The sequence below is a fragment of the Arvicola amphibius genome, chromosome 10 (genome assembly GCF_903992535.2).
Source record: "Arvicola amphibius chromosome 10, mArvAmp1.2, whole genome shotgun sequence".
Classification (NCBI taxonomy): Eukaryota; Metazoa; Chordata; class Mammalia; order Rodentia; family Cricetidae; genus Arvicola; species Arvicola amphibius.
The window spans coordinates 60899612-61005158 of NC_052056.1; the positions used below are offsets into that span (position 1 = coordinate 60899612).

The window sequence follows — 105547 nt, forward strand, 5'->3', positions numbered from 1 at the left end:
GTTTCTTTAAGTGTTTTTTTTTTTTTTTTTTTTTTTTTTTTTTAAATAGTGTAGGGGTTGGAGAGACGGCTCAGAGGTTAAGAGCACTGACTGCTCTTCCGGAGGTCCTGAGTTCAATTCCCAGCAACCACATGATGGTTCACAACTATAATAGGATCTGGTGATCTCTTCTGGCATGAAGGCATACACGCAAGCAGAACACTATACTTAATAAAATCTTAAAAAAAATAGTGTGTGCATGCATGTGCATGCCATAACTCATGTGTGGGGTTTAGAGGAGGATAGCTTTCAAGAACTGTCTCCTTTTCTTTCTCTTTTGGGTCCTGGAGATTAAACTCAAGTCACTGGGCTTGGCAGCAAGCCCCTTTACCTGTTGAGCCATTTCATTGGCCCCTAACTGGTTATTTCTTAGAGGAAAGTTATCTTACGCTTTTCACAAATTAAAGCCTTTTTAACTTTTGGAAACTTCATGTAGCCCAAGTTGGTTTCAAACTCACTACATTACAGGAGTGAGTGAACATACCTGCTTTATGCAGTGGGAATGGAACCCAGGACGTGATGCATGCTAGTAGGCACAGTACTAACTGCACCATAGCTCCAGCCTGAATTGAGCCATCTAATCCTGCTGCCATTGCAGGCCACCTCACTACCTGTGCCTCTTTGAGAAGTGAGTGTTAACCTCAGAGGCTGGTTTAACAAGATTTGTCCCTTTGTGAGCCAGATTTGTCTTTGCTAAGGAAGCCAAGTTTTAGGCTTGAACATTAGCAAGTGTTTAATACATGCTATGGCAGTATTGGCTTTTATTTTAATGTCCACATATAAGATGGCATACAGGCAACTTAAAATAACATACACAGTATCAACATATTTATACTTAGAACTTACACAATATATTTACAGACATACAAATATAGGACAATGTTTACAAAACCTTTTACTAATTACATGTGTGTAACATTTCAGAAGTCAAATCTGCTGTAACCGCCTCGCTGCACCGTGTATATACAAGGCTTCTAAAGGAGCAGGTTTTCCTTCATTTCACAACCATCTGAGTCCTCAGTCCTTCACACTCATCAGCACAGCGCACCATTGGCTGCTGCTGACTCGAGGGAGGCAGATTACAGGCTCCTTGATAGCTGCAAGGTGTACTTACAGAGCAGTTGGGGAACCACCCACCGCTCTGCCCTTTCTAGTCTCTTCATCCCTCTAGCGAGTCCCTCAGACCTGCTCATTACAGGAGGAGCCTGGTCCGAGTGCTAGGCAGAGATGCCTCTGCAAGTCTGGAGACCGCTGACATGACATCTCTATAGGTGGCGGGGCAGGGCCAGGCAGGCACTTGGTTTATCCACCATCAGCACTGGTAGGACAGCCATTTCCGGTCAGGGGACTATGATAAGACTAACTTTATCTTACACTGGGGTCTCTAGCAAGATTAAATATAAAAGTGTATTGTTCTCTCCAATTTAGAAACATATATGAAGCCACAAAAGACCAACAGAAAACCTGGTTTGTTATATGCTGACTCAGAACTTTATAACAACCACAGCTAAAACTGTGCAAATGTTTCCTAATGATTAAATCTGAATTAACTTGGTAAGTACAGTAAGGCCTCACATGAAAAACTGAAATATTAAAATGTCCTCTTTCTTTTGAGGTAGGGTCTCACTGGGTAGAGGAGCTCTGCCTCCCGCCCCTCAAAGGCTGGGTAAAGGCATGAGCCTCCCCGCTCTGCAATGCCAGCCTACTCTCCGGAACTCTCAGCTGCTTCAAGTGTTGTGTTATGTAATGTCTTCTGGACTCATTTCTACACAACATTAGAAGCTACAAGTTAGAAATTATGCTGAGGTTTCATGCCGACTAGAAGGAAGCACAGCTGGTGGTGGACAGGCCTTGCTGCTTGCTCCTGTGAGGACCCTGAAGGGCTGGGCAGGAGCCCAGGTGCTCTGTTATACTTACTGTCTCTTGCAGCGTAGCCCAGGCTGGCCCTAAATTCACGAGGCTCCTGCCCTAGCCTCCTGAGTTGCAGGAATGTGCCGCCATACCCGGCTGCTTGGGTAACGTGGCAATGTTCTAATAAACACTTCTCTGCATGAACAAGGGGAAATCATTTTGATTACTCAAAATGATTTTGTTCAAAGTCACTTTTAGAGGAAGGATTTTTTTTTTTTAGGGAAAGGATATCTTTAAAAAATATTTTTACATGTATGAATATTTTACCTTCATGTATGTGTACTGCGTACATGCCTGGTACCTGAGGAAGTCATCAAAGAGTGCTGGGAATTGAACCCTGACTCTCTGCAAGAGGAGCAAGTGCTCTCAGCTGCTTAGGCAGCTCTTCAGCCAGTCTAAGGTAGCCCAGGTGGTGCTGGGGATGGAACATGGTCCAGTTTCGAAGTTATTACTTTTGGATGCTGCACAGGGTAAATACTGTTCTCAAATGCAAGTCTTGGGAAGAAAAACTCTAAGAGTTACTGACTGCAGGGCATACCCTGTGAAACAGCTTTTATGTAATTACCCTACTGGCCACATCAAAGACACAACAACTAACAAGTGTGCAAAACCTAGGGGAAGAAACACACGTGTACTTAAGTTTAACTGAAGACACCTACGTTGTGCTGGAGCCTAGGTCCTTCTGTTGTCTACTCAGAGGAGTAAGGCACAGGCGGTGGATGGGGGAGGGGCTAGACGAGAGACAGGAAGCTGCTCTGAGTGCTTTCTTAAAGCTAAGGAAACTGGCTGTCACCTGCAAGGACTGTAGGAAGTGTGGTTTTCCTTCAGCTCTTTTGGTGTTGTGTTCGGTGTCCCATGAGTCAGGGAGCTGTTACTGCATCTGCCACGCCTGGTTCAGGTGCCCTGGGATCAGCATGCAGGGTTCACTGAAGCAAATGCAAATACTGTTGAGTAGTGCACATTACACTGTACAGCTTAGGACTGTGTGTAGAGTGTCTGTGTTTAGGAAATGGCAGGGTGATGTACAGAACCACCCTCCAAGAAAAGATGGGGTGGGAGCGGGCAGGGCTGTGGAGAGGCCTGGACACTGGTTTTAAATAACCGTTGTACTGTGCAAAATCGAGGGCTTCTCTATTATTTCTGTTCTCTTTGACAGAACTGTCCAAGTCATCATAACATAGCCTTTGATTTGAATGCAGTTGAAAAGTGCAGTAGGGTGGTACCCAAACCACATAACTATGTGTCTTGGCAGAGTCTACTGCCTGAGAGCAACTGCAACGTCTGCTGAAAATGCAGGTTCCCAGGCCACAGCCAAAACCTCTGATGTAAATCTGGATTTCACAAATGCTCCAGGAGAATGAAGCCCAACTGTGGAAACCAGCGAGCTGTAGAACCCGGGGAACTGGAAAGACAGCAGCACACCTGTCTTCCGAGAGACAGAGAGATGCGGTTTCCAAGATCCTGTCTCCGGATGAAAAATGAGCCTGCTCCCCACGAAGAAAGCAGAGCCAGCTTAGGCTTCCATGTTGAGTCCTCAGTAATGAAAGTTCCACTTAAGAAAACCGTGTCTTCATTAAAAACAAAAAATAGCGGAAATAATTTCCCCTAAAATGGAGAGATGAAGCAAACATTCCTGGCAGGAATCATGAAGACAGCGCTTCTAGGAACACACAGGGCTGTCTGAGCAGGCGGTGCCGCAATCGCATCCTCCGGCTCCTTGTTTTGGCTGTGTCAACACCCAGGGCCCTGGGAGTCCTCAGACAGCAGAGAGCTGGGGTGGCTGCTGCTGCTGCTGCTGCTGCTGCTTGGGCGGGGCAAGTTCCAGGAGGGCCTGGACAGTCACGGCAACCTGGCTCAACCCCTTCTCTTCTAAAATGTGCAGAGGCAAACATAATTGCTCCTAAAAGAGGACAACGTAACAAAAAACAAACAGAAAACAGGATGAACATCACAGAACTGAAAGAAACTTCTACCCCGCCCCATAATAATCAAGCGAGATGCGGAAAGTTTTTGGTAAACCCACCCTGCTAAAGGAGGCAGACGCAGATGGTGTCTCACACTCAGGGTCACTTTATTAACACAGTTAAAGGTCTATACAGAACGTTTGGAAAAGTGGAAGACTGACAGGTGACACACATTTACATGGCAGGAGGAAGCCACGCTATCTGACGAAAGATCAGGGCCAACTTACAGAGCACATCAAAGTAGAAAACAGGCCGAGTCACAGCACGGCCCACGAGGAACACAGCGCTACAGAGGACACTCTGGGGAGGAAATCACAGACAGAGGGACGCTTCATGATTTTGTCATGACTCTACCTGCAGGAAGGGAGGGCCCAGGACCGTACCATAGCTCCATTCTGAAAGCCACAACCCTCAGAGTCAAATGGAAGTAAGAAACATTGCTCTACCTTGGGTAATTCATGGTAGGGTAAACCTAAATTAGTTAAAAAAAAAAAATCAGATTTTAAAAAATTGTGTTTTAGCTGGGTGTGCTTGTTCCTAGGACTTAGGAGGCAGAGCTAGACAGGTCTCTGTGAGTTCAAAGTCAGTCAAGGCTACACCGTCAGATCTTGTCTTAAAAATTGGATTTGAAAACAGGGCAGTGGTGCACACATTTAATCCCAGCACTTGGGAAGCAGAAGCAGGTGGATCTTTATGAGTTCGAGGCCAGTCTGGTCTACAGAGCAAATTTTAGGCCTGCCAAGAGTACACAGAGAAACCTTGTCTTGAAAACCAAAACAAAACAGCCAAAAAAATTGTATTTGAAAAAGCAAAGTATTTCATATTGTAAAATTCAGCAGATTAAACAAAGCCAAGGAACTATTATGTAAGCTTACTCACATCTTAATAACTGATCCATAAAAAGACTGTTCTTTTGGGTAAGAAGCTGGATACATCTACTTTGATACTCTTGTAAGAAAAAGGCAAATCTTAGCATAACACTTACTGGCTTTTCTTTTTCTCATCAAAATTATTATTTTTTAATTTTTTTTGAGACAGGATTTCTCTATGTAGTTCTGGCTGTCTTGGAGCATGCTATGTTGATCAGGCCAGCCTAGAACTCAGAGATCCCTTTCGTCTCTGCCTCCCAAATGCTGGGATTAAACATGTGTACCACCATGCCTGGGTAAAAATTACTTTTTTGCTAATAGTTGAGAGAAGGTCTTGCTGTGTATAGCTCAGGGTGGCCTCAAACTCAAGTTCGAGGGCAATAGGTGTGCTCCCTTATACTCTGTATCACTCGGAATGTTACAAAATGGATTGCAATAAAAATACAGCGAGAGCTGGTCAGTGGTGACACACACCTTTTAAGGGTAGGTAGATCTCTGAGTTTGAGGCCAGCCTGGTCTACAAATCAAGTTCACAGAACAGCCAGGGCTACACAGAGAAACCCTGTCTTAAAAAACTAAAATCAAACCATAACAAGCCAAAACAAACAAACAAACAAAAAACAACCAAACAATAACAACAAAAAAGAGGAAGTCTGTGTGCTGTGGGTGGGGTGTCCCTGCCATCTGCTCAGAGGTGCACAGGCCGAGCACAGCGGTCTCTCACCACTCAGAGGCGGAGCTCACAGACATCAACTTGGCGGATGTTTCCTAGGAACTCACCACTGCTGGTCTAGACCACTCAGCAGCCTCTGCGGTGCTTTTGTCTGTTTTTATTTTAAAGACAAGATCTTGTTATGTGGCCAGCCAAGGCTCCTAATGCTGGGACTGCAGGTGTGTATCAGCACACCTGGCTTTAGGCCTGACCCCGTGTATGTGCGTGTAAAAGGACAAAACTCTACAGAATTCAGACAATAATCGTGAATTCTAGGTGTCTTAAGAAGAAGACAAGTTCGCGACACACCCTGGGAGGCAGGCACTGCTGTAGGGCACCGGGTCTGTCACTGCATTGTTAGTGAGGACAGTTAGGAACGACCCTGCAGACAGAAGTACACGAGGGGAGCGGCAGCCCAGGCTGTTCCTGGCAGTCTCCCTTGAGCTGCCGGTCAGTTTTGTTAATGGAGACACCACTGGTGAGAACTGCAATCGGAATGCAGCAATGCCGTTCTGGGCCCCAGGTCCAGAGACAGATCTACTAAGCATTCCGAGACGGACTGCAGCTTCACTGGATCTGCGGTTCTGATACAATCTCCCCAACAGCCTACAAGTTCACCTACAAAAATGACTCAGTCATTGCTAGCAGTGACATGAACTGCAAACGTCACAGTCTAACAGGATTCCTGCAGTAAATCTGTTATAGGCAGCACATGTGGGAGGCATGGCCGGGTCTCAGATGCAGGCTCTGCTCAGTGTCCACTGTCTTAAATGGATACAATGGTTCAGACAGCAATCTGGAGGACCTCTAGTATCTTTAAACTAAAAATTCAGGCCAAACTAAAATCATAAAGTTTAAGTGCCCCATGCCTTCTAAATGTCCAAATACTGATTAAAAAAAAAAAAAGGGCAAGTTGGGCCTTCTGGGCAGAGAACTAAGTGACAGGGTACTCCAGAGTAGAAAGGACACCAGTAGCGTCATGGTGAGCAGCTGGTGAAAGGGCTCAGACATCTGTCACTTCAAAACTGAAGTGTAGCACAGTATAAAAAGAACGGCAGAGTTCTGCGGCTCAGGACTGCATCAATAAAAACGCCTCAACCCCACCCCCCAATATGAGAAACAAGGCCACAGGGCAGAGGGAAGCAAGTGATGATCTTTCTGTTAGCCATCGTTAGTGCCTACTGTGCAATGCACTGCCCCTCTGGACGTGAAAGAAATGATGTATCTACTCAGGTTAGCACTCTGGAAAAAACATGTTTTTTTCATGTGTCAGTAATTCTGTATGAGAAACAAACCTGCACCAAGCACAGGAAGGAGGTGGAAGGCACGGGCTGCACTGTCAGCTAGAGGGGAAGACCCGGTAATACAGCACACAGAGAGTTAACATCAAAGCACAGTAAAATGCCACAAAACCCAGAAGCTGGACAGACAGAGAGACAATGCTGGAGTCTTCTGCATGTGCCCCGAGAGAAAGCAGGGTTTCGACAGTTCTTTTAACGCTGAGGTTTAGCTGAAGGATGTCGGAAGGGGAACAGAGATTGTCCTGTCCGAATGTGAGCAGGAAAGGAAAACAGAAAAACACAGTCAGTGGGGCAGAATGCAGACAAGTACAGAACTCAGTATTCATGTCAGGCATGATCAGACACACACCCTGCGGCATCTTAGTGTAGGGAAGGAAATGCTGAGGGACAAATCTGTGGGCTCATCTATGCACACAGACTTTTCTACTGAGCAGCAAAATAGAGTGTGCTTGTTGGTGGCTAGCCATGAGCAGTAAGGGACCAATGGACAGAGCGGGCTTGTGGTTCAGGGTGGCGTGAAGCTTGAGAGCAGGAGGGCCTCCTCTCCATTCCCAGCCGTCCTTACTGAGGGATGCTGACTAGAGCAGGGCGGTCACCGAACAGGCAACTGCTGACTCCAAGCCTGAGGCCAGCCTTGTAATGAGGAGGTTCACTAGGGAAGTCCTGTGTACTGACTTACTCCATCAGATGAAGCCCACCATCCCTACATGGCTCACTGCTACACACAACAGAAATGCAGAGAGCTTCTAAAGTCACCATTGGTAAAGTATTAGTGGATTCAAACTGAAAATAGTCTTTAACATGCACAATAATTCTAGAATATAAGATAGTAGATTCAAACACAAGTTTTTAAAAAATAAAACATTTAATAAAAGCACAAGAGTAAAAGTGACTATTCAGACACTTCCCTTCTTGAGGCTTCTTTCATATTCTGAGCGTGAGCTGGGGATGGACCCCAGGTAAGGACTCTACCATTGCTATCTTCCCAGGCAATTCTCCGTCATAATTTGACTATCCCTTGTCTCTGACTTTCTTTTGTCTGAAACAGGGTCTCACGCTGCCCAGCCTTGTCTCTGACACTACATAGCTGAGGGTGACTCCCTACCCTACTCCACCATTTTCCAAGTGAAGGGGAACGGGGGTACTGTCCCACGGTGTCCTCACAGCTCATCCTGAGAAGGGACAACAGTGACACGTATTTTACACCTGGGCACTGAGGCGGACACCCTTAACTACTAAGTTCCCTGTTTTCCAGTCTAGCAAGGGCCAGAAGGAGGCGAGAACAAAGCGAGGCGAGAACAAAGCAAGACTGAGAATCCTTCATTCTGTCCAGAAAAATGACTAATTTTCAAGAGAAATAGCAGCAAAACTAGAACTCATCTAAAACTGGTAGGGAAGTGGGTGGAAGGCAGAAGGGGACGGAAGAAGTGGTTTGTGTGGATGTCCACTTCCTCCTTCTGGGAAGGAGCTGCAGGTGTGTTGTGGACTCCAGGCTAACCACCTTGGGAAAAGGTCAGTTTTAAAGTGTACTTTTTCTGTCTTTCTAACTGCCTTCAAATAGCTCAGCTCAGGTAGAAGGGGCAGCTGAGCTGTAATGAACACTTGTAAGCCCTGCTTGGAAAATGCTGACTTAAATGCATGCTGTAAAGCACATAGTTTTTCTATTTTGCTGACCAAGGGCAGTAGCATTCTGAAAAAGTTCCAGGTTCCAATATTTACACCCAAGACAAGATGGCTCTGTAGGGCCTGGCAGGCAGCTCTGATATCCAGAAATGGTGCCGAGGAGGATCTTGGCAAGCACGGGCATGGGCAGTCAGCACGCTCCTGCTTTCTGAGCTTCCCATTTTCTGTACCAATGCATGAAACACTCCAGTGCAGTGCACAGGGTGTGGACTCGAGCAGGCAGCAGGGATGCTGACGTCAGACAAGAAACCTGAGTGTTAATGTGCGCATATGGGCATCAGGACTCTCACTGTGGAGAAAATACATGCCAGTCCCCTAGAATAGGTGGTAAATGGTAAAATGGTTTCATAAGCTTTTATAAGATGATATAAAAATAAAAAATTCTAGTTGAATTTGTCCATAAGAATAAAATATGTCTTACTTGATTTTAGAAAAGGAAAAAAAAAAAACCCGAACCCATAACAGCAGAAAATAACAGAATGATCTTTCCAGTAATGCTGAAGAACAGGTGTGGAATCCATGCTGGCTAATGAAGATGCAGGTGGGAACTGGCTTTTTTTTCTACTCTGGAATATGTGAAGCTGGAGTGAAGGATGCTCACTGCATACATGATGCTGTGACCTCTTGGCTCTTGATCAGCTAGCGCAGGACAGTGAACTGGGTGAAAAACATCACTGGGATAAATGGGGCTTAACTTAGAGTAAAGCTGGCGTTTCTGATGAGCCAATCCTGAGTTTCCAACAGTTAATTAAGCAGCTGACAGAAAGGCTGGTGTTTTCTCTCTGCTGACTAGACAAAACTAAGGCTTAGAGACAGGAGGTGTGGCTCAGTGGAAGAGCGCAGGAGGCACAGCTTCCATCTCGAGCAAGAAAGAAAAGAAAAACTGCCAACCACGCCACACCAAGCTGCTAATTTCTTTACACTGTTGCTAAGCACAGTGAATACCACAATTCCAGCCCTGGAGGCTGAGGTAGGAGGCAGGTCTGAGCCCCAGGGCTCTAAGACCATCCTGAGAGTGAAGTGGTAAAAAGCCTACTTCCACATCATCCAACTCCATGCAGCCCTCAGGAGTAAAGCAGGCTTTAACTACTCTTCAAAAGGGGCACCAGCTGGGCGGTGGCGGCACACGCCTTGAATCCCAGCACTTGGGAGGCAGAGGCAGGCAGATCTCTGCGAGTCTGAGGCCAGCCTGGTCTACAGAATGAGTTCCAGGACTGCTAGGACAGTTATACAGAGAAAACCAAAAAAAAAAAAAAAAAAAAAAAAAAAAAAACCAAAACGAAAGGGGGGGTGTCACTGAACACAGTAAACATTTCTTATTAGATCTATCAAGTTTATCAAGTTTAACTATAGTACTATCAATGGCAAGAAATATAATAGACCAGTGTTTTCTAGCGCTGTGATCATTTAATAGTTTCTCATGTTATTGTGATCCCAACCATAAAATTATTTTCATTGCTACTTCATGACTGTAATATGCTAGTGTTATGGATCATAATGTAATATCTGTGTTTTCAATGGTCGTAGGTGGCCCCTGTGAAAGGGTTGTTCAACCCCCAAAGTAGTCTCCACCCGCAGGTTGAGAACCATTGCCATAGAGGCGCGAGCTCACAGGTGGTCGTCACTGTGCTAACGGCCAAAGGATTGCAGCCTAGTGGAAGAATCTTTACTTAGCTAACAGGACTATTGTTTGGCTCACTCGGTTTGTACAGCTGTACTATTTGCATATTTGATGCTAGCATCTAAGAAATTTGGGTGAGGACTACGTAAGAACTCTGTTATTGTTGTAACATTTTGTGAAGTCTTAAAATTATTTAATGAATACATATATTTAAGATGTATTAAAATCAAGTATTAAAAAACTGAAGCCAACAAAAGAATTCCCAATCTGAATGATACTTGTGTGAAAATATTCTGTTATGTGTAGCTGTACAAAGGTCAGACAGCTAGTGGGGATGTTTAAGAAAATAAAACAAATGTTTTCAATTTATTAGTTATAATACAATTACTTAAATCAATATTTAACAGTCTCTTTAAATATCCTTGGAAATGAGGAAACATGAAAGAATATTGCTGGAGAGAACACTGACAGAGCTCTGTAATAACACATTATGTTAGCAGTGATCAGCTTAGTTCACCGCTAGTCCTGGTAAGAACAATCACACACACACACACACACACACACACACACACACACACACACACACGCTCGCGCAAACACACGTTACCTGGGGTACACCGATTTTTCTGCAAGCTTCCAGGAAGTTCTCCACATTTCGCCTGCATTTTGCCATTGTTAATTTAGGCTGCAGTGAGACAACAAAGGGGGGAAACAGTGTTATCAACAAAGGTCAAAGGGCACACAGCTTTAAAACTACTCTTGCTGGTTGTCATAAACTTACTGCTGCACACGCTGGGGCTCAGCAAACTTCCCCCTAAAAGCTCAGATACTGATGCTAATCTCAGGAGCCACAGAGCCGCCATCACTGCTCAGCTCTGCCAGCATGGAAGCAGCCACAGGAGACGGAGAGTGTGGCTGCAGCCAATAAAAGGCTGCGTACAGGAACCGGTGCTGGCCTCTGAGAGGAGTCTGCCACCGTCCAACACCTGTTCTTTGCTTTGGTTTAGCAAGGTGAGTGCTAAGAAGATATTTTTTCATATTCAAACAAATACACAAAAGAACATTAGAGAGAGCATCAAGCATGGCCATAATGAGCAGTTCGTTTCTTTTGGGTTATTACTTTTTGAGGCAGTGTCTCACCACACAGCTCCGGCTGGCTTAGAACTTACTGTGTAGATTAATCAGGCTGGCCTCAAACTTACTGATATCCACCTGTCTCAGCCTTCCAAGCGCTGGGACTAAATAAATGCATGTGCTACCATGCCCGGTTCTATTTTAAAATATTATTTTAATTATATAAGTACGAGTGTCTGTCTGCATGTATATCTGTATATTATGTGCATGCAATGACTGCAGAATCCAAAAGAAGGTGTTGAATCTTTGGGAATGGAGTTATGGACAGGTATAAGCTGCCGTGTGGGCATTGGGAATTGAACTTGGTCCTCTGCAAGAACAGCCAGTGCTATTTATTTATTTATTTATTTATTTATTTATTTATTTATTTATTTATTTTTTTGAGACAGGGTTTCTGAGTAGCTTTGGAGCCTGTCCTGGAACTCACTCTATAGATCAGGCTGACCTCAAACTCACAGAGATCCGCCTGCCTCTGCCTCCCAAGTGCTGGGATTAAAGGTATGCACCGCCATCACCACCCAGCTTCAGCCAGTACTCTTAATCCCAGTCCTATCTTTTACGTTTAACAGATTAGACACTTGGGAAATTAAAGAAGTATTAATGAGGGCTACAAAGCTATATTAAAAAGGTAAATGGTTAATGCTGGAAATTTCATTAATTACTAATAAGTGAGCTTAATTTTCTGTAAAGATCTCTAAAGTCTGAAAATAAAGCGGCATTCCATATCCTCTCAAGGTTTTGTTTTTAACCTAGTTATTATGGAACACAATGTAAGAAAAATAGGATTTCATATTCTAAAGTAAGTATTACATATGGAAGCCAGATGCTTGCAGGGACCTACAGATTTTTAAATTAGTAAATTCATGAACACCTGTACCATCTCTAGAAAACAAAAGACTTCACTTGTAAAACCCGAGGTTTTTCAAACATGAAACACAATTCCTTGGCATAAGAAGAAACAAAATAAAAGCAGCGAAAGTATTTTAATTTAGATCAGACAAAGATATTCAGGGCTAGGATTAACTTTGTCATGAAAGATGATAAGAAGACAACCAGTGGATGCACAGAAAGAAACAAATCTCCCAGTTCGGATGGAATGACAGGACTCCAGGGTACGAGAAGGGACCTGGCCTGGTTGGCTTTCTACGGCTGCAGACACACCATAACCACAAGTATCTTGGGGAGGAAGGGGTCTGCTTATTTTACAATTTACAGCCCATCATCAGGGGAAACCAAACAGGAACTCGAGGAGGATGGGAACCTGGAATCGGGGCAGAAACAGAGACCATGAAAGAATTATGTTTACACTGGCTTGCTCTCTGTCTCACACAGCCCACAACCACCTGCCCAGGAACAGCACTGTCTCCAGCAGGCGGGGCCCTAACATCAATCATTAATCAAGAAAACGGAGCACAGACTTGCCTACAGGCCAACGTGGTAGAGGTATTTTCTCAATTGAGGTTCCTCTTCCCAGACGACACTGAGTTGTGTCAGTACACAGAAAGACAAACCAGTGAAGTGCCCTTTCTTGCCAATGCCAAATTCTTAAATGAAGCAAAAAGGTTGGTAGAAGGGGAGGGGGGAGATGGAACATAAACTGTGGAGTCATGATCTCCTGACAGATGGGAGCACAACAAAGGCCTGGGCTTCATCTGCTACTTCACACTGGCACTGGGCTCCGCTGCTGCTGCTTATGCCAGGAAAATAAAGGAGGTGTGCACAGCACAGTGCTGGGGCCGCCTCAGCTCCAGAGAAAGGTAAGCTGGACTGAGGCCAGGGAGAGTTGCTAGGAGGAGGAGCTCCTTGGTAAAGACCCAATTTTCACAGCAACTCTGCAAATAAAGAACACGCATGGTACAGGCAGGGAGTTCAAAGCCAGCCTTGGCTAACTGAGACAAAAACTAGCTGGGTATGGTGGCACATTTTTATCTCAGCACTCAAGAGGGGGAGGCAGTAGATTTCTGTGAGTTTGCAGCCAGATTGGTCTACATAACTACACAGTGAGACCCTGTCTCAAAAAACCAAACTCCCAAATCCAACAGGACAAACTGCTTCCCTTTGGCATATCCGTCTAGGCTAGAAATTCTCTCCACATGCCAGCGGCTCTTTGCCTCAGTGCTGGAAGCAAAGGCAAGGACCATTAGCATTTTTTCTTGTGAAGTGATCGGAACTGGTCAGGACCCGGGTTTGAGTTCAGGAGAGAAGGCTAATAATCAGGAGAAGTAGCCATGAGCACTGTTTTACAAAAGAGGGAAATTTATATTTCTGAAATGTTGTTTACAGAAGGACAGACTGACATAACCTTGCCATAGGAAAAAAAAATCGTGTTTCTGTGCAAAAGCAAGAATTAAAAGTTAATGCTGCTAATTAAAAACTGGTTCAAACACAATTTCCTATAGCTCATATGAAAATGAAGGACTGAGGGAAGGAGACATATGGGAGGACGGGAGAGGAGGGAGGGAGGGAGGGAGAGAAGGAGGGAGAGGGAAAGAGAGAGAGAGAGAGAGAGAGAGAGAGAGAGAGAGAGGGAGGGAGGGAGGGAGGGACGGAGGGAGGGAGGGGGAGAGGAAGAGGGAGAGGGAGAGGGAGAGGGAGAGGGAGAGAGACAGCACGCATGAGCAAGCACTCAGTACATATCCCTCCTCTGGAAAGGCTCATCCGTGAGTGGGATGCAGGCTGCAGCCTCTCCATCCTCACTCCAGACTGCAGGACTCACAGTCTTCTTTTTTTTTTTTTTTTTTTTTTTTTTTTTTGGTTTTTCGAGACAGGGATTCTCTGTAGCTTTGGAGCCTGTCCTGGAACTAGCTCTTGTAGACCAGACTGGCCTCGAACTCACAGAGATCCATCTGCCTCTGCCTCCCGAGTGCTGGGATTAAAGGCGTGCGCCACCGCCGCCCGGCCTCACAGTCTACTCTTAAGAAGCAAATCTTACAGGAACCCGCTACCTTCAAAAGTTTTCCCAAAACTTCAAATGGCACGACATATGATTTTTGGCAGCAGTCTAGCCTCTTTTATTTCTGTAATGCAGTCTACACTGAATAAGAGATCTGAACTGAAAAGAACACGAGATAAATACTTAGTTCTGAATGTTTAAAATGATTCAAACACTTTTCAGGCACTGAAAACTTTATTTTTAAGGCAGGGTCTGATGTAGCATAGGCTGACTTCAAATTTGCTGTGTAGACCAGGATGGCTGTGAGCGCTGATCTTCCTGCCTCTAACTCCTAAATGCTTGGATTACAGGCACGACTCACCAGGCCCAGCTTAAAACTTTTACTGTAACGTTTATTATTGTTGTGTGTACAATCACGCGGTGTATGGGGCATGTGTGCTGCAGCCCTCAAGGAGGTCAGAGGACAACTCTTTAGAGATGGTTCATTCCTTCCCCTTTAATGTCTAGTAGCCAGGCTCGTGTGGCAAGCTCATGTCACCAGCCCAAAACTTGATATTTGTTTTTGCTTTTTAGACAGGGTCTCACTATGCAGCTCTGGCTGGCCTGACTGACTAAGCTGGCCTTGAATACACAAAGATTTACCTGCCTCTGCCTCCCAAGTGCTAGGATTAAAGGTGTACACTACCAGACTTGGCTTAAAATTTTTATTTTTAAAGTTTGTTTTTATTAAACATTTCATTTAAAGTATGGGACCAGAATGATAGGTTTGGTTTACAGTACTCATATGATAGCTCATAGGCACCAGGTGATCTGACACCTCCTTCTAGACTCTGCCGGAAGAGCAGTCATATGTACAGACCCATATTCAGAGAAATAAATATACATGATTTAAAAAATAGAATAAATCCTAGAAAAAGGAAGATGATTAAAAATGTAAAAGGTTAATGTCCAAATTTTAAGGGTTAGCATATTCCCAAGTTAGAAAGGCTGAGTAACTGTCTGAGCATACAGTTTAATTCTTCCACTTAAAACCAAAGAAGAAAAATTAGGCGGTTCAAAAGAGGATAATCCTGGCCAGACCCCCTGATTTTCCACTTTACACAATGGCAGACTTCTTTCCTATGGCCTTGTGCCAGTTTTTGTTTTTAAATGTTTTTTAGATTTATTTTATGTGTTTGAGTGTTTTGCTTATATGTTTACTACTTGTGTGCTTGGTGCCTACAGAAGTCAGAAGAAGACATCAGGTCCCCTAGAACTGGAGTTATGGCTGGTTGTGAAGCACCATGTGGGTGCTGGGAATCCAGCCTCTTGAACCATTCTCCAGGCCCTATACCACTGCTTTCTAAAGGTGACTCTAAATGGTCTTCAAACAGCATGATACTGGGATAAAGTTGATATTTAAAATGTCTGATCAAGTTCATAAGGGATTGGGCTTTCAAGGAGAATGCTTCTTAGTGATGCATTTCCTGATTCCACAAGAGGTAAGGCAGTAAATGAACTCAAAGAAGTCTGGCAGTATTCTGCCAAGAGAGCAGCCAGTCAGTAGACACCAATGGTAAGACTGGCTGTAGCCTGGAGCCAGGGGTAAGGTAAACAAACTTTACCATAAATGAACGGGAAAGGATAAAGGGCTCTTTCTGCATGATTCATCTCCACTACTGCAAACCAGGCTGTAAGCCTCGGTGGCAAGAACCTTTACTTGCTGAGCCATCTTGCTAACATTCCCTAATAAAGTTCTAACAGTGTGCTTCATACTGCGATGCCTGTTGAACAAAAAACAAGCATTTTTAACTTTTCTCCACTATTGACACTAATATAAACCTCTAGCTCCTTGACATATTTTAAAGCCTCTAAAACACAGCCTAGGCTTAACTCTCAGCTCCATCTACTGTCATTTGTACCCACACACTACCCTGTGTGTGATCTTTCTCAACAACTTTACAATTTCTTTATTTAAGTTGCTAGCCGGCCAATCCTTACATATATTTCATAACTGGATTAGTTCAACTTCTCTAGAAGGCTTCTAATTCTCTAGGCAGAGTTAACCAGTCCCCTTTTGGTATCTCAATAGCATACTTCTTAAACACCTCTTACAATACTCAATACATGCTGTAAATGATTGTTTATGTATCTGCTTTTACTGTAGGTTCAAGGTGAGACTGAGAAAGTGGAGGCGGAGCCCTTGGTATCCGCATTGCTAGCTTCCAGCGTGATGACTCCACTGAACTGAAAAGCATCCTATGAATAGCCAGGGCTGCCTGGCACTACAACTTACCACGGCTGGAGATGGGACATGAATGCTTGGGACAGATCGAGGCCGAACATGATTGGCCAAGTGGCAAAGTACAACACCATCAGTTAGAGCTGCTCCAAGATCACAGGGCAGAGATACTTTTAACCGGTACTCAATATGCTGCAAGGACAGGAAATGTCATGTATTAATTGGAGATTGATTACCATATAGGGTATAAAAGCAAGACAATAAAATGTATCAGGTTAGAAATTCAGAAAAAAAAAAAAATTGGACACCATGACATATGCCCGTAATCCCAGCACTTAGGATGTCAGGGGAGCAGAAGAACTATATGAGGTGGGGCGGGGGGGGGGGGGGGGAGGAGGGGGTGGTGGTGGAGAAAAGACAGTGAGTTCCAGGCTGGTCAGGGTCATAACGTAACATCTTATCTCAAAACAAAAACAAAAATAACAACAAAATCAGAATAAAACAAAACGGAATCCAGAAAACACAGAAATAACTTAAGATTCTCTAGTTCCCGTTTTCCTTCTAACTCAGGTCAACAACTTACAGAGACAGAGAGGAGTGTATGCATCGCAGCCAGGTCACAGTGGTACAAAGCATGAAAGTTATGACTTAGGAAACCGCTAAGTCCTGGCATGGTGGTGTGCCTGTGATTCCAGATTATAGAGGCACAGGCAAGAGGACTAAGAGATCAAGGCCAGCCTGAGTGATACAGAGACAACTTGTCTCAACAAACAAAAACATGAAAGCAAACTGGATCCTTGTTCAATTCCAATCCGTCAGCATGTACACAGGATTTGAGAATGTGCACATGCACACGAATTCTCTCTCTTTTAAGAAAGGGTCTCGCTGCGTAGCACAGTCTGGATCTCTAGCTGGTGATCCTGGTACCTCAGATTACTGATGGCTACATGTGTGGACCACCATGCTATACCATGGCTCTTATGCATTATAATTCTTCCTTTGAGACTGCCTTTTAACATGATGAAAAACAGAAATGGGGGGAAAAATGAAAATGAACATGGCTATAAAGTTAGCTTTTAAAATTAAAATTATTCGTCTAATTTTCTCAATAAAAAGTTTAAAGGAATTTTCCTCAATAATAAAATTCTTTCACATTCATCACAAAACACAGCATACAAGGGACACGACTGACTTTATGGTAATGCACAGAAGTGAGCATGTGAACAAAAGGATATGGACTATCGACATGCCACTGCCAAAGGGCAATTCAGAGGTAATGCACACACCTTGCGCAGCTGGTCTATTAACTTCAGCTCCTCTTCTCTCTGTCTCGTCACAGGATCCGCAGGGTCAGGTGCAGAGGACAGAAGGGGTGAGGCCCGCCCTGGAGAACAAGTCAGGTGGAGAGGTCAGCTGCCAGTGCTACATTTGTCTGGCAAGTTTCTTTGCCAATACAGTGTTTACTACTTTCTGGTTGACATTTTTTTTTTTTTTTTTTTTGGTTTTTCGAGACAGGGTTTCTCTTCAGCTTTATAGCCTGTCCTGGAGCTAGCTCTTGTAGACCAGGCTGGTCTCGAACTCACAGAGATCCGCCTGCCTCTGCTTCCTGAGTGCTGGGATTAAAGGCGTGCGCCACCACCGCCCGGCTTCTGGTTGACATTTTAAAAGTATTATCATCTGGGGCTGGGAGAGATGGCTCAGAGGTTAAGAGACTTGCTGATCTTGTAGAGAGGACCCAGTTTCACTCCCAGCACCCATGCTGTGGCTCACAAGCACTTGTAACTCCAGTTCCAGGAGATTCAGTGTCTAATTCTGACCTCCTTGAACATGTGGTGGGCATACACACATGCACATAAAACACCCATACACATAAAGTAAAATAATACATTTTTAAAAGAGAATTGTTATAAGAAAGAAAACAATTACTGAGTAAATCAAAAGGGGTAGTGGGCAGGCTAGTAGCTGTGGTGGTTTGAAAGAAAATGACGCCCTTAGGGAGTGGCACTTTGCGAGGTGTGGCCTTGTTGGAGTCGCTATGGAGTGGGCTCTGAGGTCCCCTATGCTCAAGCTACTCCCAGTGTCACAGTCTACTTCCTATCACCTGCATATCAAATATAGCAGCTCCTTCTTCAGCACCATGTGGACTAAACCTCTACAACTGTAAGCCAGCCCTCAGTAAAATGTTTTCTTTTATAAGAGTTGCTGTGGTCATGGTATCTTTTGACAGCAATAGAAACCCTAACTAATAGTTAAAGTATCACTGTGGTTAGAAATTTCAAATATATAAATATAATGGCATTTTGTCTGAATTACAACCACTTACAAATGTTTTCACTGAAAAAATACAATATATATATTTGTAAAATTACAGGGTTCTAAATAGAGGCCAATAAATGATCTTCACAAAACAAAATGACTAGGTGCAGTGAGTGAGATTTGCCCATCCTTCAAAGCCTCTTGCATGTTTTCTGCCCATCAGAGCCCAAAAGGTACCAGTAGCCTCACCTTAAGGATCACAAATTTACTTTGTCCATTTTTAAGAACTTTCTATAAATTAAACCACGTTGCATGTATTTTTTGCATATGGCTTCTTTTGATCAACACTAAAGATATCTATCAGTACCATACATTTCAGATATATCAGTATTGTTGTATATATCATTTTCATTACTTGCATGACATTTTATCATACAGATGCACCAATGTTCATCACCATTCTCCTTGTGAACATTCAATGTGGCACCATTATAAATAATGTTGCTATGAATGTTTTTATATCTATCTTTTGTTTTACACAAAAGATATTTATCTCTCAAAGTAAAATTGCTGGTAATAGGTATACAATTATTCAATAGTTTGTCAATATGGAAAGACCTGAAAGTTCATAATAAGGGAAGAATGTTCTTTAACAGAAAGAGCATTTTATTTGTTCAATCTGTTTTTTGTTTTGGCTTTTGAGATAGGACTTTGAAATGTAGTCTGGGCTAGCCTTAAAATCAATTCTGCCTCAGCCTCCTAAATGCAGGATTATAGGTATGTACCACCATGCATAGTTGAAACACTATATTTTAAATGGTACTAAGGAAATTTCTAATCCAAACAAAAACCCAATATGCTCCTGACTTAATGTTAGTGAGTTATAGACACCTGCTGAGCTAACTTTTGCCAAGATGATAGCTAGGTGTGCCGTTGAAAGCATGTAAGAGTTCACGTCATTGTGTACAGCCACTCCCCACTCTGCCATGCACTTAAAGTTGCTACCACTCACCTTTATTGGTTTCTGCCCTAACGGCAGCTCGGAAAAGGAAGCTTTCAGGGCGCTGGGGCTGATTTCTCTGGGTAGCAGCAGGAAAAGAATATGCAGGGGAATGATGGACTATATCAGCATGGAAAAGCAAGATGATGTTAAAGGAGATGGGGAGCAACTCAAAGATGATATAAACAAATGTCAAAAATCCGATAAATAGCACAAAAGGAAAATCAAATCAAACATGGCAGTGATATAAAATGATGATTCTATTCATTAGTGAAAAACTCATGTATAAAGTAAAGCTGCTTATTTATTTTAAAAGTTCTGTAATTTTTAGTATATCAACAAATGGAGGCTAAAAGTTAATACACCGAACTTAGTCTCTTGCAAACGTATAGCCCTGCTAATTCCTATTCATTTTCCTTATCAAATGGCCAACTAGTAAAAACAGAAATCCTGGTAAAGAGGGGCTAGGCCTGTGACTTAGTTGGTAGAGTGCTTGCTGCACATTCATAAAGCCCTGGGTTTGATCACTCTGCTCCCCAACACTATGGAAACCAGACAAGGTGGCACAGCCAATGCTCTGGGGATGGAGGTAGAAGCACGAGAATCAGATGGCTCCTCTCTCTCTCTCTCTCTCTCTCTCTCTCTCTCTCTCTCTCTCATACACACACACACGCACACGCACACGCACACGCACACACACACACACAACAATCCTGGTAAAGAATAACTGATAACAGGTACCTTTGTAATCCCAGTATTTGGGGGATGAGGCAGAAGAACCATTAGTTCTTGCTAGCCTGACAAGACTCTGTTCCCATCCCCCCCCCCCCCCCCCCCCCAATTAGCCACAGCACTTTTGTGTCTATTACCTGTCTCTGTCGTGGGAAAGCTTGAGGTGACACTGACTCTGTCGTCACTCTATGGAGAAACAGACCATATCAACAGTTACCATCCAAGCAAGGGCAGTTTCCACATTCTAGTAACTTAGGGAATATAGAAGAGTCATGCAACTTCCCTTCAAAACTAAGCCTAGAAATGAAAGTTTGGTAAAACTGATTGATTTTCTACTTTTTCCTAAAAAGACAAATTGTTTGCTTAGTTGTATTTATGTAATGCATCCTCTAAAGATATAACTGACCTCTCCAAAAACTGTGGGAAAGGATCAACCTAAGGCATAAACAGTTATTAAGAAATATAAAAAGAGAGACCTTACTTTTTAGATTATTTTACATCCCAACTGCAGTTTTTCCTTCCTCCTCTCCTCCCATCCCCTCCTCTCCCACCCCTCCCCCATCCACCAATCCTTGGTTTCCATTCAGAAAGTGATAGGCCGCCCCCCTCAAAGCATGGCACATCAAGATGAGGCAGGACCAAGTTTCCCCGCTTGCATCAAGGCTGGGTAAGGCAACCCAAGATGAGGAATGGGTTCCCAAAAGCTAGTTCAAGCACCAGAGACAGTTCCTGATTCCACTGCTAGGAGGCCCCACAAACAGACCAAGTGATATAACTGTCACACACATACAGAGGTCTAGGTCTGTTCTATGCATCAGTCCTTGGTCCAGTCTCTGTGAGGTCCCATGAGCTCAGTTCAGCTGTCTCTGTGGGTTTCCTTATCATGACCTTGACACCCCCCCAACCCCAGCACACACAATCCTTCCTCTCATACAAGGTTTTACAGCATCATGACTTTGGCCCCCCTGGCTCAAACAATCCTTCCAGGAGTCTTCAACAGGACTCCCGGAGCTTGGCCCAGTGTTTGGCTGTGAAACTTTGAATCTTCTTCCTTCAGCTACTGGATGAAGACTCTCTGATGACCATTAGGATAGTCACCAATCTGATTACAGGAGAAGGCCAGTTCAGGCACCCTCTCAACTATAATTAGGAGTCCTTGTGGAAACCTTTCCTTTTAATATAGTTTCTTTTTTCTTTTTTAATGATTTATTTACTTTATGTGCATTGTTGTTTTGCCTATATGTATGTCTGTGTGAGGGTATTTGATGCCTGGAGTTACAACGGTTGTTTACTGCCATGTGGGTGCTGGGAATTGAACCGAGGTCCTCTGGAAAAGCAGCCAGTACTCTTAATCGCTGAATCATCCTTCCAGACTCTTTAATATAGTTTCTTAAGCACTAGTTTTTCTTTGGAGAGTAAACTGCAATCTTCAAAGAAAGTGCAATGACCATTTCTTAATTTCTATTAAAATATATTTAAAACATGATAATTGCTGGGGTATGGCTTAGTGGTAGATGACTTAAATAACATGTTCTAGGTTCAATCAACAACACTATACATGCATGCAGACATACATGCATGCATGCACACATACATGCATGCATGCACACATACATGCATGCATGCACACACATACGTATGCATACACAGAAAATGACATATATTTTCTAGAATATTTGAGTACTAACATTTTCCTTAGGGTTTTATGTGACAAGATCTCTCTATGTAATCCAGACTTTCTTGGAACTCTACATAGACCAGGCTGCCCTCAAACTTAAAGAGAATTGCCTACCTCTGCCTCTGGAGTGCTAGGATTAAAGGCGTTGTGTACCTGGTCAAATCCTAACATTTTCAATTCATTGACAAAAGTGAAAAATGGAGCAATAACTTACTAAATGGATATAAAGTTTATCTGTAAGAAGGAAACAGAGTTCAGCTAATTAAAAAAGAAATGTCCACTTCCTTAACCTCTCCTTAGCACCTCTTATGTTCACATACCCTTTTGTATCCAAGTACAATGCCTGCCTGCTGTCAACTATGACTCTGTAGTTGGTCATTACTGTTTAGTTAGGGGGCTTCCCCCCAGTTCCTGGCATAAGCTCCCTCCCCTGGGAGTTGCCTTAGTCTAAACTCCACCTCTGAGAAAGCCCACCAAAGGGTGACCCCTCCCTAGGGAGGGTCAAGAAAGCCTCCCCAAAAGGTAACCCTTCCCCAAGGAAGGTCAAGACCACTCCCACAGGCTATTTAAACTGCCCCCCAGAGAATGAACATGTGGTCTCCCCTTTTCCATCTTCCCCTCTCCATGTTTTCCCAGGGCCACCTGGGAGTGCTGGCACCCATTAAACCTGAGTATCTTTCAATTTAGTCTGATTTGGTCTGATTGGGATTATTTGCGTTGGCGGAGAGGTTTGTCGTTTAAGAAAAGTACTTAACAATTACCTACTTGGTAACCAGAGCATTCAACATCAACTCAAAGGAGACATTTAGTGGGAGCTGCATGTCAGTGTGGTGACCCTGAAAGTGTGGAAGGAAAAGGATATCCTGCCCCTGCACACACCCGTTCCCCTCCTGGAATTTCCTGGTGCATTAGAGCAACAAGAGATACCTTCAGAGGTGTGAAGGCAGAAGAGTGAGGCAGGGTGGCCACGCAGCTTCCTCGGTCCATGCCTGACAGCGACTGCATTTCAAACAAAGAGAAGAAACAGAAGGCAGCATCTGAGTTAGCAAATGCCAGGCAGGCAAAGCTAAGCAGTAAAATTAGCAGAGGAAAGGTCATCAACAAACTTTTAAATTGTTTACTAAGATACTATTAGGGTATTAGGGCTGACAAGAGTTGGGAAAAACTGCATCATGTAACATTTACATAGCAGAATGTTTCTATGTATATAATTCAGAATACTCTCATGACCTCAGACCACAGTAATCTAGAATTAAGAAGCATTCTAGTTTTATAGCTGCTAATAATCACAGAAAAGAAAAAGACAAGCAAATGTTTCAGAACTCATGTTTCCTATACATACATACATACATACATTCATCTTGTAATAAAAAAAGAGGTATTTCTTAATAAAATTTCATGCTGGGCAGTGGTGGTGCACACCTTTAATCCAGTTCTCAAGAGGCAGAGACAAGCAGATTTCTGTGAGTTCAAGGCCAGCCTGATCTACAGAGCAAGTTCCAGGACAGGCACCAAAGTAACATTGTTTCGAAAAAAGAAAACAAAAAAGAAAAATTATTTTGCATGGAAATAAAACTTAAGACACCTATGATTTTAGCAAAATCACTTTGAAACTAAATATGTGTCTTCTATTGTTCTGTGAAAAGGAAATAATACAGCCACAGAATTCATTTTTAATGAAGCATTTTTGATCTATTTTTAATAAATCAAAGTATTTTCAATATTAACCCAAGTTATACTGGGGAAGAGCCAGGACATGAGGCTCTGCTTCATGCTGTGCAGATGACCCCACATTTCATCTTCACATCTGCGAAGCTCCATATGGCCAGCACCAAGGACAGCGGAGTGCAGTCTTTCATTTGGCTCTACCTTTTAAAGTCTTCGTGTGCACCAAGTGTAAGCCTATAAATGTGTGTGGGGTATGGGTGCACCAGTACCATGGTGCACGTGTGGAGTCAGAGGACAACCGAGGTTTTGGTCCTCTTTTTCGAGACAGGGTCTCTCTGTCACAGCTGCTGCGTAATGAGCGGGGCGAGGGTGTCTGTGTGCACTCACTGTCACGGCAGGAGCACAGGGTACAGGTGCACTACTGAATCCCGCCTTGCGTGGGATCCAGGGCCTCAAACTCAGGTCCTCACACTTGCATAGCAAGTGCTTTAGTCATGAATGTCACGCAGGCTAGGCTAGCTGGTCAGCAGACCCCAGGGACACTGGACATGGCCCCAGTACCAGTATTACAAGTGTGCACCACCATACCTGGCTTTTAAAGTGGGTGCTGAATAAAACATAGGTCTTTATGCATGCAAGGCAAGTATTTTACCCACTGAGAAATCTTTTCATGATCACAGTGCCTCCCCAACTCTCTATATGATTTATGGGTGTTCTGCCTTAAAGTATGTATTCCACCATATGCACCGTGTATATCTGATGACTGCTGGAGGTCAGAGGAGGCACTGTACCCCTTGCAGAGGAGTCACACCAGTTGTGAACCACCATGTAGGTGCCGGGAACTGGAACTGAGTTATCTGTAAGAGCAACAAGTGCTCTTAACTGCTGAACCATCTCTCTGGCCCCAGAAAGGAAGCCATTTCAAAGATGGGAAGCTTAAGCAGATCTCTGATGAATGAGTACAAATCAATCAAGGAGTATAGGTAGAGAGAAAAGCAGCACATGCAGAGAGAGAGAGAGAGAGAGAGAGAGAGAGAGAGAGAGAGAGAGAGAGAGAGAGAGAGAGAGAGAGAGAGAGAGAGAGAGAGAGAGAATAGCATTACAAAGATCTGAGGACAAGGCTTTTTCACATTTGACAAACAAAAAAAGAGGAGGAGGAGGAGACTGACACAAAGAACTTGAAATAAAACCTTCATGTTACACCTACTTTAGGGGATGAAGCAACAGGCAATGAAGTACAACAGTATCAAAACCGTCAATAGACAGTACTCCAGTTAATGTTTTCCTGAGTTACAAATGAGCATGGAAGAACAATCTTCACATAAGCATTTAGACCTCAGGCTTGTAAATAAAACTTTGTCCCCACTTCTGCAACCAGTGGGGTATTCCAGCGTGCATGTGGAACATGGCTTGGATTTGCAAGGCGGGGAGGACGTTTTGTAAAAATGAAAACAACAAAAACAAATCCACGATAAAATAGGTTGTCATATATAATTATTGTCATGGAGGGCGGGACTCCATTTAACACATGGGGTGACTCACGAAATAAATCAATGATTAACAAGATGCCCTCACAATCAGAAAAGGCATTTACGAAACTAACTCTGACATTATGTCTCATCACATAGAAAGCCAGCAGGGTTCTCAGTGTAAATGCTCTCCTAGCCTGGCTAGATCACAGAGTTAACGGAAAGAGGTAGTTCTGGTTGTTTATAAGGCATTTAGTGACAGCGCCCATCATGTTTTATGGCATTGACATCAATTCTAAGTGAAAGCACAACAGCTGGAAATAACACCAACTCCACTTGCACGTTCTCTTACCACTAACAAGGCACTATCATCTGTGTGCTGAGACCTTCGGGATGGGAGGGGACACTGGGAAGGGGAAGAAAATGAAGCAATGTCAAAAACAAATATGTACACAAGTGACACATTTCACATATACATACATAGGAAAGCAACATATGAAGACACGTTTCCAAGGATGCTGACACACAGGACCACATGCATCGCCTGTAGTTCATGCACCATCAGTCAGTAGGTTGATTCTGAGTACTGACTTCATCCTAGAGACCTCACACAACCTCAAATGAGACCTGACTGTCTACACAACTTTTAAAGTTCAGGCAGGCGGTAACTCTGCTCACAGAAGCGAACAATAAGGTACTCATGCAGCTACAGCATAAAGACTCTGTGGTCATTTTGAAAACCAATGACAAATCAGAAATAAACCTAAGAGTCATGAGTTCTGCTCTAGTCAACTTTTCACTGCCTTTCTCAGACAAGTAAGGAAATGTCAGCTGGTGTCCTGGCACAAAACACTTGGGAAATGGGGACAGAAGGAGCAGGAACTCAAGGGTCATCACCTTACATAATGAGTATGAGTACCTGGCTAGGCTACAGGGGACATCATCTCAAACAAGAAAAAGAAAAAGAAAAAAAGACAACTGGAAATACACGGGTAACCCCTTAACGTCTCAACGCCACATTCAAAATGCTCAGGCAGGAGCAAATCCAAACAATATTAAGGACTGCGCTTTAAAACCATGTGCTCTAAAAAGCTCCACATTAGGTTTTATATGTATTTATTTAGGAGTGTGTTTGTGTCCCATGTGCATATGCCACAGCACACGCGTGGAGGTCAGAGGACAATCTGTGGGAGTCAGTTGTCATCTTCTGTCCTGTGGGTTCTGGGAATTAAATTCAGATTGGTCATCAGGTTTGGTAGAAAGAGTCCAACTTGCTGAGCCATCCTGCCCAACTTACTTTAAGTTTTCAAATACTGTACTTTACAAAGTCAAATAGAGCAATAATCACAGACTGAAAATATAGGAGGTAAAAATAAGGGAAACTGGGCCAATACAAAAGTCAACTATACTAAAACAGCATTCATTTAGTAATCTTCACTTTAGCAGACAAAAATCGGCACAAAAATTTAACCAGTGAAGCAACTAATTGTAAGTATTTATTTGCAATAAAACTGTATAGGCTTATCTGGAACTAACACATATGAGTTATAACAAGGAAATAAGCACTGAACCAAAATGCTATGGTCTCTCTGGTTGAGCACCAAAACCATTCGCCTGCAAAGAGGGAGGGAGGGATGGACTCTCTAGATTGTTTTATATGCAGCCCTAATCTATATATTCTCATAGCCTTCTTCTTTATCCTGTACCTTATTTTCCTTCATATGTAAAATTTTGCAGTGGAGGAAAAAGACAATTTTGGGAAGAAGGCTGGTTTGAGATGAGGGTTTCTCTATATAGCTCAGGCTAGCCTGGAATTCACTATGTTGCCTAGGGTAGGCTTGAACTCTTTAGCCTCTGCCTCCCAGATGATGGAATTATGGGCATGTGTCACTACATCAGCCAAACAAGCATTTTTTTTGATCATTTAAATATTTTGATCACTGAAAACATGGTAACTTTCCATTGCAAAAATAATAAATTCCAAGAAAAATAATTATATGGACTTACCTCACCATCTCCAGGAGGTTGCTGTTTCTGTGGACTTTGTGATGCTTTCTGCTGTATGCCCAGAAAGTGGAAGCTAGTTAGAATCTCAATATTGGAACTTATACATTCCATTTAATTAAATGAATCACATCAATTTTGTAAGTGGAGGCTGCTTGTTTGCTTCCCGGCTGCCCAGACCAGAAATAATCACACAGAAACTATATTAATTAAAACACTGCTAGGCCTAGTGCTTATGCATATTTTTAGCTAGTGCTTACATCTTAAATTAACCCATTTCTATTATTTTATATTTTACCATGAGGTTGTGGTTTACCAGTACTGGCACACAGACATCTTTCTCCTCTGCTGGCTCCATGGCATCTCCCTAACTGCCTTCTTTCCTCCTCTATCTGCTTAAAATTCCCTCCTTACTCTATTCTGGTAAGCCACTAGCCGAAACAGCTTTATTCATTAACCAATAAAAGCAACACATATACCTCCCATACTACAATTTATTCCTTGTATTTACTAGTTAAGGAGATTATGCTCCTTTCTTAAAACATTTTAAATAAAAAACAGCAATAAACTACATTATCATGTTTTTGTAAGTATAAATAAGAAAAAAATTAAAAACCTACACATACATATTCAGAGTATCACATGAATACTCTCTCATGAGCTCATTCACCCAAATGGCTTTACATATTTCTTCCTAAATATATCTTCAATGATTTAGTCATTGTTCGGTACCCATTGATTTAGAAATTTCTCATATGTGTAGCACAAATTCTAATTGGTCTTAATAATGAAATCTCAGAGTCAGATTAGGTGTTAATGCTGAAGATCAGAGCAGCAGAGCAGCCAGCCACTAGAGTTCTTACCTCTCCAATGCTCAGACTGAAAGGGTGATCCTGTCTCTACGCATCGTCAGACTGACTGCCTCTGAGCTCCTTTCTCCACCCAGCCATCACTCCTGTCTCCACATCCCTAGTGCTGGGATTAAAGGCATGTGATCCCAAGTGCTGGGATCACCTTTGTGTGAGTTCTGCTTTTCTTTTAGACAGATTCAATCTTGTGTAGCCCCAGGTAGCTTTGAACTCACAGATATCCGTCTGCCTCTGTCTCCTGAGTGCTGGGATTAAAGATGTGTGCCACCACTGCTTGGCCTCTATGGCTAACTAGTGGCTTAGCCATGCACTCTGATCTTCAAGCAAAATTTATTTGTTAGATTACGAACAAAATATCACTAACACATATGTTAGTTTACAGAGTACACAATGCCTGCCATGATAATATTAAAATAGTAACAGACTTATAAGTTTAATATCATACACCTGGGGGGCAAAGAATAGCTCAGAAAAGAACACAGTGACACATGCAGGCACAAACTCAATTTCTTCCAATTCTTCTTGTAAACACCGCCAACCAAGCTTAGAGATTACATCTTCATTTTGTTCAGTCTAATTACTACAATTACTTTCTATTCCATTTTCTCCTTTTGATTCTTCCCAGACTATTCTAACACGAGAAGATGGATTTTTCAAAGGGATCTTTCTTCTCATGTTTACTCCTGCCTAAGTCCTTATAGTTTCTTTCTTCTGTTTAACAGATCAAACTTGTGGGAAATTTGTTTGATCAGTTCAACAGTATGACTATTTACTTCCTACTAGCTGTTAGGCTTCTATAGAAGACAAGCCAAATGAGTTAACAATATCACCTAAGGTATATGAGTCATTATGGATTACCAAGAGACAACATAGCATTCTGGTAAGAGTAGGGTCTTGAGAGCTGCCTGGCTTTATTAGAATCTCCTACTCTAAGCCAGGCAGTGGTGGTGTATGCCTTTAATCCCAGTACTCGGGAGGCAGTGCAGGCAGATCTCTGTGAGTTCAAGGCAATTACTAGCTAAGCATGTCAGGCAAACTATTTTCTTTCATGCACCTCAATTTTCTGATCTATAAAAAGAGGACAATGATACTTCTTTATTATAAGATTAAACAGAGAGAGAGAAAGAGAGAGACAGAGGCTAGGTATGGTGGTACACACCTTTAATCCCAGCACTTTGGAGGCAGAGGCAGGTGGATCTCTGAGTTCAAGGCCAGTCTGGTCTACAGAGCAAGTTCCAGGACAGCCAGGTCTACCCAGAGAAACTCTGTCTCAAAAAATAAAAACAAAATAGAAATGAGGAGAGGAGGGTGAGGGGGACAGAGACACAGACTTTTAAAAGAAACTGCTCAAAACAATGCTTAGTATGCAAAAACCATTCAATAAATTTTCTAAGTATTGTTCCCATTGTCATCTTCACCATCTCATCAACTTACTAGCTTTTGCTGTCTTCAATCCAAATTCTAAACTAGCTGCTATTTTCCTCAAGTGCCATTAAGTCAAGTGCGTAAGTTATGGAAGCGCACTCCTAGCTCCTAAACCACTCCCATTCTCTCAAGCTGTCATGCCATAGAGTGTTCCTAGGATAACACATCATGTCCTTCCGAGGTCAGTGCAGCTGATGTGCTCTATAGCTTCTTTGATGTAAAACCAGTGCTTTCACCCCGAGCCTTTTCTTCCCCTTCTGTCCTCACTGTTCCACGACAAGACTAGACACAATGGAGCCTTGTGCTCTATTTACCTTTACAGGCTCATCACAGCGCTCCCTCAAGGCCTATCCAGTCAGTAAACGACCAAGGAGTCAAGTAAGGCTTTAGGAAACCTAGGTTTGTTTTCTGACCACAATTAGCCTACGATGTGGGACAAGTACTTCATTTCTGTAGAGTTGCAGCTTCATCTGTGAAACAAACTCTCAGCTTCCCCGTTATAAATATAAAATAAACAGAGAGTCTTGACTTGACTTGACTTTAAGTCTTTACTTGGTAATAAGTCAAGTAAAGACTTATGAAAGAGGGCGATGCTTGACAAATCAGAAGAAACAGTGTGTAGTAATAGATGATTTAAGCAAAAGAATGACAGGAGGTAAAGAGTGTGATAAAACAGACATTTTAGCTACCTACATTCTCAGAGATAAGAGGGCACAAAAGGAGGAGAAAGACATCTCGGGCAGAGAGAAGAGAGGGGCTGGGAGGTGACAGGTTGGGTTGAGACCACTTTTCAGACCTCTATAAACTTGTTTCTAGGAATACTGATGTTAGATTTGTCAATGGACAAATGGTTTTCCTAAATTTTGACAGAGCAATAGGCTCTGACTGAAGGACTCCAAGGAGAAGGAGGACCACCACTCTCAGAGCACTGACACAGCGGGGGGGGGGGGGAGCAGAAGAGCACACGTGTGTGTGGTTCCCAGCAACCACATGGTTTCACGGGGTCTGAAACCTTCTTACATCCAAGAGCCCCAGGCATACATGCAGTACACACATATATACATGCAGGCAAAACACACATAAAGATAAATATAAAGGAATTCATCATGTAAAACAATAAAACAAAAATGCTTAGAGTACTTTCAAAAAATAATCTTGGTCTAAAATTCTGTAACATAGGAAACTTTTCTAGGCAAGAGTGACCCATTCAACAAAAATCTCCAGAACACTACAGACTCAAACCTGCTAAGTTCTGGCAAATAAAACAGACAGTTCCTATCTTGAAGTTTGCAAATGAATGGGAGAGACATATTAAGCGAATAAAATTATAAATACTTAATATTTATTGCTTAATAATTTCAAGGGTGATTTTACATGAAAAAAAAAACAAGCCATAAAATCAAAATTTGTTTCCCATAGTCCTCAGACTGCACAAGAGATGCTATAAAATATCCACAGGAGAAACGGTAACAGGGTTGTCCTTACTGAGCAGGTATGGAAACAGGAAGGAAAGAAACAATCAGAGATCATGAAAGAACGAAGCCTGGTAGTCTCCCAACAAACAGCATTTGCTACAGGAAAAATCTGGAGACAACACTGCGACATTCACACAGCACTGCCACTTTCATAATCTTTTTGTTTTGTTTTCTGAGACAAGTTTTCTCTATGTAACAGTCCTGGTTGTCCTAGAACTCACTCTGTAGACCAGGCTGGCCTTGAACTCACAGAGATCCGCCTGCCTCTGCCTGCTGAGTGCTGGGATTAAAGGCATGTGCCACCACCGCCTGGCCATTTTCATGATCTTTATACTATACGTGAGATGGGAGAGTCAGCAGCCCCATAGTAAGGTGGTCAGGATAATGGTTTCTACTGGCCTATAACCAGTCATTACTATGGCTATGGAGATAGTCACTCTATCTTTAGTTGAGATTCCTTATGAGAGAAACAACCGGCCCTTTAATTAAGGAAACAATAACTGACAGTCCTGGCAAAATGAATAAATATTTACCTCTCTTAACTTCAAGGGTATATTATCTGTCAATGATGGTAAAGGTCTTACTTTGACAAAGTCCAGGACAGCATCTCTCTGAATCTGCTTAGTCCTTATTTTCTCCTCCTCATACTGCAGGGCTGCGAGCTGTGCCTCTCTCCGAGTGCACTCGACTGACTGTTCTCTCCTCTGATGAAGCTCCAAGTCTGAATGTGAAAGCTGCAAGAGGTTTCATGTTGGACATGAAAGTGGGGATAAGAGTCAACATGTCAATAACTTGTATCATTATAAAGAATGCTGCTACCTCAAGTTTTACTTTGCAGTATTAACATTTTTAAAAATTCACTGTTCTTATATGTATGAAAGCAGGAACTACCATGGACACATGCTATATGAACTAACTGAGAAGACAAATAGTAAGATTTATAGATATTTGGCAATTAATGGCAGTTTAAGTATTTAAAAGAAAACTGGGCTGGCAAGAAAGCTCAGCTAGTAAAGGTGCTGCCATCAAAACCTAATGACCTGAGCTGAATCCCAGGAACCCACCTGGTAAAAGAAACAACTCCCCAAAGCTGTCCTCTTCACTCTACATGCATGCTGTGTGATGTGCACGCATAGGCACACACATGTGCACAAGGACATGGACACACACACATATATAAACATACAGAACACATATGTACATAAACACATTAAATAAATATTAAAAATTAAAAGAATGTTATCTTAGTTTAGCAAAATCAAAACAGAAATAACAAAGATAAATCTAGTAACTAGGCTGGGTAGTGGTGGCACATACCTTTAATTCCAGCACTCATGAGGCAGAGAAGCAGGTGGGTCTCTGTGAGTTTGAGGCCAGCCTGGTCTACAGAGTGAGTTCCAGTACAACCTGGACTACATAGAGAAACCCTGTCTCAAACAAACAAACAAACAACAGCAACAAATCTAATAGCTAAAACACCTACCCGACTGTGGTTTGGTGGCAGTGATAACACGGATGATGGCTCAGCTGGAACCCTGGCTCCCAAAAAGAAAAATAAGAACTCATTGACAACAAGATAAGGAGAAATTTTCATTATTAACAAGTTTCTGTCGATCAGCAGGCAACCTGCTGAGTTAGAACTAAAAGAGTAAACGTAAGCCCAAGAAATAACATTAAACCACAGCTTACCTGACGCCCCCAACTTGCATACCATGTGACGGCATCACTGATGGCTGGCCACCCACTGTCTATCCAGCCAACAGGATGATAGTTGGCTGAGAGCACTTTTCAAACAGCACCATTTTTTTTTTTTTGTGACACGTAGAGCCATTACCCACTTTATTACCATCACTGAAACAAGAGCTGTGTGAACTGAGATCTGAGGACACAGCCATCTCATCAACAGAAACCTGGACGGAGACAGAGCCTATACCGGGACTATATTTACGATACAGCCTCTTAAGGAACGAAGTGACGACTCCTGACTTTCATTCTGAAGGAAAAGGTGGCCCTATGTGCTGCCTACCAAACACAAAGACAGCACCACCCTCCTCGATTTTACATTTGGTAGTTATTTTCTTCCTCAAGCAGGGTAACATTTTTCAAGGCTCTGTAAATCATGTGTGTTTCACTGACATCAGTAGGCTAGTAGGCAAACAAGAAATTTTTCTAAGCTCTTGTAATCACAACACCTAAAAAACAAAATTGTTTTTTCTTGCTAGTGCTAGAGGTCAAACTCAGGGCTCAAATTCTTTAACCTGGCACTTAGGACTACCACCTACCTCACCTAATGTGCCTAACTTTTCTCCGGTAGGATCCTTGCTGCTTCTCTACCACAAAAAGGCAGCCACCCTCCCTCCTGTGTCTTTCCCAATAAATCTCTGTGTGAAGTTTATTGTGTGGTGTGATTTTGTAGTATTTCTTGGCTCTCAGCTGCCAGGATACCTTTCCCTCAGAGCTGTTACATTGATACAGTTCAATGGATCTTTATCCTTCATACTAAGCCTGACAACCTGAGCTTAACCCTGAGAATCCACGTGGTGGAAGGAGAGAAGTGACTCCCTACAAATTGTTCTATGGTGTCTGAACACAGACACAGTACATGCACACGCATGCGCGCGCGCGCGCGCACACGCGCGCACACACACACACACACACACACACACAGACAGAGAAAACAAACTAAAAACAGGATTCAATTTAAAATAAAGAAGCAGGCAAAATTTAATTGTTGCTCACTGTCTCAGCACCTCTGTCACTTGTAAACGCCTACTTTCTAGACAACTTCAACCGGTCTTTGTTAACTACACAAACATCTGAGACACCCATCTTGAAAAACAGAAACAGGCAACAGGGAATATCCTTAGTGTATGAGCACTGCCTAATATTTGCTTTGGAAATAATCGAATCATTATTAGTCACAGCTATAATTATACATAATATATATAATAATTATATCCATGTAATTATTAGAATACCCTTAGTATATGAGCACTGCCTAATATTTGCTTTGGGAACAATCTGATAATTAATAATTCCTATATATTGTTATAAATCCAATGAATTAGGAAATTTGCAAAGTCTGCTGGGCTTCAACATCTTCATATATATATATATATATATATATATATACACATACATACACACACACACATACACACACACATGTACATAAACACACATTTTTTTTTGTTTTTGTTTTTGTTTTTGAGACAGGGTTTCTCTGTAGCTTTGGAGCCTGTCCTGGAACTAGCTCTTGTAGACGAGGCTGGCCTCGAACTCACAGAGATCCGCCTGCCTCTATCTCCCAAGTGTGCCACCACTGCCTGGCTCAACATCTTCATTTATAAAGTTAGGATAAATATGTTTACCCCTAGGATATGTTATTCAACTAAATAAGATACTGCAGGGCTGGGGAGATGGCTGGGTTGGTAAATTATTTGCAAAGCAAGCACTGGAAAAACTGAGTTCAGCCCCCAGAATGCACATAAACAGTTGGTGAGCACTTATAATCCTGGTGCTGGAGAGGTGGACATAGGATCTCTGGGGCTTGTAGCTAGCCAGCTTGCCTAATCAGCAAATGGAGACTCCCAGGACAGTCAGGGACCCTGTCTCAAAAAAGGTGGATGTGTTCCTGGGGAACAACAACTGAGGCTGCCTGGCCTCTACATGCATGCATACATACATGCAAGTACACCTGCATACACATCATCCCCTCAAACAGACATGTTCATTCACACACAAACAGTATTATTACGTCCTCAGAGACCACAAAAACATGCTGGAATGACTACCTGTTTAGGATTAATTACATCTTTGTCCCAGCTCTACTACTCTTGATTGCTGAAGCTTCCTACAGCTTTTATTAGACATCTGTGAATGATCTGAACCCAAACAAAGAAGGGATCAACTAAATCCATCCCCAGCAGGCTATCTGTTCTCACCTGAACACTGTTTTTGAATCATTTAATATATACCTCTTCCTACCATGTTTCTCTAATTTTTAAAACAGAAGATAATGAAGGACCCCAACACTGCACGACATTTCTAAGCCCTGCCTTCTTTTACACAATTGGAGACAGGGTCTCACTAAGTTGTCTCAGTTAGAACTGAATTTTCAATCCTTCTACCACAGGCCTCTGAGTGCCTGGGATCCCAGGCCTATGCTTAGCTCCTATTATATTTCTTTACCTTCTCTTTATACTTAATTTTCTTTTAAGAAGCCAGCCAAACCCAGTCTCCATTTTTAAGTCTAGAGCAGCAAAGCTCCGCCCACAGTGAACACTACTAAGGCAGCAGGCCCAGAGGATCAGCAATATGGGGCACTTCATCCTTCCCTCTCTATTTCCTGTGCAGTTTTTGTGGTTTTATGTATCTACTCATGTTCACTGCTGTGCAGCCTAGCGTTGGGACTGATGACTCTGATGTGGTTCTTGGAGGGAGCATTGTGAGTGATCTCAGCACAGTCAGTTTTGATGCACATCAGCAGCACTTCCAGCCCCTAGCCATTGTGGACCAGGTACTTCCAGAATCCCATAACTGATGCTGGACACCAGAGTTTGGCTCTAGATCTTCTCTGCACCCTAATGTCAATCAATGCATCTAGCTTTCTGTCAGTTTTGCTTAATTTTGACACAACAGTCTGACTGGTGCCAAGTGAACTTGTTGGTCCTCTTTTCTTTTGAGACAAGGTTTCTCTGTAGCTTTGGTGGCTGTCCTGAACTAGCTCTTGTAGACCAGGCTGGCCTTGAACTCACAGAGCTCTGCCGGCCTCTGTCTCCCAAGTGCTGGGATTAAAGGCGTGCGCCGCCACCGCTCGGCTTGTTTTTTTGGAATTCCTCAGATGCTGGAGGGGTAGGAGCTACGATGCTGCCAAAGAGATGGCAGCGACCTCGAAGGCAGCAGAGAGGAAGAATGAACCCTGCTCTTTTCATCTTAGCCTTTCAGACACTATCCTTTGTCTTCCATCCCTATCAGTGCTCCTGCTCAGGCCCTTTTGCCAGTTGTTTAGGCTCTAAGTTCTCCGTATATCTTGTGTCTAACAGCTTACTCAAGTCTTAAGGGTGTACCTAATGGGCATTCAAAAGAAAATGACCATATCCATTCTAAGATAAAGACAAAGTATATAAAATTTAACTAAACCTCTAAGGAATAATTTATGAGTATAAAAGGTCAAGTTACAAAATTTTCATATGTGGGCCTGGAGAGATGACTCAGTGGAATATAGCACTGACCGCTCTTCCAGAGGACCTGAGTTCTAGTCCCAGCACTCACATGGCAGCTCACAACTGTCTCTGCCTTCTTCAGTTTCAGGGGACCCGACAGCATGACAAAACACCAAGGCAAATAAAGTAAAATTAAAATAAATATTTTTTCTTATTGACTACTCTTCCTACATTTTCTTCAGTCCATCAACATCATAGTTCCTGAGACATTCAGCATGCCATTTGTGTAAAGACCTAGGATGGATGACAGATGACAACACATTTACTGTCAGCTGGGTGTGGTGGCGCACGCTTTTGAGTGCACCAGGCAGAGGCAGGTGGATCTCTTAGTTAACGGACAGCCTGGTCCACGGACTGACTTCTAAGACAGCCAAGGGCTACATAGAGGGACACTGACTTGGGAAAACAAAACAAACAAGAACAGATCTATCAAGCCTACTCTTTTTAAGATTTCATACACAAAGACCAAAGACTAAAAAAAACCCTAACTACAGTTTATAGCCAAAAATATTTTAGAATTCTAGACTGAAAAACAATATTGAGCTAATTTTAGAAATAGGGAGACTCAGTGCAGTGGAGAGACTGTATATATTGAAGAAAGAAAAGAAAAATACACATAATCTGCTCTGTTCCCCCACCAAAAACTTAAGTTACAGAGTAGGGGCTTCTGAAAACCTTTAAATTTTCTAGAATAAATACACACCCCTCACCACAAATTTCATTACTACTAAGTACTTTCAAATCATCTGATTCTAAGGTCCTGGTTTAGGTTCCATGCTTACAATGGCGTGAGCGCAAATGCAGACAGATCTAGCTTAAATACACGGCATGGAAAGCACACCTAAGTCAGATTGCTTCATTATATCTGGATTTATACAAAAGCAAAATCGATTCACAGTCTTAATACTGAGTTTCAAGACAGAAAAGTGACGTAGAGCTGCCTTTTCACACCTGCTTTGATGTGAGTGTCTTTTCATGTCTTCTGGTTTCTGAAACTCTCTAACAGCTGCTGGCTTTACTGCTGAACCCTAGACCAAAAGGAAAAAAAGAAAATAACTTTAACATACATTATATATATATAATTCTGTCATTATATTCTTTTTTTTTTTTTTTTTTGGTTTTTCAAGACAGGGTTTCTCTGCAGCTTTTTTAGAGCCTGTCCTGGACCTAGCCCTTGTAGACCAGGCTGGCCTCGGACTCACAGAGATCTGCCTGCCTCTGCCTCCCGAGTGCTGGGATTAAAGGCGTGCGCCACCACCGCCCGGCTGTCATTATATTCTTAATTACTTTTACTTTTAGAAAATTAGACACTAAAATTTTATTTTGACAGGATATTCCTTTGTGAGTGCTGTGTTTAAAAGCATACAGGCTAGCAGGTTGTGATGGTGCATACCTATAATCCTAGAACTCAAGAAGCTGAGGCAAAAAAAAAAAAATTGAGTTTGAGGACAGCCTGGGTGACAGGAAGACTCCAATCTCAAAAACCTAATAGCAAGGGCTGCTGAGATGGGTCACTGTGGAAAGGCACTTGCTGTGCAGACCAAGCCACCTGAGTTTGCCCTCCAGAACCTCCAGAAAGCTGGACAGTGAGAACCAACTCCAAAGTTGTCCTCTGGCCTTTATGGATGCACTGTAGTATGTGTGCTGACAAACTCACCAACACATACATATTAACAAATGAACAAAAGCAGAACCAAACTGAAACAGACACACATATTACATGGGCTTTGATAAATAAAAATATGCAAACTCTATGAATATTTATTTTATTTAAATGGTTATCTTTTTATTTTTTATATTAATTAGTGATTACAAAAAGTAATATTGTTAGAATAAAAAGGGCCTTAGCAGCGGGCGTAGTGGCATACATCTTTAATCTCATTACTCGGGAGGCAGAGGCAGGTGGATCTCTGTGAGTTCGAGGCCAGCCTGGTCTATACAGTGAGTTCCAGGGCAGCCAGGACTCTGTAGAGACCCTGTTTCAAGAAACAAACAAAACAAAACAAAACAAAACAAAACAAAACAAAGAGCTCAGAACTCCCTCCTGGCAAGCTGAGCTGCATCTGCTGAGCTAGCGCGTGACTCCCTGCCACTGCTGCAGAAGTTACGCACTGCCCAATTGTAGAAAGCTACATGACAAAGAAATACCAAGAGCACTATGCCAAGAATTACAGCTACCGCACAAAAGTAGTTAGAACTTAAAACACTTAGTGTGGTAGGGACACTGCTCAGTAGGCTTGTGAGCAGTTTCTGTTCCATGTTGTAGAGACACTCCACTCAGACAACCTATCATAAAGTGATTAAAAGAAGACAGAAAAAAAAGGATTTCTCTAAATAGTATTATGTAGCATTATTAATTTAAATTTTATTAGAAAGTAAGTCTTGACTCCAGCTGAGAAACTAACAGCTTCTAACAGCTTGAACCATAGGTCAGTTTTATCAATCTCTGGTCTATCATTATTTTTTGGCTATAGGATTTGATTTATGTGATTTTATCTGATTTAGAAACAAGTGTCCTCTGAACTGCAACAAAAACGACTGTGTTCAAAGCCTTCAAACAGGAGGAGAGGAATCTCTGGAGGAATGCTACTGCTCCGCAGTCACTCCGCTTGAAGCAGTTGATCCTTGATTGCTAAGTTAAAGACATCACTCTTCAAAAAGGCCCCAGTGTTCCTCAAACAACTGCCTGCTCAGAGCCTGGGACAAACTCCAGACATGAACGCAGCACACACAAGAATGAAGTCATTTTACTCTGCTGACTAGATAGATTGAAGAATGCTGTTCTACTTGAGACCCTTGAGGAATTGGCAGAGATTCCACAGTGGTCTGAATGCCTACTTGTTTTTTAGGCAATTCAATGCTTCATTATACGAGACACCCAAGAATTTTAATAGCAAACAATTTATATTCTGTTAACATAGGATAAAAGCATCAGTATAATTAAACTTATTATTATTCTATGGGTAACTTGAATATTTCCTCAAAAGTCAACATTGGCTTAATTAATTACCTAACAAATTATGATTTATAGTTAGCAATAATATAAAAACAAACCAATCAGGAAAAGAAAAGAAAAGGAAAGAAAAAAAAGTATCCTGTCCCATGCACTCTCCACAAAGGCCTGAGGTCATGCTCAGGTGTCACGCTTGGGTCTCCTTTTACTGCATCTTCAAATGAATGAAACCTGCCTTCTTATCTGAAGGATAAAATTTGAACCATTTTTTAGACTACTTCCTGATTTTTCCAAATTAAGTTTGAAAAATCCAGAACTAAAACTGGAAAGGGAATCAAAACAAATAGGCCTAAACCAATAAATAACTGCCATGACTGAAATCTACGTCATCCCGAATTGTTTTCAGTAGGAATACCAACTTTCTTAGGCTAGAATGGGACTCTACCTCATGGGAGATCCGCCGTTGTTCAATGTATGCCATGAACTGTGAGCTGAGACTGTTGGCATCCAAGCCTTTGTGCTGTTTGACATCGCTCTCTTCTTCTTCTGTAGTGCAGCTGTCAATGTAGTCAATCTGATCCAGATCATGCTCCACTGTACACCCCAGAGAAAGAGAGACAGAGAGATTCAAAGTTAAACAGACAGTAAAGACATCTGCTTAAACAACACTCTCCCTTTTCCCTTTGTCTGTTCTGTGACACATGCCTTTAGGAGTTAGTCTATTGACCCTTGCAAAAGTAGTCTTTTGAAAACCTTAGTCCAAATACATTAAAGAATGCAAATACTGAGGGTGAACCATTGAAGTGTAGACCCTGCCATCTATTTACTTCCTCTGGATGGCTCCACAGTGTCTTAAACAGGCAGCCTGAGTCTGTGGGACAGAAGACGGCTGCTGCTTAGAGACAGAAGGCCGTCTGTATCTTTTCATAGTTTAGATCCAGAAAATGTAACAGTTAACTCAAAAGAGAACAGAAGACAACAGAAGATATGGGATAAGAAACTTATTGACTGTTTCCCTTCCTGCAGCTCAAACTTAAAAAAAGAGAGCACAAAGATTTCCCTATGAGAAGATCACTTGCTAGAGGGCAATGCTTCAGAGAATTCTGCAGTAGTCTGGGAGTGAAAGGGAATCATCTGAAAAATTTTCTCTTCTCAAAGACACTGACTGAAAAGTGTATCTTATAACTTTTTAACACACTGGAAGAGAGGAGGCAGCTGAAGACACACAGAATGCTTTCATCTACAGCTTCCGGATGTCCGCAATCACCAAGTTAAAGTTAACTACTTTTAACAGGTAGTTAAAATGGCTCACTAGGAAAGAGCTCATTGTGAAGATGTTTCTCAAGCAGTACATTAAACCCCAACTGTAGTTTTATGTTGTCTTACTGTGCCAGAACACTGAATTTAAATGAACTACAGCTTATATTAAATTGAATTTTGTGTTATATGTTTATTAGGATTTAAAAGAATTAAAAGGTTATAAGGTGATATTACATTAGAAATCTGATGTAAATATATATATTCACTTATTTTATTTGCTGTAATTTGTCCAATTAAATAGTTTATATATTAAGACCATTTCTCAAGAAAGCAACATCAGGTTTTCATACTATCCAGATTAGCACAGTCAACATTTGATGAAGATTTTGTAGTTATATCTCAGTTCAGTAAAGCCACATTTCAGCTCTTTAGAGGTGTATGTTGGGTATATTTGTGGTGTATGCATTTGTACAAGTGTGCATGTGGGTATACGTGCACATGTGTGTACATGTGGAGGCGAGAGGTTGATGGCAGATGTCTTTATTGTTGACCACCTTATTTTTTATAAGCTAGTAACTATTTTTTACATTTATTATTTAAGGGGGCACATATGGCATGGCACACATGTGGAGGTCACATTTATTACTTACTAGGGGTACATATGCCATGTGGAAGTCACATTTATTATTTGCAAAGGACACATAAGCCATGGCACCTGTGTGGATGTCAGAGGGAAACCTGCACAAACTGGATCTTTCCTTCCAGCATGTGAGTTCCAGGGATCAAATGCAAATCATAAAAACTTTACCGGGTGAGCCACCTAGTTGGGTTCCGCTGTATTTTTTAAAACAGAGTTTCCCATGGAACCTGGAGATCACCAGTGACCTTGAGGGATCTACCTGTCTTGGTGCTGCCATGGCTGACTTTCAGGTGGGTGCCTGGGCTAGAACTCACCTCCCTGTATTTTCACAGTAAGTACTTTATCCACTGAGGCCACCTCCTCAGTCCCCAAATGCCACACCTGTGTTGATAAAAAGCTAGTGGCTACCACACTGAAGGCACAGTTGGAAAATATGTTGTCTTAAATATGATGACAGCACAGATAACTAATATGAGAGCAAAATTTAAAATAAAATTACTAAGATATGAATGGGATGGTAAGTTACAGAAATAAAGAAGAATGTAAGCCAGAGAAGACAAAACAATTAGAAATGAAACTGCTTCTCAAAAACATAAGCATTTCTAGAAAATCTATGTACTTTCTCCCTTAGCACTGGCCCTCAAGATGTGAACATTAGACTTTAAAATTCAAATTGGAAGAATACAGAATGGAATCCTAAAACTTGCTTCAGAAGTACCTGGAAGCAGAGAGGATGCTCTATTTTATAAAAATGACTACTAAATTCAAAATGTCAGAATAAGAAAAGCTAGTCTTCAGAAGCTCCAAAGAACATACTCCAGATGGGAAACAGAGTCTACACTACGTGCCTGGGAGGACCTTAGTCCCAGCTCTTTGGGCGGTTGGTGTAAGGTTACTTGAACCCAGGAGCTAGAGGGCAGCCTGGACAATGGAGTGAAAACTCATTTTGAACAGTGTAGGCTAAATAATTCAGTAGGGAAAAGCATTTCTTGCTAAGCCTGACGACCTGAATTTGATCTATGGGATCCACAGGGTGGAAGGAGAGAAAAGTTGTCCTCTAACTTCATCGTGCCTGTGGTAGGACACTCCTTCCCAATAAACAAGTGACTCTATTTTTAAAAGTTAAAAACAAATGCAAGCAGATAAACACAATTGATGAAGAGCTCAAGAAGTTTCATTAAAATAGAGAATCCTAAAAATAGACAATATTACTTCAGAAGAATATTGTAGTAAGACCAAGATAAACAAATATCTACTCCAGATGAACTATACTTTCTAAGGTTTCCTCTGAAATAAGTATTTGTGGGAAATAATTTTAATTACAAACTGAAAATGAGAAATTCGGTTTTCAATCCAAACTTTTTTTTGTCATATATAAACAGAAGTCTTTAGAAGAGTGAAGGAGCTACAGACACCAGCAAAGAGCGGGTGTGACTAAGATTACATCACAACGGGGACCACTAACTGCCTAAGCCCCCACCGTGCCTTCCCTGCATGCTGCCATGCCGTCTTCACCACGGGGGGGGGGGGACTGCATTCCTCTGGAACCCTAAGCCAAAACAAACTGTTTCTTTCTTAAACAAAAACAACGTTACTGTGGGAGCTGGCAAAGGCCCTGGGTTCAATCCTCAGCACTACGAATCCAGGAGTGGTGGGACACGCCTGTACTCCCAGCAGGAGGGGGGACGATCAGGTGGACAAGGAGGCGGAGGTCTGAGGCTAACCTAGGCTACTCAACGGGTTAGAGGCCAGTCTGGGTCATAGGAGAGCCTGCTATAAAACAAAACGAGCTCACGATAAAGGTTTTAGACATCATCACACTCATGCTTACCTCCACCATTTGAGACTACCACACTGCTGCGATTTTCCTGGTACTGGCTCTCTCTCCGAAGTCTCTGCTCTTTAGTAATCTCGGCCACTCGAAGCGGCAAATCTGAAAATTCATCTGTAGGCTTAAAAAGCAGAAACATTAAAAACCATAATCTCCATCAGGCAGTGGTGGCACACGCCTTTAATCCCAGCATTTGGGAAGCAGAGGCAGGGGGATCTCTGTGAGTTCGAGGCCAGCCTGGTCTACAGAGCAAGTTCAGGACAACCAGGCCTACACAGAGAAACCTTGTCTTGGGAGTGAAGGGGAAGATATAAAAACAAACAAATCATCATTTCCAATTTTAGATAATACAAAGAATAGGGATAGAAACTAAAATTTACATAGAAAAGATAAAGCAAAAAAGTCTGAGGAATTGACAGTGAATATTGTATAATTATATGAATATATTTAATGCAACTGAAATATGTACTTTAAAATGATAAACTTTACCACAATTATCAAAAATAGAAGAATATTCAGAACTGTAAGTATATACATGGGTTTAAATTATCTATATATGCATTGAAATATTCATGAACATAGTTACCAAGACATATATACATACATACATAACTACAAATTATAAGTTGTGATGTAATATTAATTTGGTTTGACTTACTTATTATTTGATTTATTAACTTTTTTTAGGTTTGACAGGGTCTCACTGTACAGGCCTGGCTGGCCTGGAACTCACTATGTAGTCCTGGCTGCTTTTGAACTCAGAGATCCACCTGTCATTTCCTCCTGAAGTATGTCTAATAATATAATTATATTATACTATAGACTATATATACTATTAATATATACATATAATATATAATATTATTAATTAATCAAAACAGACAAACAAACAGGCCCATGTATTTCGTGGCATGTGAATGAACACCTTCTGTGGGACTGAAGCCAGCCCTTGCCAGCAGCCAGGGAGGAGCTCTACCACTGAACTACAATTGGAAGCTTGGTTTCCAGTCCTACTTACTCTCCCGGCTTCCAGCGCCCCTGCTACCACTGCTCCGCTCCATCATCAGCCCGTCAAGCTCTAACGTCAGGGTTTTTATTTGAGACAGAGATTTGCTATGCAGTGTAAGCTGCTGGAACTTACTATCCAGGTCAAGCTGTCTTCAATTTGTGGTCCTCCTGCCTTAGCCTCCTAAGAGCCAGCTAGGCTTCAGTTTTAACCATCTCAGCTCCTATTCAGCTTTCCAGAAAATCCATACATGGGATGAAACAGTGGAGAATTCTCCAATGGCAGGACTATGTAAGTTTTTTGCCCTTTCTTTGATGTTTCTATTTTATGTAATTTTTCTAAGTCAGGAGTTCCTGTATATGAAGAGAACACTTACCTCATTTCCTGACCACCTCTTGTCCCCACTGTCCACACTATTGAAGCCTGAATCGAGGGCTCCATAAGGACGTGAGTACAGTTCTTCATGGCTGTCCAAAGGAAGTGTTACTTGTTACTATGAGGCTGAAGATTTTTTAAATTAACATCTCAAATTAACCAGTCACAACTTTATTAACAAATATCCTATGATTAGAGCTAAGTGAACACATTCTCTGAGCTTTTTAACAGGAAAATTCCAAATAGGAACAAAGTAAACAGAATAGGATGAGCCTCCACGCTCAGAATCCACTTTCAAAAGTACCACTGCTCAATTCTGTTTCCACTGTGCGCACGTGTAATGTTAGCTCACAATGGATTTCATCCCATAGCCTCTCCAGACTTGCGTCAACACAGTCTTCATCTGTCTCACCCCTCCTGCCTTTCCGGCCAGCACACGTTTCCTCCTGCCAACCCCCTTCTGCTTTATCATCACAACTGTCCCACCATCCTGTTTTCATGTCCCTGAAGACTGTGCACCATTCCCATGATCCTCTTGCTAGCTTTCACACAAGCAAACATGCATACTCGCACATGCATGCACACAAATGCAGGTCCTAAACAAATGAAGAATTCTCCTTATCTGGTTTTGGTACCAGTGTAACCTGGCTTCACGGGCAGGTTTGGCAGTTTACCTCCCAATACAGTGGGACAGCAGAAGGGGCACTAGCGCTAGCTCTTCTGCAAAGGTTTGGTAAAATTCAGCAGTGAATCCATCTGGTCCTAGACCTTCCTGTGTTGGAGACTTGACTACAGCTTAATCTTCATTGATTGATACTGTCCTAAGTTGTTTATACCATCTTAATTTAATTTTGGTAGGTCATACAAGTCTAGGAATTTACCCACTTCTTAGGAGATTTTCCATTTTTTTTTTTCTTTTTGGAATGTAAGTTTTCAAGTATATACCAAGGATTCTGGACTCTGGTAGCCTCCCCTTCTTCATCTCTAATTTCTATGTCCTCTCTCTCTTTTTCTTGGTTAATCTGGCCAGTGGTTTGTCAACCAACCGTCTTATCAAGTCTACATGTTATTCTTTCAATATGCAACTAATTAACTTCTGCCTTGATCTTTAACTATGTCTTTCTGTCTTGGCTTTGGGGCTTGGATTGTTACCATTTTTCTAGGACTCTGGAGTGCATCATTAGGTGATCTTGATATAAATTTTTAAATGTGAGCACTCCTAACTATAAACTTTCCTTTTACAATTGCCTTAGCCATATCCAAAGGGCTCTGGTAAACTGTGCTTCATTTAATTTGATTCTATGATTTTTAAAAACTTCCTGTTTTCTTCAATAAGTATACTGTCCTGTCTCCTTGCATTTATATGACTTCTGCAATTTTTCAGGACTGTTTTTTCTTTTTTTTTGCTACTGATTTCTAATTTCATTGCACTATAATTTGATAAGATAGATTACTTAGGCCCTTCGTATTTGGTAAGGCTCCACTGCACAAAGAGCAGACTCCTGTCTCTGCTAGAATGTCTTCTATATTTTGGTTACGGACATTTCATGTGTGATGTAGCTCAAGTTGAAGTTTCTTTGTTGATTTGTGTAGAGTGACGAGAAGACAACCCATGGGAGTTAGTTCTCTCTACCATGGGTCCCCGATTGAACTCAGGTATTCGCGCTTGACGACAAGCACTGTTCCTCGCTGTGCCTTCTGCTGGACATCTTTGTTGACCTAACTGGATGACCTATGTGAAGTTGGGAGGGCAACCACGACTGCCCACTGTTACTGCACCAAGACCTACATAACTGTTTACATCTATTTGTCTGCTTTTCCTTTTTGGTTTGGTTTTGCTCCCAATTCTGGTACATACGTTTAACAGTTATGTTTTATTGGTGAATTGTTCCCTTAATATGTTGTAGGCACATCTACGCCACCGTGTGTTTGTGAAGGTGAGAGGACAACACGCAGAACCAGACGGTTCTCTCCATCATGTGGTTCCCAGGGACTAAACATGGCAGCAAGTGTCTTTATGTGCTGAGCCGGACAGCTTATTCTTAAAACAATCTCCAGAACATTTTCTGAATCCTCTCTCTACCTCTACTGCTCTCGGCATGGCGCACCCCACTGCACCACCCCTGAACTGCTCTCCACAGGGCTCCACTGGGTTTTCACTTCTGCTGTGGATTTCAAAAGCTCTTTCTCTACTCTCCTTTTTACCAGTCACACAGAAACAGCCACTAGTCCATTATTCTGCAATTCGCGTTTCTCTTGTACATACAGCCATTCTCTACACACACACTTTGTTTTTATAGTTTAAAATTTACTTATTTTACGCTTATTGAGACAGGGTCTCATTATGTAGCCCTGGCTATCCTGGAACTCGTTCTATAGACCAGGCTGACCTAGAACTCAGAGCTCCACCTGCTGCTGCCTCCCAAGTGCTGGAATTAAAGGCGAGTGCCACAACACCTGGCTTGTTTTTTACCTTTCATCATATTTTTTCAAATAAAATATTAGCAGTATAATGTTGACAAAATGCTGTATCTCTGTAACTCTATCAGTACACAGGACGGATTCTTGTCCACTGCTCTGAGGTTTTTACTTTGTTAAGCCTTACATGAGTGTGGAAATTGAGTAACAGATCCTAAGGATACATGCAAACATCAAAGACTATCAGGGAGTTTGCTACAAAATGCCACACACTGACTCCACTCACATGAACTCCAGGAATGGGCAGGACACTGGCAGGGCAGATCAGCTGTCTGCTGGGTCTTGGGTTAGAAAAAGAACTAACTCTGAGGGATAGGAGAGGAATGGAAATGCTGTGCATGCTGGCTGTGCTGGTCTCCCACACTCAGGACACACTGCCCTGGCAGTCACTGTCTGTAAGTCATGTCTCAGCAGAACCCCTGGAGCACTGGAAGCACTAGTCCTGCACTTCTGTAAACAATTCCAAGCACCCTGCTTGCTCCACACCCTCACCAGCACTTGGTATGGTCACCTTCCTTGAACTTAAGTCATTCCCGCAACTCTTTATGAATACAGTGACTTAGTTTGCACTCCTGTGATTAATAATGATGCGGAGTACTTTGTTGTGTGTGTGCTGACCATATAAATCTCTCCGTGAGGAATCTCTTCAAGTCATTTCTCACTGGGTTGCTGATCACTAAGCTGCAGGTCCTCGTCATGCATCTGGATAAAGGTTGCCTTTCATTCATATGCTTTACCAATAGTGTCCCCAGGCTACGGCCATCATTTCTTTGTATAGAGAGCTGTAATTTTGATGAAGTCTAAACTATTTTTCCTTTTATAGCTACCACTGTCTGTGGTCAGCAGGACGTGCTTCCGAGTATGTGATGGGGTGCAAGTGCATGTGGAGGCTAGAGACTCCCCACTTTATTTTTTGAGCACTGTCCTTCATTGGCCCTGGAGCTCACTGAGTTGGCTAGGATGGCTGGCCAGTCAGCTCCAGGAATGCACCTGTCCCTGTCTCTCATGCTGGAGACATATGTGCTGCTATGCCCAGGCTTTTATATGGGTGCTGGGGATCTAAATTCTCCTAGCCCCAGAGGTATTTTTTTTCAGGAGTTTTATAGATTTATTTCTTGCTTCTTTTTAAATGTACTTTAAAATATATAACTTAATTGGAAATCTAAAAAAGTAACAAATTCTATTTTACAAAATTAGCCTACCAGTATTTTATTTAATAAATCTTCTTAAGTGGAAAAGCAACTTTAAATTGTATAAATGATGATTTTTTTCCTTGTTTTTGAAATAGGGTTTCATTCAGCCCAAGGTCATTAATTCCTGACTCTTCTGTCTCCATTTCTCAAGGGCTGGGATTCCAGGCAGGAACTAGAATGCATGGCTAAAATAAAGTGTTCTTCTGAAATCTACCTGGCCTCCAGGCTGTATCTCTGTCATATTCTATCTTTACCCATAAAGTTCAGTCTCTTTAACAAACTAGCCCCAAGTAGCTTCAAATGCACTGGTAACTGGTAGCAAGAAGATGAAGTGGTATAGCAAAATGGGGTTTACACTGTAGCTTCTTAGTCTAAGAAAATAGAACCCAAGGATGGTATAGTCTTGAACAAACCATCAAATAAGTTATCACTTCAGTGAGAATGTGCTCTTAAATGAGGGCACGTCTTGTTAAAAGTCACTCCATCTATTTCAAGTGAATTTGTGCATCGAACATTGACTGAATGTCACACAATGTTCTAGGTGCTAAGAATGTTAATATGTGCTGGACGGTGATGGAGCACACCTTTAATCCCAGAGGTATTGGGAGGCAGAGGCAGGTGGATCTCTGTAAATTCTAGGCCAGTTTGGTCTACAGAGCTAGTTCCAGGACAGAGAAACCCTGTCTTGAAAAACCAAAGGAAAAAAACAGAATATTAATTATGAATAAAGAATGGTCACTGGCTTTTAAAAGATCAGGCTTATTCAACAAAATAAATTCAGTGGGTGGGGTTACAGAGGCAGGTCTTTTTTATTTCAGTGGCTCACTCTGTAGTCTAGAGCGGATTCTGAACCTGACCCTGACCCTCCTGTCGTAGTCTCCTGGGTTCTATTTTATGTGCACTGTTGTTTGCCTGAATGCAAGTCTGTGTGAGGAGGGTGTTAAATCCCCTGGAACTGGAGTCACAGACAGGTGTGAGCCTCCATGTGGTTGCTAGGAACTGAACCCAGCTTCTCTGGAAGAGCAGTCAGTGCTCGCAATCTCTGAGCCCTATCTTCAGTTTCTCGGCAGGATTTTTCTTATTAGTCAGTGGTTCGGTATTTCCTTAGTTTGGGTTTGTTCTCACATCAACAAAAACAAACATGTTTAGTCAATAACATAAAGATGCCTAAAATTATCTTATCAAAAAGTAGGTCTCAGCCCAGATTGGGGATGAAAGTCTTTAATACTAGTACTCCAGCACTTGGGAGGCAGAGAGAGGCAAGGGGACCTCTGAGTTCGAGATCAGTCTGGTCTACAGAGTGAATCCCAGGCCAGCCAAGGTTACATACTATCTCAAAATAAACAAACAAAACAAAAATTTAACACCAAAAGATGGTTAAATCTAAGAACTGAAAGTATTAGCTTGTCTAGTTTGTACTGAATATTCAAAGAGTTAAGGGATTCTTTGGAGGTCTGGACTCTATCGGAATGAATCCTTGCCTAATAACACAGGTTTTAGGGTCACGTAAAGAACTTTCAGATTCAGAATATATCTGTTAATTTAGAATTATTGCTAGAGTATACCCAGTGCAAATATTATATTGAAAATGGAAGTTCGGAGAGGATAACAAACAGCGTAGTACCCCAAGGAGACAGGAACTCAGAACCAAGAGCATCTAACTCCAAGCCTATGCTTTGAACAAATAAACCACTATTCTATTCATCTTCTGTACCTCTGAAAGAAAAAAAGAAGAACACCATTTCATCCCCTGGTACTAGAGGACTAAATGAAACATTACATATAAAGCTTCCCTTCAGTAGTCATGGGGAGCTAGTTCCAGGATTCTTCACAGATACCCAAATCTAGGGAGACTGAAATGATGACGTGTAAAATGTCGAAGCATTTCCATAAATTCTACGTATACCCTTTGTATTTTTGTTGTGGTTGCTAAGAAAGGGTCTTTAATTCCCTATGTAGCTGAGGATGATCTTCCCAAGTGGAAGGATTGCAGGAATGTATCACCATACCCAGCAGGGTTTTGTGCTGTTATTATTGTTGTTTGTTTGTTTGCTTTTTGAGAAACTATTGTCTAAAGTGAGCCCAAACTCCTGAGTTCAAGTCATCCTCATGCTTAAGCCTTCTGAGGGGTGGAACTACAGACACACGTCACCATACCTGGTGATCCCCTGCCCGTGTATTTAAACCATCTTCAGGGTATTCATGTCTAATGTAATACACAGGCCATGTAAACAGCTGCTATGCTGCACTGGTGCTGAAGGAATAATGACAAGAACAAAGTGTAAAAATTAAATCCCCAAATACTTTTAATCTGCACTTGGTTGAATTCATGAAAACAGAGGGCCAGCTATATCTACATATATGTGTCAAATTCACATTTCAGGAATGTTCTGAAACAGTTTGTCTCAGAAAAAATGGAAAATATAGGAAATAGCCTAATGAGTGACTACAACTAGAGATTATGACAGAAACTGTAATGCATTGCTTCTAAAATTTCTGATTCTTTGGAGAATCTTTACACTGTTTAGGTTTCCCATTTACTTAGAAACCTGAAAGAACTTTGCTGCATAAATTCAAACCTTCTATCTGTTAGCAAGCATGCACTCAAGTCCTTTGCCAGGTAATATAGTATTTTATATATTTCACTATGTATTTAAAATAACATAAGTACTATAATATTTACAAACATAAATTAGGCCAGTCTCAGAACTAAATTAGGTCCCGGGGAAACAGGTTCTGCAAATAGTGCCTCAGCCCTCAATCAAAGCGCACCACTCATTCCCGATGTCTCCTCAGGTGGATCTTCAAACACACACTGCATTCCCCATAATTAGCCAGCTGCCACTCAAGGCTCAACAGCAGCAGTAGCAATTGCATGCTCCTACTCTGCTATTCCAGAAGAAGGAAGTTTTCCTTCCAAGAATCACCAGCTCCACCAGGGAAAGTCAATTGTGTGTACTCAAGAGAAAAGCCAACTTTGGTTTATTGTACATCTTGTAAGAGTATTGTATAAAACACTTTAATGAAAACAAAATAGGAAAATCAAGGTTTCTGTCCACACCTAACAAGTGTTTCCATATGATAAGCAATGAACTCAGCTAGGAAAAAAGGCAAGGAGGAAGAGAATATAGATGGTAAAATGAAAACTCTTGGCAATAAGGATCTGAGTCATTTCATATTCTTCACTGCCGAAATCCTCCTCCTGCAAGAGGCTTACACTCTACACAGTCTCTTCCAACTGCCCAAAGCTCACCTGTCATGTCCCTGACATCCTTTACTGCTTCAGTCCTCTGAGCGGGAACACTGAGCCAAGAGGGTGGTCTTGGTAGGCGTGGTTACAGTATGACTTTCATTTTCTTTGCCGTATTAGTTTATGCTTAAGCAACTAGGTTAGCGTTGCTGTTCAAATATCCTTCACAGTGTCTAAGCCTTCAATCTAACAGCCAGACTAAGCACCCTAGAATGTCACTGCAAAGATCTTGCCGATGACTTTATGTGGAGGGAAGCAGTATTTGTCTGATTAAATCAGTGTTTCTTTTATTCAATAACTATTTCCCGAGTAATTACTGTGTCTACCAAATGCTCAGCTGAGTGAGGAATCCCGTATGGTTGGCAGAATCTTCAGTGAACAGTAAGTGAGATCCCTGTGGAGTGAGTAGCACGCTATTTCCCTGAGAAATCCTGTTACATGTAAGTGAGATTTTCAGACAGCTTTGTAAAACACTTAATGTTTCATTTCAGTAATTTCTAATAAAGACTATAATAAGCTGCCTTTTCTGAACATGATACATATTTAATACACCACAGAAATGTCTGGCTACATCTGTTTTTAGAAACTACATGGACATTTGTTCCTCTATTCTAGGCTAGAAAATTACAAAGCAAGCTCATCTGGACTGTGGTTTTAGCAAAACTGACAGGTCCTAAACAAAGGCCTGGGAGGTTCTCTGTTGAGTAAAGTCCATGAGCATTGCAACTTCTTTACTGGGATATCTACTGCATCTTTTTGAAAGCTTTTTAATTTAATTCCTACACTTAAGATTGTTCCACATCTTAAATGGCATGTGGTATATAGCTAAGGAATTCACAGACTAAAAAGATCTCAAAGTGATATCAACATTCAACAACTTCTTAACACATAAAGGAAAATGAAGCAAAAACGTTCAAATGACTTGCAATAAATCAGAAATCTTGTCAGTGGCAGAGCTAAGGTTAGTATTTAAGTCACTCAATCCAGTGAATTTCAACTGGGGGAACTGCCAGGGATACTGGCAATATTTAGCTATCTGAAAACCTTTCGATGTATTATTGGTATCTAGGGGGCCAGGGTGATGCTAACCACCCACCCAATAGAGAAGAGTCTCTTCTAACAAAGAACTACGAAGTCAATAGTGACCAAGTTGTAAGAGACTGACAAGCACTCAGAAAATAAGAGTGTTACTTTCCTTCAGGCAATTTAAGAATAGAGTTTATTTGATTTCCCTTGTCATGTACTATAACAAAAGAATAAGACATACTTACCATGAGCCAAATCCCAATGGTCTCCTTTCATAATCTGGCAAATCTGGAGCAATCTTACAAGCTTGTATGTTCAGGTATTTAAATATGTGGATTTTGCCTTTTATACATATCTAAATAAAATAACAAATTCAGTCAAATTACCATTCATCTAAAATATAGATTTTTTTAAAAAAATTAGTATTATTTTGTGTGTGTGCATCTCTTTGTACCATGTGTATGCTTGGTGCACACAGAGGCCAGAAGAGGATATTAGATCCCCTTGAATTAGAGTTACAAACAGTTTTAAGCAGCCATGTGGATACTGGGTAGTGGTCCTAGATTGCTGGAAAAATAGTCAGTGTTATTAACTACTGAGCCACTTCTCCAGACCCATGGAGTTTTTTTTTTTTAAATCTGTGTAACATAAATTGGATTTTAAGGCATCTCTATTAAATATATAGTGTATTAATTAAGAAAACTATCATTGGCCCAATGTTTATTTAAGGGTTTTGTTTTTTAGCTACTGGAAAATTTCAGCAACAGAAGTAATACAGAAGTAATTTATGATTATAAACACTGTTAATACCAAGTAAATTTAACAATACTGACTTGCTATATACATTCAGGACTTTATAGACTTCTCTCTATGCATTAATTAATCACATACAATTACATTTTTTAATGCTCATCTCTATAGGTGAGAACTAGAAATGATAAAATGGAGAAATTTATATGTTCCTGTTTCCTGGCTACCGTGAGGTAAGTGGTTTGCTCTATCTACCACGTGCTCCCGTTGCCATGACAATGTCTCACCATGGGCATTAGCCGGCTGACCACAGGCTAAACCTCTGAACCCAGGAGCCTTCCTTTTTTCCTCTTACTTACTTTCTCCCAAGTACTTTTTCACAGATTAAAAACCGACTAACAACCCTTTTTATAGTTATAAAGTTCACATATGACGCTTACAGATCCTATAATGACTGCCATAAGCTTATACAAAAGTTATTTCTAAAAAGACTGCAAAGTGAGGGCTGGAGAGACGGCTTGCAGGTAGAGGCACCTACTGCCCATGCTGGGGACAGGAGGTTGACCCCTGTAGCCCACCCACATAAAGAGAGATAACAACTCCACGAAACTGTCCTCTGGATTCCACACATCAGAGCGCATGTACACAGATACAATGGGGAAAAAAAGAACTTCACAAAATTTCAAAGTGAAAATTATGGGCTTGACAAATATTTTATAGATTATAGAATTTAAACTACCTTTTGGTTATCACTTTCATTTTAGTCACTGGCAAACAAATGAACCAACTGGCTAAATGAGAAACTTAACATTTCAGGAAACAGAAAGGCACAAAAACAATGGTAACAAGAATACACTGATAATATCATAGTTTGGAAAGTTGTTGTTTATGGCACTTATATACTCCAATTCAAGCTTTAATAGAAAATTACAAAAGAAACAAAAATTTTATTAGAAAACTAGTTTTTGAGGAATTTTTCAATTTAAAGTGCCTAAGGCTGGGGAGAAAGTTCAGTTGGGAAAATACTTGCTCCTTGGCAAGCAACAGGTCCTGAGTCTGGATCCTCAGGACCCACACAAAAGCTGGGAACAGCAGTGTGCACCATACATCGGGGAGGCAGGGACAGGATGATGTCTGGGGCTGGCAGGCCAGGCTAGCTGAACTCACCGTGAGCTCCAAGTTCAGGTGGGAGATAAACAAAATCAGTAAGAGGCACAACAACTGAGGAAGACACTAGCTGTCAACCTCTGGTGCACACAAAAGTGCCAGCCTAGCGACAGGGATGCTGGTGGAAATGTCACAGTCTTTTCCCATCCCTTCTACTAAGAGCATTCAGGGAGTGGGGGCGTCGATGACACACAGAGGATATCTTTTAAGAGAACTTTGCCATAGACATCACCCCTTTCAGCAGAGTCTCCATGTTTACCTGTGCAGGAGGTGACTGCAGTGGGTTGTTTTCTAGGGTGATCACCTGGAGGTGCCTAAGGTTCCGGTAGCACACGGGGATGGCTGTGACTTTATTGCACGAGAAGTCTAGTCGTATCAGAGGCACCTCTGCCAGCTCTGCATGCAAGGAAAATGCAACAATCACTGATATTTTACATACACAATTTTTACAATACTTTCAGTTAAATATAGTGAATTCAAAGATCATTTACCTCTATTCCTAGTGACTGACAAGGTATAAAATATAATCTGATTATTCTGAGATAAGAGAACTACCAAAAATCAAGCAGCTTGACTCCCCTTTTTGTTCCCAGAACTTAGTTCTCAGACACCGGACACCATTCAAAAAAAAAAAAAAAAAAAAAAAAAAAAAAAAAAAATAAGAAAGAGGATAGATAGAGGTGGGCACTTGAAAATAAGGATTTAAAAGTAAACACACTAATGGCAATCCCACCTACTTTTCCACCTGCTCTGTCTTAGCCCTACTTCTAAATGCCAGTAATTACAAGTACATGCAATTATATAGAGGAAATGCTAGTCATACCTTTCTCTGGAGAAACTACACATTCCCTTATAAAAGATCTTTAGAGACCGTGGTGGACTCAAATAAAATGGCCCCATAGGCTCATAGGAAGTAGCACTATTAGGAGGTGCGGCCTTGTTGGAGAAACTGTGTTACTGGAGCGGGCTTTTTAGGTCTCAGAGGCTCAAGCCAGGCCTAGTGTGACTTTCCCTTTCTGCTGCCTGCTGATCCAGATGTAGAACTCTCAGCTGCCCCTCCAGGACCATGTCTGCCTGTGTGCCATCATGTTCCCTGGCTTGATGATAATGGACTCAACTGCTGAAACTGTAAGCCAGCCCCAGTTAAACAGTTAATTTTTTTTTTTTTTAGAAGAGTTGCCACGGTCATGGTGTCTCTTTATAGCAATAGAAACCCTAAGACAAATACTGATATTGAGTTTTCCCTGGTAAAATATATAGCCTCTTGCTTAATTATTTTTCAAGAATTCTACCCAATGTATTCAGAACTTCTATGATGATGTGCATAAATTATAAATGACCCACAGAAACTGAGAGGTCTCCAACAACCTGTAAGACAGAAAGACCAATGAAATAATAAAAGAAAAAAAAAGAAAGTAAGAAGAAACAGGAATATAGGAACAGAGGGAAAGTTGAAAAGCTAGATTGTCTTTGATTTCTAAGAAATATGACATGGAATCACTAAAAATTTCTAAAAAGTCACAGAAGAACAAGCATTCTACATATAACGGTAGAAACTAAAACCTGTGAATGAATTCCTGAAATTAAAAATTCAAGAATGGGGGCTGGAGAGATGGTTCAGCCGTTGAGAGCACTGGCTGTTCTTCCAGGGAACCTGGGTTCAATTCCGGGCACCCACATGGTAGCTCATAGCTGTCTGTAACTCAAGTTCCAAGGGATCTGACACCCTCACACAGACACACATGTAGACAAAACACCAATGAACACAAAATAAAAATAAATAAATCTTAAAAAAATAGTTAAAAAATTCAAGAATGGTTTGAACTGTTTTACTCTAGGGTAGCAAAAATGACGAAGAAAGGACATGTAAGAAAAATCAAAGGATCAAAGATTTAGACATAACATTCATTTGAAATGTGGAACAAAAAAGCCAGGAAAAAATTATTAGAGAGAGAGCCCAGCAAGATGACTCAGTAAGTAGGTGTGGTAGCACATGAAAGAGTTAGAGGCAGGAGGATCCCTGTGAGTTCATGGCCAGCTTGGTTTACATAGAGCTCCAGGACAGCCAGAGTTACACAAGGGAGCATAGGGAGAGTCTGCCTTTAAAAAAAGACTCAGCAGACAAAGGAGAGTGCTGCCAAGTCTCAAGAGTTTGGCCCTGGAATTCCCACAGAAGGAATGAACCCCACATCTGACTGCGGCACAGCACACATATGTCCTTAAATGAATGACAAACAGAGTCAGCCCACTCTATGGCAGCATCTTCACTTCTGTGACTCCTGTCAGTGACCAGGAAAAAAGGGAAGATCTTAAATCTTCCAAACTGCAAAGGCAGGAACAGAGGAACGGTTTTAGAGAGAGCAACCCACATGCAGTTGCCGGGTTTCAATGCATGTCAGTTAGGTGCAGCAATGTACCCAGAACACTCAGGAGGCCCAGACAGCAAGCAGCACTGCCAGCAGAAGTGCAGTCAGCCTGGGCTATAATGGTGAGTTCCAGGCTAGCCACAACTATATACCAAGACCATATCTCAAAAACAAACAAACAAACGCTTCCCTCCCCAAACCATCATTTAAAAACAGTCAAGAAATACCAGATGAAACAGCCAACAAATTTAATGAAAATGCTCTTGGCCACTGAAAGTTGGGGGGAAGGTGAGGAAAATGAATATTAACAATTACTTTAAGCTTTTAATTATCTTTTAAACTTAGCTAAAATTAATTTAAAAATTAAAATGGCAATGTAACAAAAGGTATGTTATCAACCAAAATACAATGTAGTAGATTACTAGTAAATGCTTAAACTTCCTGCCATCTTAGGTTAGTTAACATGCTGATTACAAACCATGCAATTAAACATTTACAACAGTGTAACTTATATTTCCAACAATTTATAGCAGCAATAAAATTAGATGATAAAACCATGACACTGTACTTGTCAAATTTCATTAAAACCTCAATGTTGCATTAACCTGCCATCCCAGCACTCATAAGGCTGAGGCAGGAGGATTGTGAAATTGAGGATAGCGTAGGCTATACGAGTGAGTCTACTTCAGGCAAAAACCCCAAATACACACATAAAACCCCAAACTTCAATATTTTCATTAGTAATCTTACTCCATGAACAAGCTAGAAGATGGTGAGCAGGCCCTGAATAAAGTGATAGCTCAAGAGAGAATTTTGGATCTAGCACTGAAAGTGTGTTGCTGGTTATCCCAGCTACTTAGGAGTCAAGATAGGGGCGGTAAATCTCGGGACAGCCAAGGCAAGTTGGACTCTGTTTGAAGAGGAAAACAAAATAAAATGAGAAAAAGTGGCAGCACAGCTTTGTGGTAGCATCTTGCTTAATTAACATGCACAAGGCTCTGTGCTTAATTCTCAGTCCTTGAAAGAGAGAGAGAATGGATGAATGTGTTGCATTATTAGGACATAGGTCATAATTCTTGTTTTACTGGGAGCTTCTGTTCCTATCTTGAGTAGGTAGCAAATACCAATAGGCAACGGAGGAAAGGCTTGAAGGCAAACGGTGTCGGTGTGAAGGCTACCCAACAAGTTCAGTGAGAACATGTGATAAGTGTATAAAGGTGAACTGAGAAAATAATTTCCTAATGTGTTTACTTCAGATCCAAAATGTCAAATGTATATAACAACTAAGTATTTCATTAGATAAAATTGGAATAATGTTTGGATTTTACAGTAGAAGCAAAAACATCATTAGTTAACATTTATTAAATTCTGTCATATCTTATAGAATCTAGATCATTGTTATGAAAATATTTCTGAAGATTTTCTTTCTGTTTTTGCTGGTTTTCTTCTTCTGTAGTTTGCAGACAGGGTCTCTCTAATAAGGCAGCCTCACACGCATGATCATCCTGTCTCTACCTCCCCAGTGCTGAGGTTACAGGGACATGGCATCACAGATTTCTTATTTTTAAATATAAATTCTGACATGTTCATGAACTTTTTTCCAGAATTTACTTTGAATTAATCTAGAGGATTAGGGTAGAAAAATGTGGGTGAGAGGATAAATGTGTGTGTGTGCGCACGCATGTGTGTGAAATAAAAATCACCACGAGCTGACCATTGTAGCACCATGTGACAGGCACAAGGAAGTTTTGTTTAAGAAATTTTCACCGAGTGGTGGTGCACGCCTTTAATCCCAGCACTTGGGAGGCAGAGGCAGGCGGATCTCTGTGAGTTCGAGTCCAGCCTGGTCTACAAGAGCTAGTTCCAGAACAGGCTTAAAAAAAGAAAAAAGAAAATTTCCATAACCAAATTTAATAAATATAGTCTGAATTTAATTAAAATAGTTCTCATTTTTGTTTTCATTTGTAGCCTTTTCTTTCACAGATTTGTATTCATGAGCACGTGATAAAGTTGAATTTGTTTAATCATTTCTGTCATTCAAATGCACATCAGAGTTTACAGTCCATCTTAGAAAACCTAGTTCTACTGCAGTCTCTCACATCGTTTGTTAATACGTATCACCTACTTATGCTGAATTAGACCCGGCCTGAACTTGTCTAGTAAAGAATAAAATTAAGTTCAACTCAAACTCCACTGATCCTACTTAATTCTCAAAGTCCACTTATAAACCAGGGATGACCTACAGAAATGCCTACACCACACCAGACTGTCACGCACGCTACATTTCTGCCCATAGCCATGCTCAGCTAAATTCACAATGACACTCTCCTCAAGGACCAACTGCAACAGTTCATAAGTCAACAGCATCTAAAATGAAGTCATGGAGAACGAGTTATCAAAACTTTTCTCTCAAGTTTTTGTGACTGTTTTGCTAGTATTAAGGGCTGGCCCTCCAGCCTTGACTGTGCTAGCCAAGGGCTCTAGCACTGAACTGTATCCCCAAACCTTCTTCCATTCTCTCTCTCCCTTCTCCTTTCTCTCTTTCTGAAGACAGTGTCTTGCTGTATTGCCGGGCTGGCATGAGACTCATGATTCTCGTCCTTTCATTTTGAGTTTCAGACAGGGTTTCACTCAGTTGCTCATGTTGTGATCTTCCTGGCTTAGCTTTGTCAGTAGCTGGGATAACAGGCCAATGGCATAAGAGCCAGCTCTGAACAGCTTCTAAAAGGCACAATCTAGATGAGGCTAACTCAAAAAGCCTTCAGATCTCAAATGCTGGCTCTAACTCATACATATTTTTGACTTGTGCCCATCAGTCTGAGAGATATTTAAAATAAAAAAACAAATACCAACAAAACAATTATTTCATAGTTTCTTACCTTCAGGCAAGCGTACTAGATGATTTCTTCTTACATTAAAGTCTCTCAAGGCTTCCAGATTACCAATTTGGGAAGGTACGGTTTGAATTTCATTGCAGCTCACATCCTATTTCAAAAGAACACAAAGGTATGATTATTTGAATCACAAACTTGCTTGCTTTAAGATACTTACAAAGTGATTATTAGGCAAGATAATACCTACATTCCTTCATGGTAATATATTAATTGGTTATATATTATAATAATATTATAGATATATGTATTATCATCCTTCATCTAAGAATAATCCAGTTTGTACTCTCATTTAATTATAGGCTCTTGAGTAATTCTTCAAGTTTTATATAGGTTTATAGAAAATTCTAAAATTAAAATGATATGGCAAAAATGATATGGCTTAAGATATAAATAGAAGGCCTAGAGTATCAGATTCAAAGATGTTGATGAAAGGTTAAAGCAGAAAATGATATATTTTATTTTATACTGTTCTAATTAAAATAAAAAATACAACAATGATAAAAATTAAATGAAAATTTACAGAAAAGAAATGTACAGAAAAGCTCTCATTTTTCAAAGTATCAGTTTGGCTGGTCAAGAGTATAAAATTAAAATGTATACAATGACTAATTTTTATCCAACTGAATATAAAGAGAAATAATAAGGTGTACACAAATCAGAGCTATGGAAAAACAGGCCGCTATTATCCAGCCAGTCTGAGTCTAATACAAACGATATGGAAGGAAGTCTGCTGGTAGCTTGCTTACAAGCTTGATCCAGTGGGTCTGAAAAAAGTGCCTTTCTACAGCTTCCAAGATGAATAAGTTCAGAATTCCATAAGCCTGAGGCCAGCCAGAATAACTTATAAAACCATAATTACGTACAGCAGAAGGAAGCTCAAGCTGCAAATGAATACTTGAAAGCCCCCCAATAATGAGCGGAAAGAGACAGCTCACACACTCCACAAAGCCGGCTCGCTCGCCATAAACCTCAACAAGCTCTTGACAGTTTTAAAACTCGTTACTACAATTATTATTTATTTGTGGACCCGGTGGGGGGGGGGAGAGGACAGTCTGTGGATTTGGTTTTCTCTCCTCACCATATGGGTCTTGGGGACAAACCTGGGTCATCAGGCTTGGCTGCACACACTCTTACCTGTTGACCCATCTCGCTGGCCCAGACATTACTTCGTTTTTCTCAAAAGAGAAAAGAATATAATTTTCACCTTTCATTAATGACAGAAGTAGAATAAAAAATTAGGCTTTAAAGTTCAGTGTTCTAAGCAATAAAATTTAAGGGTAGTGAAAGAAGTTGAAAAGGCAAGAAAAGTGAGTCTGTGGTAAAGGTCTTAGTAATCTGTGATGTGTCTCTCGGAAAACACCTGTGTTGATAAAAAGCATTCACTTCCACCCAGAAACGACAGTGGAAGGAAAGAGAGAAGGGCACGGTGAAAAGACTATCAGTAGTCAGTCAGCAGCTTTGAAGTTACTCATTTTTTCTCTGTCAGGAATGATGGAGGGCAGGAGGGCACCTTCTGTAGAAAACTAGAAGCATGTCTTTTGAGTACTTAGGACTGAATAAGTATTTAAAAGCTTCAACAATTTGACGATAGAATTTGGGAAACTAAGGTATGGAGACTGAGTTCAAGGCCAATTTAGGCTACAAAGCAAGGCCTTTTCTCAAAAAGAAAAGGAACAAAAAGAATATGATGAAACTGCACTACAAGAAAAAAATTTTAGATAAAAAATAAACGGTTATATTCTGCCTATCATGGAAAAAATAAGCAAAAGAACTTAAGAGTATAATTTATGCCTACTTCTTGCTAACAAGCCAAGTTCCAAAGAATGCCCCAAGACAAACATTTTGGATTTTATTTCCAAAGTCCACTAGCTCAAAAACAGTAGCCTAAAATCCCAACTCTATATTGAATGTCTGTGAATGTTTAACATATAGCCTGTTATATTTAAGTCCCTCCCACCAAGGTAATCTAATTTGTCCAATTAGATTTATACCATTTTTTCTGTTTACAACCATCTTTAGCAATAAACCACACACAAAAAACTAAATTTCAATGGACACAGTTGGATTTGATTATTTCATGCAATATGAAACATAGGCTTTAGTTCAAACAGGCTGATTTCCAATCGCTGGGTTATACAGTCTCCGGCAGACTACAGCATCTGAGTACTGTTTTTTTTTTTTTTTTGCTATAAAATGCAGACAATAATAGAATCCAGCTCATAATATGATTGTGAGGAGATACATAGTATGACTCTTTGTTATTTCACTTTATTTATTTTGGTTTTTTGAGACAGGGTTTTTCTGTGTAGCTTTGGCTGTCCTAGAACTCACTCTGTAGACCAGGCTGACCTCAAACTCACAGATCCACCTGTCTCTGCCTCCCAAGTGCTGGGATTAAAGGGGTGCACCACCACCACCCAGCTAGTCTGACTCTTAACTCAAAACATAAATACTTAAGAGATGGTATTTTATATATTCACAAATAATAGTAGATGAAGTTTAATATATCCTAGAAAATATATTAAAGCAAGTTACAGTTGGCTACTATTCCAAGGGTATGGCAAGAAAAAACAAACATATAAAAAACAAACACTAACTTTTGTAGTGCCCATATACTGATAACGACTAAGAAACATCATAAAAATATTGATGATATTAAAATTTTAATTTGAAAACTCAACTACATTATTAACTTACATCTTAAAAGTTTAGTAACACAGAAATCATTTAATGCTGGTTAGAAAATAACCAATGACATTTCCCCATTTTGTGTGGAGATGTTAAGACTTGTACATTGAAGTCTTTTTTAATTATACATCAAGCCAACACTATAAAATTATTTTAAAAACAATCTTAATCATATAGAAGACTGTAGACATGTTGGACAATCAAAAAATAAAATGTTAACTTACAAGTTCCGTCAAATGTCTGAGATGTCCAATTTCTTCAGGAAGTGAGACCAATTTGTTATTACTAGCAATTAAGACTTTCAATGGTAAATTACACAAGTGTACTGGCAATGTCGACAGTTGGTTCCGACTAAATGAGTAAGTAGAGAAAGAGCAGTCAGATACCACTGATGAAAATGTTTTCATTTTCCTCATTTCAGACACAAAAAGAAGTCTTACAAGAAACAAATAGGATACTAGATTTGAGTTCCTGCCAGTTTAATCATTCCCAGCTAACAAAATTTAAACAGATTAACAGGAATTTTTGTTTATTAAAAAAATGAAAATCAGAAACACAAAATAATAAAGCGTATCTATCATTAGTATAAAAACAAATTAAAAATTTACTATGTAAATTTAATCCCATAATAATTCTTTTAGGGCCAAGTCTTTCCCCATTTTCAAGATCTTTTTCTTGATTAATATAGTTCATGGACCTTTTAAATTTTTTAATTCAATAATAATTCTATTCCTATGCATACCGATTAAGAAAGTTAACATTTACACACAAATTTCTCTAGTTGTGTTATTTTTTAACATGATTTTTAAAACTGCTAGATTTTTAAAACTGCTAAATATTTGAATGGAACAGATTCTACTTTTTAAGGTTTTACTTTTATTTTTAATTAAGTGTCTATGTATGTGAGAGAGCGGGTCTATGCAGCACTCAAGGCCAGAAGAGAGTAGCAGATTTCCTTGTGGCTGCAAGTACAGGCAGTTGTGAGCTGCCTGACGAGGATGCTGAAAACCGAACTCAAGTTCTCCAAAAGAGCATTTTAACTTTTAACTACTAAAACATCTCTCTAGAGTCAGGGATGGATTTGTTTTAAAGGTATGTAAACTGGGCAACAAAATATTTACTAGAAATACATGTCCAAGGTCCAGCGAAAAGGCTCAGTACTGGGTAAAGGCACTTCCTGCAGGTATGGCCACCTGAACCCAATCTCTAGAAGCCACATCAAAGTGGAAGTGGAGAAGCAACTCCACAGAGTTGTCCTTTGCCTCTGCACATGCACAGCACACCCAACACTCACAGTATGCACACATCAGAGCCGTGTGCATTCCAGGCTAGTGCTCTACCAGCTAAACTGTATCCCAGTCCATCAGATCTAGTAGTTACCAGAAGCTAATTTGAAAATGTAACTGGAGAACCACAGTGGAGACTTCAACAAGCCTATTAAGCTAATGGCTAGTAGGATCTGTTAATTATGCAAAGCTAAAAAATAAAAGGAAAAACAAGAGAAACATGAGAGAAACCATTATTATATCCTAAGAACATATTAGAAACTGCTGGTGTGAACAAGTAACATAAATAACCATAAATATCTTAGTGACAGAGAGGAGAAAGTTAAAGATCATATAAAACTACTTTTTCTAAAGGAGTACTGTTCTTACCTAATATTTAAGAATGTCAGAGCTTGTAAGTTTAGAATGGCCTCTGGGATATACCGAATACAATTCTGGTATAGGTTAAGACTTTCCAGAGAGACAAAGTGACATGCTTCCATAGGAATTTCTGAGAGGCGATTCCGTGACAAGTCTGAAACAAAAGAGAAAAGCTTAGGACAATTCTTTGGAACTTGTTTTACTGAAATTCGTTAGTATGCTTTATAATAGCTTGAATTCTCCAGAATTCCTATTGTGAAAACTGGTTCAACATGAACTTTAAAATATTAACTGACCAAGCAAACCACTAAACATTTATCTTAAACTGTTGCTGAGAAATGGCTCCTTTTTACTTTCCACACACACTAAAACACTGGCCACTCATTATACCAAAGCTGTATCACTAAATTCCAAATATCATCAGAAACAAATGGATTCCTCCCCCCAAATTCACCTTCCCAAGTAGGTATGAGAGAGGGGAGGGTGGGTGGGTGGAAGAGAGAGGGAGAGGGAGAGGGAGGGAGGGAGGGAGGGAGAGAGGGAGAGGGAGAGAGAGAGAGAGAGAGAGAGAGAGAGAGAGAGAGAGAGAGAGAGAGAGAGAGAGAGAGAGGCAGACTGCCCTGAAGCTTTCATGGAGGCCAGAGGACAACTCTCCAGAGTAGGCCTTGGAGCCGGGCGGTGGTGGCACACGCCTTTAATCCCAGCACTCGGGAGGCAGAGGCAGGCGAATCTCTGAATTCGAGGCCAGCCTGGTCTACAAGAGCTAGATCCAGGACAGGCTCTAGAAACTACAGGGAAACCCTGTCTCAAAAACAAACAAACAAACAAACAAACAAAAAACCAAAAACAAAAAAAACAAAAAACAAAAAACAAAAAAAAAAAAAAACCAGAGTAGGCCTTGGGACTCAGAGATCAGCTTGTCAGGGCTGGGCCGCAAGCACCTTTTATTCTCTAAACCATCTCCTCAGCCCAACGCCCAACTGCCCTACTCTTTACCAAAGAGGTCAAAGTCCTTTGTTAAAATAGACTCAGGAACCTTCTTTGCTCCCAACGACACAATCTGAACCTCAATAAAAATAGTACTTGAGGACCTGGAGAAACGGCTCAATAATTAAAATGTTTGCTGCTTTTCTAGAGGACCACCGGGCAAATCACAACTGCCTTTATCTCCAGCTCTAGGGGATCAGACCTCTTCTCTCTGTAGGCAGGCAGGCAGGTAAGCATACACATACATTAAAGAAAAAAAAAGAAAAAATGTTTTTCTGAGAAAGGGTCTCTCTGTGTATCCTTGGCTACCCTGGAACTTGATCTGTAGACCAAGCTGGCCTCGAAATCACAGAGATCTGTCTGCCTCTGCATCTCATGAGCTGGGATTAATGGCATACGTTAGCACTGCCCAGCCTAAAATTTGAAAAAGTTTTTTTCAAAAAAGTAATTTCAATGAACAAATCCATCATCCATATTCACATGAGTATAAATGATACATCCCTCAAAGAGACAGAAAACTAATTCATTAGTTTATGAACTAATAAGAATCCACCACTTATCTTGCCTTTCCTATATATCATTGAGTAACCTAGATATTTTATCAAAGAGTTAGATGATGAAATAAAAGCATCCTAGCTATGGGTGAAAAAAACAATAAAAAAAACCCAGGATATCATTATTTTACAACTCCCAATGAAGTAATGGATATAGAATAGGGCGTAAGTGGCTATCAACTTTTAAAATTAACTCTGTTTTCTTGTGTGTGTGTGTGTGTATGCACGTGCGCGCACATGTGCATGCCTGCCACAGCAGCCATATGAAGAAACGTGTAGGCATCAGTGTGCTCCTTCCATCATGTGGGTCCTGGGGACTGAACTCAGGTTGTCAAGATGGGCATCAAGGGCCTCTGACCTGAAGGGCTACCTCACTGGTCCTCAATGACTATCTTGATAAAAGGATCAGAACATCTGGGCAGGATGGCACACGTCTGTAACCTTAGCACCCAGGTGCCTGAGACAAAGTTTCTGAGTTTGAGGTTAGCCTGGGCTGTATCCAGAGACCCTATCTTAAAACAACAACAACAAAAAAAAAACAGGATATTAGGGGTCAGACGCGATGGTTCGGTGGATAAAAGCACTTGCCCACAAACTTTGACACTGAGTTCTATCCCTGGAACTCACAGCAGAAGGAAATAGACAACTCCTGAAATTTATCCAATGGCCCCCATAAGTGTGCCATGGCATACATATGCACCCTCGCTCTCTGACTCAGACACCTGTGCCCACTCTCCCTACCCCCCCACTAATAAATTTTATTATTTCTAAAAAAGGAGGTAAGAGGGGAGACAGGAGAAGGGAGAAAGGCAACCAGAAATTGTGCCTCTCACTAAAGAAAAAAATAAATAAAAAAAAAAACAACCCGAGTCTGGTCTGACTAAGTGGTACGCTCAGAAATGCAGGGAACCAAAGGCCGTGTTGCCACCTCACCAGCTACCATATCTATCCAGAGTCAACTAAATATGCTCAGGTCTGTGTGCCTGACACTGGCGCTTTCTCTTGGAACAAGGAGACAACACACGAGTCTCTGTTGGGAATTCCTGCTGAGAGCTCTAGACTGAGAGAACTTCCTGATGAGGCTTGAATGACAATCCATTCTGTAGCTCCCTGTGTATCTACAAATATCTTGTTTGAACCACAGTCAGAAGATGACTTTTCTGCGTAGGTACAGGCACATTGCTTTTCTCCGTAATTTCTTGGTGTCTGATTTCTTTTCTTTTGTAAGCATCTTGCTAGTCTGAAGTCCAAGGCTTGGTAGAGAGTGCACTTCGTAAGCACTTGCTCCCATCCTGCTGCCCTCCAGCTCTTTCAATCCTTCTTCCACCTTTCCCTCTATCTTCAGCTGTGTCTCCTTCACTTGCTCTTCTCTGTGCATTTTTGTTTGATGTACTCTTTTACTAAATCTTCTAAGTCACAACTTTGAGGATTTACAAAATCATTCTCTGTATAAATTATACTTTTGTCTCATCTAAAAATTATTTTATGCTATAAATAGAAGTATGTCATTCTGTCCTCTTGAGAACTGTTCTGCTTGTTAGACTTGACTTTTCCCAGCCACTGGTTCTACTTCTACAGTCAATGTACTCTGGACGATTTCCTCATTCACACCCTCCTCAGCCGCTCTGAAGTAGACAACTGAACAGTACAGAGATGGCTAAGGAGACTACTTTTCCTTATCTACTAATGGGTCTCCTCTTCCTCAAAGCTCAAGTCACACTGCAAGGGTGCACTGACTGGCAGTTCACACTAGAATAGCAAAAGCAATTTGTGAAGGTGCTGAGGCATTTCTGATAGCTAAAAGGTTGTGATCATTGTCCAAAGGCCTCTGCTTCTTGTTTCTTCATAGAACCACAGTCAAACACTCCCTAAGGAAATCTTCTGCTTGCCCACCAGGTGTAGTAATTTAAGAAAAAACAGCATATTGCCAAGAGGCTTCATGACACTGTGTGCATTTGGGAAAGTCAAAGCCCAAAGTGTCTGTGATTGTAAAATGTTATTTTAGACAAACAAATTTCACACAGAAATAATTTTGAAGAGAATATAGCCTTTCTTCTTCCTGAATAATTACTATATAAAATTATTTATAATTTTATGTATTTAAGGAGAAATACTTTATATACAATCATATTGTGAATTTGTTTAATACAAAGTACAACAATAATTATTATTTTTTTTGTTTGTTTTTTGTTTTTTCGAGACAGGGTTTCCCTGTAGTTTCTAGAGCCTGTCCTGGAACTAGCTCTTGTAGACCAGGCTGGCCTCGAACTCAGAGATCTGCCTGCCTCTGCCTCCCGAGTGCTGGGATTAAAGGCGTGCGCCACCACCGCCCGGCTCCAACAATAATTATTTTATCAACTGCCATTCAATTCAATTTTAAAAGCTGGAGGAATAAAAGGACTTATTACTATCAATTATAAAGTGCTTCAACATGAAGCTGGAAAGATGGTTGAGCAATAAAGAGCCTGGCTACTCTTTCGAAGACTTGGGTTCAATTTCCAGCACCAACATGGTGGCTCACAACTATCTGTAACTCCTATCCCATAGGCTCTGATTGGCCTGATATGATCTGGCCTCCAAGGGCACCAGGCACACACATGCTACACAGACATTCACGCAGACAAAATTTCCATTTACAAAAGTAGATAAAATACATGCTTCAATATTTAAGTTTGATGCAGTAAACTTCAGGCAACAAGTAAAATGAAGCACAGAGCTTACACAAGTGGATATTTATTTATAGACTAGTCTTGCTTTTTGACGAAGGCTGGCCTTAAATACAGCATTCTGCCTCAGTCTCTCGAGTGCCGGGTTTATAAGCACACTACACTTGCTTAACTGTGAACTTTTCAAAATCTCAGAAAGGAAGGCATGGTTTATTAGGCAAAAGCGTTTGCCATCCGAGCATGAGGACCTGAGTGTGAATCCCAGAACACACACGAAGTGAAGACCAGAGAATCCCTGAAAGCGTGTGGGTCTGGCATATGAAAGGGAAATGAACAAAGAGGTTTTGCATCAAACAAGATGGAAGGAAAAGACAAATGTCCAAGAAACCCTTCCAAAAAAGGAACCCCTTTTTGAGAGTTTACTGGGAAGACCATCCTCAGCACCGGGCCTTTCACTCTGAAAGCATGGCTCATTTCCTCAGCAATGGAAAGCTTTGGCACTTCTAAGAAAAGCCTCATCATTTTTCTCAGAGATCCTACAAGAATTCTGGTATATTCCCAGATCCTATTACTTTATGAATAACATACTTCTCACTACTTGTTACTCACATACAGAAGTAACGATCATGTTAATTTTCTGACAGTCTGGGTAAACTTTTAGCTCAAATAACTTGTCTACAGATCCTTTCAGACATTTACATGGCTCTGTAAATAATGAAACTTTTGTTTCTTCCTCTGTGCTTCTCAGTTATTTATGCAGTTTCCTCACCCTGTTTTTTAGAACTTCCAGTATAATGTTGATTAAAAGTAAAAGTATCTTTTTGTTTCTATTTTCAACCATTTTCTTTGTTGACTGTATGAAATCAAGAAAACCCTCTAAGTTTGCTAAGAATTTCCTTCCTCCCTCCCTCCCTCCCTCCTTCCCTCTCTCCCTCCCTCCCTCCCTCCTTCCCTCTCTCCCTTCCTCCATCTCTCCCTTCCCAACAATGGTGTTAAATTTATTAACAATTTCTCTTCTTTTATTGAGATGACCATATGATCTTTATATTTTATTACATTAATATGAAATTTTTCTTATTAGCTTTTTCCTTTTCTTTCTCTTTCTTTCTTTCTTTCTTTCTTTCTTTCTTTCTTTCTTTCTTTCCTTTCTTTCTTTCTTTTTATCATAGATTCATTAAGAAAATATGAAAAAGAACTCCTAGGAGCACAAGGAGCCCCAAGAGGAATTTTCACTTTTTACTTTTTATTATGCCATTATTTTATTCTTTTTGTGTAATTCTTATCCTCATAAATCCTTCATTCTATTAATGTAGAATAAAGTTAATTTTCTAATGTTAAAGACCTTCTATAATAACCTTGAGGTAAAAAGTGATTTACTGCCAACATGGTTAAATTTAGAACCACCAAAGAACACATCTGCGTATCCTGTGAGGGTCCTTCCAGAAAGGTTTAGCAAAAAGAGAAGGCCCACCCTGAGTGGGGGTGGCGCTACTGATGGAGTGGGGCCTCAGATGGAATACACCAGGGAAAAGGAGCCGAGAACCACCATTTATTTATCTTCCTCTACCTCCCAATTCTGGGTGCAATGTGACCAGCGACCTCAAGCACCTGCTGTCATGGCTGCTCCACCACCTGTCCCTGTAACTGAGAGCCAAAAGAAGCCGTCTTTAAGTAGTTTTTGTCAGCACTGTAGCAATGGGGAAAGTAACTAAGAGACAAACTAGTCTCCTTGTGATAGTACCACGGCTGTATATCCTTTACACCAGACTGTTAACGGGCAGCTCAAGAGTTTACAAACAACATCACAAATGAACCGGGATTATTAACTTCTCTGTCAGGGTGAGACAAAACTGTACTACTCTCATCGAATTTGCTGGCAAAGTCAATTAAACTTAAGAGTTTTCCTTGAAGAATTACTCTACTGATTGGATTTCTTTAATAGTTTAAGATCATTTAGGCCTTATTATATTTTCTTGAATCAGTTTTAAATTATGTTCTAGGAGCTTGTTGTTTTTGCTTTGTTTTCTGCTTCTATGTTTATTTAGAATGAGACCTTGTTATGCGGCCCAGGCTGACTCAATCCTCTCTCTCCAGCCTCAATGGGACCACATGCATTTTTATCATCATTCTTGCCTAGCTGTTTGCTATTTTTATTGGCATTTTAAATTTTATTGGCATAAAGTTATTAATAATACCCTGTGTTTATAAGCTTTTACAGAATCTGTAGTGTCTTCCCCTGCTATATACTCTTTTGCTTTGGTTATTTATACCTTCTTTCTTGACAAGTGTATCAGAAGTATACAACACCATAGCATTTTCTGACTTTTTTCAGTGCCAGGGGTTGGACTAGAGTCTTGCTTATGCTAGACAATCACTCTGTCACTTAGCTACATCCCTAGCCCACTATTAACTATTGCTTAGTTAGCCTGTTCATCATATATGTGGTTTTCATTTTATTCAGCTTTGTTCTTTATCACCTCCCTCCTATGAGGAGGGGTCATGCTGTTTTGCTTTCTTTCCAATTCATTGAGATACTTAACTCATTAAGTTTTACTTATTTCTTTTCAAGTATATGCACTTAAAACAAATCTGATAGACATCCATCTCGGATGGAGGCAGGATAAATTCCTCAACTATATAGTAAGACACCTATCTCATGGTGGTGGTGGTGGTGACACATACCTTAAATCGGAGTCTGTTCTACAAAACAAGTTCCAGAAGAGCCAGGACTGTTACACAGAGAAACTCTGTCTCAAAAACCAACCAACCAACAAAACAAATAAAACAGCAACAAAAAAACAAGCTATAATCATCCAGGAGGCATAAGTAGGTATCTCTGTGAATTTATAGTTCCAGGCCAGCAAGCCAGTCAGGGCTATATAGTGTGACTCTGTCTTTAAGAAAAAGAAAAGAAGCCAGGCAATGGTGTGGTGTGCACTCGGGAGGGAGAGGCAGACAGAGGTCGAGGCCAACTTGGCCTACAGAGCAAACTTGGACAGCCAAGGCAACAAGAGAAACCGTCTTGAAAAAAGATAAAAAAAAAAAAACAGTAGAAAAAGCTATAAATTCTCTCCATTACTGTTGTTTTTAATTTCATAAGCCTTTAACAATATAGTACAAGAGCTTCATCAGGATATTTTTAAAGATATTGTTAGAATTTCCACTATTATTTAGCTCATTCTATTAATTGCCAAACAAATAAGGACATTCTAGCTATATTTTCTTAATGATTTCTAACTATAATAGACTATATTTTTTTTAAAGAAGATATCTGATTTTCATCTTGTGATATTTGCTGAGATTTCCTTCCAATTCAATAAACAGCAAGTTATGTAAATATATCATGAGTCTTAAAAGACTTCTACACTGGATATAATGTTCCAGTTAAGTCTATAGGCCACATTTACTTATTTGGTAACATTCATTCAATACTTGCCAACATTTTTTAATCAGTTTTTTCTATCAACTGCTGGAAGAGAGGGGTATATTACTTTCTTTTACTATTGTTGATATCTGGTCTCCCTTCTCTCTCTTTCTCTCTCTCCCTTCCTCTCTCCTTATTTCTCTTTATTTCTGAGGTACAGTGTCAGATAGCCCAGGCTGGCCTTCAACTCACTATATAACCATGGCTGGCCTTGAACTTCTGATCCTTCAACTCCCAAGTGCTGGGATCTGGGATTACAGGTGTGTACTACTCCTTATCTGACAGGGGTTTTAGTGGGAAAACATGGTTTATATTTAACAACATTACCCATAATAGTTGAATAGCCAAAAGGGTCACATGAAAGGTATAACTTCATTGTTCTTTGAATTGTCTGTTTTCTTATTTTTTACTATTAGGATTTTAGTTATGTTCAAAATTTTAGTGCATGTAGATCCTTAGCTAATAGTTCTGATTTTATTAAGATTCAAATTCAGGAAATAAAGACAGTAAATTTTCTTCTTCTTTTTAAAAAATATTTATTTATTTATTATGTATATAACATTCTGTCTGTGTATGCCTGCAGGCCAGAAGAGGGCACCAGATCTCATTACAGATGGCTGTGAGCCACCATGTGGTTGCTGGGAATTGAACTCAGGACCTTTGGAAGAGCAGGCAATGCTCTTAACCACTGAGCCATCTCTCCAGCCCCCAAAGACAGTAAATTTTAACAGCCATAGGAAATTTCCACTTTTAGAAAATGGTCTGATTCTGTATGTCAAGTTGAATGCTTGAAAACTGCCTATTTCACCACAAGAGGAAAGGATTTCTTAGTTTTTACATTGTTTTATTTTAGTTTTTGAGACAGAGTCTTTCTCAGACTAACCTGGAATTTAATTAAGATCCTCCTGCCTCAGATTCCTGAATACAGGGATTACAGGCATTAAAGAGGCTTATTTCTTAACTACTAAGGACTAATTTTACATCACTAAAACATCATATATTTGCTAGTGTGTTATATTTCCACTGCTCTGGACAGCCTTCTTTCTCGCTTTCCAAACCTAATCCTATCAGCAAATGCCTCTGTCTTGGTCCAAATGTATGTTGAATCCATTAATTTATCTTCATCTCCTCTATTAGTGTTTCTTTTGCCTATTCTGAGTCAAACCAAATCACTCATGGAGAACTTTTTTTTTCATATGGAATAAAATGCAAAAATGAAAACGTAAGTTAATTCCCCAAGTTTGACATATCAAAAAAATGAACAAATATCAAGTTTTCCCCAAATCACATATCATCAAAAGTTGTTATGACCACTGGCCACACCAAAGAACTAATATATGTTCCCTATTTTTTTTCTTTGCTTTTACAAAAGGAAAAAAAGCATAATTATTTAAGATCTATATTAAAATATTTCAGATAGTTTCCCTATCCTTCAGTAAAGTTCAATAAAAGAACATTGTGTTGCTAGAGCAAGCCCCTTGACTTCACACTTACACACAACACAGGCCTCCGAGGTTACCATCTCCCTGTCAATAGAACCAGTCATCTGTTGTTTCCAGACTGCAAGCCTAATTGAGATCGCCAAGTACTGTAAAAGCCACAGACTGGATCAGAAACAACCTTGCAATTAAGCTATTAAGTTACTTGTCTGTATCATATCCTGAATGTGGCCTTGGTCTTCCAAATGCCATTTTTGACTAATGGCAGTGATGTAAGCCAACAACTACACCAAACTTTGCCATAGTCTTTGGATATTTTATTCAGCCAGGCAAGGCAAAAAAGGCATATTTAGGCCTGATACAAATACAAGAACATTTTTGGCATGGGAAACCATGAAAGCGTCAATGAATTAAAAGAAATATTTTGATTCCTCTCCAGGGTCTAGCTGGATAGGTATGGTCCCCTCATCCAACACGGAAACTTCTTTTTGTGACAGACAAAAGATCATTACAGAAATTCACAACTGATCAAAATGCAGAGTTGTGGAACCCAATCAGAAGTGATACATCTGAAAGACAATTCTTCTACCTAAGGTCCAGGGATAACTGTGGAGCCAGAGGAACGGGAAGTTTACTGTGAAACTGTCTCCTAGAAATGGCAGAAGCTACACACCCATGAAGTTTTACCAACATGGATGCCTAAACATGAACAACACCAATACACATATACACATGCTAACACAGAAAGAGGAAAGCTCAAGAGCCCTCAACCCTACAGAAAGAACTAAAGGCAACTAAAGAGAGCAGGAAAAATAGTCTTCCCTAAGTAAGAGCACACTAATTGGTTATCCAGCACCTTAAAATAGACACACAAGTAACACAGAGACTGACAGGTTGCATTTATGCATTTAGAAACACACACACACACACACACACACACACACACACACGTACACATGCACAATTCTATATATGTAACATTAAAAAGAAGAGGCCATGAATTTGAAAGAGAGCGTGAGGAACATACATGGGAGAGTTGGGGGGAGGGGAGAAAAGGGAAGGGTGAATAATGTAAAACAATTTTTTAAGAAATATTTCCACTGGCATGTGAGTGCACTTACTACACCTTTATGCATGTTTTGCCACGCTGGTAACTGTCCTAGTTCACAGGCAGTGCGGCTGGGGAGTACTATTCAATAGCTTCCCTCCCTTAGCAGTTTGTATAGTATTTTCTGGAACCATGGATGCTAGAAAAGGCTTTTAGGTTAGATCTGAAATCTGAAGTGTTCAGTATCTTCAGCAATCGAGGTCCAACTCAACCCTTGAGAGGCCACCAAGGGCTAGACTGATCATTTATATTGTCTTGGAAGTCACCTAAACTACCCTGACCAACCATTCAGAAGGTTTCTAACACCTGATTCTGGGACTTTGCTGTCTATGGTTCTTGTGGGAGCACACTGGTAGCAACCAACAGCTGTCTAATTGGATACAAGACACACTCAACAGAAGGGAAATCATGCCTGATATTGGAAACCTAGCCAGCTTCACTGGCTTTAGAAAAGAGTCTACTACAGCCACTTTGCTAGACCCATAGAATTTCTTACTACATTCTAAAACTATCCTTTTACTCAAAGAGCAGTGTAGGACCACCCCTCATCAAAGAAGCCTCTTTCTCCAGCAAAGGAAGCCATCACAGAGGATCAACAAATCATGGTGAGTCTGCCCCAACAGATATATCTATATCACAGCTCCTGCATCTATGGCTCAGGGAACATCTCTGAAGAGGGGATGAAAGATTGTAAGAGGCAGAATTCCAGGAAGTCGGCTGTGAAAAACTCTCTTCTAGAAATGGTTGCATAAACAAGATTAGAACAATTCTGTCAATAAACAAGTTAACATGGAAGGGGGAAATTTTCATAGGGTCCCACACATAAACAATGAACTAGAAGCTATTAATATTAATGACTGTTGGAAGAAGAATTTACCCTCTTCTAGGACTGAGCCTCTTATTGGTTGTTCAAAGCAGAGTGGGTAGCCCTGAAACCATGTATACACCACCAACAAAAATGGACTCAACAGGTTGTATATGTATGTGTGTGTATATATGTGTGTGCATGTATCTCTGTAATACATGTATGCACATACACATGTATATAATAATAATAATCAAAGAAAAGAGGCTAACAATGAGATTGGAGGGGGACATAAAAGGGGTTCGAGGGAAAGCAGCTGGGAGGGGCTAGAGGGAGAAAGGGGGAAGTGATGTAAGTCTATTTCAATTAAAATATTAAAAAAGAAATATTTCAGTGAAAAATACTTTAAATAATCTCTTTTGTAATCAAAGTTCTGATTATTTTATTTACAAAAGCACATTATCAACATTAAACTCATTTCAAAAGTATTCATTTTGTTTTTAAATATATTAAAAAAACCCAAACCAATAGTTTAAAATAGTCTTCAAGAGCATAAGAACGGTCATTTCAGATTCACACAGCAAGTTTTTATTATTAATATTATTTCTTATTGAAAGATGACAATTGTATACATTTATGGGGCACAATGTGATTTGCTCCACAGTGTATCCTGGAATGACTATCAAGCTCACTATCACATGCATTGTCTTGCTCACCTACTGTTCTTATGGTGGGATATCTGAAGTCTGCCTTGCTGGCTATTTTGAAACATACATTATTGCTTACCGCAGTCACCATGTCACACAGTGGACAGTGAGTGTGCTTTGAGGGGAGAGACTGTATTGTTCAGCTCTGTATACTGTATACTTGTCAGGAAGGACATAACAGGTGTTCAGCTCTGTATACTGTATACTTGTCAGGAAGGACATAACAGGTGTTCAGCTCTGTATACTGTATACTTGTCAGGAAGGACATAACAGGTGTTCAATAAAAAATGGTGAATGCATGAAACAAAAATTGTATGGGGCTGAAGAGATGGCTCAGCAGTTAAGACCTCTGGCTTTTCTTCCAAGGGCCTGGGGTTCAATTCTCAATACCCTCATGGTAGCTTACAACTGCCTATAACTCCAACCTGAGGTATGTGACACCCTCTCCTGGCTTCCAAGGGCACTGCACGCACATGGTGCAGACATACATGCATTACATGCATATATACATATATACATGAAACACCAATAAAACAACATAAAAACAAATAATAATTTATTTTTTTAAATTGTGGACTAAAAAAATAAAAGCCAGTAGTATATCCTTCCACTTCAGAGCAGCATCTATGTAAGGCTACAATACAATTAACAGAAATACTGAAGGGGCCAAGATACAACTCTGCCTTTATTTTTGTTGTTGCTGATTGAAGAAATATTACATAATCCAGATTGAAAACATAATTTTCCCAGGAGGCTGAAGTAGGAAGATCCCTGAATCAAGACTTTGTAAGGAGGAAAGAAAGAGGGGAGGGCATTTATTTCCAAACAAGCATTAAGATAAAGTACAGCAACTCTAACACTGTCTTTCCAAGTTTATTGCAGCAGTAGTCCAAAATAAAAAAAAAAAAAATAAAAAGAAGGAAACAACCTACATTTCCACTAGTTAATTAATGTATAAAAACATTTGGTACAAAAAAAACCCCACATTTGGTACATATACAACCACAATACTATTCAGCTATAAAGAAGAGATCCTATATCACCCATCAATAGTATGGAGATAATTAGAGATCACTACGTTAAGTGAGGTCACATAAAAGGCAAGTGCCGCATGATCTCACGCATAGCTGAGACAGAACAGAGAGTGGAATGATGGTTACCAGAGGCTAAGGAGTGGAGGGGCAACAGGGTGAAGAGAGCAGTGCTTAATAGGTACAAGCCAGATACAAAGATGATGTTCTAGGATGCTACTGTAGATCAGGATGACTACAGACAACAGTAATGGACAGGACAGCTCAAAAAGACAGAAGAAAGGACCTTGACTTTCTTACCACAAGATGCTTAAGGTAATAAGTTTACCCAAAGTTAAATATTAAAATACATATATGTATTAAAAATATCACATGATATCTCACAAGTATGTAAATTGCTCTATGTATGAGCTGAAAAAATAAAAATATATAACGAATGAACACATGTCCATATGTACAAATGTAAAAAAATGAAGTCAAAAGATGAAATAATAAATTAAAAGTTGAAATGAAAAAAGTTCTTTAGGAATATTTGCCAGTATGACTTTGAAGTGCAACATCCCTTCCAAAGTACAAATGGTTTGGTTTAGTTTTGAGACAAGATCTTACTTACTTTGTATCCCCGGCTGGCCCTGAACTCAGAGATCACTCTGCCTCCCCAGTGTTGGGGTTACAGGTGCGAGCCAACAAGCCTGGCTAAAACATTTTTAATTTATGGTATTCCTTTTACTATTTAAAAATATCCAAGCAATCTATCTATCTATTAGCCTATCATCTTCATGGTTGTAAAACTTTTCATTTTATTTGTCTATACAACCTACTCTGCAAGCCTTGTTTATTCTGGTGCTCATACTATCCCACATCTGGCTCTTGAACTCCTCAAGTTAGTTCCTCCATCTTTCTGATGCATCTTAAAAAAAAAAAAAACCAAGACCAGCAACAACATTTGCTAACATTCTGACACAGAGTGTTCCAGAATTATTTCAAAACTTTCTTACTTTGATTCTGGAATCAGCTATTTTCTTACCCTGTGAAACAGAAATATATGACAAGGTACCCTGGGTGACAGAAGGGGTTAAGCTGCTAACCCTAAAGGAAGCTGCAGAACAGTTACTGACAGATGCTTTATCACTAAGGGAGGGTGAAGCTACTAATACTAAAGGAAGCTACAGAATTAACTAAGTTCCTGTTGCTTTATGCCACTAAATTTTGAAGCATTATATTAAACAGAAATAGAAAATCAAAGCAGAAATTGATATTCTTGGAAGCAGAGCTCTGGTATATCAAAGCTTCCAATATCTGTCACTGGCTTTAGAACTAGCTAACAGAAGTTAGAATGCTGAGGTGCTACCAAAGGTTGTCTGGCCAAACCATCCGAGAGGCATATAAACTGCAGCATTGTGCCAGAAGGGTTGAGTACAATTTACAGGGGCCAGAAATATATGCTGTGAATCCTATTTCTTAAGAAATATTTGAAATTATAAAGCAAACCACCATATGATGAGCTATACCACTCCTGGCACAGACCCAAAGACCCCTATATCCTACCATAAAGATATTTTCAAATCCACATTTATTGACGCTCTATTCACAAGAGCAAAGAATGGAACCAGGCCGGGCGGTGGTGGCGCACCCCTTTAATCCCAGCACTCGGGAGGCAGAGGCAGGCGGATCTCTGTGAGTTCGAGGCCAGCCTGGTCTACAAGAGCTAGTTCCAGGCCAGGCTCTAAAAAAAGCTGCAGAGAAACCCTGTCTCGAAAAAACCAAAAAAAAAAAAAAAATGGTATCATGAATCTTCAGGAAATAGAAGGACCTGGGAGTATAATATTAAATGAGGTGGTGGCTCAAACTCAGAAGAAAAAAATTCATGTTCTCTCTCAAATGCAACCTTGCCAATAATGTATATATGTAAACAGGTACAAGTGTGAGTGTAACCAAGAGAGGGCCATATTAGGTGACGAGAAAGGGTGGAATGCAGGCAAAAGGACACATGACTCATGACAAAGGACATAAAGGCACTGGTTTTCTACCTACAACTCAGTTGTTTCACAGTAGACATGTGAGTTCACTTTCTGTGTACTAAAGCAAGAACCGCTTTTGCATTCCAAAGACTCCAACATGTGCTATTCCTTTGACATACTGAATAAAAGCTGGGCTTTCTTTTTTATTCTGCTGACTATTAGTGCAACAGAATCAGACATGACTAGTTACAAATACACTTGTCCTATGGATCCACTTAGGAAAAGCAATTTTTAAGAAATCTGTCTTAAGGAAGGGTTTTTAGATAAAATATTGTATTAATTTTTGAAGAATTTCATAGTAGTAATACAATGAATTTTGATTATAACCACCATCCCCCCACTCCTGGAGAAGGGGTTTTCTTCTGTTTAGAACTATATAAAATCATTCTATTATAGTGTTTTGTTTGTTTGCTTTGAGACATGGTTTTATTATGATAGCCCTGCCTGTAGTTATTATGCAAACTAGTCTGGTCTTGAACTTAAAGAGTGCTGGAATTAAATGTTGGGGAATATTATTTTAAGGTGTATTACTTTTGCTTATGCTTCATTTGTTTATCCCTGTGAAGCTGTGATTCTTTGCCTGTCTAAAAAACACCTGATAGTCTAATAAAGAGTTGAACGGCCAATAGCAAGGCAGGAGAAAGGATAGGCGGGGCTGGAAGGCAGAGTATAAATAGGAGGAAAAATCTGGGAAGGGAAGAAGGCTGTCAGGGGCCAGCCACCCAGGCCGGCCAAAGAGTAAGAAGGAAAGTGAGATACAGAAATAATAAAGATAAAAGCCCAGAGGGAAAAGATTGCCAGGTTAATTTTACATAAGAAAAGCTGGGTAGCAACAAGCCAAACTAAGGCCAGACATGTATAATTAAGAATAAGTTTCTGTGTGGGATTTATTTGGGAGCTGGGTGGTGGGCCCTCCAAAAGAAAAAAAGACTAAAACATTGCACAACAATTAAAGGCATGTACCAACATACTTTGCTATAGTGCTACTTTAAACTGTACTGCTATACATAAAGTAAAGTATGGCTTTAAATTGTTTAAAAAGAAAGAAGTATGTGACAACTGGCTGGGCCTCCAAAGTTCAAGGTTAATTTAAAAAAAAAAACTTTTGAATACTTCTGATCAAGTCTTTTTGTTTACAGGATGCTTGAAGGAACATAGGCACTTTATCAGTGACTACCTCACAAGAAGTGCACTGTCTTTTCTTTCCCACTCAGCCCAAGCTATGTAGCAGGGGACAGCCTTGAGCTACTGACCCTCCTGCTACTAGTTCCTAACAGAGCCCTAGACCTTAGCACAATTGACTCCATGATGGAAGTGCCATTCAGGCTGTAACACTCAGCATGTAGACAGTACCACCTGCCAATCTAAAAACAAAGACCTAATCCATCAAAGTCCATATAGTTCTGGGAACGTCTCTAATGTACTAACCTTGCTTTTTAGCTCCTGTAGTTCTGCTTCTGGCCAACTGCTCTTGTTAACTGAAGTATATCAACCCAGGACATGGTTTCTGTGCTTAAAGGCTCATCCATCCAGAGAAAGGCTCAGAGCTACCCTGGGATCCTGAACACCCAGTGTAGTCATTGGCCGGTTAATAAAGATTTTCTATTGGCTTAACCCCAAGTCAGAGCAGTCTTCTCTGGTGAATAACCCAAACACACAGACCTTTACTGTCACACAGAGCTGTGTCCATTTTTTTTTCTACTTTTAATGGTTTATGATTTTAGGAACTAAGAGCTACTTTCTGAGGACAAGCCTGGAGTCCAAAGAACTCAGGTCCTTTCCAAGACCGGCAAGCACTCTGAACCGTTGAGCCATGTCTCTAGCCTCCAACCTTATTTTTTGAGATAGGGTTTCTCACTGGGACCTGGGGCTCATAATGAAACTAGGTGGCTAGGCCAGCTGGCCATTGAGCCCCAGGGATATTCCTATGTTGGCCTCTGCTGCACTTGATGAGCTCACAGCCTGAACCACCACACTCAGCTTTTTACTTATGTTCTAAGGACTGAACGTAAGCACTCAAGCATGGGTCAGACGTGATGGCTAATACTGATTGTCAATTTAACAGAATCTAGAATCACCCAGGGACAAGCCTCTGGGCAAGCCTGTGAGGGAGTAACTCACAGGCTAACTGAGGTGCAAAGACCACCCTAGAAAAGGGTGGCACTGACTGCATGAAAGGGAGCATTCATAGCTGTCTTCTTCCTGACTTTGAGCACCTGACCCCGTCATCATGACGTCTGTCTTGATGGAGTGTGAGCCAAAAGGACCTGTCCTTTCTTAAGTTGTTTTTGTCAGGACAGTTTACTCCAGCGACAGAAAGGTAGCTGAGACAGCAAGCACTTCACCAACTGAGTGCCCCAGCTCCAGCCGCCAAGGCATTTTCTCTCTAGCCAGTTTTGATTAACTTTGCCACTTCTGGTTGAGACTATGAAGATTATAAGGTACAGAAATAATTTTTGTCTGATATACTGCTTCGTTCAAATAAGATAGCAAAGAAAAGAAGAAATAAACTTTAAAAACACTAGGTTCTAATTTAAATCTGGGGAAAAAGTACACATATAAGAACTTTGCTAACATTTAGCTTAAACAAGTTATTTTCAGAGAAGTCGGTAATTTTGTCTGTTTTCTTTCTTTTTTCTATTTTGTCCTTTGATGCAATAATCATTTTTGACCCTTCCTAAGTTGGTTGAAGCATTTTTTTTTAACGGACTGGTGTCTGTTTTTCATATTGAATGTGCCAGAGATCACTATGTCTTCCTATCAAAATCAAATGACTCTCTTTCACCCCAATCTTCTATTCATCCTCATGAAAAATATCAGAACACTGATCTGGTAACACCTGATAAAAGGAACTATGTATGTGGTAAATTAAATTCACTTGAGCCAATCAATCCAAGTACTTTAAGTGCAAATAGGTTCTCTATGCCCACAAAGATCAGCCTGAGCTCACCATTCACTTGTACATAAGAGTTCAGACTTGTAGCCATTCTCTATGAGCAAGCTGCTTAAAGCACAAAACAGAAATCAAGGGACACACTCTAAACCTCTCATTTGGGCAGCGTGTACTGCTCTTAGCACAAATGTCTCCAGCTAGGCAGCTATAGGGACATATACTCAGCTCATAGTGTACTCATTTCCTCTCTCATTCATAGGGGCTAACCCTCCCCAGATTTTCAGTTCTAGGTACCAGTGATACTTAACTATGGGGACCTGCTCTTTTACAGTAATATGAACTTGGAGCTCTTGAGTCATGACAACCTTGTGCACCATGAGAAAACAAATGTGCTGCATGTGTGCAACAGAATACTCTTCAGTCTTTTTTTTTTTTTTTTTTTTAAAGACTGGGTCTTGCTACATAGCCCTGACTAGCCTGGAACTTGAAAGGAATTTAATTTTGATTCATGGTACATCATAGATGAACCTTGGAAACATTACACAGAACTAAGTGAAACATGCCAGACAACAAAGGACGATATTGCAGGATTCTGTCCACACAGGTCACACAGGTTCCTGAATCAGAGAAACATTAGGTAGAATGGGTACTGGCAGCTGGGGCAGGAGGGGGAAGGAATCAAAAGTATTTGTTTTTTTAGTTTTTGTTTGTTTGTTTTTTGGGGGGGTTTCAAGACAGGGTTTCTCTGTAGCTTTGGAGCCTGTCCTGGAACTAGCTCTTGTAGACCAGGCTGGGCTCGAACTCACAGAGATCTGCCTATCTCTGCCTCCTGAGTGCTGGGATTAAAGGCGTGCGCCACCACTGCCTGGCTATCAAAAATATTTGTATGGTGGATAAAGTTACATCACTTTAGGATGACGAAAATTCTGGGAATGGACACAGAGATGACAACATGCCTAACAGTTGTACACTTAAAACTAATAATAATTACTATTACTTTATATTATTATAATAAATTCAGCTATGCATTTTACCACAATAATAAAAAATATCAAATGTGTCTGATTCAAAGGAAATGTAATCAGTCTCTTTTAAGAACAAGGACATTAAAAATCTTTAAAATTATAGCTTTTTCTAATAATCATTATCTCATGCTTCAGCAATAAACTGAGTAACACATTACAAAAATCCAAAGCATCCCTGAACTTTAATCTCAAAATTTCGTACATGTAACAGAAACTCACAACTTTTCCCCTTTCTAATCCCATGTTTCTTTACCAAGGAAAAATATTTTAATATTTTATTCAATCCAGCTATAGAAGTGTGACACAAGATTTACTTCTCTAAATTTCAGTAAGAAGCCAGGAAAATCTAAGTTTATTCCAGTCCAAACACAATGTTTCAGCAGAATGGTATTTAGTAAGAAATGCTAGCACTCAAAAGTCTTGTGTTCTTTAATAACTGCTTCAGGCCATCCCACATGGTGACATCATCCTTACCAAATAAAGCCCATTATGCAACAGCCACACACCGTATCATCACTTTCTATGTGAACATTCACCACTGTGGATGGAAGAGGGCCTGAGACTATCACAAACACTCTCTACATGGAGTATTCTTTTCAACGCTGAGCAACTTCATAAGAAACCGTAAATACAAACTCCCAAAAACTTCTAGAATGCACAGTTCAATATTAAATCAACTAAAACCCAAAATTCCTACGGAAGGACAAGTACTTAGAGTGCCATATCAAAGTAGTATGGCCACATAACAAACCACGGCACTGCTCATACTGCTCCCACAGCCCAATTATCAAACAGAAGGAACACAGTCGCCCTTGTTGAATGAAGATAACTTGATGACGTGATTGTCACACTTTTGAAACTTTATAAATTTGCCAGACTGTAGAAGTAGTTTATGCTTACATATTTCATTTTTGCTTTCAACCACTACGCCATTTCTTGATAATTTTGAGGTAGAAAGCAAGTAAAATTAATTTTTGTTTATTAACATTAACCTAGGAAAATTAAAACAACAGTATTTCATTTGTTATATCACATTTATACAAACTTGTGAATTACTTTTTAAATTCATTTTTAATTAAAATCAATACTATAAATTTATATAATTTTAAATGTTAGTTACTTTTGCTTCTGGGTGATAGGACAGATATCATTTTCCTTATTCCATCTGCTTAATACAACTAAATTCTGAAATATTATACATAAAACAGACACGAGAAGACTCTGAAAGATTGAAAAGCAGGGACCTCAGGGCTCACGAGACAGCAGCGGCAAGTTCCGTGGGTTTTGTTTCGCTGTTCTTGTTTTACTTACTTATGCTGTTTTGTCCTGAGCAACACATTCCAGACGTGGAGCTCAAGTCGCCCAGTTGGCACCCCAGAAACACCAAATCACAGTGACAAAGAAAACAAGGTGGGTGGGGCAGCTGTTAGAGCACTGGGAAAATGCTTCAGTGAGCAATCATAAACTCCCTTGGAAAACATGAAGAACAGAAAGCCTCATCAAAGAAATGGAAACTGTCAGAAAGAAATGAGATTAAAACAAAAACAAATGGAAACCAGAACTGAAAAAGTAAACCAACTGAAACAAGCACACCCAATGGATGGGCTAACAGCAGGATGGAGGGTACAGAAGAAGGTAGGGGCCAGAGAGATGGCTCAGTGGCTAAGAGTGCTTGTTGCTCTAGTAGAGGACCTAAGGTCAGTCCCCAGCAGCCATGTCAAGTGGCTTACAACTACCTATAACTCCAGCTTCAGAGGGATCACAGGCTTCAAGCCCCCAGGGCACCTGCACTCATCTGCACAAATACACACACAAAAATAAATCTTAGAAAAAAAGCAATGAAATGAAATGTAGAACATTAGAAATTCTCCATTCAGAATGAAAGACAGAAAGTGGGAAGAAAAATGAGCAGCGTCTCAAAAGAGCTGTAGAGCTAAAGCGAAACTCTAATAATAAAGTTAGCACTCTGTGAGAACAGGAGGGGCCTGGAAAAGCCACCAACTGAGAGCTTCCTCAGTTTGGAAGCAATAAATTTAGAGACTCGAGGCAATGAGCAAACCCCAAATAATTTTAAAAAGAAGAAAAATGACATTAAGATATGTCATACCTAAACATCTGAAAGCTGAAGATAGAAAAAAATTCTTGAAAACGAGAAAGAATAGAAATGACAGTAAATACCACACTGTGAACCACGAGGACAGAAAAAGGGGGGCACCTCTGAGATGCTGAAAGAACAATTGCTCCCCCAGAATTGCATCTAGAAAAATACACTTCAGGGATAGAAGAAGGAAATCAATGCATCTTCAGATGAAAAAACCAAGAGAACCTGTGGCCAGCAGAGCTAATCTAAAAGGATGGCTAAAAAAGCAGTTCTCTAAACAGAAAGGAGGCAATAAAAGAACAAACTGTAAAACAGTAAGAAAGAACAGAGTATATAGCTTGCCAGGGCTGCTATAATAAACACTACAACTTTCTCCTGACTCTACCTTTAAAAGCCAGGAATAGTGCACACATCAGTAATCCCGGCTCAGGGTGGAGGCAGGAGGGTAGAAGTCAAAGTCACCTTCCAAGAATAGTACACACAGCTAGAGGCTAGCCTAAGCCTGTATCTCAAATCAGGACTGGGGATACAGCCTGGCTAGCAGAGTGCTTGCCAACACTGTGGAGACAAAGACAAGAGGATCAGAAGTTGAGGGAAATCCTCAAACTACACAGCAGGTTAGAAGTCAGACTGGGCTACAGGAGGCAGTCTTTAAGAAACGGCAGGAGAAGGATATCAAGTCTAAGTTTTGGGAATTATGTTCTGATTGAATTATACACTAAATCTAGTTACAAAAAAGTCAGCTATCATTTCTAAATCTCATTTTCTCATCTACCAGTTTGTTTTTTTTTTTTTTTGGTTTTTCGAGACAGGGTTTCTCTGCGGCTTTGGAGCCTGTCCTGGAACTAGCTCTTGTAGACCAGGCTGGTCTCGAACTCACAGAGATCCGCCTGCCTCTGCCTCCCGAGTGCTGGGATTAAAGGCGTGCGCCACCACCGCCCGGCTTACCAGTTTGTTTTTAAGGGATGGATAAATTTCCTAGGAAACAACTCATCAAATATCAATCATAAAAACATATTTTGAACAGATTAATAGAGACTAAAGAGAATGGCTCAGTAACAATGTTTTTCACCCAATAAAAGCCAAGGACTTCATAATTTCACTGCATTTAAAGTATACTAACCTGGGGCTGAGGAGATGGCTCCGCAGGTAAGAGCTTATACTCTTGCTCTTCCAGAGGACCAGAGCTTGACTCTCAGCACCAAGGCCAGGTGGCTCACAACTGCCTTCTATCCAGCTCCAAAGGGTTCCATACCCCTGAATTCTACGGCACCTGCACTTCTGTACACATATGGTCCACACACAACTAAAAATAATAAAAATAAATCTTTAAAGAATAATGATCTGCCAGGTGTGGTAGCACATGCCTTTAATCCCAGCACCTGGGAAGCAGATGCACACAGATCTCACTACATTTCCTATCCAGTTCTAGGCTAAGAAAGGCTATAAAGTGACACCTTATCTCAAAGAGCAAAAAATAAAAGACAAAACAAAACAAAAATCATCTTTCTCAAACTCTTTCCACAGATTGAAAAGGAATGAATAGTTCCCAGCTCGTTTTACAAAGCAGGGATTACTTTACCAAAGCCATAAACAGGGTGTAAGAAAACAAAAGCACAGGAAAATATCCCTGATTGATATAAATGCAAAAGCCCTCAACAAAACACTAACAAAATGAATTCAACAACACATGAAAATGAACATTCACATGAACAAATGAGATTTACACCTCAAACAAATTTAACCGAGGAGAAAGTTGTGCCCCAAAACCTGTAAAATACTGATGAAAGAAACTAAAGAGGAACACACACACACACACACACACACACACACACACACACACTTACACAGCCCATGTTCATGGATTAGAGGAATTGTTACTATTATCAAAATGTTCGTACCACTTAAAGGAAATCCCTGGTAAAATGACACTTTCTTCTGTCTGTTTTGTTTGTTTGTTTTTGTTTTTTCAAGACAAGTGTTTCTCTGTAGCCTTGGCTGTCATGTCAGGGTGGCCTCAAATGTACAGAGATCGCATCACCAGCCTCTGCCTCTCCAGTGCTGGAATTAAAGGCACTTGACAAACTGCCCATCCCTTCCATTCAGCAACTTTTTTTAAAGTGACATTTTTCACAGAAACAATCCTACAATTAGTTGGATATAGTGGCACTTGTGTGTACTCCCAACTAATCAGGAGGCCTCAGACAGAGGGTCTCCTGATCATAGCCTATGCAACACATTAAGGCTCTGTCTTTTTTTTAAGATTTTTTTTATTTATTATGTATACAGGGATCTTCCTGCATGTATCTTGCAGGCCAGAAGAGGATACCAGATCTTATTACAGATGGTTGTGAGCCACCATGTGGTTACTGGGAATTGAACTCAGGACCTCTGAAAGAGCAGCCAGTGTTCTTTACCTCTGAGCCATTTCTCCAGCACTGAGGCTCTGTCTTTACAAACAAAAATAAACAAAAACCCCTGGGTTCAATTCCTATCACCAGAACCCCACCCCCCAAAAAAACCCCAAAAAACAAAAAACCAGTTCTAAAATGTTTATGTAACCATAAAGACCTTAAAGAGCCAAAACAATTCTAGGCAAAAAGAACAAAGTTAGAAGCATTATACTGCCCAAATCCTGCCAGAGTGTAGCTCTTAAAATGGAATGGCAATAACATGAAAATAAACAGCCAGTGGAAAAGGCTAGAGCCCAGAAATAATTCACATTATTTTTTGGTCAAAAGACTCTTAAGGACACTACCAAGAATCACAACTGGAAAAAGCAGCCTTTTAGTAAATGATCTTGGATATCCACATGCAGGAGACTGAAATCGGGGCATGGAGAGATGACTCAACAATTGAGAGCACTTGCTGCTCTTGCAAAGGACCAGTATTCAGTTCTCAGTACACATATGGCAACTCACAATCATTTGTAACTCCAGTTCCAGGGGATCAGATGACCTCTTCTGACCACCCTGGGCACCAGGCACCCATATGTGGTGTACACACATACAAAGGCAAAACCACAAATACACATAAAATATCAAAAATGTAATTAGACTCTTACACCATGCAAAAAGATCAACCCAAAATGTTATTAAAAATCTAAATGTAAGAGCTGAAACTATAAAACTACTAGAATAAAATAGGGGAAGCTGGTTGTGACTTCCCAGGACGCCACCTTTAATCCCAGCAGAGCAGGATCTCTGTAAACTGGAGATCAGCCTGGTCTACAGAGTGATTTCCAGGACAGCCAGGGCTATATAGTGAGACCCTGTTTCAAAAAAAAAAAAAAAAAAAAAAAATCAAAAAACATCCAAAAGACAAAAATTTAAAAAAAAGGGGGGGAGGAAGAATCCATGATATTTGTCTAGAGAATGCTTTGGAAGTGACCCTTCCATAAAAGGCAACAAAATGTAGAGTAAATAAATGGTCCTAAATACATACAGAAAGCAAACAACTCCAAGTAACAAACTCTATCTCAATACCAAGAAAATAACCTAATTATGAATGGACAAAGATGCTAGGCGGCAGTGGCGGTAGGTGGCACTCAGGAGGTAGAGGCAGGCCCATCTCTGTGAGTTCAAGGCCAGCCTGTTCTACAAGTTGAAGTCTAGGACGGCAAGAGCTGTTACACAGAGAAACCTTGTCTAAGAATACCAAAAGAAAGGTGGGGGAGATGAACAAAGACAGGTGGCAAGATGGCTTCCCTTGCTACCAAGCCTGATAACCTGAGTTCAATCCTTGGGGCCCACAAGGTGCTCCTACAGACTGTCCAGGACCCTACATATACATTCACAGCACGTATATGGTAGCCTTTGTACACCCGCCCCCCACAAAATACAATGTAATAAAAAGTTGAATGGACAAAGAAGCTAGATAGATATAATTAAATGGGAAAAGATGTTCAATATCCCTAATTACCAGAAAAAACAAAAATAAAAACACATACCTCACCACCTGTCAGAATGGTTATTATTAAAAAGATAAAGATGAGAAGTGTTGATGAGGATGTGAGAAAAGGCAAGTCTTGTACTCCGTAACAAATGACTTTATGACCCAGCAATCACTTCACACTCAGTTGGACAAAACTGACCTCCAAGCTTCAGAAGACATTTGACCTTAACCCTGCAGCCCTTTCCTGATTCCTTCTCACTTCTCCTGCGGAACCAGTGATGTGGACTGTATCACTATATATGTGCTGCTTTTATAGGCTGATGAATAAAGCTGTTTCAGCCAATGGCTTAGTAGAGTGAATCTAGGCAGAAAATCTGAGCAGAGATATATAGAGAGAGTAGATGGAATCAGAGAGACACCATGTAGCTGCCAAGGAGACAGATGCTGGAGCCTTATAGGGAAGTTATAGCCTCATGATGATACATAGATGAATAGAAATGGGTTAATTTAAGATATAAGAGCTAGATAGGAATACAAACAGTATTGTAATTAATATAGTTTTGTGGGATTATTCGGGTCTGGGTGGGTGGCCGGTAACAAACGAGCAGTCTCCATCTACAAACCAGCACACTGATTTTTAAGGTAAACACATCCTTGATTTTTCTTTACAATTTTAATGTTTATTTAAACTACACATATTGTGCCAAACATCGTGTTCAGCATTATTTCTATGGTTTGACCATGCAATAAACATGTTGCAGCAACTCATTCATTTTCACTGCTAGGAAGTCACATAAAACAGATGTTTCACAACCAACTCACCTGAGTTGTAGAACATGAATACTGCTACAAACATTTACGTGATGCCCACATGCATACATAAACACAAGTGTCTTTGGAGGATGCATCTCAGAGTTGACTTTCTAAACCACAGAGCATATGCACTTTTAACTGTGCTGGACAATCCAAACTTGTTTTCAAAGTCAGTGCTGATTTCAACTCCCACTTCCATGAGCAGGGCATGAGTGTCTCCACTCTTTCCCTTCTCTCCAGTGTGTGGTATTCTCAGCTCTGTCTGTGGGTCCTCAGTGTGGTTATTTTCCATTCACTTGATTACTGAGGAGGTAAAGCATTTCCCACATATGTATTGGCCATTTGGAATTCCTCTTTGGTAAAGCTCAAATGCTTCCTCAGCTCTCTTTTTGTTTGCAGAAATCCTATGTTCTACATACTATATGCATTTATTGGAAATAAGCCTTTTTCACATGTGGCTTCTCTTTATGATGTGCAAACTGTTCTCTAAAATGTGTCTTCAGTGGAAAATTTGTTGTCTATAAGATAGTGTGTGTCTGTGTGAAGCCTAAGATTATGGATTGTATGTATGTATGTACATACATTCTTTTCATGGCTGGCCTCAAACTTGCCATGTAACCAAGAATGACTCTGAACTTCTAATCCTCCTGCCTCTCTACCTCCTGAGTGCTAGGATTAGAAGCTATTGGCTTCCTTAGAAATTCAAAATAATATTCATTTGCTTGAATTATTATATTTACAAAACTCTTTTCCTCAAGCAAAAATGGAATAACTGCCTCGTAAATGAACTGAAGAGTATCTGATGCTACATAACTTAAGAGCTATATTTTATATTACTCTACCTCCCAAAAACACATATGTAAAAGAAATCAGAACTTGAAAGAATCTTGGCTAAACGCTGCTGGCATTACTTCAGTCTCCACACTGACTCTGTGGTCACCATCCTACTATTTACCCTTCTTGTTTCAAAAGTCATCCCAGCACAGAGAACCATGGATTTTCTCCCTGAAGCTTCAACTGAAACCTTATTTTTAAATAGCTTTATACTAAACTACCACAATTCCTTACACCACCATAGTCTGTCTCTCTTTATAAGCATGTGAGTGTGTATGAGTATTTAGGTGTGTGATCTAATAATGAAAATCTTTTTATGCCAGGTCCCTTTTCCACAGGGAAGAAGCATGAAGATGAAACTCTACTAGCGCCAAAGACTTCAGCTTTTAAATTTCTCGTGTGTGTGTGTGTGTGTGTGTGTGTGTGTGCGCGCGTGTGTATGTGTGTAAAGGCACAAGGATATGGAGGTCAGAGGACAACCTCAAGTGTCAGTCCTTGCCCTCCACTTTGAGACATGGTCTCTCTTATTCACAATGGTCACACAGGCTAGCGGGCCGTCAAGCTTCTCCTGTCTTCACTTCTCACTACCTGACAGGGCAGGATGGGATTAAAAATGCTACTGCAACTGTGTCCAGCTTTTACTCGAGTTCTGTGGACCTGGACTCAGGTCATCAGGCTTGCAAGGCAAACACTTAACCCTCTAAGTCATCTCCTTAGTCCAACATATTGAGGTTTTGTTGTTGTTTTTCGAGACAGGGTTTCTCTGTAGTTTTGAAGCCTGTCCTGGAGAACTAGCTCTTGTGGATCAGGCTGGCCTTGAACTCACAGAGATCAGCCTGCCTCTGCCTCCCAAGTGCTGGGATTAAAGGCGTGCGCCACCACTGCCCGGCTTGTGAGGATCTTATAACTGAGTCCTGCTTTTGTGTCACCATCCCTTTGCCTCTGCCCTCACCTTCTAAGCCTCTACTCAACAGCTGTCACAACGCCGCCTTCCTGTTTTCACAGATACAATAAACTGTTAAGGTAAGTATGGTCTACAATATAAACAATACAGAAAAATTCTAGTTCCATTTATTATGCCTCAATATCACTGCCAAATACAATTCTCTACAGTGATGAAAGGTTCTACTTATTTGATGATTTTAAAACGTTCTATCAGTTCTATGTAGTTCAATATAACAGACAAAAACTGCCCAATATGAAACATCTAGCTCCTGAGCACCTGAAATGTAGTTAGAAAATCTCAAGAACCTATTTTCCATTTATCCATCCATCCATCCACCCACCCACCCACCCATCCATCCATGTACGCACCCACCCATCCACCTATCTACCCATTTATCCTGGATATAAGATGCCATATGTAATATAAGATGCAGCCTAGTTACACATGCTAGGCAAATACTCTACTTGAAATTAAGATTTTTTTATGTGTTTAAGTGTTTAACCTGCACGTACATTTGGGTATCACATGTGTGCCTGGTGCCCACAGAAGTCAGAAGAGGGTGTTAGATCTCCTAGAACTAGAGTTATGGATGATCGTGAGTCATGAGTGTGCTGACACCCAAACTTAGATCCTCTATACGAGCAACAAGTGCTCTAACCAGTGAGCCGGCTCTGCAGCGCAGATTTTAAATTTTACGTTTTTGTGTGTGTATTTATGTGTGTGTGTGCACATTCAGGTGCACACTGTGTGTCACAGTGTACATGTGGAAGTCAGAAGACAACCTGCCTGTAGTTAGTTCTTTCTTCCCAGGACACACGTTCTAGGGATCATTTGAAATTAACAGGTTTCACTTGGGACAGTGGACCCTGCACTTTGCCTGGCCAGCACAGCAGAGCTGACCCTATTGACAGTGGTACAAGTAAACCCACCCTGAGAACTTGAGCATGGAAGATCTGGGCCTTGCCTCTCATCTGCCATACAGTGTGTGTGTGTGTGTGTGTGTGTGTGTGTGAGAGAGAGAGAGAGAGAGAGAGAGAGAGAGAGAGAGAGAGAGAGAGAGAGAGAGAGAATGCTCCTCCCCCACCTGTGGTAGGTGGGAGAGATGGCCCTAAGGTCATAAAAGCGGGAGAACTGTCTGCCCCTCATCAGCTGCAGCACTCAGGAGAGTAGCCCCTGCACCTCACCTGGGCAACATAGTTGAGCTGGCTCTGATGGTCCAGGTGTGGCAGAAAAGACCCTTAGGTGAAAGCAGAACAAGTCTCGCCCCTTGCTCATCACTGCAATGGGTGAACTATCCCAGAGACCTGGAAAGCTCACCCAGGTAGTAAGGATGGGGGAGAACTGGGGGAGGGGGGGCGGAGGGGGGGAGTTTGCCAACTCGGAAACTACCCAGGCCCAGAACCAGGGTTATGAGTTGACCCACCCCAACATCCACTTCATCTGTGATCTGCTGGAGTATATAAAGGGACCAGTCCTACAGACCCAGAGTTGCAGGAATGTCGCAACACAGAGTCCCAGAGAGGGCCAGCATCAATAGTGTAGCAGAACCAGACCAAGACTCTTTGCAATGGACACGTGCAAGTGAAGATGTGTGGACAAAGGGTGTACTGCGTGGCTCACTGAGATTCCATGCTTCCACCATGCTTCCATGATGAGATTTTTCCTTTTTTGCCTCTTAAATTTTATTTTATTTTGGGTGAGTATTGCAATGACAGTGGGCAGATATGGAGGGACAGGGAAATGAATGAGATCCAGATGCATGATATGAAATCCACAAAGAATAAATGGGAAGGAAGGAAAGAAAAGAAAAATAAGAAGAAAGAAAAAAATTATCAGGCTTGGTGGGCAAGTGCCTTTGTACACTGAGCTATCTCGCTGGCCTAAATCTTTTATTTATTTATTTATTTATTTATTTATTTATTTATTTATTTATTTGAGACTGTTTCTCCGTGTAGCCCCGGCTGTCCTGGAACTCACTCTGTAAACCAGGTTGATCTCAAACTCACAGAGATTTACCTGCCTCTTCCTCTCGAGTTCTGGGCTTAAAGGTGTGTGCCACTATTGCCTGTCTAATGTTTTATTTTTAATAGATATATATTTTAAGATAAAATCTCATTACGTTGCCCACTGTTGTCTGATACAAGATTCAAATTCCTGTGCTCAAGTAACCCTCCTTAGCCGCTTGAGTATCTGGGAGCCCAGGCACATGTTCAGCTTCATTCATTCATGAGCTGCTTGACTGAAAACAAGGTCTCACTAGCTATCTTAGGCTAGTCTTAAATTCCCTATCCTCCTGCTCAGCCTTCTAAGTGCTAAGATTATAGGCAAATACCTCTAGATCTAAAAATATTTTTAAGAGCATCTATGGCTAATGACTATCACACTGAAAAGCACAGTTCTAGAAAAATTCATGTATATACACATATCATGATTGATATAAAAAAACACATTATTTCCACTTAAGCCCTGGCACTCTGGTACATATTTCCAAGACTTATAAAACCATCATTTTGTGGGCTACAGATTGCATTCTTGACAAATTAAATGGCATTTTAGATGTCTCCATTCTTCTTCCTTAGGAAATAAGTATTCATTTTTTAGTCTCAGTTCTCATGACTTTGATGACACTGCATTATGTTGGTGCACCTATTACATCTCCATTTGCTTTCTTCTCAAGTGTGAAATCTAATTCTTCCCTCTCCATCCCCACCCCTCCTGTTTCTTGTTTTCTGTCTCCCATACAAAAGCTATTTCTTACACTTTCAACTATGACTCATGCTTGCTGTCTGCGAAATCCGACCTATCTGGCCATCTCACTGTACGATCTAAAGCACATCATTTAAACTGAGACGGCTTCTCCTCTGTGAAGCAACTCGGATGGACACCACAGCTCCTTCAGGCTTTAGAAAGCTATGAACTCTGGAACAGGTCTAGTTAATAAATTTTGTTTGCTTTTCCTCGGGGTGATTCCACCTTTTCAAAATGCCAGAAGACTCACTCTTCTATTCTTAGAGAAAGAATCGGAATCTCTGAACTTTCACTATCATTTTCTTGAATTTATGCTCTAGCCCCAGCTTTATTCTAAAGGTCCAGGTTTGTATTGCTTTTGGCTGTACACCACTAACCAGCAGTGCTACCAAACATGCTACCAAGGAAGGTCTTAGGCAAACAAAAGAAAGCTTAGGTTTCAAATCTGTATGACACTGTGATCAAAATACAAACTTTAGCTAGGCGGTAGTGGCACACGTCTTTAATCCCAGCACTCAGAAGGCAAAGGCAGGCAGATCTCTGTGAGTTCAAGACCAGCCTGGTCTACTAAGGTAGTTCCAGGACTAGTTCCTTAGCTACTGAGAAACTCTGTCTTGAGAAACCAAGAAAAAAACTCAAACAACAACAACAACAAGAAAACAAAACAAAACAAATCAAAAAACCCAAGCTTTAGAATAATATGTATATGACTATTCGTGGGACAGGGTCTCACTATCTAGCCTTAAACTTCCTAAATAACTCAGGCTGCCTCAACTCCTTGATCTTCCTGCCTCAGCTTCCTAAAGATTAGGGTTATAAACATATAAACCCTAGCATATCTGGCTAAATATGAATGTGAATCCTAATTCTGTTGCTTTCTGGTTGTGAAGTCCTGATTGACTGAATTTTAACATCTCCTGAGTCTCAATTTTCTAATGTGTGGAATGAAATATAATAAATTATCACTCACAGCCCACACAATTGTATGCTTAGCACAATTTCGGATCATGGGAAAGGCTTGCTGCAGTGAAAATGTGTAAGTGTGGAAAAGCTAGTCCCAGCCTGGAATGCTACTGGGAAATGGTGGAACCGTTAGGAAGTTGGGTCGCTGGAGTTTTGTCCTTGAGGAAATGCAGGGAGCTCAGCTCCTTCCTGGTTCTGTTTCCAGGCCATCACAAAATCAGCACACCTCTTCTGCTTCAATAACTTGGTAAAGTGACCAGGGACTAAAACTTCTAAAGTCAGGAGCCAAGTAGCCTTTCCTCCTCCTTTGAAAAAAAGTTTGTTTTTAAAAAATCATCTTTAATTATATGTAAGGGAAGGAGGAGTATGTGCACTCCAGGGCAGGCACCTCAGGAGGCCAGAGGTTTTGGATCTCCTGGGGCTGGAGTTGCAGGCAGTTCAAGTCTCCAAGAGCAGTATGTGCTCTTAACTACTGAGACTTCTCTCCAGCTCCATTTCCTCCTAAGCCAAGTATCACTGGTATTTTGTCACCGCCGCAGACAACTCTGATTGGGCTTAGTAAGTGCCAAGCATAGTAATAGTATTACTTTTCTGGTTCTCCAGGATCAACAGCTCAGCTATCATTATTTATTTATTTATTTTGTTTGTTTGTTTTTCAAGACTGGGATTCTCTTTGTAGCTCTGGCTGTCCTGGAACTCACAGAGATCCTTCTGCTCCTTCCTCCCAAGAGTGCTGGGATTAAAGGCATGTGCCATCATGCTCAACAGTATCTACCCTTTTAAACAAACTGGGGGAAGAGAAATTCAAGAAAATTCTAATTATGTCCAGGTATAAATGGTATGGGTAATAATAAGTGCTGTATCATAGGATGTAACTTCTTAGAAAGAAGCAATTCTACCATGGACATTCCATACTTAATCAAAGAACAATCTGTGAGCAAACTCTGGTGCAATTTTACATGCTTTTAAGTCTTCTATCGCATCTACTCTAAGCAAAATAGATTTTAACTACTGTACTCTGAATTCAGGCTGTAGAGACGGCTCAGCTATTAGGTGTGCAGACTGCTCTTGCGGGAGGACCTGAACTGATGCCCAGCATCTACAACAGGTAGCTTGCCCTCCAAGGAAGCTGGCACCCTCTTCTGGTTGGGTAAAAAAGCACCTGCACTTCATCCATACATGCACATACCCACACCGGAGACACACATACAGTAGACATCATTTAAAAAGTAGTTAGTCTGGACTCATCGAGAGAGAGAGAGAGAGAGAGAGAGAGAGAGAGAGAGAGAGAGAGAGAGAGAGAGAGAGAGAGAGAGAGAGAGAGAGAACGGGGCTCCGATCTTAAAGAACACTCTCTTCCTCTGTCCCTGGCTACAGGTCTGTGAGCACATTATTAAGTATCTCTATGCTCTGCTTTCACTATCTACAAGAAAAGCAATGCCTCACTGCACACACAAGCTACTTGGTACAGTGAAGAAAACAGAGTTAGATAAAAGTCTATCAGTAGTAGGAGTATCTCTGAGTTATTTTTCCTATGAAACTGGATGTAATCATATTTAATTCATATGCTGTGTATATTTAACAAGGCAGTATGTTTAAACATCTAAGGATTAATAACAAATAATGAACACTCAATAAATTATGTCATTGCTATTAAACTGCCTGTTTAAAACTATTTTTGTTCTAATTATAAGGACTGCCAAAGTTAGAAATGAATCTGGTCTAACAGGTTATAAAATACTTTGTGATCTTTTTAATCTCTTTTTTATACTTTTGACCAGAGAAAATGTCAACCAACAATAACACCTTTCACTTAATATAGTAGCGAGAACATTAACGTATGAGTAATAATATACATAAAAAACCAGAGCTCAAAAAGGAAAACTCTCCCTGAGATTAAATATTATTTCTCATAAGTGTCTGTTTTTCTTTGTCAATAAAACTTTTATTTCTTGATGGCTCAAACTGTTGCTTCCAGAATTACTTAAGAGCAGATAAGATAAGCTAGATAGACTCCTATGTCACCTTTTTCTTTCCCTCCAGGCTTAGTGTAGCAATACTGAAGTGACTCACCCTCAGTATAAAAATCACTCTGCCCATCCGCCTCTCCCGAGCAGAATCAAAACGGCAGGGCTATGAATGGCAATCTAGATGGTGCCTACCAACACACACACACACACACACACACACACACACACACACACACCAACATTCAAGTACCTGTGTACTCTTACCTTAGCAAGTCTGACTTTAGTACCATCGAGTTAAAAAAATACAAATTATATTCAAAGGACAACTTCCCAAAATAAGCTTTAGTAAGCAGAAAAGTTTCTTTAAAGATAATAATTTTTAGCGGAAATTTAACATCTTTGTTTTCAATTTTTTTTAGTGTTTAGTGGAGTGTGTGTGTGTGTGTGAGTGTGTGAGTGTGTGTGTGTGTGTGTGTGTGTGTGTGTGTGTGTAGACAACTTTCAGGAGTCAATTCTCTCCTTCCCCTATGTAGGTTCTGGGGATCAAACGCCAGTTGCCTGTCAGGCTTGGCAGCAAGAGCCTTTTTACCCACTGAGCCATCTCACCAGCCCAGTTCTATCTGTTTCCCAACATAAGTGATTATATGTAATAATTACCAATCTTTGCTGACTACAGAAGCTTAAGAAAGTATTAACTCTAAGATTTTAAAATTAACCAGAATGAGGATGACACAATGTATATTGAACATTCACTAGCTATACAAACACAAAATATTTATACCACTTTGTAAGGTACCTTTCCCCTTACATTTATGTAAAACATAAAGACTCAATTCTTAATCTACTCCCCGAGGAAACTATAATTTAAACACAAGAGGAACACATTATAGTGTGCTGAATACCTCAGTCACCATACATTGTTTCCCACAAGTAAGGAAACCAAATAATACTTAATTCCCACTCTCTTTCCTGTCTTAAACAATATAAGGCGAAGTAATGTTTTTAAAGGGAAAAGCAAATATAGATGAGGTAGACAATATCCTAGTTTTTTTTCTCACTTTTTTTTTTTTTTTTTTTTTTTTGAGGACAGGTCAGAGTGGAAAACGAAATCAATGAGCACCTAAAGATGCGCTATTTTTACAAGTATTTTTCGGTAAGTCAACAGACGGAGGCAGAGAATGAAGCTAACAACGTTGGAGTCCACATTACACACACACACACACACACACACACACACACACACACACACATATATGAAAACGCCAGGGCGGACATGGGTCCTTTGACAACGCAGCACCCAGCGTCACCCGTCCTACGATGGAAGATCCTGCTTGCCACAATCCCCAACTCTCAGCAAAGTCAATTTGCAGCCCAAATCCAGAGGGCCTGAAGTCACCGGGGTGGGGCAAAAGTCTACAGAGGGCACTGATAGCGGGATTTCTGAAAGCGACTCAAGAAAAGATCATCATCCTGTCAGTTGCCCGGCATTGGGGATGCTGCGCGCCGCCGCACCCCAGGCTCCCCGGCTGGCCAGGCCGGGGGGGTGGGGGGGTTGCACGGTTCGGCCAGCCTCCCCAGTTACCCCGGTCACAGGAACCTCGAGCCGGTCGCCACACGCCCCCACCCGACGAGCCCCTCCCCACCCCGCTGGTTCCAGGCTGCAGGGATGCCTGCGCCCCGCTCACCGGCCCGGGTGGTGTCCGTCAGGTCATGGTTGGCCGCTCCCCGGGGAAACTCCCTCAGTTTCCGGCCGCTCAGGCTCAGCACCCCGGTGACCGCCGCCTCCTCCAGGGCTCGGTCGACCGAGCGGCTCCACGAGCCCGGGCCAGGACCAGGGCCTAGCCCAGGGCTCGGTCCACAGTTTGCACCGGAGAGGTTTCCCCCAGACGCCACGGGGCCAGAGTACTCCGCAGCCGCTGCCACAGCCACCAAGCCCGCGGCCGCCATTTCCCAGCCGACAACTCTCTGACCCGGTCTGCGCATGCGCCACCCGAACCGCTGGGTGGGCGGGGAAAGGGGCTCGCGGACCCCGGCCAGCACTCCCGGACGGGACGCGGTGGTGCCCCGCCCATACCGAGGTTTTCTAGGGAAACTCAAGGGACATCATAGAACTGCAGCAGCCCTCTTCACTGAGCTCCTAGCGGTCTAAAAGACCACTACAAAAACCATCTTTAACAACCTTCCTCAACATCCTGTCTTCCTCCCTCAGCGGTGGATTACACTAAACAGCAAGGATTGTTGGCTCTGCTCCAGCCAGAAACTTGTGCAGTTAGCGGTGACTCCATGGGATGTGCCTGAAATTGTCTCTCAACTTGTAACCATACCACCAATGATTTAAATTGAGATTTGCAGAAATACTATCAGTCCTTGGGGGGGGGGGGTACTGTGTGCGAAGATCGGCTACAAAGTCCCTAATTCTTGTTAAAATTGTTAACGTATTTTAGATTCTACTTTTTACGAAAAGGCTCTTAATGAAAACAGACATCTAAATAGTATGACTGTGCAGGTTTTATCTATGACTGGAGCAGAACGAAAGTATTTAAGTCTAAAATCCGAGTCTGCAACCAAAACTGAGAAAGACAAAATACTCTGCCTGTAATATAAATGTAGGGATTAAATTTAGAACCGAAAGACCAAAACTCAAACCATTCAGATAACGAAAAACTGAAAATACCACTCAAATTTAAACGAGTTAGACATCTCTAATACCACACTCTTATTTCCCCAAATCTGTTTTAAACTCAAGCCGTTCCTAACATGTGATGTAAATTTCACTTACCATTAACTTTAATTTGCTGTGGAAAATACGAAGGGCTGTCAGATAAAATCTCTTTCCTAAAGAATTAATCTAACCTTATTGTGGAATCCAAGGAGGCCAGTTACAGAAAGACATGAAGAGGGGAGTATTATCTACCAGAGTTCACAGCAAAGAAAACTCTCTCACAAGAACGGTTCTGAAGGAAATCTCTAGAATTAGGAGGTAGAATGGAATGACAGAGGAAACAAAATTCCATAATGGAAGATGAGTAAACACATATCAGCTATGATTTTGATGCATGTAAGAGCATTAAGACACAAAGGAGAAACTCCATTTCAGAACATTTAAAAAAAAATGTGAGTTGTGAGAAGCTAGTCATCATTCAAGGCCCAACTTCAGGAAATCCCAGACAAGTACTTTCCTGAGTTCCTAAATTTAAGAAGTTGTAAAAAATGTTTCAATAATAAAGGTGATTAGTAAGGACTGCTCAGAGAACTGCTCTATAGGACTCTTAAAAAAAAAGTCCCAGTGTAACCCAGGTTGACCTTGGCCTTCTGAGTCCTCAGAATACAAAGCAAGTATATGATACTTGATACCATGCCTGGCTCTTCACAACTAGTCCTTCAACAAATTATTAATGTCTATGAATGAGTCATTTCATGGTAAATAATGTTTAGTCCTTGTCGAGTAATGTTTATCCAATATAGGTATTTTCTGGTCTTTCTGAAACTTTGTTAGTCGAAAAGATACTAAGCTAGCCAGGCACGGCAGCACATGCTTGTAACACAACCTCAACAACTTGAGAGGTTGAGGCAGGAGGATCCAGGGCAGTCTAGCTACAAAGGGATACCTGGCTTGGAAAAAGCACAAGATTAAGCTGGACTGGGAAGATGGCTCAGTGGAGGAAAAAGCTCATCACACAACCCTCAGAGTTGAGTCACACACCCATGGTGGAAGGGAGAACTATTCTTTGACCTGTGTGTACCCACTCACACATCACACACATAAACTCTATATAATCCTACAGGATTGTCAGATGTACCTTTCCAAGTGCACCCTTGTCATGAATATATTCACATGAATTCTGACACATTGTTAGTAATATGACATTTTCCTATGGACATGCACACTCCACTGCGATCTCAGCATACTATGCTAATCCTGAACTGACCAGATGTGCTGAGGCTAGTCTGTTTGACTTGAAGTCATTAGTGAATTAAACTTGATGCTACACAAATCTCCTATATCCCAGGAAAATATGAAAGCCAGAGAAGTAGATAGATTATGTACTAACACCTAAGAGAAAGTTGAGGGGAAAATTAGGATTTTTCAGAAAGTCTCTAGATATCTGGAGGCCAAAATGTACTAATTAATTGAAGTCTGAGGATATGGGGAGAAATGAAGATGTTACACATACTATTATTGAGAAAATGTCTTCAAAAAAAAGGAAGGAAGGAAAGACAGATGGATGAGGCCCAGAAGATGGCTTTGTGGGTAGAATTCCTGGCTATATAAGCAAGGGGACCTGAGTTCAAATCTCCAGCACTCAGGTGAGGAAGCCAGGTGTAGCTGCATCTGAGTTACAAGCCCAACTCTAGAGTGGAAACACATCTCTCAGGGTTGCTAGCTGCCAGTCTAGCTACAGGTTCAGAGACTGTATTTCCAGAGTGATGAAGCAGGATACTTGACATCTTCACCTGACCTCTGAGCACATACAGGCATACACCATACATATATGAAAAATATATTTTAAAATTATTTGAAAATGGCTAGTACAAAGAAAGGGGGAACAAGAACAGGGAGTTCAAGCCAGTCTGAGAAAGCCAGTGAGATTCTGCCCCAGTCAAGCAACTAATGAAGAATGAATGGAGGCAGGAAATTACTTGAGCACAGGAATTTAAATCTTGTATCAGACAACAGTGAGATGTTATCTCAAAAAATATATAACTACTTAAAAGATTTAAGTCATCAAGATAGCTCTGGGGCAAAGATGCTTACCACCAAACCCGATGACCTGAATTTGATCCCCAGAGGCTATGTGTTGGGAACAAAGAACAGACTCCAGAAGGAAAGCTATCTTCTGACTTGCACATGATGATACATGTTTATGTGCAACAAACATGTGCACATGTGAAAACATACATGTACAATATGTATAATTAAATCTGAATTGCAGTATTGGCTGACTGGTTAGAACTTGTTGCTCTGGTAGAGAATTTGGGTTTGGTTCTAGCTCCCATACGGTGGCTCACAACTCTAGTTTCAGGGGTTCAATGTCCTCTTCTGACTATGGCAAGCACCAGGCACGCACATAGTACATACATATATAAACTCGGGAACACACAAACGCAGCCTTAAAAAGTTTAAGTTGTTAAAAGATGTGAGATTGTGAGGTCAAGGATAAATTTTTGAGATGTATAAAGACTTGGGGTTTCAACTATAAAATGCAAAATGTATAGAATTCTCTCAATCCTTATTCCCTCATTTTTTTTTATAAAATGTGCACTGGTGTTTTGCCACAAAATTGGAGTTAGAGACAGTACTGAGCTGCCATGTGGGTGCTGGGAATCAAATCCAAGTCCCCTGGAAGAGCAGCCAGTGGTCTTTAACCACTGTACTATCTCTCCAGTCCCAATTTTTTTAAACAGTATTTATGTAGCCCAGGCTGGCTTCAAACTCTTGATTTTCCTGCCTCAGCTTCCTGAGTGCTAAGATTATAGACATACACTATCAAACCCTGCTCCTCAATCTTCATGAAGTAGGTACTGTACTTTAGGTTATAAGAAATGGAATTTGTGGAGAGTTCATAATAACCTTAGTGAAAAATTAAGGATTTGAAAAAGGCTGTGATCCAAAGGAAACAAATTAACTACCACTCTAAGAAGCTATCAAAGAGGCAGTGGGAGTTACTCTGTCTCAGGAGTTTCCAGACTCCCCTTCCTGTTTATTTTATAGGCTAAAACTTAACTCATTCAATAGTAGAGGCAAATTTCACTCCAACTTCAATAACTTTCAAAAAGAGTCAATAGAAATTCATTGTGGAGCACAGATGTGTGACATCACACCTGCATTTGTTATTCTTTCAATAAGGACTAATTGATTAAAAAAATTATACAAGCCGTGGTGGCGCATGGCTTTAATCCCAGCACTCGGGAGGCAGAGGTAGGCGGATCTCTGAGTTCGAGGCCAGCCTGATCTACAAGAGCTAGTTCCAGGACAGGCTCTAGAAACTACCCTGTCTCGAAAAAAAAAAAAAAAAAAAAAAAAAAAAAAAAAAAATTATACAACAAAGTTTAATGTTATTTTCTTCTCATTAGAGGAAGTGGGAAAGGGGGAGAGGAGGCATTAATGGCCATATACACTAGGTAAATAGCTTCCTATTCATCTTTAGTATAGTAGTATATACATTAGTATACCTCATGTGAGTATACTTAGAAGTCTACAATTTCCAAGCAAATCTTTACATCTCTTAGTAGTCTACAGTATCCAAAATTCTTTTCATAAATGCTTGGTGTTTACTGAAATATCCATGCTGAAATGTCAAAGGGGCTGAAGAGAAGGTTCAGAGTGTGCACTGTTCTCTAAGAAGATACAGGTTCCATTCCCGCTATCTACACCAAGCTGCTCACAGCCACTGCTAACTCCAGGAGTTACACCCTCATCTGGCTTCCATAGGTACCAACACACACAGTGCATAAACAGACGTGCAGGCACATACACAAATACATAAACCAGTCTTTAAAAATGTGACAAAACAGGGTATTGTGGCATATACCTGTAAACTCAGTTCTCTGAAAGCTGAAGTGTATCAATATGATACATGTGATGTATAACCTGCAGAGGAAGGGGAACAAGGAGAGAGAAAAGGGGAGAAAGAGGAAGACAGAAACTGACTGAAATACCACCTCCATCCAAACCTCGAGCTCCAAACAGAACCACCATCTTCAACTAAGATTTTAATAGTGGCAAATTAGTGATTCCAAATAAGTGAGAAAGGTCTATTAATCAGAAATGACCAAGTCTTTTTTTGCTTTAATATTGCTACATTTGTAATAAATGGAATTCTCTGTAGTGACAAGTGAACTTTTTTCTAATCTCCTTAGTAAAATACTGCCAAAGTGCACACACTATGATTTACATTACAGACAGCAGTGTATTATATACACCTCTAATAAAACTAAACAAGAACATCTCTTGTGTGGTTCTTAAATACAAAATATTTTATAATTTGATTATAGAGTGAAAAGTCTGTCTGTTTAAAGATACGTCAGATTAGAACACCAGTATTTCCTTTGTGTGTGTTTTTTGAGATGGGGTCTGGAATTAACAATCTTCTTCCTGGTGTACACTGGAAACATTGGCCTTTCCCAATGACCTTCTGCAACTTCAGTATCAAAGTAATAAAGTAGGAATTATCATCGGAAGAGTAGATTTACCAAACATGCCACAAATGCTGAGATGGGGCTATTATTAATTCTCAGATATCCGGACATTAAATGCCACAAAACTAGTGTCTATGTGGGAGGTCAGTTTATTGTGCACCGAGAAGTGTAGGACGTGAGGCTCAAAGCACGACTGCTGCATATAAGGTCTCAGAGAATGTTGTTTCTCACTCTGCTAAGATGTAAAAAAAAGTGGGGGGCTAAAGCAGATGGTCTCTAAAGGTTCGTCTAATTTCGTGCTGTGCACTGTAAGCAATTTGATTATCTAATCTCTCACAGTTACCTTACACTGGAACCTCATATTATCTATGTGTGAAATGGTCAAAAGGCAGTTAGAGGAACACCAAGAGTGTAGATTTAACTTCAAATCCTAGAAATCATAAATATAATAACTGCAAAATCCTCTGGAACACACAACAATCTAAAAACCACAACTCAATCTTTATAGCTCAGAACAACTCATGTGAAACCTGTTACATTTTATTTGTCAAAAATGAACAGCTTCAGAATAAATCTAATGTAACTTTTCCAAAAAACACCAAAAAGTACAGTGTAAAGCACCTCCTCATTAATACAAACTTTCATTTTGTGATGCACTGCATCAATGTTTTGCATACACCTTGATGCAAAGGAAATTTTAAGTTGCACCCTATTTAAATTAAAAAAAGTTTCGAAAACTGAACAAGGATGACTACAACCACATTCCAAAAAAGGAAATTTTCCTCCAACAAAGCATATTGTTTTGTTTATATACAACATAGCACTCATGAATTTTAACTTAGTTGTATCAAAAGCAAAATTTACTTTCAAAGAAAATTAAATTACAGATGCATGAAGAGCAAACATTTACTATACCAAAGACACTGCTTTTCAATGTACTTAGTGTCAACATTTGGGCAATTTTTAATATTTTTCCAAAAATGGAATTACTAATACCTCTGTATAGTATTTAAAACAACAAAAAACAAGACTTTTATACCATATTTTCACAAGTTGTCCCAAAGATAATGTTCATGCTCAGTTGTTTCTCCTTTGCTTGAAAATAAGCTACCAGCAAATCACTCTAAAATGTTTTGTTCCTGAACCAAATATAAATATTCATATTGGCAAAATGTTTTATAATGAGTCCTTGGCCTCAATGAAAAGCATCACAGCTAAAAAGAAACTAAAGTTTATTTTCAAATTCTGTGATTGGCTTCCAAAAATCCCTTATCAAGTAGAAGTACTAGCAAGTAACAGACACTGAGGATCAGATTTAGATCTTTGGTATAAGCATGAAATTGTTGCTGATTTTCCCATGACTAGCATAAGCCAGTATGAAATTCTAAAGAGCATCAAAGACAATGGAGTCTAGGACGCAATGAAGGCAGGCAGGAAGCATAGTACTTTGTCTCGGTATTCAAAAGAAATGAACAGCAGAGATACTTAAACCACTCAGAGATTTAAAATCATAGCAAAACAAAAGGTCAAGCTTCAAAATGACCACACTTGATAACCTGGAGCTGGACTATGTCACTGCATTTTGGCATTTTACTGTAATTTATGATGTACAATTATATGGGGACTCTCAGCACTATTTTGGCACAGCAGACCTCCAGAGTAAGAAAACAACCCTTTCTCCCTAAAATGCCCGAGCTCAGTGAAACGGGATGACATGTCATGTACAGTTTCGCGTAACTTCATTGTCACTGTTCTCATTGTGACATGCGCAAGTAGATTTTTGTTTGGGGAGTTGTAAACTATTGA

General features: G+C 40.6%; 1 protein-coding gene across 6 annotated transcripts; it reads right to left on the reverse strand.

Moving 5' to 3' along the window:
• Window positions 1-783: 783 nt before the first annotated feature.
• Lrch3 (leucine rich repeats and calponin homology domain containing 3) lies at window positions 784-98548 on the reverse strand. 6 transcript variants are annotated; one of them, XM_038345288.1, is made up of 21 exons: window positions 98287-98548; window positions 63682-63826; window positions 62251-62377; window positions 59324-59429; window positions 54338-54474; window positions 52407-52516; window positions 44216-44306; window positions 42834-42954; window positions 39548-39696; window positions 37101-37177; window positions 32408-32459; window positions 31509-31658; window positions 27159-27209; window positions 25504-25557; window positions 22942-23013; window positions 20474-20522; window positions 19617-19724; window positions 17635-17732; window positions 16403-16540; window positions 10708-10785; window positions 784-3850 (listed from the first exon to the last, which is right to left on the reverse strand). In XM_038345288.1, exons 1-21 carry the CDS (start codon window positions 98546-98548, stop codon window positions 3707-3709), a joined length of 2319 nt encoding a protein of 772 aa, XP_038201216.1. In that variant the 3' UTR covers window positions 784-3706. The 6 variants fall into 6 exon arrangements, with proteins under 6 accessions (XP_038201216.1, XP_038201218.1, XP_038201214.1 ...); XM_038345286.1 differs by lacking the exon at window positions 784-3850 and adding an exon at window positions 5397-7038 and having other exon boundaries at window positions 27159-27206; XM_038345285.1 differs by lacking the exon at window positions 784-3850 and adding an exon at window positions 5397-7038.
• Between the last annotated feature and the right edge of the window lie 6999 nt (window positions 98549-105547).

What these genes read in the sequence shown, in the direction of transcription:
- Lrch3 (XM_038345285.1), bottom strand. Translation starts at nt 98,548, where the DNA reads ATGGCGGCCGCGGGCTTGGTGGCTGTGGCAGCGGCTGCGGAGTACTCT. An exon ending in GACGGACACCACCCGGGCCG is followed by an intron (nt 63,827 to 98,286) that starts GTGAGCGGGGCG and finishes CTTTTGTTTCAG; the next exon opens with ACTTGTCACGGAATCGCCTC. An exon ending in TAATAGACCAGCTGCGCAAG is followed by an intron (nt 16,541 to 17,634) that starts GTGTGTGCATTA and finishes CTGTCCTTGCAG; the next exon opens with CATATTGAGTACCGGTTAAA.